This window comes from Leuciscus leuciscus (assembly GCF_965113295.1).
Source record: "Leuciscus leuciscus genome assembly, chromosome: 23".
In the NCBI taxonomy this organism is placed as follows: Eukaryota; Metazoa; Chordata; class Actinopteri; order Cypriniformes; family Leuciscidae; genus Leuciscus; species Leuciscus leuciscus.
In genome coordinates, this window is record NC_138747.1 from 31786244 (window position 1) to 31930422 (window position 144179).

At 41.6% G+C, this 144179-nt stretch overlaps 3 protein-coding genes and 2 long non-coding RNA genes across 15 annotated transcripts; all 5 read right to left on the reverse strand.

Annotated features, from left to right (window-relative positions):
- Positions 1 to 1986: 1986 nt before the first annotated feature.
- Positions 1987 to 53107, reverse strand: elmo2 (engulfment and cell motility 2). Of its 3 annotated transcripts, none has more exons than XM_082156436.1 (21): positions 52888 to 53107; positions 47823 to 47902; positions 45715 to 45752; positions 44371 to 44443; positions 42460 to 42510; positions 40963 to 41132; positions 36207 to 36306; positions 34509 to 34660; positions 34202 to 34280; positions 29503 to 29553; positions 29069 to 29191; positions 28069 to 28188; positions 18631 to 18735; positions 16353 to 16461; positions 15800 to 15936; positions 13963 to 14126; positions 13307 to 13419; positions 11919 to 12026; positions 11377 to 11459; positions 9833 to 9910; positions 1987 to 3275 (listed from the first exon to the last, which is right to left on the reverse strand). In XM_082156436.1, the coding sequence occupies exons 2-21, from the start codon at positions 47898 to 47900 to the stop codon at positions 3075 to 3077; spliced, it is 2133 nt and encodes a 710-aa protein (XP_082012562.1). In that variant the 5' UTR covers positions 47901 to 47902; positions 52888 to 53107; the 3' UTR covers positions 1987 to 3074. The 3 variants fall into 3 exon arrangements, with proteins under 3 accessions (XP_082012562.1, XP_082012563.1, XP_082012561.1); XM_082156437.1 differs by having other exon boundaries at positions 34515 to 34660; positions 45715 to 45755; XM_082156435.1 differs by having other exon boundaries at positions 45715 to 45755.
- Positions 53108 to 55579: 2472 nt separating this feature from the next.
- Positions 55580 to 82962, reverse strand: arfgap1 (ADP-ribosylation factor GTPase activating protein 1). Of its 8 annotated transcripts, XM_082156507.1 has the most exons (14): positions 82732 to 82962; positions 80039 to 80103; positions 77534 to 77643; positions 74288 to 74459; positions 70836 to 70936; positions 70339 to 70425; positions 69054 to 69165; positions 67381 to 67437; positions 66577 to 66609; positions 63251 to 63280; positions 62759 to 62815; positions 60719 to 60778; positions 58837 to 58913; positions 55580 to 56852 (listed from the first exon to the last, which is right to left on the reverse strand). In XM_082156507.1, exons 2-14 carry the CDS (start codon positions 80096 to 80098, stop codon positions 56585 to 56587), a joined length of 1224 nt encoding a protein of 407 aa, XP_082012633.1. In that variant the 5' UTR covers positions 80099 to 80103; positions 82732 to 82962; the 3' UTR covers positions 55580 to 56584. The 8 variants fall into 8 exon arrangements, with proteins under 8 accessions (XP_082012633.1, XP_082012634.1, XP_082012637.1 ...); XM_082156508.1 differs by lacking the exon at positions 63251 to 63280; XM_082156511.1 differs by lacking the exon at positions 60719 to 60778 and having other exon boundaries at positions 58837 to 58907.
- A 5287-nt stretch (positions 82963 to 88249) lies between these two features.
- Positions 88250 to 118394, reverse strand: cdk4 (cyclin dependent kinase 4). Its single transcript, XM_082156605.1, has 8 exons — positions 118173 to 118394; positions 116598 to 116818; positions 102308 to 102443; positions 95717 to 95884; positions 95321 to 95430; positions 92716 to 92766; positions 92500 to 92635; positions 88250 to 88846 (listed from the first exon to the last, which is right to left on the reverse strand). Exons 2-8 carry the CDS (start codon positions 116813 to 116815, stop codon positions 88772 to 88774), a joined length of 894 nt encoding a protein of 297 aa, XP_082012731.1. The 5' UTR covers positions 116816 to 116818; positions 118173 to 118394; the 3' UTR covers positions 88250 to 88771.
- On the reverse strand, positions 89269 to 92043 carry LOC309488377. The gene is made up of 2 exons (XR_014202099.1): positions 91543 to 92043; positions 89269 to 91474 (listed from the first exon to the last, which is right to left on the reverse strand). It is a non-coding gene; the product is annotated as an uncharacterized lncRNA (long non-coding RNA).
- Positions 118395 to 125615: 7221 nt separating the features above from the next.
- Positions 125616 to 126881, reverse strand: LOC309488232. 2 transcript variants are annotated; one of them, XR_014202068.1, is made up of 3 exons: positions 126777 to 126881; positions 126161 to 126308; positions 125616 to 125942 (listed from the first exon to the last, which is right to left on the reverse strand). It is a non-coding gene; the product is annotated as an uncharacterized lncRNA (long non-coding RNA). The 2 variants fall into 2 exon arrangements; XR_014202069.1 differs by having other exon boundaries at positions 126161 to 126328; positions 126789 to 126839.
- Between the last annotated feature and the right edge of the window lie 17298 nt (positions 126882 to 144179).

Genomic DNA, 144179 nt, shown 5'->3' on the forward strand with positions numbered 1-144179 from the left:
TCAGAATTCTGACTTTTTTTCTCGCAATTGCGACTTTATATCACGCAATTCTGACTTTATAAAACATAATTGCGAGATATAAAGTCAAAATTGCGTGTTATAAAGTCAGAATTGCGAGATATAAAGTCAGAATTCTGACTTTTTTACTCGCAATTGCGACTTTATATCACGCAATTCTGACTTTATATCACGCAATTGGGAGATATAAAGTCAGAATTGCGTGTTATAAAGTCAGAATTGTGAGATATAAACTATTCTGAGGTAAAAAAAAAAAAAGAAAACTCCGTCTTTTTTCCCCCTTAGAATTGGACTTTATAATCTCACAATTCTGACTTTATAACACGCAATTGCGACTTTATATCATGCAATTCTGACTTTATATCTCCCAATTGCGAGATATAAAGTCAGAATTTCGTGATATAAAGTCGCAATTGCGAGTAAAAAAGTCAGAATTCTGACTTTATATCTCGCAATTCTGACTTTATAACACGCAATTGCGATTTTATATCTCACAATTCTGACTTTATATCACGCAATTGCGACTTTATTTCTCAGAATTGCGACTTTATATCTCACAATTCTGACTTAATATCTCGCAATTCTGAGAAAAAAAGTCAGAATTGTTTGTGAGATAAAAAGTCGCAATTTTTTTTTTTTTTTTTTTCAGTGGCGGAAACAAGCTTCCATATAAAACTCCATCAGGTGACCTAATGGAGAAAAAAAAACCTTGGGAGAACCCAGGCTCAGTCGGGGGCCAGTTCTCCTCTGGCATTTATGAACAATACTAAAATTTAGAGTCAGTTCATTCGCATTTGGAGATCGACTATTTTTGACTGTCAAAACACCGGCGGACACAGCTAACGTTACAGTGAGTTGTTCAAAATCTTTCTTTTTAGTAAACTCTGTGTACACAAACAATGTTCTCACTGCTGGAGTTCATGTGTAGAGCCCCTGGTGATACTTCCAGCACAGTTGCATATCATAGTCGTGCCCCAAGCACTCCCATTCACAAGGCAATTTGACCGAAAACGAAAATACGGACAAACTTAAAAGTGGCGTTTCCATTCTAATTATGCGTTTAAACAAAAGTTTGCCTCGGGTAGATTCACAAAAAGACCCTAGGTTGCATTTTGGCGAGAGTTGCACTTTAAACATGATAACATGCAAGTCGATAAGATGAATTAATGTAACTCCACAAGGACCACAACAACTACATAAATGTATCCACTAACCGTTCAGAAACGACCAGGAGCGTCTAAAAGTGAAACTCTCTCTGTTCGGCTGCACTCGCTACTGGTTATTCTGGGATTCTGGATTAATGAGATTGGCCTGTTTGGAGTATCTTAAACTCGTGTAAAGGCTCCGCCCTCTTCAGAACAGAGGCGGAGCTGCAGCTCATTTGCATTTAAAGGGGCACACACAAAATATAATATTGCGGCGTTTTTGGGGCATTTTTCACAGCCAAAAAGGGGCAAATTTGACAGGCTATAATAAATGATCTGGGGGGAATTTTGAGATGAAATTTCACTGACACATTCTGGGGACACCAGAGATTTATATTAAATCTAGTGAAAAGGGGCATAATATGTCACCTTTAACAAAGACAAAAAATAGATTGTAAAATATATATTGTTAGCTAATGCATTAACTAATGTAAACAAATTAGACCTTATTGTAAAGTGTTACAGTATTATCTTTATTTATTCATTTAATTTGTACTCATGTAACGGTGTAAATAAGTTAAATTACTGCATAAATTGGCTCATCGCTATCTGGTATAAATAAGTGTTAAACTGTGTTCTAATTAAAGTTTGCATGAGGCTAAATGATATTATAAAAAGTTGATTTAATTAAATTGTTATGTAACAGATGTTATATATAAGGAATCATTTACGACGGGCTGTTGAATAGCCCGTCGCTGCATTTTAGATGATGTGCGGCACAGATCAAATGATTTATGAAAAATCACAAACAAATGTCAAGCTATGACTTTAACAAATTTTATTATTGCACACAAATCCATTGCAATTACTATGATAAAGGCAGCACAATATATATAGTTCACATACAGTGGCCTTTAGGAAGTATTCACACCCTTTTCTTTAATGTTGAAATATTTTAGTATTCCTTCAATAATAATAAAATCAAAAACCTTCACATTTACAAATTAAAAACCTTCTCTTCAATGAGAAATAAAGGGGAATTAATACTTTCTGAAGGCACTATATAATTATAATGTGTACAATATTTCAACCCAAATACTGATACCTGCCACTAAAACATTCAAAAACGACCAGCCGTCACAGGCTTATAATGAAGCAAATCTGAGCAAATAATTAAAACCTCTGTCAGTGATCTATCTCTGGGTTCTGTGTTTTCAACTTTATTCTATGGTAAGCAAATATGAAAGCCAGAGAGAAGACAAACATCAGCACAGCAGCAGGTATTTCTCCCCGTAACAAAGAAATAACCCAAAAGAAATCTTATGGCTATTATCACATACAGTTCTGGAAGGGTCAGGTGACATCTGAATCACAGAGCAGATCCTGTTAAACATCAACTACGAGTCGAAAATCAGCATAACAATACATTTCCATCTTCTTGCTCTTTCGTTCTTTCTCCGCTTCATGCAAATGTATCATATAGTGTCTTTCACATCAAGTACAAAAATATATTTCTATTGACAAAAGCAAACGTCAGTAAATATTAGTTATCTTCGGACGGGTACAAAGTTACTAATTGTTCAATTTTGTTACTCATATAAGCTTTTTTAACATCACACCAGCACATGGAAGTAGATGCCTTACAATGTTTAAACACAGAATGATGCTCTTGTGTGACTCGAATACTTGAAGACAGAAGAACCGCTTGTTTTTCTGCTTGTCAAACATCTGAAAAGGAACTGAAAAAATTCTCTCATAGTTCATGTGTAGTATAGGCACATACACTCGCTGAAAGGTGAAGTGTGTCACACAAACAGATAGCCGTTTCACTCTTCAGTGCAAGAAAATGTATCTTAGTGACACACTTCACCTCTGACACAGAAACACACACTGCTTAAATGGACGAGCGTCTCATCCGTAGTTGTATGTGAAGTTGTATGTGCTGGGCTCTTTCGGCACAGGGGGCGGAGCCTCCGGGATGGTGATGTTCTCCAGGTCCAGGAGGCGGAGCTTCATCTCCATGCTCATTAATGTGTCAAGGTCACTTCGTGTGAGATCACTGCCCAACTCCTTCCCCAGCAGAGCCGAGAGTCCATCGGTCCAGATGCAGTACTGCTCCACAGAAACACATGTCATTTATCTAATACATAATTACAGAACAAAGTGTCAAATATCACATTCAAAACAACAGAATCCACTGCGGTCACATGGCCTATAGTGTATGCGTGTGACGTCACCATCGGCCGGAGTGACTGCGGTTACACACACTGAGTGGCAGAAACACACACTGTCAAAAGTACATTTTAGCAGCTGACTATTAGCATTCATTTTTTTTAATTTTTTTATTTTTATTAGAAAGATGGCGATCAGAAATCCAAATATTTAGTGTATTTTGAAATTATATATTATATATTTAGAAATAATGCAAGTGTCCGGTTGGTTATGAACAACTTTAAAACGTTCAGAAAATATTCCAGTCACATGTGGAAATAAAATCTAAAACATCTATCTCATATGAAATATTTCAAATAATCATATCATTATCCTAATCAAATGTCATCTTGAATCTTGAATTTAACTGTAAAAGGTTTAAAACTGTCACGGTTCATGAATCGGCTGTCTCTCACTGATGTGTCTGCGTGAGTGTAATTGTGTGGGTGTGGTTACTCGTTGTGTTAATTAGTGTCACCAGCTGTCATCAATCCCAGGTTCCTTTATATGCCCAGTAACTTCACTCTCATGTTGTCAGATCGTTGTGGTTGTTTCCCGGTGTGTGTCCTGTGCTCGTGCCTCGTCTACAAGGTTCCTCGTCTGGATTTCGTCAGTTCTTCGTGTCGTCTGGATTTCGTCAGTTCCTCGTGTCGTCTGGATGTTCCACGGTTCCTGGGTTTCACTCGAGCACGCTTACCACTGCACCACCACCGGATCGCCATCTCGTCCCTGCTTCAACAGCCACCTGAGTGTTTGTCCCCGACCTGTGTCTTTACATCTGACCACCAACAATAAACTGAGTTTTACTTGCATCTTGCATCCTCCTATTATTTCCTCACAGAACGATCTGACCAATCATGGACGCAGCAAGCACAACTCAACTCAACGATTTCATCGCTCACTGCATCACACGTATGGACCAACAAGAGGAGAACGTCTCGGGCACAGGTCGTGCGGTACAAGCACTCGTGAAGCAGGTGTCCGAGCTCTCCCAACAGGTACAACAGCTATGGATTCCCACTGCGCCCCCCACACCACCCGTTCCCCCACCACCAGCGCTCGCAGCAGCGGAAGGACTGGAGCCACGCCTACCTACACCTGAGGGGTATTCCGGTGAGCCTGAATATTGTAGAGCATTCCTCACGAGATGTTCCATGCATTTTGCCTTACAGCCACGCACTTTCCAGAGTGAACATGCAAAGGTGGCATTTGTATTGACCCTGCTGTCAGGGAAAGCAGCGCTTTGGGGAACGGCGGTGTGGGAGAACGGAAACAACTGCTGCACCTCGTTCCAGGCACTCTCCGAGGAGATGAGGAGAGTGTTCGATCGTGCAGTGGCGGGTAAGGAGGCGGCCAGATTACTCGCCGAACTGCGACAGGGGGAAGGCTCGGTGGCGGACTATTCCATTCAGTTCCGCACCCTGGCCGCAGAGTGCCGTTGGAACGAGGAGGCGCAGTGGGATATGTTCCTGCATGGGCTGGCTGACCGCGTTCAAAAGGAGATATATACTTTGGACTTACCTGAGTCATTGAACGGACTGGTGGATCTTGCTCTGAGAGTGGACGCTCTACTGAATCGTGTGACCAGATTGACGCATCCCAGCCGTCCACAGCCCGACACGGGGGACCACCAGCCCGGTGGTGTGAGCGCGGTCAGCCCCGCATTCGACCACGAGCCCATGCAGGTGGGGAGAGCTCGGCTTTCCCGGGAGGAGAGGGAAAGGCGGAGATCCCAAGGACTCTGCCTATACTGTGGCCGGGCGGGCCATTTCATCCACTCCTGCCCGGCAAAAGAAGCAAGCCCGGTAGTAAGTATGAGGCTACTATCGGGTGGGATCTCCGCCGAAAAGACCTCATCACCATCATCGACCCTCCTCCCGGTAAGACTGAGATGGCGAACGTCGACGCACTGCACCAATGCACTACTGGATTCGGGAGCGGAGGGTAATTTCATGGACTCCAAACTTGCACTTAAACTTCAGATTCCCGTCACTCCCCTCCCGCACCAGATTATCGTCAACGCACTCAATGGACAGGAACTTCCCCGGATTACGCATTCTACTGAAAACATCACCCTCATCACTTCTGGCAATCACACAGAACTCATCTCATTTTTACTCATGGACTCACCACTTGCACCAGTGGTTTTGGGACACCCGTGGCTTTCAAGACACAACCCCCGTGTCGACTGGTGCACTAATACTGTTTCCACATGGAGTAACCACTGTCATGAGTCCTGTTTAGTGTCTGCCTGTCCCTCTGTGTCTGGTTCTGTGTTTCAGGGTGAGGCAGCGGATTTGTCAAACGTGCCCGCGGAGTACCTCGACCTGAAGGAAGTGTTCAGTAAGTCTCGTGCTGCTTCTCTCCCTCCGCATCGTTCCTATGACTGTGCGATAGATCTACTGCCAGGGCAAACTTTACTCTCTTTCTGTTCCCGAGAGGGAGGCCATGGAGAAATATATTTCTGATTCTCTAGCCTCTGGATTCATCCAGCCTTCCTCTTCTCCTGCGGGGGCGGGGTTCTTTTTCGTTGGGAAGAAGGATGGTTCTCTGCGACCTTGCATTGATTACCGAGAGCTGAACAACATCACGGTAAAGAATTCTTATCCTTTGCCGTTGATGTCTTCAGCTTTCGAGAGGTTGCAGGGAGCATCCATTTTCACGAAACTGGACTTACGCAATGCATATCATTTGGTTCGCATCAGGAAGGGGGATGAATGGAAAACCGCTTTTAATACCCCCAGGGGGCACTTTGAATATTTGGTTATGCCTTTCGGGCTTTCCAACAGCCCAGCGGTTTTCCAGGCACTCGTGAATGACGTGTTGAGAGACATGGTAGATCAATTCATATATGTTTACCTGGATGACATATTGATTTTTTCTTCGTCTCTCCAGGAACACGTTCAACACGTCAGACGAGTGCTCCAGAGACTGTTAGAGAATGGGCTTTTTGTCAAGGCGGAGAAATGCGCGTTTCATGCACAGTCTGTTCCCTTCCTAGGGTACATCATCTCTTCTGAGGGCGCATGGATCCTGACAAGGTTAAGGCTGTGGTTGATTGGCCAAGTCCAGATTCCCGTAAGGCCCTACAGCGGTTTCTGGGGTTCGCCAATTTTTACCGGCGTTTCATTCGCAATTTCAGCCAACTAGTCGCACCTCTGACTGCCTTGACCTCCCCCCGAACGACGTTCAGGTGGTCGAACACTGCCGAGGCAGTGTTCACCAACCTCAAGAGTCGCTTCGTTTCGGCTCCAATTCTTGTCACCCCTGATCCCACACGTCAGTTCGTGGTGGAGGTCGACGCGTCAGAGGTGGGAGTAGGAGCAGTGCTTTCACAACGCGCTTCCTCAGACGACAAGATGCATCCCTGCGCGTTTTTTTCTCATCGACTATCGCCTGCCGAACGTAATTATGACATTGGTAACAGAGAGTTGTTGGCAGTCAAGTTAGCGTTGGAGGAGTGGCGTCATTGGTTAGAGGGTTCGGGGGTACCCTTTATCGTTTGGACCGATCACAAGAATCTTGAATACATCAGATCTGCTAAAAGACTCAACTCCAGGCAAGCTCGGTGGGCTCTTTTTTTCGGACGTTTTGATTTTGTTCTCTCGTACCGCCCGGGTTCCAAGAACATCAAACCCGACTCTTTATCTCGTATTTTTGATCCATCCGAACGCCCGGTGACTCCCGAGTGTATTTTACCTGAGAAGGTTGTCATCTCCACTCTGGTATGGGAGGTCGAATCGAGGGTCAAGACAGCCCTAGAAGGGGTAACGCCTCCGCCTGGTTGCCCACCGAGTCGTTTGTTTGTTCCGGAGGGGTTACGGTCCGACGTTATTCGATGGGGTCATTGCTCCAACGTGGCGTGTCATCCAGGAGTGACTCGCACGAGTTTTCTAGTTAAGCAACGATTCTGGTGGCCATTAATGGCTCGCGACATTCACGATTTTGTTTTGGCTTGCTCAGTCTGTGCCACTGGTAAGACATCTAACCAACCCCCAGACGGGTTACTTCGACCGCTGCCTGTCCCTTCGAGACCCTGGTCCCATATCGCTCTAGATTTTGTCACCGCCCTCCCGCCCTCCAAAGGCATGACGGTTGTTTTAACCGTAGTGGACCGGTTCTCGAAGGCGGCACATTTCATCCCCTTGCCCAAATTACCTTCAGCCAAGGAGACAGCGGTCACAGTCATAGATCACGTCTTTCGGTTACATGGCCTCCCGATGGACGTGGTCTCTGACAGAGGTTCCCAATTCGTATCCAAATTTTGGTGAGAATTTTGTAAGTTACTGGGGGCCACGGTCAGTCTGTCCTCGGGCTATCATCCCCAGAGCAATGGTCAGTCTGAACGAGCCAACCAGGACCTCGAGAGAACGTTGCGATGTTTGGTTGCCAAGAATCCGTCGTCCTGGAGCCAACAGCTTTCTATGGTGGAGTACGCCCACAATTCATTACCAGTGTCATCCACGGGCCTTTCGCCATTTAAGTGTAGTTTAGGTTACCAGCCACCAATTTTTCCGAGTCTGGAATCCGAGGTCGCGGTCCCCTCCGCTCACGCATTCGTCCAGAGGTGCCGCCGTACTTGGACTAGAGCCCGTGAGACTCTACTCCAAGCGGGGGGGCGCATGAAGGCCAAGGCCGATCGCCACCGGTCAAAGCCTCCCGTCTACGTCGTGGGTCAAAAAGTGTGGCTTTCTACCAAGAATATTCCGCTCCGCTCCGTGTCTAACAAGTTAGCTCCCAAATTCATTGGCCCGTTTCCTGTCACCAAGATTATTAGTCCGGTGACAGTCCGACTCAAACTCCCTCCTGCGTACAGGAGAATTCACCCCGCCTTCCATGTGTCTAAAGTCAAGCCCGTGTTTTATTCTCACTTTAATCCGCCTGCCCCGGTTCCCCCCCCGCCGCGACTCGTAGATGGGGAACCTACGTATTTGGTACACCGTATTCTGGACTCGAGACGGAGGGGACGCGGATTTCAGTACTTGGTGGACTGGGAGGGTTACGGTCCGGAGGAGAGAAGTTGGGTACCTGCTAGAGACATTCTGGATCACTCCCTTATCGATGATTACAATCGACAGGTAAGGTTGTCTGGGAACGCCAGGAGGCGTTCCTAGGGAGGGGGGTACTGTCACGGTTCATGAATCGGCTGTCTCTCACTGATGTGTCTGCGTGAGTGTAATTGTGTGGGTGTGGTTACTCGTTGTGTTAATTAGTGTCACCAGCTGTCATCAATCCCAGGTTCCTTTATATGCCCAGTAACTTCACTCTCATGTTGTCAGATCGTTGTGGTTGTTTCCCGGTGTGTGTCCTGTGCTCGTGCCTCGTCTACAAGGTTCCTCGTCTGGATTTCGTCAGTTCTTCGTGTCGTCTGGATTTCGTCAGTTCCTCGTGTCGTCTGGATGTTCCACGGTTCCTGGGTTTCACTCGAGCACGCTTACCACTGCACCACCACCGGATCGCCATCTCGTCCCTGCTTCAACAGCCACCTGAGTGTTTGTCCCCGACCTGTGTCTTTACATCTGACCACCAACAATAAACTGAGTTTTACTTGCATCTTGCATCCTCCTATTATTTCCTCACAAAAACACACTGGGAATGTCATTAAAAGCCTTTGTTTTGTTCACAGAATTATAGGGCAAAGTTTAACAAAAAAGCATCATCAAGTGATATTTTTGTTTCCTGTTAATTTAATTGGGTAAAATTACTGAACAATAATTTAACATGTGCTTGGACTAATTTAAGTGTTTTAATACAGTTTTACTGAAACAAAATAGGCTACTGTTGCATTATTGAAAGTGAAAAAACAATACTATTGTATTACTGAAGAAATAATACTCTTGTGTGATTTCTTATTTTATTATAAGCATTGTCCATTTATTTTTCGTTTAATACACTGTGTCTAGAGATTGGATTCATTTAAAAGGACATGACATGAATCCAGAGGAAGGGTTTTTATCTGTGACCTGGAAAATTAATTTACAATGAATTAGTTTAGATTCGGTTAGTTTAGACTAACTAGCAAAATCTAAAGGAAAATTGTATTCTTTATCTCATGACCCCTTTAACTCTAAAAAAATCTAAATTATTAGAAACATTGCCATTTTATCTTTGAGTGTTGAAGTTGTAAGGGGGAATTGGATGCTGAAATGGTCAAAAACGGCCTTGAAGGACTGACCGTCAACAGAGGAATCAAACGATAACCAATAACTAACTAGACACAGGTGCCAATCATCTTTAACCAAGGGAACAAATGAGGAAGAAACACAGGGAGTGAAACAGAATGCAAACTGAGACTCCATGGAAGAGATCAAAATAAGAGTTCCTGGAAACAAATGCAATTTCTAAGATTGAGCCGTATTACAGATAGAGTTTAGTAATTAAAGAGTTACTGAACACTTGCATTCTTAACAGAAGATATGTCATAATTGTGATTTAATTGTGCTGTTTTTCAGACTCACCTCATATTTGTTGGGTGCCACAAAGTTGAGAGCTTCATCAGGATCATATAGGATGGAAAACGCCAACTCTAAAACTTCCTGCAAACACAGGACAGTTCACACACTTCAGGTGTGTTGTTCATCATGCAAAAACATTAACAGTAACACACTCCACACTCAGAATGAGTTATGAACTAACGCTCTTCTAGTATTGTTAAAATCAAGTTTTAATGTGGTTTATGTGTGTATGTGGTGTGTTTAATATGCTTTAAGACAAACCATGTGTAAGTTCATAAGTCGACACCATTGCTGAGTATTTTCTCCTTAAAACTGCAGTGAACCAAAGACAGTCTCAAACACACGCTTTGAAATCGCTGGTGTTTCTGACGTCACAAACTACCTTGTAACCAATCAGATCAACGTGTGATCGTCAACCAGTGGATCTCTGAGCTGAGTGAGTGAGTGGAGGCGGGGCTCATTTGCATATTCATAGAACCACGCATACTAAATGAGGCAAGGGTGTCGAGTTACATTCAAGATATTTTAAGGCATGAAGAGTTTTTGTAAGGAAAAACATTTCAAATATGTAATTTTGGTGATCAAAGATGAGTTTTAAGGGATACAATTATTGACTACAGGAGGACTTGAAAGACAGCAAAGTTATCTGGTCTTTAGTGATGCTCTGTAAATGCTAGCACAAAACATTTATACACTGTTCATGAAAGGTGTTTTTTCTGAAATGTTTTAGTTGGATGTCCATCTAATGTTCTTTTTAATGTTACTGCTTGTTTCAGAACATTCAGAGAAGAATTATCATAAGGAATGTTTCCTTATTCAAGAAAAAACTTTTTTAAGTCCTCCAATAATTGTATCCCTTAAAACTCATCTTTGATCACCAAAATTACATATTTAAATGTTTTTTCCTTAAAACATCTTGAATGTAACTCGACACCCTTGCCTCATTTAGTATGCGTGGTTCTATGAATATGCGAATGAGCCCCGCCTCCACTCACTCACTCAGCTCAGAGATCCACTGGTTGACGATCACACGTTGATCTGATTGGTTACAAGGTAGTTTGTGACGTCAGAAACACCAGCGATTTCAAAGCGTGTGTTTGAGACTGTCTTTGGTTCACTGCAGTTTTAAGGAGGAAATACTCAGCAATGGTGTCGACTTATGAACTTACACATGGTTTGTCTTAAAGCATATTAAAAACACCACATAGACACATAAACAACAAAGCATTTAAAAAACTGGATGTTTTGAACGTTCAGAGAACATTCAGAAATAATGCTTTCATAACTTAATGGGAACGTAAGCAAAACGTTCTAGATAAATTAAACAGTTCCCGAAGATGTTTAGGTTTAAGAGGGAGAAAAACCTTGACCAGACTCTGCCATGTCTCTTGACATACTGTATTTGTTTCATAAATGTAAGAATGAGGAGCTATTGTAAAATATTCAGTGAAAATAAAGCCTGGTAATGTGCTGTGAACTCCTGCGAAACACTCAGAACACAGTTGTGTTCAATCGTGCGTTGGAGGATGAAGATATAAAGTTCTGACCTTGTTCTGTTTGAGCGCGCTCTTCTCCTTCATGTGTGGACAGTCTTTCCCGGTCAGAACCGCTTTCATATCCGACACAGGAACTGTGTGACAACGACAGAGCTTTAGTTCACTATTATGAAGGTAAAATGATGCCATAAAGAATCGCATGCGCAGGGTGAGATTTGAGAAAGTGATCATAAGATTGCAAGCGTAAATTCAATTTACGTATTTTGGCGGGAAAAAAACGTGCCAAAAGTGTAAGCGTGGAAAAATGAAAGTCAGAAGAACACATATCATATTTATTTAGCCTTTACATGATTCACAATACATGAATTATACTTACGAATAACAGTAAAATGCTGCAATTTTTTCTTAAACTTGAAAGGCGATTTACACCTTTACAAATCTTCTCTTGCACATGCAAATTTAATTTACGCTTGCAATCTTATGTAGATTTTCACAAATCTTACCCTGCGCATGCGATTCTCTATGGCATCATTTTACCTTCATTCACTGTTCAGCACATGCTAATAACACTGAGTGCTTGTATATGGACTCACTCTTATCGGTGAGCAGTTCGAACGCCACTTCACCCTGCGGAGACTCGTCCAGATCTCCATAGTGAAGGACCTTGTGATTCAACGACAGGCGGCAGAACCAGAACTTCTCTGAGAGAGGAAATAAAGATCATCAGACACGGGGCCCTATCTAACACCCAGCGCAACTGACTTTGTACACGACGCATGTATCATTCCTACTTTGCACCCGACACACAGCGGACTTTTCCCTCCACAGACGCACGTCGGTAAATTAGGGAATGAACTTGCGCTCCCGGGGGCGGTTCAGCGAAAAGAGGAGGCGTGTTCCGGTGCAAACGTTTCCTGGTGCTATTTTGCAGTTTCAGAAAACAATTCCGCCACAGACCAGGAGAAACCTCGTCTAAAGTCAGTGGCGCGTTATTCAGAGGCTATTTTAAGAGCGCATGCTTGGCCATAATGTAGCGTGTGCACAACACACACACACTTTGCTTCTCTCATCTACACAGACACAGCAGTTCACATTTTTAGAAAACCATACATAATTACAAGGAAAAATATTCCACACGAGGGAAATCATTGTGGTGTCCATGAAGATGTGAAAAAATAGTCATAAATCTAGCTTACACATTTACCCAAATTATCATACGCCTGTTTAACCGAAGCTAATTTGGGTGTGTTTCTCCATCCCCAATGTCACTTCTCTGTGTTTTACGGCCCTGACGAGAACGTCGGTCTCCTCGGCTGTGAACCGCTCCTGGCGTGCGTCTGGCAAACCCGCCGTTATAATAGCAATCCGCCATGGAACAAGCGCGCCTGCTCTTAAAGGGAATGTGAGATGACGCTCTGATTGGTTTATTTCACGTTACGCCCAAACCACACCTGAGTAATGAAGCTACTTCAGACCAACACATTTTAGATTTGCGTCGGGCGCAAGAGTCATTTATCCCGCCGGTATAATAGCAACAGCGTCCGAGATCCGCCCACAAAGTTACTTGTGTTTCGCGTTTGATACTTGCGTTTCAGATCGTTAAAATAGGGCCCAAACACATTAAAGGGAGAGTTCACCCAAAAATTAAAATTAGCCCATGATTTACTCGCCCTCAAGTCATTCTAGGTGTATATGACATTCTTCTTTCAGACAAATACAATCTGAGTTAAATAAATAAAAAATCACTTTTATGATGGATAGATGCACTTTTATGGACTTCAAAACAGAAACAGCCATTCACAGTCATTATAAAGCTTGGAAGAGCCAGGACAGTTTTTAATATAACTCTGATTATATTCATCTGAAAGAAGAATGTCATATACACCTAGAATTACTTGAGGGCGAGTAAATCATGGGGTAATTTTAATTTTTGGGTGAACTCTCCCTTTAAGTGAGTGACGTCAGCAGAAGTGAGGTTCACCTTGTCTCCGTCTGTTGCCGAGTTTGCGGAAGCAGCTTCCCTCACACAGACGGTTCAGTCTCTGCTGTTTGATCAACTCCAGGATCTCCGGCTGGATCCGCTCACGGAGCTCACTGACGGACACAGAACACACACACACACACACATCAGAGGATCTCAAGCCTTCTCACTGACGGACACAGAACACACACACACACACACCAGAGGATCTCAAGCCTTCTCACTGACGGACACAGAACACACACGCACACACACACACACACACACACACACACACACACACACACACACACACACACACACACACACACATCAGAGGATCGAAAAGCCTTCTCACTGACGGACACAGAACACACACACACACACACACACACACACACACACACACACACATCAGAGGATCTCAAGCCTTCTCACTGACGGACACAGAACACACACACACACACACCAGAGGATCTCAAGCCTTCTCACTGACGGACACAGAACACACACGCACACACACACACACACACACACACACACACACACACACACACACACACACACACACACACACACACACACACACACACACACACACACACACACACACACACACACACACACATCAGAGGATCTCACACACACATCTGAGCAGGTCATGTGACGTAACTCACATTATGGGAGGCGACTGGAAGTCGTCTTGGCTCATTCTCTCAGACTGACGCAGACGCAGGATCTCAGAGTAACTCAAACTGCGCAGTTTGACCCGCAGCTGCTCCAGTGACGGGGGCTTCATGGCCAGAGCTCTGGTGATCTGCTCACGCACGACTGTCATCACCTGAAACACACACACACACACACACACACACACAGGTTTGCTTTGCTATACTTGTGAGGATATTCAATAGGCGTAATGGTTTTTAAACTGTACAAACTGTATATTCCGTCCACCTACACTAACCCTACCCATCACACACACACACACACACACACACACACACACACACACACACACACACACACACACACACACACACACACTAACCATAAACCTACCCATCACACAAATACTAACCCTAAACCTACCCATCACACACACACACACACACACCAACCCTAAACCTACCCATCACACAAACACTAACCCTAAACCTACCCATCACACACACACACACACACACACAAACACACCAACCCTAAACCTACCCATCACACACACACACACTCTCACACACACTAACCATAAACCGACCCATCACACAAACACTAACCCTAGACCTACCCATCACACACAGACACACACATTAGCCCTAAACCTACCCATCACACACACACACACACACACACACACACACACACACACACACACACACACACACACACACACACACACTAACCCTAAACCTACCCATCACACACACACACACACACACACACACACACACACACACACACACACACACACACACACACACACACACACACCAACCCTAAACCTACCCATCACACACACACAAACACACACATTAGCCCTAAACCTACCCATCACACACACACACACACACACACACGCACACACACACACACACACACACACACACACACACACACTAACCCTAAACCTACCCATCACACACACACACACACTAACCCTAAACCTACCCATCACACACACACACACACACACACACACACACACACACTAACCCTACACCTACCCGTCACACACACACACACACACACACACACACACACACACACACACACACACACACACACACACACACACTAACCATAAACCTACCCATCACACAAACACTAACCCTAAACCTACCCATCACACACACACACACACACACACACACACACACACACCAACCAACCCTAAACCTACCCATCACACACACACAAACACACACATTAGCCCTAAACCTACCCATCACACACACACACACACACACACACACACACACACACACACACACACACACACACACACACACACACACACACACACACACACACACACACACACACACACACTAACCCTAAACCTACCCATCACACACACACACTAACCCTAAACCTACCCATCACACACACACACACACACACACACACACACACACACACACACACACACACACACACACACACACACACACACACACACTAACCCTACACTTACCCATCACACACACACACACACACACACACACACACACACACACACACACACACACACACACACACACACACACTAACCCTAAACCTACCCATCACACACACACACACACACACACACACACACACACACTAACCCTAACCCTACCCATCACACACACATTCACACACTAACCCGACCCCTAAACCTACCCATTACACACTCACACTAACCCGACCCCTAAACCTACCCATCACAGACACACACACCCTAAACCTACCCATTACACACTCACACTAACCCGACCCCTAAACCTACCCATCACAGACACACACACACACACTCACCTTGTTGAAATCTTCTGCAGTGGCCCTCATCTCTTTCCAGGTCTTGTTGAGCAGTTGAATACACACACAGAAGAACTCTTCCCAGGCGCGCTCATGCGTGAAGAACATCGGATGGAAGTCGTTACAGCCTTCATTCGCTGCGGAGACAAACCAGTTCACGTGCGCATTTACACAGGCCTCTGTTTACATCTACATCACACACACACACACACACACACACACACACACACACACACACACACACACACACTGCAGAAACAGCTGTTGCTTCTGAAAATATAACAATCCAGAATATTGATGTCTGTGTTTACACTTGATCACTGTGATCCGATCAAGCAGTGGGATCATCAGGACATTATCGGATCTCTATTTCCCGCGTAATATCTACAATAAGTCAGTGATGGAAAAATGTCCGCAGTGAAAAGTCGCCATGAAGTGGTGGGGATCCTTTCAAAAACTGTTTTCAGTCGCGTTTCAAATCTCCTAAAACAAGGAGAAGAAGGTTGCAAATAGCAATCCACTGCACAGATAACAGAACCCGCAGAACACTCACGCAGTTCTCCGACCTGTAGAAGATCACACAGCATCCGCGTCAGCTCAATCGCACAGCGACCGAACGGACACTCGTGTTTATCCTCTCGACTGCTGTTCTCCAGGACTATCTGAAACACACAAGCACGTGTGCAGGCCATATGACAAAAAGTCAAAAATATGACATCCTAAATCCAAATTAGGAGATTAAAAATGTATAATTATGACATAAAGACTACTAAATTCAAGTTATAGCATAAATCAAAATCATGACAAAATGTAAAAAATCTGACATACTTAATTTGAAATTATGACTTGAAAAGTTTTTTTTTTTAAATCACTATTTCGACTTTTCATCTCATAATTATGAAATTGAAGTCATAGTTGTAATTAGTATGTCATAATTTTGACTTTTTAAGTGAATTTCAACTTCAACAGTATTTGAATGGTAACTCATTTTGTTCTCATAGTGGTAGCACTTTATTTTACAGTCCTGTTCCCCAATTACAATAACTGGGTAATAATAACTGGGTACTAGCCCTGAACCTAACCTTAAAGGGATAGTTCACTTTGAAATTCATTTTTGGTATGTTTTAGCTTACCTCAAGGGCATCCAAGATGTAGGTGTCTTTTTTTCCGCGGTAGTTTCAATTTTGATATTTTTAGGTCAAACCGTTCTTGTCTGTCAGTCATATAATGCAGGTCTATGGTCACGGTCTCAAAACACAAGCACAGAGTCCAAATTAAAACAATTCCCCGTCGTCCAAATTAAACAATTCCCCATCGTAAGTACACATTGATGGCCTGAGACACGAAACGAGCGGTTTGTGTGAGAAAACGAACAGTATTTATGTAGTTTTTAGCTCTTATACGCAGCCACGTCCAATTGATCTGAGGGCGCTCGCGCATCCTGGTGTGTGACGTGTACGCAGACTGGTGCATAGATATATATACACTAGATGTCGCTTTGTCTACGGCAGTTCATTGGAACGAATGTCTTTAAGGTGACATCTAGTGTATATATCTATGCACCAGTCTGCGTACACGTCAGATCAGATCACTCGGACATGTCTGCGTATAAGAGGTAAAAACGATATAAATACTGTTCGTTTTCTCACACAAACCGCTCGTTTCGTGTCTCAGGCCATCAATGTGTACTTACGATGGGGAATTGTTTAATTTGGACGACGGGGAATTGTTTTAATTTGGACTCTGTGCTTGTGTTTTGAGACCGTGACCATAGACCTGCATTATATGACTGACAGACAAGAACGGTTTGACCTAAAAATATCAAAATTGAAACTACCGCGGAAAAAAAGACACCTACATCTTGGATGCCCTTGATGTAAGCTAAAACATACCAAAAATGAATTTCAAAGTGAACTATCCCTTTAACCCCTGTAGTTACCGTATATTACCCAGTACTAACTAAGACAAGTACACTGTAAGTACACACACTGTGAAAAGTTCCACAGTCTGCACTCCCACAAAACATCCTCACGCCACATCACATCTACTAGTTTCTAGAATCATTTAGTGTAATACTCTCGTGATCCAGACTGATCTCATGAAATGGCGTATGTATGACACGCCAATTCGTATTTCCATTTTTGCCGTGTTATCAACACGCATAATCGATTTTCAGCGTGTTTATCAACGCCGGTGACTTAACGTTACATTACTGTATAAATATATATGACCTACCCCAACCGCGTCCCTAAACCTACCCGTCACTGGGGTTAATACCATTTATGAGTGTTCCCCTACCATCCTAGGAAACAAAAATATTGCTCCCCAGATGTAGATATACATTTTGCTCAGTTTCGCTCGGACATTTAACGGCGTACACATACACGCGGAATCACTCTGACGTTTAACGGCGTAGACATACACGCGGAAGATGACGGTTCGTTTCGGCGTGGACATACACGCGGATAGCTCAAAATGCGTATAAACAACACGCCACTTGACTTGAAAGTGGCGTGTATGTTTACGCAAAGTCATGATGTCATGTTGCGTGATCAGTAGAAGCACATGATACCGCAAACATTCACATTCAGTCGCATTATCACTCTTGTTTATCACTCAGCAATTTTTATTTCCTTCTTTCTGTTTTTGTAACTCTGGCTCTATTTAAACAAACACACTTTGGCTCAATAATGTTACTTGTGTTTGATACTGGGAACTAAACTTGCTTTAATTCACTCTGATGGCTATCTGACAAATACAATAATATTATAGCACACAGTGCTTGAGAAAAGACATAAAAAGAGGTAATGGTTCTGAATGTGAGCTCTTACTCTGATATACGTGTCCTGGTGTAGTTTGGCGAGGTACAGCATGTTGTCGAGCGCCAGCATTCCCGGTGGCGTCTGAGTGAAATCCATGGCAGGATTCATTGGATTCTGTGAACAAAACAAAACACACACAACAGCACATCACTACCACTGATTACCATTAAACCATCACATTACACACACTTCAACACATCACTATCACTGATCACCATTAAACCATCACATTACACGTACATCAAAACATCACTATCACTGATCCACCATTAAACCATCACATTACACACACTTCAACACATCACTATCACTGATCGCCATTAAACCATCACATTACACACACTTCAACACATCACTATCACTGATCACCATTAAACCATCACATTACACACACTTCAACACATCACTATCACTGATCTCCATTAAACCATCACATTACACACACTTCAACACATCACTATCACTGATTCATCATTAAACCATCACATTACACACACTTCAACACATCACTATCACTGATCCATCATTAAACCATCACATTACACACACTTCAACACATCACTATCACTGATCACCATTAAACCATCACATTACACACACTTCAACACATCACTATCACTGATCACCATTAAACCATCACATTACACACACTTCAACACATCACTATCACTGATCACCATTAAACCATCACATTACACACACTTCAACACATCACTATCACTGATCACCATTAAACCATCACATTACACACACTTCAACACATCACTATCACTGATCCATCATTAAACCATCACATTACACACACTTCAACACATCACTATCACTGATCACCATTAAACCATCACATTACACACACTTCAACACATTACTATCACTGATCCATCATTAAACCATCACATTACACACACTTCAACACATCACTATCACTGATCACCATTAAACCATCACATTACACACACTTCAACACATCACTATCACTGATCACCATTAAACCATCACATTACACACACTTCAACACATCACTATCACTGATCACCATTAAACCATCACATTACACACACTTCAACACATCACTATCACTGATCCATCATTAAACCATCACATTACACACACTTCAACACATCACTATCACTGATCACCATTAAACCATCACATTACACACACTTCAACACATCACTATCACTGATCCATCATTAAACCATCACATTACACACACTTCAACACATCACTATCACTGATCCATCATTAAACCATCACATTACACACACTTCAACACATCACTATCACTGATCCATCATTAAACCATCACATTACACACACTTCAACACATCACTATCACTTATACATCATTAAACCATCACATTACACACACTTCAACACATCACTATCACTTATACATCATTAAACCATCACATTACACACACTTTAACACATCACTATCACCATTAAACCATCACATTGCACACACTTCAACACATCACTATCACTGATCCATCATTAAAACATCACTTCAACACATCACTATCACTGATCACCATTAAACCATCACATTACACACACTTCAACACATCACTATCACTGATCCATCATTAAACCATCACATTACACACACATCAACACATCACTATCACTGATCACCATTAAACCATCACATTACACACACTTCAACACATCACTATCACTGATCACCATTAAACCATCACATTACACACACTTCAACACATCACTATCACTGATCCATCATTAAACCATCACATTACACACACTTCAACACATCATTATCACTTATACATCATTAAACCATCACATTACACACACTTCAACACATCACTATCACTGATCGCCATTAAACCATCACATTACACACACTTCAACACATCATTATCACTGATCCATCATTAAACCATCACATTACACACACTTCAACACATCACTATCACTGATCACCATTAAACCATCACATTACACACACTTCAACACATCACTATCACTGATCACCATTAAACCATCACATTACACACACTTCAACACATCACTATCACTGATCCATCATTAAACCATCACATTACACACACTTCAACACATCACTATCACTGATCACCATTAAACCATCACATTACACACACTTCAACACATCACTATCACTGATCCATCATTAAACCATCACATTACACACACTTCAACACATCATTATCACTTATACATCATTAAACCATCACATTACACACACTTCAACACATCACTATCACTGATCCATCATTAAACCATCACATTACACACACTTCAACACATCACTATCACTGATCACCATTAAACCATCACATTGCACACACTTCAACACATCACTATCACTGATCCATCATTAAACCATCACATTACACACACTTCAACACATCACTATCACTGATCACCATTAAACCATCACATTACACACACTTCAACACATCACTATCACTGATCACCATTAAACCATCACATTACACACACTTCAACACATCATTATCACTTATACATCATTAAACCATCACATTACACACACTTCAACACATCACTATCACTGATCCATCATTAAACCATCACATTACACACACTTCAACACATCATTATCACTTATACATCATTAAACATCACATTACACACACTTCAACACATCATCACTTATACATCATTAAACCATCACATTACACACACTTTAACACATCACTATCACTGATCCATCATTAAACCATCACATTACACACACTTCAACACATCATTATCACTTATACATCATTAAACATCACATTACACACACTTCAACACATCATCACTTATACATCATTAAACCATCACATTACACACACTTTAACACATCACTATCACCATTAAACCATCACATTGCACACACTTCAACACATCACTATCACTGATCCATCATTAAACCATCACATTACACACACTTCAACACATCACTATCACTGATCACCATTAAACAATCACATTACACACACTTCAACACATCACTATCACTGATCGCCATTAAACCATCACATTGCACACACTTCAACACATCACTATCACTGATCCATCATTAAACCATCACATTGCACACACTTCAACACATCACTATCACTGATCCATCATTAAACCATCACTTCAACACATCACTATCACTGATCACCATTAAACCATCACATTACACACACTTCAACACATCACTATCACTGATCTATCATTAAACCATCACATTACACACACTTCAACACATCACTATCACTGATCCATCATTAAACCATCACATTACACACACTTCAACACATCACTATCACTTATCCATCATTAAACCATCACATTACACACACTTCAACACATCTCTATCACTGATCCATCATTAAACCATCACATTACACACACTTCAACACATCACTATCACTGATCCATCATTAAACTATCACATTACACACACTTCAACACATCATTATCACTTATACATCATTAAACCATCACATTACACACACTTCAACACATCATTATCACTTATACATCATTAAACCATCACATTACACACACTTCAACACATCACTATCACTTATCCATCATTAAACCATCACATTACACACACTTCAACACATCTCTATCACTGATCCATCATTAAACCATCACATTACACACACTTCAACACATCTCTATCACTGATCCATCATTAAACCATCACATTACACACACTTCAACACATCACTATCACTGATCCATCATTAAACCATCACATTACACACACTTCAACACATCATTATCACTTATACATCATTAAACCATCACATTACACACACTTCAACACATCACTATCACTGATCGCCATTAAACCATCACATTACACACACTTCAACACATCACTATCACTGATCCATCATTAAACCATCACATTACACACACTTCAACACATCACTATCACTGATCACCATTAAACCATCACATTGCACACACTTCAACACATCACTATCACTGATCCATCATTAAAACATCACTTCAACACATCACTATCACTGATCACCATTAAACCATCACATTACACACACTTCAACACATCACTATCACTGATCCATCATTAAACCATCACATTACACACACTTCAACACATCACTATCACTGATCCATCATTAAACCATCACATTACACACACTTCAACACATCACTATCACTTATCCATCATTAAACCATCACATTACACACACTTCAACACATCACTATCACTTATCCATCATTAAACCATCACATTACACACACTTCAACACATCTCTATCACTGATCCATCATTAAACCATCACATTACACACACTTCAACACATCACTATCACTGATCCATCATTAAAACATCACTTCAACACATCACTATCACTGATCACCATTAAACCATCACATTACACACACTTCAACACATCACTATCACTTATCCATCATTAAAACATCACTTCAACACATCACTGTCACTGATCGCCATTAAACCATCACATTACACACACTTCAACACATCACTATCACTGATCCATCATTAAACCATCACATTACACACACTTCAACACATCACTATCATTGATCCATCATTAAAACATCACATTAGCATATCATTATCATCATTGATCATAATTAAACAATCACATCTCGCAGAGCACATCACATTACACGAATCCATCATTTAAGGGGTGGTTGAATATGATTTCACTTTTCTAAGTTTAGTTCCCTTTCGTCCTGGAACTCCAACGTGTCGTCGGGGGAGTTCCCTGACGAATTGGGATCACGCTAGGGAGCTAATTGCCTTAGAGAGAAATAAAACGAGCCAATGGAGATTGGCATGTAAGATTTGCATTCCGCGACCCGCCTACCAGCGCAGGTATAAAGGCGGAAGTAAACATTGCGCAATGCTTTTTGCTTCGGAGCCATCCAGTGTGAGTCTCTGTGTGAGCTGCTGTTTTTTGCCTGAAAGAGTTTTCAAAAACGACGAGAAGAAGCCTAAAGAAGACGAGAAGATCCTTTGGTGCTGGTGTGACGGCGCTTTAGCGATCATCGCGTTCTGCTGCCGGCCGAACTTCCTCTTTAAAAAAGAGCTGTTTTAACGGCTGGTATTGGGTGAGTGCAGCACACGGGCTTGCAGTTTCCCCGTCGTGTCTGCCGCGGTGGTCCCTCGGTGCTTCGGCACGTGAACAGAGTATTTCTTCTCTTTCTCTTCTTCTCTTTTCTCTTTTGTTTCCTTTCTAAAAGAGCATCACGGGCGTTTCGCGCCCTTTTCAGGATGTCGTTTCACCCGTGCGTTTCTGGATGCGGTCGACTTCTCCCTCAGGAAGATGGCCATAAACACTGCCTCTCGTGTTTGGGCTTAAGACACGCTGAGGCAGCGTTTGTGGATGAGTCGTGTTCTCATTGCGGGAACATGACTCCGGCGATGCTGCGTTCGAGACTGCGAACCCTGAAACATGGGGGAGTCCCTTCAGAGAATCCCCGATCTAGTTCGTCTGCCGGTTCAGTTCGGCAGGAGGCTACTTCGGTGATTCCTGTTGGTGAGTGTATGAGGATTACAGTGAAGAATGTTCCGTCTGGTAAAAGATCCTCACGGGCTTCTCACTCCTCTAGTAGCTCGTTGCCATTGGTGGTCCCGGCGGAGCTTCCGGGGCCGTCTCGTGCGGTTCCGGTTGTCTCCTTCGGGGCGCCGCCTGATGATCAGATGTCGATCGCGGCATCGGAGGAAGAGCATACCATTCTTCCCTGAAGTGCATGAAGAGTTGAGGAAGTCTTGGCTGGCCCCTCTGGCGACCAGGCGTAGCCAACCTCGCTCCTCCTTCCTCACCACCCTCGACGGCGGGGCGGCGCACGGGTACGAGGGAATCCCCCCAGTGGAGCGGTCGGTTGCGATGCAGCTATGTCCGAAGACCGCTTCCACTTGGCGGGGTGCCCCTTCACTCCCCTCCCGCGCCTGTAAGTTTTCCTCTGGTCTGACCAGGGATGCTTACATGGCGTGTGGAGACGCCGCTTCCGCCCTGCATGCCATGGCGCTGCTTCAAGTCCATCAGGCCAAAGCACTCCATGACTTGCAGGCGGGTGGTCCCGACCCAGCTCTGCTGCAGGAGCTGCGTGCGGCGACGGACTTCGCCCTCCGGGCGACGAAAGTCACCGCACGTTCACTGGGTCGGGCGATGTCCATCTTGGTGGTCCAGGAGCGCCACCTGTGGCTTACCCTTGCGGATATGCGCGATGTTGAGAAGAACAAACTTCTCAACTTCCCCATATCCCAAGGCGGCCTCTTCGGCGACGCGGTGGAGAGCTTTGCCCAAGAGTTCTCCGCCGCCCAGAAGCAGTCGGAAGCAATACGGCATGTCCTGCACAGGAAACGGGCTGCTGCTGGCCCGTCTACTGTTGCCGTTTACTGTTGCCAGCTCCTCCTTCAGGGCAGCAGTCCAACCCTGGAGGGCGGAAGTCTGGTCGCAAGAGGACGGCCCAGCCCGCTCAGGCGCCCCCGGCCCCTTCCCGTAAAAAGAAGGGAGGGAAGCGTTCCTGAGACGGGCGACCTGAGGGAGAACCTGGATGCTGCTCTTCAGGAGGGTGCCTCTGCACACCTCCTTCCCCCGGGGGAGGGCCGGGCGGAGAATTTTTTGTTTCTTTCTGTTCTTTCTGGTACCCAAAATTTCATTAAAAGAGCAGTTTCTACCTTCTCCTTCAGGTCATCCACGGTCGAGACTGGTGGGCACACAGTCTCCTCCACCCAAGAGGCCCAGGATGGCAGTGGATGCCGTCTCCGAGCGGCATCACTCCCGTTTCCCTCTTCCCAGTCTGCGGATAGCAGCGACGCAGCCTTGGATGCGTCGCTCCTGTCTGCGGTTGGGCCCGGAGGCGCAGAGACCAGTTCACGAGGAGGCAGGGCCTCGTTCCTTGTCTCTCCCCCACCCCTCGCCACTGGGCAGCCCGCAGCAGAATGCTGTACGCAGTAACGCCGCTCGGTCTGTTACATATGAGACCGCTTCAGCGCTGGCTTCACGATCGAGTCCCGAGGTGGGCGTGGCAGAGCTGTACGCTCCGGGTCAAAGTTACCCCGCGCTGTCGCCAAACCTTCTTCCCATGGCCGGACCCTGTGTTTCTACGGGCCGGAGTGCCCTTAGTCCAGGTTTCCAGGCATGCTGTGGTTTTTACGGATGCCTCTGCCATGGGTTGGGGGGCCACGTACAACGGGCATGCAGTCTCGAGTCTGTGGACGGGGCCCCAGCTGCATTGGCACATCAACTGCCTAGAGTTGCAAGCAGTACGACTACGACTAGCTTTGTGTCGCCTCAAGGGGTTTCTCAGACACAAGCACGTACTGGTCCGTACGGACAGCACTGCGACCGTTGCGTACATCAACCATCAAGGTGGTCTACGCTCCCGTCGTATGTCGCGACTCGCCTCCCACCTCCTCCTATGAAGTCAGAAGCATCTGAGGTCGCTTCGTGCCGTTCATGTTCCAGGGGAGCTCAACCGTGTGGCAGACGAGCTCTCACGGCTGCCTCCCCTGCCAGGAGAATGGCGACTCCATCCCCAGACGGTCCAGCTGATTTGGAGTGTCTTTGGAGTCGCACAGGTAGACCTGTTTGCCTCTCCAGACACGACCCATTGCCAGTGGTTTTACTCCCTGACCGAGGGGACCCTCGGCACGGATGCCCTGGCACACAGTTGGCCCCGGGACCTGCGCAAGTATGCGTTTCCCCCAGTGAGCCTTCTTGCACAGACCCTGTGCAAAGTCAGGGAGGACGAGGAGCAGGTCCTGTTAGTGGCGCCGTATTGGCCCACCAGGACTTGGTTCACGGAACTCATGCTCCTCGCGACAGCCCCTCCTTGGCCGATTCCTCTGAGGAAGGACCTCCTTTCTCAGAGACGGGGCACTCTATGGCACCCGCGTCCAGACCTCTGGAAACTCCATGTCTGGTCCCTGGACGGGACGCGGAGGTTCTAGATGGCCTGCCCCCTCTACGAGGCGCCTCTATGCGTTGAAGTGGAACCTGTTCGTCGATTGGTGTTCCTCCCGTCAGGAGGACCCCCGAACTTGCCCGATCAGAGTCGTGCTTTCCTTCCTGCAAGATGGGTTGGAGCGAAGGCTGTCTCCCTCCACCCTCAAAGTGTATGTCGCTGCAATAGCAGCGCATCACGATGCAGTAGAAGGTAAGTCTTTTGGGAAGCACGACCTGATCATCAGATTCCTTAAGGGTGCTAGGAGGTTAAATCCACCTCGTGTTTTGCACTCTGTACCCTCTTGGGACCTAGCTCTGGTTCTTAGAGCTCTTCAAAGTCCTCCTTTTGAGCCCTTGCGAGGGAATAGGTTGTGTCAGCTTGCTACGCCACTCCGCGCCTCGGCCGGATACGTGCGTCTTTTGCTCCGTATGGCGCCCTACGTCGGTGAGCCTCGTGAGTTCCTCCATCACCCCTCCGGTGCCAGGCGTGGCGGACCACCTGGCGCCAGGTCTGCTACCTCTAGTAGGAGTTGCTAGTAGACTGGGTGTTTTTTCCAGTGGTCTCTATGGTGACCCATGATGCCACGTGCAGTTCAGCCGTGTCTTCCCCTTGACAGACTCGTTATGTTGTCCCTGTTGAGTACGCTCCCACTTCCCTTGGATTGGGACTTCCTCAGGGACTGCCATATGTTTCACTACCCCAATGGGTTAGTACTATGTGTATTCCAGGCCTTCCTCAGGCAGGCTGGGCTTCTAACTACACATAAGCTTCATAAATTCACCAACTAACCATTCAGAAATGTCCTGTTGCTTCTACATGTTGTCACTTCTTCTTGAGTCTCTCCATCATTGTCTGACTCCGGTTTGAACATAAAAGGTTAAAAGTGTTTGAAATGTTCAGTGCTTGTGTGTGTGAGGTAAAAGGACACAAGCTGTTGAAGCTCCGCCCCCTGTGCCGGGAGCAGCAGTTCATTTGCATTTAAAGGGACACACACAAAAACCGAGCGTTTTTACTGACCCTCAAAAAGGGACAATTTTAAGATGCTATATAAAATATCTGTGGGGTATTTTGAGCTAAAACTTCACATACACACTCTGGGGACATCAGAGACTTATTTTACATATTGTGAAAAGGGCATTATACCACCCCTTTAAACAATCACATTACACACATCAGCACATCACTATCACTAATCCATCATTAAATAATCACATCACACACACATCACTATGACTGAACCGTCATTAAACCATCACTTCACACCACTATCACTGATCATAATTAAACATTACACATCACACAAATTCACACATCACTATCACTGATCATTAAAGCATATATCACACACATCACTATCACATCATCCATCATTAAATAATTCACACACATCACTATCACTGATCATAATTAAACTATTACATCACACACACATCCTTTCCTTTTGGAAAGGAAATGTAATTATCTCTTGTGATGACAACAGAAAGAGCAAACATCACTCACGGTGAAGCCCAGCATCTTGTAGTCTTTAGTGTAGACGGCTTTCCTCTTCTCCGTCCCGCCTGGATCACTGTCTCCTTCAAATGCGATTCTTCTGAGCTCAAATATGATATCTCTCTGTGTCTGAAGAATTCAAGCAGTGTGAAGGTTATAAGAGAACGCAACTTTCCCAAGTATCTTGAAAAACGCTGAAAACAAATCAGTAATGTTTGGCTTTTCATGCCATGATTATGCTGTCCAAACAGGAGCTATGAATCAATTTTCTACAGTCAGTCATGTTCAAATGTTTATTGTTTCCCAAAATCATAGTTCTAACAAACATTGGCAAACAGCATCACAAAACTTCAGCTCTCGACCGTGTTAGAAGCATAATCTTATTTGTATGACATGTGGACTTAGATCTTGCATAGGAATTCAGATATAAATCTTTAATCATACATGTTATTAAACATGCAGAAAAATTATGTTTGCCATTTAAACGTCACTCTGCTATTTTGTCATAAATGTACAACACTAATTATTTTAATGACTCAAACAGAGGCTTTGTCAGATGTTGAGCCTGGTCTTCATTTCTCTGTAAATATTGTAATAATGCATTGAGATTTTTGTATGAACAAGAGTCCTGAAACAGGTTTGATCCACACAGAAATCAGATCTCACCATCATCAGCTCAGTCTGGGATTACATGAAGAGTCTAAAGCCTAAATGCAATATTTACTGATTTTTAGGGATTTCTGCTGTGCTTTAGTGATCTAAGTGAACATAGTGATCAGACTGTCTGCTACAGTGGTGTACTAGTTATACGAGTACATCAAGACCTGAGTTCATATCCTTATCTGTAATATTTTCATCATATGCATGAAAACTGAATACTTTCACATAAAGACTCAAGCATCTGTCATACACGTTAGGTGCTATTCAACACTAATTCACTTCAATCATACTACATGTTCCCTCCATTAATCTTAATGACAAGTGAATCATTTTCAGACATAAAGCTTACCTGGTCATTGGGGTCCATTTTGGTCATCATGCGTTCCTCCAGAAGGTTGAAGGTCAAAACTTGCAGCACGTAGAGCTGATGTGCCATTTCCGCTTTGACGGGCCGATTCCCGCGGATGATGTGCTGGGAAAGACACAGAGGAGTTTCCTAAAACAACTCTCATTATCACACTATCAACTGATGATCCTACACACAGCTACTAGCAGGACGTTCTGTGGTCTTTTGAAGAATGAAGATCTGATCAAAACACACTCATCGATTCAAAAAATCTAATTAAATTAATGAAATAAAATCAACCAACCAGCTGCTGTTTGCTGGATTTGTCACTAGTGATTTACTCCATCACATTTGGATCTGTTTTCTTTATAGCTAATAGCAGAAAATGAGTGGCAAAGTGAATCTGACGCCATTACCTGCAGATCACAGACACTTACATTGAGTATGATGCCACGCAGGTGTTTCTGTGCCAGTGTACTCGCCATCTCCTGCCATAAACACACACAGAGAGTCACATCAGTCTGAGAATGTCTAAACCAGACTCCAAACTGCAATAAATACACAACCAACTGTAAGAAATGAGAATGTTTTGAGAGCATCCAACAAATCGCTTGAGTGAATGAATCAATGACTCATAAGGACAGTCACATGTTTGGTTCCTGAACGAATCAGAGCTAACGAACCAATCGGTTGGTTATATCAGGACTAATGCGATGCTGCTTGCTTGATCAAGCAGATTTGAGTACTGGAAATATTTCTTGTACACAATAGATTATTAATTATACTTTGTATTCACTGTTACCATGTGTGATAATTCCTACAATTCAATTTTCTTTTCATGATGTTCTCTGTCTGACTATAATAGGCTTTCTTTTTTAACAAACAAAGAATACTACAAATCTGCCTGTCAACTTTTACTGATAGAAACATTTAGGGTGTGTTTTGTAGTTCGGTTCTCTTGGTTCTTCTGACTGAACAGTTATAAATAACTTTATAATAGAAGTCAGAGTGTTAAAACTGACCCTGTTACAGGCAGTGTCAGGCACGTGCACAGGTAGAGCTCAACATGCCCTTTTCTCCCTTACACTCCGAAGTGCCCTTTTTTTTTGGTGGTGGTGTTATTTTCTTCTTCTTCAATAAATCAATGCTATTGGTCACACTTTACGTCTATCTGTCTGTTTTACAAATATTTAGCCAATGGAAGTTCTTAAGCTTGTGTAAACTTGTTCGATCCTCAAACTGTCAGTAAACCTGATAACTCCACCCCCTCTGTCTGATAACTCTGCCCCCTCTATCTGATAACTCCGCCCCCTCTATCTGATAACTCCGCCCCTCTGTCTGATAACTCCACCCCCTCTGTCTGATAACTCTTCCCCCTCTATCTGATAACTCCACCCCCTCTATCTGATAACTCTGCCCCCTCTATCTGATAACTCCGTCCCCTCTGTCTGATAACTCTGCCCCCACTATCTGATAACTCCCCCCCTCTGTCTGATAACTCCGCCCCCTCTGATAACTCTGGCCCCTCTATCTGATAACTCCACCCCCTCTATCTGATAACTCTGCCCCCTCTATCTGATAACTCCGTCCCCTCTGTCTGATAACTCTGCCCCCTCTATCTGATAACTCCACCCCCTCTATCTGATAACTCTGCCCCCTCTATCTGATAACTCCGTCCCCTCTGTCTGATAACTCTGCCCCCTCTGTCTGATAACTCTGCCCCCTCTGTCTGATAACTCCGTCCCCTCTGTCTGATAACTCCACCCCCTCTATCTGATAACTCCGTCCCCTCTGTCTGATAACTCCACCCCCTCTATCTGATAACTCTGCCCCCTCTGTCTGATAACTCCACCCCCTCTGTCTGATAACTCTGCCCCCTCTATCTGATAACTCCACCCCCTCTATCTGATAACTCTGCCCCCTCTATCTGATAACTCCGTCCCCTCTGTCTGATAACTCTGCCCCCTCTATCTGATAACTCCACCCCCTCTATCTGATAACTCTGCCCCCTCTATCTGATAACTCCGTCCCCTCTGTCTGATAACTCCACCCCCTCTGTCTGATAACTCCGCCCCTCCATCTGATAACTCTGTCCCCTCTATCTGATAACTCCACCCCCTCTGTCTGATAACTCTGCCCTCTATCTGATAACTCTGCCCCCTCTATCTGATAACCCCACCCCTCCATCTGATAACTCCGCCCCCTCTATCTGATAACTCCGCCCCCTCTATCTGATAACTCTGCCCCCTCTATCTGATAACTCCACCCCTCTGTCTGATAACTCCGCCCCTCCATCTGATAACTCCGCCCACTATATCTGATAACCCCACCCCCTCCATCTGATAACTTCGCCCCTCTGTCTTGACTGAATGATTTGTCAAATCATTCAGTCCCATTCAGATTTGTCCGCACAGCAGACAGCAGCTGATTCTGAACGAATCTTTGCAAGGGTAAACAAAGATCTTGTTGTTTGAATAAGTACTGAACACGATGTCTATAAAGGCTCATATTTTATTTATTTAATGTCTGACTGAGACATGTGAGACCTGAGAGAGAGGTCTAGCATTTGCCATCTAGTCATAGCCAATACATAGCCTACACTTAAATAGCCTGTGCAAACAGTAAAAACTGAGCGCCCATATAGCTACAACAAACTAGTTTGTAACCTGTTGATGAAAATGTAATGTGATGCCGCCGGCGCCGTTTTAATGACGGACAAAATGCACATTTGCACACATTCGCTGGTCAAAAACCCCATAACTGCATTTGAGTTTGACTTTTGTAAAATGCTAACAATATATTGATAAGTAATACAACAACATACCATTTGTTTTTACCATCGGAAAATCATAAGCACAGGTGCGGGCAGCGCTGTTTCGTACTGGAACTTACACAAAGCAATCCTCGTCACCTACTGTAGGTAACTGTAGAAATTTCTTTGATTTATGAATCAAAGATTGATAAATTTATTAACATTTAATCATGTTATGGTAATATATTAAATTATGGTTAATTCAAGGCTGTTAATATGCATGTATTCGCTATCAAGCTAATTTTTTAATCTATAGTATTCTATACTCTCCACTCGTCTTCACATGTATAAATGTATTAAAACATGTTTTTTTAGAGCTAAAGCAGCCCTGAAACCCTGTGTATCTATATTATCGTATTATTATGGTTGTTAATAGTGAATAAATCTAAAGCAAAAAATTATTTTGTGTTATTGAATTTGTCATGAAGATGTGACCATTTCTTCCTTTTATGTAGGCTTACTAAATAATCTTAATATAAAAAAATATATAAAAAGGGAGGGGGTTCAACACATGCCCCTCTAAAGGCCTGTGCACGGCCCTGGGCAGAGTTGTGTTGCATAAGCAAAGAACCAAGTCAAAAACATGTTACTTTTACACCTCACTTAGTTCACACCAAGAATGATAACTATAAAGATAACTATATTGATAAATATATTAGCGTCCATACTAGCGGACGATATCATTCTGTTTATTCTAAGCACGTGCTGCAGTTTATGTCGTCTGTCGCTTTAAATGCTTGTGGTCTTTAAAGGGGTGGTTGATTATGATTTGACTTTTCTAACTGTAGTTAGTGTGTAATGTTGCTGTTTGAGCATAAACAACATCTGCAAAGTTACAACGCTCAAAGTTCAAAGCAAATGGAGATATTTGCTTTTAAAGGAATCATTTTTTAAAGACTACAACAAACGGCTGGTAGAGACTACACCACATTCCTCCCGGGTTAGTGACATCACTAACCCTAACATTTACATAAACGCCGCCCCCGGAACACGATTTATAGATTATCAAGACAGAATATGCTAATCAATGACTAGAAGATAATTACACATAAGCTACATAAATTCACCAACTAACCATTCAGAAATGTCCTGTAGCTTCTACATGTTGTCACTTCTTCTTGAGTCTCTCCATCTTTCTGACTCGGTTTGAACAAAAATGGCTAAAAGTTTTTGAAATTTTCAGTGCATGTGTGTGTGAGGTAAAAGGACACAAGCTGTTGTAGCTCCGCCCCCTGTGCTGGGAGCAGCAGCTCATTTGCATTTAAAGGGACAGACTCAAAAACGGTGCGTTTTTGCTCACTCTCAAAAAGTGACAATTTTAACATGCTATATAAAATATCTGTGGGGTATTTTGAGCTAAAACTTCAAACACACACACTCTGGGGACATCAGAGACTTATTTTACATCTTATGAAAAGGGCATTATTCCACCCCTTTAAATCAGGATGGATTCTGATTGGCTGTTAAAGTCCCCCTGTGGAGAAAATCCAGCTTTTAATGTTGTTTATGTGTCTATGTGGTGTTTTTAATATGCTTTAAGACAAAGCATGTGTAAATTCATAAGTCGACACCATTGCTGAGTATTTTCTCCTTAAAACTGCAGTGAACCAAAGACAGTCTCAAAAACACACTTTGAAATCGCTGGTGTTTCTGACGTCACAAACTACCTTGTAACCAATCAGATCAACGTGTGATCGTCAACCAGTGGATCTCTGAGCTGAGTGAAGGCGGGGCTCATTTGCATATTCATAGAACCACGAGGCAAGGGTGTCGAGTTACATCCAAGATGTTTAAAGGCATGAAGAATTTTTTTTTAAGGAAAAAACAATTAAATATGTAATTTTAGTGATCAAAGATGAGTTTTAAGGGATACAATTATTGACTACAGGGGACTTTAAATGTTTTAATCATTCATCAGCTGGAAAAAATTGTTCTGAAAGTGATTCCAACGATATCGTTCCTCTCTGCCGTTATTGTTATAGTGTTGGTGCGAACTCTGCTATTCTTTTATATTTAGAATGATTTTTAGAACTATATCTTTATCGTTATAGTTATCATCCTTGGTGTGAAATTTACTGTTATCTGTTAAACATGTGAATGACAGTGTGTGGACGTTCCTACTGTGAACGGACCTGTTAACAATTACTGACGAGTGAGTTGATTAGTGTGTGTGAGAGTGTGTGTGTGAGAGAGAGAGTGTGTGTGTAAGTGTGTGTGTGTGTGTGTGTGTGTGTGTGTGTGTGTGTGTGTGTGTGTGTGTGTGTGTGTGTGTGTGTGAGAGTGTGTGTGTGTGTGTGTGTGTGTGTGTGAGAGTGTGTGTTCACCTGGCGTCTGTCCTCTGGTGTTTTGAGGAACAGGGCATTGATGAGAGCGATGGCGTATGTCTGGATCTCCTGATTGGACCTGAGGAGTTAATGACACAGACACAGACACACAGTTAGAGGTATCTTGCTCTTGGACTCCAACATTTCTGGACTCTAGATCACGTGTCACTGTCTGGAGCTCTGGAGGGTTTTATTACACAGCTCGGCACGTTCAGTGTGTGTGTGTGTGTGCGTGCGTGCGTGCAGGAGAGAAGCACGTGACCTGCAGCGAGTGTGTGTGCGTGTGTGTGTGCGTGTATGTGCTCACACTTGCAGGTGTGCGATGAGCTGCGCCACAGTGATCTCCTGCGCCACGCGCTGGTACAGGCTGTGGCTGTTGAGCACCATACTCTCCAGGATGGCCAACGAGCGCTGCAGAATGGACACGTCCACCATGGGCTGGTTCACGTAACCCGCAATCTGTCACACACCACACTCACATGACTATCACATGACATAAACACTGGTCTACCAGGCAATGTAACTAAAAATGTACAACAAATCCATCTTCAAACAAGAAACATCCAACAAATTGGTTGAGTGAATGAGTCAATGACTCGTTCAGGAACCAAGCATGTGACTGTGTTTATGAACAAGTCATTGGGCCCTATCTTGCACCCGGCGCAATTGACTTTGTACAGCGACGCATGTATCATTCCTATTTTGCACCCGACGCACAGCGGACTTATCCCTCCACAGACGCACGTCTGTAAATTAGGGAATGAACTTGCGCTCCCGGGGGCGGTTCAGAGAAAAGAGGAGGCGTGTTCCGGCGCAAACGTTCCCTGGTGCTATTTTGCAGTTTCAGAAAACAATTCCGCCACAGACCAGGAGAAACCTCGTCTAAAGTCAGTGGCGCGTTATTCAGAGGCTATTTTAAGAGCGCATGCTTGGCCATAATGTAGCGTGTGCACAACACACACACACTTTACTTCTCTCATCTACACAGAAGCAGTTCACATTTTTGCAAATCATACATAATTACAAGGAAAAATATTCCACACGAGGGAAATCATTGTGGTGTCCATGAAGATGTGAAAAAACAGGCATAAATCTAGCTTACACATTTACCCAAATTATGATACGCCTGTTTAACCGAAGCTAATTTGGGTGTGTTTCTCCATCCCCAATGTCACTTCTCTGTGTTTTACGGCCCTGACGAGAACGTCGGTCTCCTCGGCTGTGAACCGCTCCTGGCGTGCGTCTGGCAAATCCGCCGTTATAATAGCAACCCGCCATGGAACAAGCGTGCCTGCTCTTAAAGGGAATGTGAGATGTCGCTCTGATATTTCATGTTACGCCCAAACCACACCTATGAGTAATGAAGCTACTTCAGACCAACACATTTTAGATTTGCGTCGGGCGCTGTTGCTATTATACCGACGGGATAAATGACTCTTGCGCCCGACGCAAATCTAAAATTGCGAGATCCGCCCACAAAGTTACTTGTGTTTCGCGTTTGATACTTGCGTTTCAGATCGTTAAAATAGGGCCCATTGACTCATTCACTCAACCAATTTTTTTTTCATTTGAATCATCACTAATGATCCAGGTTGGTGAATGAATGGACTCTTCTATCAGCCCTAATGCAATGCTGCTTGTCCAATCAGATTTGAGGACTGCACTGCAAAAAATGCTTTTCTTTCCTAGTATTTTTGTCTTTTTTCCAGTCCAAATATCTAGAAATTGTTAAATCAAGAAGCATTTACTAGATAAGTAAAATGACATAAGAAATTCTATCTTGTTTTCTGATTTATAAAATCAAAATTAAGCGAGTTTTTGCTTAAAACAAGCAAAATGATCTGCCAAAGGGGTGAGAAAAATTATCTTGTTTTCCATTTGAATTAAGATTTTTTTTCGTACCCCGTTGGCAGATAATTTTGCTTGTTTTAAGAATATAATTTTTTAGGTTGAGAAAGGCTTCTTTAGAAAGAGACAGACCTGTTAGAGTGTGTGTTTCACTTGCCTGTTTGATGAAGGATACAGAAATCAGATCCCAGGACACGATACCGTGATCCATGAGCTCCAGAAACGCTGTGAGAGTGAAGGCCAACATCTCCCCAAAACTACACACAGAAAACACACACGTGAAAGCACTGAAACACACACATCTCTGAAACACACACTGAAATGAGCCACTATGTCACAAGATGACAAACAACCACTAGCACAATTTGAAACAATAATGAAGGATATAGTTTTAAATGTACACCGCTGTTCAAAAGTTGGGGATCGTATTTTCAATACTTTTATTCAGCAAGGATGAATTATATTGATCAAAAGTGACAGTAAAGATATTTATAATGTAGCAAAATATTCTATTTTAAATAAATGCTGTTCTTTTGACCTTTCTATTCATCAAAGAATTCTGCAAAATTGTCCACAACTGTTTTCAACATTTATAATAAGATTGAATGTTTTTTGAGCATCAAATCATCATATTAGAATGATTTCTGAAGGATCATGTGACACTGAAGACTGGAGTAATGATGCTGAAAATTCAGCTTTGATCACAGGAATAAATTAAACTTTAATATATATTCACACAAGGCTCAAAATTGCAACCATTTTGGTCGCATTCGCTCCAGAAATTTAATCTACGTGACCTCAAAATATATTTGGGAGTTGTTGAAGCTTTGATTCATCAGGATGCTGTGGGCTGTCCCGCTCGATTGGCAGAGCTCAACGTGAAATTTAACACCATATATTAAATATATGTTAAATCTGTTCAGTTGTAATGCTCATTAATCTTCAGTCTGTGCTCCTAAATGTTTGAAGTTGCTACCAAGTAAAAAAAAATATATTTTGAGCCCTGTTCACACAGAAAACAGTTACTTTAAATTGTAATATTTAACAATATTACTGTTTTTACTGTATTTTTGATCAAATAAATTGCCTTGGTGAGCAAACCATTTTTTTTTAATGGTAGTGTAAATATATATATATATCAAGAGGTAAAATGTTATCATATTTTTGTGATTACACACAAAACTGTAGATGGACAATCCCCCTCCTTGAACTGCCACCTTACCGTGGTGGAGGGGTTTGAGTACCCGAATGAACCTAGGAGCTATGTTGTCTGGGGCTATATGCCCCTGGTAGGGTCTCCCAAGGCAAACAGGTCCTAGGCGACGGGTCAGACTAAGAGTGGTTCAAAAACCCTTATGATGCCAAAAAAAACGAGGACCGTGACGTCGCCCGGTATGGCGCAGCCGGGGCCCCACCCTGGAGCCAGGCCCGGGGTTGGGGCTCGTATGCGAGCGCCTGGTGGTCGGGCCTCCCCCCATGGGGTCCGGCCGGGCTCAGCCCGAAGGAGCGACGTGGGGCCACCCTCCCGTGGACCCACCACCTGCAGGAGGGACCGTAAGGGGCCGGTGCTAAGTGGATCGGGCGGCAGTCGAAGGCAGTGGCCTAGACAACCCGATCCCTGGACGCGGAATCTAGCTCTAGGGACATGGAATGTCACCTCTCTGGCGGGGAAGGAGCCTGAGGTTGTGCGCGAGGTTCAGAGATTCCGACTAGAGATAGTTGGGATCACCTCTACGCACGGCTTGGGCTCTGGAACCACACTCCTCGAGAGAGGATGGACTCTTCACCACTCTGGAGTTGCCCATGGTGAGAGGCGGCGGGCTGTTGTGGGTTTGCTTATAGCCCCCCAGCTCAGCCGCCATGTGTTGGAGTTCACCCCGGTGAACGATAGGGTCGCTTCCCTACGCCTTCGGGTCGGGGATAGGTCTCTCACTGTCGTTTGTGCTTACGGGCCGAACGGCAGTGCAGAGTACCTGGCCTTCTTGGAGTCTCTGGGAGGGGTGCTGGAAAGTGCTCCGACTGGGGACTCCGTCGTTCTACTGGGGGACTTCAACGCCCACGTGGGCAGCGACAGTGACACCTGGAGGGGCGTGATTGGGAGGAACGGCCCCCCTGATCTGAACCCGAGTGGTGTTCTGTTATTGGACTTCTGTGCTAGTTACAGCTTGTCCATAACGAACACCATGTTCAAGTATAAGGGTGTCCATCAGTGCACATGGCACCAGGACACCCTAGGCCGGAGGTCGATGATCGACTTTGTCAGAGAGATCTTCAACTCCCACCTCCAGCAGAGCTTCGACCAGATCCCGAGGGAGTCTGGAGATATTGAGTCCGAGTGGACCATGTTCTCCACCTCCATTGTCAACGCGGCCACTCGGAGCTGTGGCCGTAAGGTCTCCGGTGCCTGTCGAGGCGGCAATCCCCGAACCCGGTGGTGGACACCGGAAGTAAGGGATGCCGTCAAGCTGAAGAAGGAGTCCTATCGGGCCTGGCTGGCTTGTGGGACTCCTGAGGCAGCTGATGGGTACCGACGGGCCAAGCGGACTGCAGCCCGGGTGGTTGTGGAGGCAAAAACTCGGGCCTGGGAGGAGTTCGGTGAGGCCATGGAGAAGGACTATCGGTCAGCCTCGAAGAGATTCTGGCAAACCGTCCGGCGCCTCAGGAGGGGGAAGCAGTGCCCTACCAACGCTGTTTACAGTGGAGGTGGGCAGCTGTTGACCTCGACTGGGGATATCACCGGACGGTGGAAGGAATACTTCGAGGATCTCCTCAATCCCGCCGTCACGTCTTCCATACAGGAAGCAGAGGCTGAGGGCTCGGAGGCGGACTCGTCCATCACCCAAGCTGAAGTCACCGAGGTAGTCAAGAAACTCCTCGGTGGCAAGGCACCGGGGGTGGATGAGATCCGCCCTGAGTACCTCAAGTCTCTGGATGTTGTGGGGCTGTCTTGGCTGACACGCCTCTGCAACATCGCGTGGCGGTCGGGGACAGTACCTTTGGACTGGCAGACCGGGGTGGTGGTCCCTCTTTTCAAGAAGGGGGATCGGAGGGTGTGCTCCAACTATAGGGGGATCACACTTCTCAGCCTCCCTGGGAAAGTCTATGCCAGGGTACTGGAGAGGAGAATCCGGCCGATAGTAGAACCTCGGATTCAGGAGGAACAGTGTGGTTTTCGTCCCGGTCGTGGAACACTGGACCAGCTCTATACCCTCTACAGGGTGCTGGAGGGCTCATGGGAGTTTGCCCAACCAATCCACATGTGCTTTGTGGATTTGGAGAAGGCATTCGACTGTGTCCCTCGCGGCGGCCTGTGGAGGGTGCTCCGGGAGTATGGGGTCCGGGGCCCTTTGCTAAGGGCTATCCGGTCCCTATACGACCGGAGCAGGAGCTTGGTTCGTATTGCCAGCAGTAAGTCAGACTTGTTCCCGGTGCGTGTTGGACTCCGGCAGGGCTGCCCTTTGTCGCCAGTTCTGTTCATAATTTTTATGGACAGAATTTCTAGGCGCAGCCAGGGGCTGGAGGGGGTCAGGTTTGGGGACCACACGATTTCATCTCTGCTCTTTGCGGATGATGTTGTCGTGTTGGCCTCATCAGACCAGGACCTCCAGCATGCACTGGGACGGTTTGCAGCCGAGTGTGAAGCGGCTGGGATGAATATCAGCACCTCCAAATCCGAGGCCATGGTTCTCAGTCGGAAAAGGGTGGTTTGCCCGCTTCAGGTTGGTGGAGAGCTCCTGCCTCAAGTGGAGGAGTTCAAGTATCTTGGGGTCTTGTTCACGAGTGAAGGAAGGATGGAACGGGAGATTGACAGGCGGATCGGTGCAGCTTCTGCAGTAATGCGGTCCCTGTACCGGCCTGTCGTGGTGAAGAAGGAGCTGAGCCGCAAGGCGAAGCTCTCGATTTACCAGTCAATCTACGTTCCTACTCTCACCTATGGTCATGAGCTGTGGGTCATGACCGAAAGGACAAGATCCCGGATACAAGCGGCTGAAATGAGCTTTCTCCGCAGGGTGGCTGGGCGATCCCTTAGAGATAGGGTGAGAAGCTCGGCCACTCGGGAGGAGCTCAGAGTAGAGCCGCTGCTCCTCCACATCGAGAGGGGTCAGTTGAGGTGGCTCGGGCATCTTTTCCGGATGCCTCCTGGACGCCTTCCCGGGAAGGCGTTCCGGGCATGTCCCACCGGGAGGAGACCCCGGGGAAGACCTAGGACACGCTGGAGAGACTATGTCTCCCGGCTGGCCTGGGAACGCCTCGGTGTCCCCCCGGAAGAGCTGGAGGAAGTGTCTAGGGAGAGGGAAGTCTGGGCATCCCTGCTTAGACTGCTGCCCCCGCGACCCGGCCCCGGATAAGCGGTAGAAGATGGATGGATGGATGGATGGACATTTAAATCTCTTTGCATGTATCAAAAGTTTACATTAGCAGCCAAAAGTGATCGGCATCTTGACTCTTTATTTAAATATTATTGATAACAATGTGTTAAAGAGTTGATGTAGTTGTGCTCGGAGTTAATTGTTTTATGTGTGATAGTAATGCAATGAAACATGACAAATTGTGTGATAGGCTGTCATACAAAGAAATTGTGAAAACATGCAAAAACAAGAAAGAACCAACCAAATATTAATAACTGATTATGTTGTAGTCGATGTTTGCTTTTTCCTTTAAGATTTTTCCTTCTTTTTTTTTGCATAGTAAAATAAAGCTGGAGCTGTCATTTGCCTTTTTTGCCAAGCAATTTTGTCAGATAAATACCATAACCAAGTTTAGTGTTTTGTTTTTCCCTAACATTTAAAATATTTTTGATGGTTTAGTCGAACTTGTAGTGTCACTAAGAACAAAAACAAACATCACTTTTGGCCACAGCTGTACATGAGTCCATCAAGCTCATCATATGTGTGTGTGTGAGGGACACTTACTGTGTGCCGCTCTCCACGAGCCGTGCCAGCGTCGCCAGGCCCTCCATGTTGATGAACTCTGTGGCGAACGTGGGGTCAGCGGAGAGTTTGGCTAACTCTTTCAGCGCCTCCAGACGCGCGTCGATCCCGTGAGACTGGATCCGCTCCAGAAGCTGTCGAGCCGCTCGCATCTAACACACACAACAATCCCGTCAAGACCTCGAGTGTAATGTAGTGTAGTGTGTAGTGTAACAACAGTGTTTAGTGTAATGTAGTGTAGTGTGTAGTGTAGTGTGTGGTGTAGTGTAGTGTAGTGTAGTGTGTGGTGTAGTGTAGTGTAGTGTAGTGTAGTGTAGTGTAGTGTGTAGTGTAGTGTGGTGTAGTGTGTAGTGTAGTGTAGTGTAGTGTAGTGTGTAGTGTAGTGTAGTGTAGTGTAGTGTAGTGTAATGTGTGGTGTGGTGTGGTGTGGTGTAGTGTAGTGTAGTGTAGTGTGTAGTGTAGTGTGTGGTGTAGTGTAGTGTAGTGTAGTGTAGTGTGTAGTGTGTGGTGTGTGGTGTAGTGTAGTGTAGTGTAGTGTGTAGTGTAGTGTGTGGTGTGGTGTAGTGTAGTGTGTAGTGTAGTGTGTAGTGTGTGGTGTAGTGTAGTGTAGTGTGTAGTGTAGTGTGTAGTGTAGTGTGTGGTGTAGTGTGTGGTGTGGTGTAGTGTAGTGTGTGGTGTGGTGTGGTGTGGTGTAGTGTAGTGTAGTGTAGTGTAGTGTGTAGTGTGTGGTGTGGTGTAGTGTAGTGTGTAGTGTAGTGTGTGGTGTAGTGTAGTGTAGTGTAGTGTGTAGTGTAGTGTGTGGTGTGGTGTAGTGTGTAGTGTAGTGTAGTGTAGTGTGTGGTGTAGTGTAGTGTGTGGTGTAGTGTAGTGTGTAGTGTAGTGTAGTGTAGTGTAGTGTAGTGTAGTGTAGTGTAGTGTGTAGTGTAGTGTAGTGTAGTGTAGTGTAGTGTGTGGTGTAGTGTAGTGTAGTGTAGTGTAGTGTAGTGTGTAGTGTGTGGTGTAGTGTGTAGTGTGTAGTGTAGTGTAGTGTGTGGTGTAGTGTGTAGTGTAGTGTAGTGTAGTGTGTGGTGTAGTGTGTAGTGTAGTAGTGTAGTGTGTAGTGTAGTGTAGTGTGTAGTGTGTAGTGTGTAGTGTAGTGTAGTGTAGTGTAGTGTAGTGTAGTGTGTAGTGTAGTGTGTGGTGTAGTGTAACAACAGTGTTTGGTGGCTCGAGAACACAAACCCTGAAATCGGTTCTAAGGTGCAACTCTAAAAATCTCAGAGTAAACTTCAAAAACGTGAATCTATGAGAACGCTGACGGCAAACACACGCGTATTACGTGTTCAGTCTATAGGGATGCGCGTTTGAATATATATGTGTGCAGATGTGTAGTCTCTACAAATTGACATCAACAAATGAATCATAATACAGAATGTTTTGTCGCTTCCATGTGACCTGGAACATGATCTGTGCAGAGGAGGAGGAGGAGGTGTGACTCACAGGAGAGATGGCCAGGCGGAGGATACTGCCGTTCTTCATTTCACTACGACTCTGAAAGACAAACACAGATTATATCCATCAAACTCCTGCGCCACCGAACAGAAAAACACCTTCTCCGGTTAGAATATTCAATTCAGTTCAATTCACATTTATTTGTGTAGCGCTTTTCACAATACACATCATTTGAAAGCAGCTTTACAGAAAATGCACGAGTCCATATTACAATTTAGAGTGAACTGGGTAACACTATGGGCTCTATTTTAACGATCTGAAACGCAAGTATCAAACGCGAAACGCAAGTAACTTTATGGGCGGATCTCGGGCGCTGTTGCTATTATACCGGCGGGATAAATGACTCTTGCGCCCGACGCAAATCTAAAATGTGTTGGTCTGAAGTAGCTTCATTACTCATAGGTGTGGTTTGGGCGTAACGTGAAATAAACCAATCAGAGCGTCATCTCACATTCCCTTTAAGAGCAGGCGCGCTTGTTCCATGGCGGATTGCTATTATAACGGCGGATTTGCCAGACGCACGCCAGGAGCGGTTCACAGCCGAGGAGACCAACGTTCTCGTCAGGGCCGTAAAACACAGAGAAGTGACATTGGGGATGGAGAAACACACCCAAATTAGCTTCGCTTAAACAGGCGTATCATAATTTGGGTAAATGTGTAAGCTAGATTTATGCCTATTTTTTCACATCTTCATGGACACCACAATGATTTCCCTCGTTGGAATATTTTTCCTTGTAATTATGTATGGTTTGCAAAATGTGAACTGCTGCTTCTGTGTAGATGAGAGAAGCAAAGTGTGTGTGTGTTGTGCACACGCTACATTATGGCCAAGCATGCGCTCTTAAAATAGCCTCTGAATAACGCGCCACTGACTTTAGACGAGGTTTCTCCTGGTCTGTGGCGGAATTGTTTTCTGAAACTGCAAAATAGCACCAGGGAACGTTTGCGCTGGAACACGCCTCCTCTTTTCGCTGAACCGCCCCCGGGAGCGCAAGTTCATTCCCTAATTTACCGACGTGCGTCTGTGGAGGGAAAAGTCCGCTGTGTGTCGGGTGCAAAATAGCAATGATACATGAAGTCAGTTGCGCTGGGTGCAAGATGTTACATGTACTTACCATAGTAATAACAGTAAATTATGCGTAATTACATGCAACTAACCCTCAACCAAATCCTAATCCTACCCTAACCCTATAGTAAGTACATGTAGTTGATTATTATTACTCAGTACTTAAATATATAATTACACTGTAACAATGACACCTAAAAATAAAGGGTTACACAACGAGTGGATCTCTGAGCTGAGTGAGTGAGTGGAGGCGGGGCTCATTTGCATATTCATAGAACCGCGTATACTAAATAAGGCAAGGCTGTCGAGTTACATTCAAGATGTTTTAAGGTATGAAGACATTTTTTTTTACAAGGAAAAAACATTTAAATATGTAATTTTGGTGATCAAAGATGAGTTTTAAGGGATAAAATGATCGACTACTGGAGGACTTTAAAGCACCTTAATGTACTAAAACAGTGATATTAAAAGATCCAGCTTATTGATGATGCATACTACACACAGGCGAGCAGATGAACCCAGGATATTAATGCAACATGCTGAATGCTTAAGGTTTTCTCTGTGTGTTGCGTTTATATTCTGGGTTCATCCGCTCGCCTGTACAGTATCATCAATAAGGTTTATACTGAATTTGAGTTTATAAGGTTTATAGAAGGTTTAGGTTAAGGTTTATAGTTTATAAAGAATTTAAGGTTTATACTTTTCATGTGTCTTACTACATTAGTACTTAGTAAAAATGACTGGAGGTCACTGGAAGAAAGCCTTGTTTTCGTTCCTGTAAGTGTGTGACGTCACGTGAAAACTGTGAATATCCAGTTGCAGTGGATCTTCACCTGTTCAGTGATGTAGAGCTGCGGCCCGTCAGCGTAACGCAGGGCGAACTGCTCCGATCCCGACAGAGACCATCTACAACAGACACAACACACACTGATGTCACCTGATCCAGCATCTCAGTCACTGTACAACAGACACACATCGTGCACTAACTTCTGCTCAGATATAATCACCAAAACACTGGAGAGAGAGAACATGAACGCTAAAGATGTCAACAATCATGTTGTTTTTTCATGCACTGGTCAGTTTTCAGGTCTATTTTGAATCCATAACGTATTTTTTCAGACTAGTAGAACGAAAACATCCAAAATGCACATTTAAGTGTTTATTTTATTGCACTTTATCTGTAGATTTCAATTCCGATCCATATCTTTGAAGGCTGAGAGTCAGAAATCTCCACTTCAGCAGCTTCACACACACCACACTTTCCTATATATTCTGAAGGTTTGTTCATATATCATTCGCCTGGTTTATGCAACGTTTTACTCTTGAAAGTGTGGTGAAAATGTGTGTTGTTCTGTCTGTTTTGATACACTGCAAAAAATGCTTTTCTTACTCAGTATTTTTGTCTTGTTTCCAGTCCAAATATTTCAAAATTCTTAAATCAAGATGTATTTACTAAAGTAGTAAAATGCCATAAGATATTATGGCTTTTTTTTCTGGGGTAATAAATCAAAATTAAGTGAGTTGCTGCTTAAAACAAGCAAAAATACCTGCCAATTCTGTTTGAATTAAGATTATTTTTCTTACCCCATTGGCGATAATTTTGCTTTTTTTAAGCAACAAATCACTTAATTTTGATTTATTTCCCCAGAAAACAAGACATAATATCTTATGTCAATAATACTCATCTAGTAAATGCTTCTTTTTTTAAGAATTTTTTGATATTTGGACTGTAAACCAGACAAAAATACTAAGAAAAGCATCTTCTCAGTGTAAAAAAGAGGACTTTAACTTTAACAAGAAGTTTGAACCTGGCTTTATCCAATGTTCAGATTTCTGTTGTGGAAATGTATGCAAATCAGTGCACTTTTAATTAGACATTAACTCATTTGCATGTTTAAACATACAATTACAGAAAACCTGTGATGCAAAAAATGTTTGCAATACAAACTGAAATTGGACATTTTTCACAAAACAACTACATTGTGATATAAACCAGTGGTACAGTGTGTAAAATAACACATTTCACACTAGATTCATGCACATCTCTGAGAGTTTAGTTAGCAGTGAGTGAAATAAACTCAGATTTGAGGTCAGGTTTAGTTCAGGTCATTCAGAGAGACGTGAGTGTGTGAATTCAGCACAATGCCAGTGTTTAGCTTTAGCTTTAGCAAACTTACCCATCACACACTTCTCTAATGATGGACGCCAGTGGCTTCTTCTGCAACACACACACACACACACACACACACACACACACACACACACACACACACACACACACACACACACACACACACACACACACACACATTACAGACTCTTGGCTGTGAATCTCTTTAATCAAACAGCACATGTAGCTTCTGCACAAATACTACAGTAATTACTAGTGGTCGACCGATATATTGCCATGACCTATATATATATATCAGTCTAATTTGGCATGTTTTAATTATCAGCATCGGCTGATTCTGTTTTTCTGTTTAGCCCATATGTCGGACGCAGGACTTTTATTTTGAAAGTGATGAGAACACCTTCGCGTCCAACGGTTCACGCCACGTTTTTTTCACGAGATTCCGACTTGTAAAAAGCGTTCACATCCTTCTTCATGTAATTACTACTCTATCTTGTAGAACGATACAGGTTTTCATCTTGTAATTACAACGTTATTACAATAGTTCTTCTCTTTCTGTTCCATTTGTAAGAACTGAACTGGGAAAAAGGGCTTTTATGTATACAGCTCCATTTGCTCCAAACGAAACTGAAATTACAAACTCAGGTGTCAATGGAACATTATAAATCTATTCGGTCACTTGAAGAAGACTCAATGATGTGCAATGATTGTTTTTAAGTGTTTTAATTTTTTACTTGTTGTTGTGATGTGTGTGTGTGTGTGTGTGTGTGTGTGTGTGTGTGTGTGTGTGTGTGTGTGTGTGTGTGTGTGTGTGTGTGTGTGTGTGTGTGTGTGTGTGTGTGTGTGTGTGTGTGATTGAAACTGCTGGCCATTCTTGGCCAGGACACTCCTGTGAAAGAGATGTTTAATCTCAGCGAAAGCAGCACATTCTCCGTCTTCATTGGTTTACGGTCGTTGCTTAAAGGAAGAGTTCACTTAAAACTGAAAATTCTGTCATCATATACTCACCCTCAAGTTGTTTCAAACCTGTATGAATTTCTTTCTTCTGCTGAACACAAAGGAAGATATTTTGAAGAATGTCGGAAACCAAACAGTTGATGGACCCCATTGACTTCCATTATATATTTTTTCCTACTATGGTAGTCAATGGGGTCCATTTTCATTTTTAAGTGAACTATTACTTTAACTCTTTCCCCACCAATGACGAGATTTTCCGGCAATCTGTGTTTTCACTGTCATACAGTAGGGGACGAAATAGTACATTTAATAGTATCTTCTGAAATAGTGCAGCATCTCCGGATCCGGAATAGACATTGTTTTTACTATTAAATTCCCACAGATGAACGGGGGATTTCCTTCAAAATGTGTAACCTTAGTCATTGTCTTCTTACTTTTACATCAGTGCAGTAGTGGCTGATAACTGTATTTACTGTGGTATTGTGACTGAAAATATCACCATTTTGTAAAAAAAGAAAGGAGCATTAAGTGCTTTAAGAGGACAGTGCATTACTAAGTAATTAGTTACTGTCATTTAATTACTTTTCCCTCGAAAAAGTAAAGTAAGGGATTACTCTTAATTTTTCTGTAATTTAATTACAGTTACTTCTGATGTAATTGAGCTAAATACTGTGTATAGACCAATCCCATCTCACAGCAATTCGTACGCATTTTATGAGGTGGCTTAAACGTACGACCTCACTCGTACGAACTCGTACAAATTAGCCACCTTGTAAAATAAGTATGAAATGTCATGAGATCAGACTGGCCTTAACTAGAACAATTCTATATAAAACAATAGTGGGTTTAACATCAAAATGTATTGTCTGATGTTAAAAAGTATGTTTATGATGTAAACTTCTCCCTTTAAATTGTTTGGTCAGTTTAAGGATAATTCATGCAATTTTATAGTATTTATTTGAAAGAATTAAAACAGTTTCATGTCTATCCTTGTACTATTCAGCTGGTTGAGGTTGATATGGGATTTAGAAAGTAATTAGTAATCAAAAGTAATTAAATACTTTTTAGAGAGAGTAATTAGTACAGTAATCTAATTACACTGTTGACGAGGTAATTAGTAACTAGTAATTAATTACTTTTTTAGAGTAACTTACCCAACACTGTTAGAGATACTAGTATATGAGTAATGAACAATACCTGGTCAATTTCGATGAGTTGAGCGTTTGCGCCGGGCCACTCGATGGCCACCTTCACGATGTCTGATGGAGGCGGCATGACTGAAACACACACCATCAGATCACACACACATCAGTGACACGCTTTCTCTTCACGGATATCACATCTATGGCTTGTTTCTGCCACAGAACAAAACATTTTAAAAGATAATTGCGACTTTTTATCTCACAATTGACTTTATTTATCAGATTTGTGAGATATAAAGTCGCGATTGCGTGTCATAAAGTAAGAATTGAGTCAGAGATATTCTGACTTTATTTCACGCAATTCTGACTTTATATCACACAATTGTGACTTTATATCACGCAATTCTGACTTTATAACACAATTGCGAATTTATAACACGCAATTATGACTTTATATCACACAATTATGACTTTATATCACACAATTATGACTTTATATCACACAATTGCGACTTTATATCACACAATTCTGACTTTATAACACACAATTGCGACTTTATATCACACAATTGCGACTTTATATCTCGCAATTCTGACTTTATAACACGCAATTATGACTTTATATCACACAATTATGACTTTATATCACACAATTATGACTTTATATCACACAATTGCGACTTTATATCACACAATTCTGACTTTATATCACACAATTGCGACTTTATATCACACAATTCTGACTTTATAACACACAATTGTGACTTTATATCACACAATTCTGACTTTATAACACACAATTATGACTTTATAACACACAATTGTTACTTTATATCACACAATTGCGACTATATCACGCAATTCTGACTTTATATCACACAATTCTGACTTTATATCACACAATTCTGACTTTATATCACACAATTGCGACTTTATATCACGCAATTCTGACTTTATATCACACAATTCTGACTTTATATCACACAATTCTGACTTTATATCACACAATTCTGACTTTATATCACACAATTCTGACTTTATATCACACAATTCTGACTTTATATCACACAATTTTGACTTAATATCACACAATTCTGACTTTATAACACACAATTCTGACTTTATAACACACAATTCTGACTTTATATCACACAATTCTGACTTTATAACACACAATTGCGACTTTATATCACACAATTCGGACTTTATAACACAATTCGGACTTTATAACACACAATTGCGACTTTATATCACACAATTCTGACTTTATAACACACAATTCTGACTTTATATCACACAATTCTGACTTTATATCACACAATTCTGACTTTATATCACACAATTCTGACTTTATATCACACAATTCTGACTTTATATCACACAATTCTGACTTTATAACACAATTCTGACTTTATAACACACAATTCTGACTTTATATCACACAATTCTGACTTTATATCACACAATTATGACTTTATATCACACAATTATGACTTTATATCACACAATTCTGACTTTATATCACACAATTCGGACTTTATATCACACAATTCTGACTTTATATCACACAATTCGGACTTTATATCACACAATTCGGACTTTATATCACACAATTCTGACTTTATAACACACAATTGCGACTTTATATCACACAATTGCGACTTTATATCACACAATTGCGACTTTATATCACACAATTCTGACTTTATAACACACAATTGCGACTTTATATCACACAATTGCGACTTTATATCACACAATTCTGACTTTATATCACACAATTCTGACTTTATATCACACAATTCTGACTTTATAACACACAATTGCGACTTTATATCACACAATTCTGACTTTATATCACACAATTCTGACTTTATATCACACAATTATGACTTTATATCACACAATTCTGACTTTATATCACACAATTCTGACTTTATAACACAATTGCGACTTTATATCACAATTCTGACTTTATATCACACAATTCTGACTTTATATCACACAATTCTGACTTTATATCACACAATTCTGACTTTATAACACAATTGCGACTTTATATCACACAATTCTGACTTTATATCACACAATTCTGACTTTATATCACGCAATTCTGACTTTATATCACACAATTATGACTTTATATCACACAATTCTGACTTTATAACACACAATTGCGACTTTATATCACACAATTCTGACTTTATATCACACAATTATGACTTTATATCACACAATTCTGACTTTATATCACACAATTCTGACTTTATATCACACAATTATGACTTTATATCACACAATTCTGACTTTATATCACACAATTCGGACTTTATATCACACAATTCTGACTTTATATCACACAATTCGGACTTTATATCACACAATTCGGACTTTATATCACACAATTCTGACTTTATAACACACAATTGCGACTTTATATCACACAATTGCGACTTTATATCACACAATTGCGACTTTATATCACACAATTCTGACTTTATAACACACAATTGCGACTTTATATCACACAATTGCGACTTTATATCACACAATTCTGACTTTATATCACACAATTCTGACTTTATATCACACAATTCTGACTTTATAACACACAATTGCGACTTTATATCACACAATTCTGACTTTATATCACACAATTCTGACTTTATATCACACAATTATGACTTTATATCACACAATTCTGACTTTATATCACACAATTCTGACTTTATAACACAATTGCGACTTTATATCACACAATTCTGACTTTATATCACACAATTCTGACTTTATATCACACAATTCTGACTTTATATCACACAATTCTGACTTTATAACACAATTGCGACTTTATATCACACAATTCTGACTTTATATCACACAATTCTGACTTTATATCACGCAATTCTGACTTTATATCACACAATTCTGACTTTATAACACACAATTGCGACTTTATATCACACAATTCGGACTTTATATCACACAATTCTGACTTTATATCACACAATTCTGACTTTATATCACACAATTCTGACTTTATTTCACACAATTCTGACTTTATCTCACACAATTCTGACTTTATCTCACACAATTCTGACTTTATAACACACAATTGCAACTTTATATCACACAATTCTGACTTTATCTCACACAATTCTGACTTTATATCACACAATTCTGACTTTATATCACACAATTCTGACTTTATATCACACAATTCTGACTTTATAACACACAATTGCGACTTTATATCACACAATTCTGACTTTATAACACAATTCTGACTTTATAACACACAATTCTGACTTTATATCACACAATTCTGACTTTATATCACACAATTCTGACTTTATAACACAACTGCGACTTTATATCACGCAATTCTGACTTTATAACACGCAATTGCGACTTTATATCACGCAATTCTGAGATAAAAAGTCCAAATTTGAGATAAAAAATCGCAATTAACTTTTTCATTTTTTATTCTGTGGCGGAAACAAGCTTCCATACAAATCAGCAATGGCATGTTCACAACATATTTAAACAGCAGAATATATCAGTTTCTGCTCTCCCATTGGTAGTCTCTTTCTCACAGCTCATTTGCATATCTGTGGCTTGGCCAGCGGTGGGCAACCCTGACAGAAACACACTGACGTGCGGTGGCTGTGAAACGCTGAACACACACATCAGTATGCTGCACACACACCACTGACTCCGACATGCTTTCTTATAGAAATGTGAACAGAGCTCAAGATGAATCTCTCAAATGCTTATGTTATGTTTAAAATCCTTGTTTTAATTACAACTGTAAAAAGTCTGAGTATGTTTTTCGGGATTATAACAACATTAAATCTAATTTTAGCCCAAGAAGATTCTTAAACAGTTTCCATTATGCATTTATTTTACATTTGTGTTTTAATCACTGTCTGCATCACTCATGAAGATACTCATAAAAAGCAGAATAATATCGCTTTAAACTCCCTAGAAACACAGAGGAATATGCATATCAGGTTGCATACAGTTCATTAACTTCTCAAAAACTCAGTTCCCAGAGAGCCACCGCCCTGCAGAGTTTAGTCACAACTTGAATGATCATACCTGTAGTTTCCACATAAACCTGAAGGACTTGATTAAGCTAGATCAGTATAAGCTATAGAGTTTTGCACCTGTTAATTCTTATTTACATTCTTCTTAATTTCATCTTTCATCTTATTATCTTCCAACCTTAATTCTTAACTCAAGATTTTAGGTAACACTTTATTTTACAGATGTTACACATTTTACTTGTACGTACTATAGTAATAACAGTAAATTATGCATGACCCTAATTACAAGCAAATAACCCTAAACCAAACCCGGTAGCACTTTATTTTAGTCTTGTTCTGCATGTACATACTATTATAGTACAATAACTGAGTAATAACTAAGGTAATGACACTGAACCTAACCTTAACCCATGTTACCCAGTTCTTTCTTTACATGTACTGTAAAAATAAAGTGCAACCCCAAACCATGTTAATTAACATTACTAAGTACTTGTATAACTGTAACAAGGACACCTTAAGTTAAAGTATAACCCCGATTTTAAAAAGTTATGTTTCCTAACTAGAAATGAATCACCATGGTTACACAGACCGGATTCTAAAATAGAATGCTACACAAACGACCCCTCTATGACATAATCGAGATGACGTCACAACGAACCGAACACAACAATCAATGTGTTTTCTTATCATTTGCGCTTATGGATTTCGCAGTGATATGATCTGTGACACTGTATCTGACGTGCGTTTAGTGCTGGATAGTGTCAGTTCTATTAATGGAATAGTTCGACACATATCGAGATGAAAGAATGAACATGACGTTTAAATGACACGAGTAAACACGAACGTTATTGAATGTGCGTCGATTTAATGTGAATTAAAATCGGAAGCGTTCACACGCGTCACGCGTTTGACTCCGCATTCTCAGACGCATCGATCATAAAACGTCAAAATAGAGATGAATTTCCATTAAATCTCCATGATCTGGTGACATGCAAACATCGCAAATATGATTCTGACAGCGCTGTCAGACAGAAAGCGAGGGTGTTTTTCATGCTTGTGTGATGTTCTTACCCCAAAACCAGCGATAAAACAGTGATGTGTGTGAGCTGCTGTTCAGATGGAGGCTGATGGGCGGAGTTTACGCCATTACATCTTCATCACCACACTCTTCCTCAATCTGATCATCACATTCATCTGTTATATACCTCTAATCGTACTATATGATCCAGTACAGAGCGAGCTTAAATCTCTGCATGTCTTGTGCATGAATGATTCAGCCCTCCATCTGGCCCCGCCCACAGCTCACAGCAGCCAATCAGCACACGCGCTGCAGTGATTGATGTGACCAAGCCCCGCCCTGTGATTCACTGCAGCAGCATCAGTCCATGACCAGATCTGGTGAACGACTTCATGACTGGTTGACTCGAGACAGATGGGTAAAAGCACTGGAAATAAAGGCTGATGATATGCAGAAAACATAAAAAACTGCAGTGGAAACTGGAAGATTAGATTCAATTACATATAGAAGTGGATTTATTGAACACATCTCAAACATGGCCTGCTCTATAGTTCTTAAGTAGAATTAAATTGCACTGTTTTTATTCTTGCATTGTCTATTCTAGTTTTTTTTTGTTTTTTTTTTCTATTATGCTATTAACTGACAATACTCTCTAGTTTCTAATGTTTTTATTGGTTAATGTTTTTATCTTGTGTTTTGACCGTGACCTCAGAACTAAGTTTCGTTCCTTCATGTGAAAATGTGAATGACAATAAAGACCCGAACCCTTAAAATGCAAAAATACTGAAGCAAATATAAACCACAGAAGAGAAGAGAAGCACATCAACACATCAGAGCTCTCTTATAGTGTGTGTGTGTGTGTGTGTGTGTGTGTGTGTGTTGCACATTTGAACTGTCATGTTTCCATCTAACTTTAACTTTAACTAAATCTTGCACACATGTACATCACTGGATGCATAAATGCGCGCGTCAGTGGAGTTTGACTCATGGACGCTGACGTCATGAAAGGAGGCTCCATCACGTGACATCAGTGACATTGAGAATCCTTTCTGCTGAACATCTGCAAATGAACTGACAAACACACGTTCAGCAGTTTACTGACTGTGACAGTGTTTGATGCTCTTATGCCACCTCTAGATTTTCATTTTTTGAAGCTGCAAGCGGCTGCTATGGATACAGCTTCACTGTTACTCCGTCGTCATGGAAACACATTCATTCTTGGACATAAGCACTGTCTCTGAACCCATGACCTCATCACTGCAAGCACCACACACTACTGTTTGAGCTATTCAATTCCCTTAAATCATCCGACATCAGAATTTTAACCGCGTTAGGGTGTAATAAAACATTATAGCATTTCTGAAGCTGACATTGTACAATGTTACAGAGTTATATAATAATATTCAGCCTTGAGTCACTCTAAAATTACACCAGAAAGACACATTTCCAGCAGTAGCAATCCATCATGATTCATGTGCATTGATTTAAAGTCCCCCTGTGGAAAAAAATCCAGCTTTTAATGTTGTTTATGTGTCTATGTGGTGTTTTTAATATGCTTTAAGACAAACCATGTGTAAATCCATAAGTCGACAGCATTGCTGAGTATTTCCTCCTTAAAACTGCAGTGAACCAAAGACAGTCTCAAAAATACGCTTTGAAATCGCTGGTGTTTCTGACGTCACAAACTACCTTGTAACCAATCAGATCAACGTGTGATCGTCAACCAGTGGATCTCTGAGCTGAGTGAGTGAGTGGAGGCGGGGCTCATTTGCATATTCATAGAACCGCATAATACTAAATGAGGCAAGGGTGTCGAGTTACATTCAAGATATTTTAAGGCATGAAGAATTTTTTCCAAGGAAAAAACGTTTAAATATGTCATTTTGGTGATCAAAGATGAGTTTTAAGGGATACAATTATTGACTACAGGGGGGGTTTAAGGCTTTATTGTTTGTGGATGAGGCGTCTTCAGCTTCAGATGTGAGTTCGGGCGGAGATTGGCAGCTCAGGGTCTGGAAAGTGACTTTGTACCTCATTGTGAAGGATTCAAAGATTCAATGCCAGTCGAATCTTGAAATGACAAGAGCTTGGATGAGGAGCTGCACAGCAAACACTGATTGTAAAGTCATGTGAGGCTGTATGAACACAGAACAGGAGAGGACCGAACACTGAGCCTTGAGGCACACCGCAGATCTGTAATGCCTTTGTTTATGGCCCATTTGAAAGCATTTCCACGAAGAAACTCCTGATTCCTCAAAATCTTCAGTCGACACATCATATCTTCACATCACGTTACATTTTTCTAAACGTCATAATCATTTGTTAACAAACAAGTATTAATTACTTCAATGAGCTCATTGTTCCTGCCTTCAATTATTACATTGTTTAAATTAATATATTTTTAGCTAACTGTGATTTGTACATGTACATTTCTGAAATACATAACTTAGACAGTCTCCTCTGATACCAGTTCACTCGAAACTGTAATGTGGACCCGTGCATTTTCTGTAAAGCTGCTTTGAAACGATGTGTATTGTGAAAAGCGCTACACGAATAAATGTAAAATGAATTGAATGTGTGTCATCCACACCATCTGTGATGAACCCAGTGTGACAACAGCATGCTTATATGTTCAAAATCTGCACAGAAAACATCTTCAGCTGTCAAATCATGACCTTTATTAGTCTCATTGCTTTCATTTCTCAGTAAAATCAGGTTCAAATGAGACCAAGTTCAGAAGTCAGGTAGTGTTTAACGCTTTATTAACTATACCATTTAACTAGCAGAATATAGTGTAGCTCGCCCATGTTCCCCAGACACAGCGGGTGTTGTTACAGCTCAAACATATGGTGTGTTTCACTGACGTACCAGTCCGGTACATCCACACAGAAGCAGATATCAAATCACCGGATCATTGAACACATGATGTTCGGATGGATAATAGAAATGTTCAATATCATAGAGAGATTCAGGGTGACCTTGACAGTAACACAGTAAACAACCACCTTATTACCGAGGTAAAGAGGAACATCCCGTTCAGCCGAAATCACAAATAAAAGAGAAATAAATAACGTTTTGAGTTTTACATGAAACCTTGTGATAATTTGTTCTCGCATGTCATAAACACATTTCACATCTGGAATGACGACATGAACAACACGCAGCATTCACTACAGAAACAAATGAACGAACAAAATACATAGCATGATTATAAACGCCCAAAATGTTTTTAAAAACACCAGCGATTTCCACAAAAGGCCATGAGGTGATGGATGTTGAACTGAGGGATAGTAAACTAAATGTTTCATGCTTCTACTTGACAAACGTTTGGTTATTGTCATGATTACATAATAAACAGGATGACATAATATCAACATGAATGCATAATAAACAGGATGATTTATGACGACTGAATGATTCTGCTGATAAAAATTCATTTTTTTTTAATAGGAATCTTGTCATATATACGTATAAAACAAAAATTCATGAACAGACAGACAAACAGAGTCAGTCATGACGAAGGAAAGCCACTGCGATCCGCTCACATTTTCAGAAAGTTTATGATCCACAGACCACAAACAGCAGATGACATGCAGATCTCTGCTGGTGTCGACATGAAACATTATACTGTGATATCAAACATCTCCATCATGGACAGAGAAAGGGTCAGAAAGACCTTTATAAACTCATTCTCAACATTAAACGAAGGACGACGAGCGAGACGAGCGTCAGAGGTGTGTTTGAGCCGGTCTACCAGCCGCTGTTGTCCCAGGAGTCCTCGTTGGGTTTCGACGGGCTCTTCTTGTTCTCTGCGTCTCCAGCTTTCTCCCAGTCGTTGTCCCAGGTCTCCCAGCTCTCTCCGGCACTGTTCTTATTGTCGGCGTGAGCCTCCATGCTCCAGCTCTTCTCCACAGAATCACTGGGAGACACGGTACTCCCGAAAGTTTCCCAGAAGTCCTTCTTAGGAGCTTGAGTGCCGAAGGTATCCTGGTTCTGATAACCTTCTTCATAAGCAGAACTGAAGAGAAAAAAAAATAAATCAGCAAAAAGCTTTTGTAACTGTGATCGGTAACACTTTATTTTAGTGTCCTTGTTACATGTACTTACCATAGTAATAACAGTAAATTATGCAAAATTACATGCAACTAACCTCAACCAAACCCTAATCCTATAGTAAGTACATGTAGGTCATTAATATTACTCAGCACTTAATATATAATAGTAGAACTGGGAAGAAAAAATTTGTTACAACGATTTTGATCAATTTATTTGGTAACACTTTATTTTACAGTGTCCTTGTTACATATAGTGATGGCCAAACTTATTAAAAACACTTGGCATATTTAAGAGTTTCAGTTGTTATTTTCCAAGAGGACAATGACCATAAACATTCTTCGGTTACACTTTATTTTAAGGTGTCGTCGTTAGTGTAATTATATATTTAAGTACTGAGTAATATTAATATACTGTAGGGTTAGGGTAGGATTAGGGTTTGGTTGAGGGTTAGTTGAATGTAATTATGCATAATTTACTGTTATTACCAGTGGTGTAACTTTGTTTTAAAAAGTGGGTGGGACAGGTGGGGTGGGGGTTGCTAATACAATGCTAAATAAGATATATGTACAATAAAATTACGATGTCCAGCAATCGATTTAATTAGTAGGCTACATGGGGTTTAATTTGTAGTTTAATGAAATGCAGCCTAATGTTGTCAGTGCGAGAATTTTTGTGTGAATAAATACATAGATCCGCCTATTTGACCAACGTGTACTTTACTGGTCCAGTGGTAGAACTTTGGCAAACCGTGTCAGAAGCTCTGGGTTCTAATCCGCTCTCGTATATATATTTTTTCTCGTATAGTTTTTTTTTCTCCATGTTCATCAGTGGTTGTATATCAAGCAGGGACACGTTTGTGTGCATTATGTTTTGTGATTTCACCGGAACAAATAGAGTCTCCACAACGGATTGAATCTCGTGTCCGAGTGAAGACAGTGCGGCGTGTGTGCGAGCCACACGAGAGAACACAGTATCCGCGCCACTGATCGCAGTGGCAACGAGCACTTTGATCACTTGATTTAAAAAACACATTTCAGCGCTAGATCGTCTCTTAGTTAACAAACGAACGAAATGAATGCTCTGCTGGTTAACTGGAGATGTTTTATTTATTTGTAGAATTGGTACATTCGTGCCGCAAGATGTTTTAAAGAGTGGTGGGGACAATATCGACCCTGTCAAAAAGTAGTGGGGACATGTCCCACCCGTCCAACCCACAAATTACGCCTATGGTTATTACTATAGTGAGTACATGTAAAATATGTAACAAGGACACTGTAAAATAAAGTGTTCCCCGTTCTTCTAACTGTTCCCAGAACTACCCGTGACAGAAGGAATCTGCTGGAACATTGAAAATGATGGACTGGCCCGTCAAAGTCCCGATCATCGAGCAAATTTGGGGCGAGTTGGAAAATAAACGGGACAGATCTATTGTACATTCAAAGGAAAGCGTTTGGCTTCAGTTGCAGAAGGCATGGGAGAACATTAGTGTGGAAGTTCTCAGGAAATATACTGACACTATGCCTGAGAGATGTGATGCTGTAATTGCTGCAAAAGGTGGACATACCAAATATTAAAGTTAAAAGTGGATAAAAACGTTACGACTCACTTCATCTGATATTTATTGTGCTCAGAGCAACCATCTGCATGTTTCATGAACATTATGTTTTGGAGGCAAAAAAAATTCTATATTTTCAGATCTGTCAGGTGTTCAGATAATTTTGGCCACCAATGTTGCGTGTATTTACCATAGTAATAACAGTAAAATAAGAATAATTACATGCAACTAACCTTCAACCAAATCTTTAACCCTACCCTAACCATATAATAAGTACATGTAGTTGCTTAATATTACTCAGTACTTAAATATCTAATTACACTGTAATAATAACACCTTAAAATAAAGTGTAACCATTTGTTCAATCCTTGTTGAATAAAAGTGTAATTACCCATCATCAGCGGCATCTTGTTTCCCACCGAAGAACGATGTCATATCCTTCCAGCCTTTAGCACCTGCACCCTGAACCTGAACGAACACAGAGCGACTTAAAGGGATAGTTCACACAAACATTTAAAAATTCTCCCATGCTTTACTCGCCCTCGAGTCTTCCTATGTGAATGAGACGACGAATACAATCAGAGTTATGTTCAAAAATATTCTGGCTCTTCCAAGCTTTATAATGGCAGTCAATGGAGGATGAGATTTTTAAGCCCAAAATAAAGCATCAATCCATGATAAAAGTGCATCTATCCATGATAAAAGTGCATCTATCCATCATAAAAGTGCATCTGTCCATCATAAAAGTGCATCTATCAAGATAAAAGCGCATCTGTCCATCATAAGTGCATCTATCAAGATAAAAGCGCATCTGTCCATCATAAGTGCATCTATCAAGATAAAAGCGCATCTGTCCATCATAAAAGTGCATCTGTCCATCATAAAAGTGCATCTATCAAGATAAAAGTGCATCTATCCATGATAAAAGTGCATCTATCCATCATAAAAGTGCATCTATCCATCATAAAAGTGCATCTATCCATCATAAAAGTGCATCTATCCATCATAAAAGCGCATCTATCCATCATAAAAGTACATCTATCCATCATAAAAGTGCATCTATCGTGATAAAAGTGCATCTATCCATCATAAGTGCATCTATCCATGATAAAAGTGCATCTATCCATCATAAAAGTGCATCTATCCATCATAAAAGTGCATCTATCCATCATAAAAGCGCATCTATCCATCATAAAACTGCATCTATCCATCACAAAAGTGCATCTATCCATCATAAAAGTGCATCTGTCCATCATAAAAGTGCATCTGTCCATCATAAAATGGCTTCAGAATCTCATGCTCAATCCATTGCCATTATAAAGCTTTGAAGAGCAGGACAGTTTTTAATATAACTCAGATTGTATTCGTCTGACAGAAGAATGTCACATACACCTATGATAGCTTGAGGGCGAGTAAATCATGGGATAACACCACCTTTAACACCACTGACCCGAAGACATTCGATTACACAGAAAGGATCAAATCACAGTGTTTTAAGACCCTTTCACAGCCAACAGATATTCAGCAGCAAAACCAGACACCCAGGGAAATATAAACTTGCAATAATGCCAGACAAATAGACTTCATGGATTTAATCTCACTTTATTTCTCAGTGTTTGTGCTGCTGAACTTGATGATTTAGCACTGCGTTTCATTAGTTTGCAGCTTCATGCTCAGTGTGAACGGTCCAATGATCAGAGTTTCTCTGCTGTGGTGTGAAAGGGCCTTTAGGTTATTCAGTTTAATCCTCACAAAACTTGTAAATGTGAGACGATTTAAAGACCCCATGAAATGCCCCAAATGAGAATTTTTGACATTTTCCATAGAAAATGAGGTTTTGGCATAACATTAGAGAGAGTTTGTGGCATTTGTATTTGTTGTTTAATATCCATAAGGTTGGAGATGCGCCACATCCATAAAGCCTGATGAGATGCTCAATGTCAGTCGTATTTTGGTCAGAGATTGTACATTTAAAAAGTGTTAATCTGCTAAAATTTCATGGGGTCTTTAACACAAGCATCCATGAGTACTGATTTCTTTTGCACACACTTCCTTCTCATGATCACATGTTATTTCTAGATCATCATACTCACCACCATAATCACAATGCCAGCAAGAAAAGCAAAGAGAGAAAGAAGAGTGAGTTGAGACACAGAAAGAGCACATGGTTTCTCACACACGCCTCGCCTGACCCAGATCACGCCGCTGAACATCAGCGAAGCGTCAGATGAGTGTGAGCAGAAGTGTGTGTGAGAAACACCTCAGACTCGTACCTTAGAGGCCAGACCAGTGATGCCGACGGCCATTTCATCAAACAACTTCCCCTCCTTCACCTAGACGAGTCAGCAGAAACGCACTGTGTGTGAACGCGATCGACACACTACTACACACTCGGCAGAACAACAACCGGATTCATGATGTTTGCAGTGAGTTCATGCAGTGAGATTCACATTAAAACATTTCACCACGAAATCAAAATAAATGATTAGCGGTGTAACGAGACCCTCATGTCACGATTCAATATCACGATACGATATTAATGTGATACTCCAAGACACAATGAACTGTTGATTAAAATGCTAAATTTGGTGTTACATTGTGTGTGTAAATGAATAGTTTTGGACTTGGTGCTGAAACCCAAAGCACAGGACAATAGAGACACCAGAATAACAATATTCATGATTCTGAAGCTGAAAATACTGAATTATTGTAGATGAATATGCTTTCACTGTCACTGACTAGATATATTTATAATAATGTAGGACACTTTTACTGGTAATATCAGACATTTGGCATTATCAGGACACACACATATTCCCCCACTGCATTATTATACATTATATTCAACATTATATAGTAGTTTAATGTAGTTCTGACACTAAAACTCTCAAAACTTGAATTTTTCTCAAAGTAATTTTCATTTTGGCCGATCTACCCAGAATGCAGTGTCACCATCCGCGATACATATTGTTGCATTTTTGTATAGCAATATACTGTGACACCTCTAGAAAATAATAAATGACTTTGCATAAGACGTGACTCTATTTTACCTTTCTTTGTTTGCTTTATCCCATTTTTATTAATTAACAATTTACAGCAAAATATTCCTCATAATAATAATTGATACGCAGAATAAAGGGGCGGGGCCTGGTTGAGTTAGTTAGTAGTGTGTTAAACTGGTGGTTATGGTAAGGGGCGGGACATTTCCCAAACACACTCGAAGCGCTCGACCAATCACAACACACTGATCCTGGTGAACTTTGTTGAAGGGAAAAATAGGTCCTCTATAATTGAGTCGCTGGCACATCTTACCCCACAACCTCTGCTGCACCTCAGCTCACAGTGAGCAGTTGAAAGGTTCTTTCACGCTGAACTGGACGCGGTTCGCATGAAACACTGGTAATGTGAAAGCGGTCGTGTGTCATCATAGCTGATGATGACGGTGTCATTAGTTCGACAGACCGTGCTGATGATTTACCTTGAGTACAAGCAAGAGTGTTTTCAGATCAGGCTCATGGTTACCAGATTGTAGATATTAAGTAAAGCACCGGGAAGAAAATGTATCATCAAGAGAAAAGCTCTGATTGGGGGATTTAAAATCTTGGCGTCTGGCAACCGCAAACATGAAAGCCCGTAGTAGAGAATCATTTGTCTCCTCTTTTCTTTTAAAAAGATTAAAGAGATTTCTTTTTTCGTCAATGATGGTCACAGTTATTGTCTAATGATGTTTTTTTTATGTGTGATTCATGGGGAAAAATGTCAACTAACATGTGGATTGGGATCGCAGCACATGTGACCAGCGAGAAATACTGGAATTCACAACTAATCTTAAGGTTTGGTTTTATACACTGGCATCTGGGGTGCGTTTCTTTCTTCTTCACATAAATAAAATCAATACTTTTATTCATCAAGGACGCATTAAATTGATCAAAAGTGACAGTGAAGACATTTATAATGTTACAAAAGATTCTATTTCAAATAAATGCTGTTCTTTTGAACTTTCTATTCATCTAAGAATCCTGAAAAATAAAATGTATGACGGTTTCCACAAAAATCTGCAGCAGCACAACTGTTTTCAACACTGATAAATAATAACGAGAAGTGTTTCTAGAGAATCAAATCATCATATTAGAGTGATTTCTGAGGGATCATGTGACACTGAAGACTGGAGTAATGATGATGATAATTCAGCCGTTTTAAATTGTAAGAATATTTCACTGTTTTTACTGTTTTTTTGATGAAATAAATGCAGCCTTGGGGAGCAGAAGAGAATTTACGTGGATTTTACAAACATGTTACAAACATGATGTTACCTTCTCTTGTGTGGGCTTGATGACACTGTCATTTAACGTCTGGCCCAGTTCAGTAGCCTGAGAGAGAAACAGAAGAGTGAACACACACACACACACACACACACACACAGAATATGACCTATATCAAAAGTGCTGGGCAACGATTAATCGCATCCAAAATAAAAGTTTGTGTTTCCATTTATTTTGGATGTGATTAATCGTTGCCCAGTCCGATCATACACACACAAACACACACATAAAACAAGATGAAAACATGAGTCATAGCACATGCATGACAGACCATGAACCACTACATGAGGCGCAATCGGTCACATGACCTTCGAACCCAATGCAACAGGAGATTGTATCGTTCGCAGTGAACTGTGGGAATGAAGTAAAGCGATGACATGCACACTGGAAACGACCAGTCTACACACTGAATCAGACACATGATGCATGTGACAGGTGTTCAGTGTCCACACACACACACACACAGCATGCGGGGAGTGTTACCGGCTCAGGCGGTGGTTTATAACCCCGTAACTTCATCCACAGCAGCGGCAGAGACAGAATAAAGCAGCGGATATAAACTACAGACGGCAAGCAGAGACTGTCAGTGTCAACTACAAATACAGCTTCTGTGTTCCTGTTTACTACGGTAAAACCAGCATCCTTCCCTTGGCTCATTTTTTTTTTATTGAGTGTTCATCAGAGAGGGGTCCAAGACCCTAGGACTTTTGTTGCACTTGAACCACGAATACACACACACACAAAAATGAATGGATTCGAGGATTTAAAACAGTAACAAATCCTTCCCTAATGGATCAATTTGACCCCCTTAGGAATGAATGGAACGCGAGGAATGCTTCAGGACACATAAAAAAAATGCTCAAAATTACCAAAAAATTATTTTATAAATGTCTACATGTGTTTCTGAATGCATACTGACATGTGTTTCTGAATGCATACTGAAGAAACTGACTTTAGGACCCAGCGGAAACAGCTCATTTGCTCCATATAGAGCTATAAGGCCATCTAGAGTCATGAAATATCATGATATATTATTTATTTTCCACAAGAGGTCGGCAAAGACACCCAATGTAAGATATTTTGAGCTGAATTAAAAGGTTTATGCATGAAAATGTGAGTTATTCTGAATTGAAGTTGAAAGAATGTGAGAAATTTGCAAAAATTACTATTTATTTATTATTTATTGATCAAATCAAGTAATTTAAAAGGTAAATAAAATACAAAATAACAAAAAAAATCTCCCAAAATTTGCATTAAAAATCAAAATGAAATAAAATAAGCTTTCTTGACAAATGTTTTTTTTTAAGTCTAATTGTAGGGCTTCGGGTCATCTTGACCGGCGAGGGAGAGATGTGCTACAAAGCGCGAGGGAAGGATGAGATCTACTGTATAAAGTGCTGAGTGAATAAACATGACGAGACTGTAACACATCCACATCGCTGTGATCAGATGCTTTCTCAACCGCTGTGTTTATTTAGTTATTGAGAGGACATATTTACATATTCATCTGGACGGCGTCTGGGTGTTGGTTAACAGTATTTCACTGCAAGGGTATTTCAAACTTCTTTTTAGCCCTAAGCGAAGAATGGAAAAAAACTTTGTTCTTTAAAGCCCTTAAAGGAATAGTTGACATAAAAATGAACATTTACGGATTTTTTTCTTTTTTCTTTCACACCAAAGTCATCCAAGATGTATATGATTGTCTTTCCTCAGCCACAGAGAAATTAAAGTCCTCCTGTAGTCAATCATTTTATCCCTTAAAACTCATCTTTGATCAGCAAAATTACATATTTAAATGTTTTTTCCTTAAAAAAAAGTGTCTTCATGCCTTAAAATATCTTGTGTAACTCGACACCCTTGCCTCATTTAGTATGCGTGGTTCTATGAATATGCGAATGAGCCCCGCCTCCACTCACTCACTCAGCTCAGAGATCCACTGGTTGACGATCACACGTTGATCTGATTGGTTACAAGGTAGTTTGTGACGTCAGAAACACCAGCGATTTCAAAGCGTGTGTTTGAGACTGTCTTTGGTTCACTGCAGTTTTAAGGAGGAAATACTCAGCAATGCTGTCGACTTATGAACTTACACATGGTTTGTCTTAAAGCATATTAAACACACCACATAGACACATAAATAGCATTAAAAGCTGGATTTTCACCACATACTAAATGAGGGAAGGGTGTCGAGTTACATTCAAGCTATTTTAAGGCATGGAGATTTTTTTTCGAGGAAAAAACATTTAAATCTGTATTTGGTGATCAAAGATGAGTTTTAAAGGATCAAATTATTGACTTTATAAGTGGTCCGCTCGTGCGTGTATCCTGGATGTAATGTGCATATGTCATGCGAGAGGTCATGAACTCAAACGTCTCGTAGAGCTGGACCAAGGGGAGCATTTGTAGATGAAAATGACTAGAAAAAGACCCTTATGTGTCGGCTGGGGTCGTGTGGAGCCCAATAAAGCTGCCGAAATATGGATTTTGGCCTGTCAGATATGGACTACGGTGCGCACCAGTCACTTGCATTACATGGAGAAAAATCCTGCTCCAAATTTCTCTTTGGCTGAAGAAATAAAGTTCTATGCATCTCGGAAGGCCTCGGGGTGAATAAATGAATCATTTTTTTGGTGAACTATTCCTCTGAAGGTTTCTAGAGCTGTTGTCCATGTGTTCCTCTAATCAGTTATTCAAGTTATTCAGGCTCTGTGAAGAGGAATCAGGACACCTAATGCCGGCTTCATCTGAGAAACATGAAGTGTGTGTTCAGACATGTGTGATGTAAACTAGAGCTGGGAACCGATGCAGATCTGACGACTGATTCTATTCCCATTCACAAGCTCTCGGTTTCGATTGCGACCTCAATTCGATTTCAATTTAAGAGCAAATGTTGTGATGGAAGTGGCATGATTTGAAAGCTGATACTTAAATTCTTATCAAAAGCAACGGCTAATGGTGATTATTAGATGGTCGAACTGCTACAAATGATGTTTAGTGACGCATCAACTGAAAACACCATGGATTAAAAGATCGATCTCGGGATTTCAGTATCGGTATCGGTTTGTTTAAGTGAAGATGGATTAAAATAGCGCTGGCCCCTGATAGTGGACGAGAGGACGCTTAATCGACCAAACATTAGTCGGTTGATCACAAAAAATAAAAATAAAAAAACGCTCTAATGTTAACCTAGATAAATGTGCGCTACTATTCGGCACACATCCAAGTGTGTGTGTGAAGTTAAGAAGCTAAACTAGCAGGACATGTTTAACTAGACGTGCTTCTCTCTCGTTCACTACACGCGAGTCAGTCAACGTCATCTCTGACAGACTCAGAAAACACTACTTTATTAATAATTATTAAAATGTTCAGACAGTTTCAGTATTTTTCTGACACGTTCATAACCATTACTTGAGATTTATGTGTGCACTTGATCGCTTCATTTGTAGTTTAAAGGCTCATAATTATGGTTTAGTATTTCTCTGTTATGTAGAATGTTATGTATAATATTCCTTCTCAGCCCTGAGACTGAACCCATGTTCCAATGCCTCTCCCAGTATTTATCTGAGTAACTAAATTAATATCATAAACATGCGACTAGTCGACCAAAGGCTTCAATGAACAGGGATTAAAGTCTGGAAATGTATATTTTCAAGCCGGTCCATATAAACCAGATCAGAAAGTGAGATTTTAACATCACTGATCATCTCTGTGTGTGTGTGTGTGTGTGTGTGTGTGTGTGTGTGTGTGTGTGTGTGTGTGTGTGTGTGTGTGTGTGTGTGTGTGAGAGACTCAAACATCATGACACGCACCTTCAGAGTCGCTTGACTGGCCAGTTTTGTGGTCTGTGAAGAAGAGAAGATTAAAATAAAATAAAAAGTTTCTTTATAATCACAATCCCATCAGTTATTATACATATCCATCACACTCACTATTTGATTCAGTGCCGAATAGTAGCGCACATTTATCTAGGTTAACATTAGACCTTTTTTTTTTCTGTGATCAACCGACTAATTAAAGTTTGGTCGATTAAGCGTCCTCTCGTCCACTATCAGGGGCCAGCGCTATTTTAATCCATCACACTCACTATCTCACACATACACTCACTCACACACACACACACACACACACACACACACTCACACACACACACACTCACACACACACTCACACACACACTCACACACACACTCACACACACTCACACACACTCACACACACACTCACACACACACTCACACACACACTCACACACACACACTCACACACACACTCACACACACACTCACACACACACTCACACACACACTCACACACACACACACACACACACACACACTCACACACACACTCACACACACACACTCACACACACACACACACACACACACTCACACACACACACTCACACACACACACACACTCACACACTCACACACTCACACTCACACACACACTCACACACACACACACACTCACACACACACACACTCACACACACACACACTCACACACACACTCACACACTCACACACACACACTCACACACACACTCACACACACACACACACACACTCACACACACACACACACTCACTCACTCGTGATGTACTTACACTATCTTTAGCGACAGACGCAAACTTGCTGGCTCCGACAGTGAAACTGCTCCATCCCTGAAACACACGCGACAGAGACGACGTTAATGAGTTATTACAACAGAGAGTTATTATACAGGGGTTAAGGGAAAAAAAATATTTTGAATGAATGTTTCCTCGGCCAAACCCCATTCCACAGCCTGTCACACACACAGTTTAAGAGCAGTTTCTTCTACTTGTAATTAGGAGTATAGTGAGTACATGCTTTACCTTCACAAATGAAAAACTCAAAGAACATTTGGATTTAAAGAAAGGTCATTTTGAACTGCATTTCTATTATTATATGAAATTTCAAAGTTTTCAATCTAATGCTTTTACAAGACTTGACTCTTTGTGATGTAGTCATACAAATAAATAACCATTTTCATAACTTTAACACAAGTTTTTATTTCTTAAATAATAAAGGCCAACAGAGCTTTTGCCACAAAGTGAGCTAATATCACAAACTATATTTAATATAATATCTGTTTTTAACCTAGCCATTATAATACCCATGACATTATAATAATAAAAATAATGATAATAATAATAAATTCAGTTTTAACCTAAGCATTATAATAAGAAATTATAACGCATGAGCCGGAGTGGATTCAGTGAGCCGGAATGGATTCAACGAGTCGGAATGGATCCGGAGAGGAGTGGATTCAGTGAGCCGGAATGGATTCAGTGAGCCGGAATGGATTCAGTGAGCCGGAATGAAGTCAGTGAGCCGGAATGGATCCGGAGATGAGTGGATTCAGTGAGCCGGAGTGGATTCAGTGAGCCGGAATGGATCCGGAGAGGAGTGGATTCAGTGAGCCGGAGTGGATTCAATGAGTCGGAATGGATTCAGTGAGCCGGAATGGATTCAGTGAGCCGGAATGGATTCAGTGAGCCGGAATGAAGTCAGTGAGCCGGAATGGATCCGGAGATGAGTGGATTCAGTGAGCCGGAGTGGATTCAGTAAGCTGGAATGGATCCGGAGAGGAGTGGATTCAGTGAGCCGGAGTGGATTCAGTGAGCGATTCAGTGAGCCGGAGTGGATTCAGTGAGCCGGAGTGGATTCAGTGAGCCGGAGTGGATTCAGTGAGCCGGAGTGGATTCAGTGAGCCGGAATGGATCCGGAGAGGAGTGGATTCAGTGAGCCGGAGTGGATTCAGTGAGCGATTCAGTGAGCCGGAGTGGATTCAGTGAGCCGGAGTGGATTCAGTGAGCCGGAGTGGATTCAGTGAGCCGGAATGGATCCGGAGAGGAGTGGATTCAGTGAGCCGGAGTGGATTCAGTGAGCGATTCAGTGAGCCGGAGTGGATTCAGTGAGCCGGAGTGGATTCAGTGGATTACAGAACGAGAGTGCAGAGAGGAACGTGCTTTTGCTCCACTCCAGGCTTTGATCATATCCCCCTCAGCAGGGTGAATACAGCTAATCTTTCCTTAATTTAATTTTCAAACTAATTTATTTCCTATTCAAACTACAATGAAGACATTTATTACACTATTTGAGAAATGTAAGCCTATTTACGGCCTTAAAATTGTGAAGAGTGAATTTTAGACAGGTAGGAACCCTGCAATTGACAGAAATCCCTGGATAATAACAGAGAGTGATTATAATACAGATTGGTTATAACAGAGTTATTATAACAGAGCCGCTGTATTACCGAGTAGAGGGAGGACATGGTGTTATTGAGGAAGTCTTCATCTTTCTTGGGCGGGTTGGGAGTGTTTCCGAAGCCCACATATCGATTCTCCTGCGCACCGGACGCTCCGGCACTGAAATGATAATACATTATTATTAATACATAATAATTACTGATCACAGATTAGAGCTGCACACATACAGACTAACGGTGTGCTTCTAATACAAGACTGTGAACACTCGTTACATCACTATCTAGTGCTTTCTGTGTATCTGTCTGTCAGCCAGTAAGACGTGAGCGTTTGAGTCATGTGCTCCTTGATTATGGCACAAATCATACTCACTCCAGTCAATATTCAGATCACAATTATTTAACAATAAATCACTGACTTTGGAAACGTCATGCATTTATTAAACTTTTAAAACAAATGCCTTTATGAAAATTAATGTAAGAATGTATATGTAAACAAAGATAAATAAATTAGATATAAATATATACACAAACCAGTGTTATTTTAGTTGTATTAATATTTAATAATATTAATATTTTAAATTACCTTTTTTATTTTTTTAACATTAATTTTAGTTTAATTGTCAGTCATTTCGTTATGTGCTTTTGTCATTTTAGTAGTTTTTTACTTATTTAAAATGGCTGTTTGGGTTTATTTTTTATTTCAGTTTTCGTCATTTTTTATTATCGGTTTCCAGTTAATAATTTTAGTGCAACAATCTCAACTTATTTCAGTTTATTGCCAAGGCAACATTTCAAATTTTTGTTTAGTATTACTTTTTCAACTAATATTTATATTTTATTTCAGCTTTATTTCAATTAACAGAAGTGTTTCTAAAAGTTTTGGTTAATGATAATACGTTAATAAAAAATAAGATCAACTATGTTCCAGTGCATATCCACAACTCCTGAAATCTATAAAACATTTATTCAAAACATAAAAATAATACATAAAAATTAGGACTAAGAAGCAGTGCTGTAAAGGGAAGCGTTGCATTAATTACGACATTTCCCAAACACACTCGAAGCGCTCGACCAATCACAACACACTGCTCCAGCCGACCAATCAGAGCACAGTGTGCTTTTCAAGAGGAGGGGCTTCATAGAGACAGGAAGTAAACAGAGCGTTACTGACAGACTGGGAAGAGAGGAGCCGCAACAATGGAGAATATATATATATATATAATAAACCTGCTCTAGTAGAGACCAAAAAACTACATCAAGACTGTTAAAGGTCATAATCCTCTTTAATCATCTATTAACTGAACAGACTGATCAATGATGGAGTGAAACTCACTTCTGGTAAGAGTTGACATCATCAGACAGCCAGTCCTCGAAGGCTTTATCAGAGTGAGAGTGATTCTGACCCGCAGCAGCACTGGACCTGCAATGACATCATCCTCATCATCGATGACATCACTCATCACTGCTCATTCGGACAGCGGCTTCTTCTGTTGCCGCCCAAGGCTGTGTAAACCCCTTCCACCTGACCTCAGATCTGCACCCTCAATTGACTCTTTTAGATCTCGATTGAAAACACATTTGTTTTCTAAGGCTTTTAAAATGTTGGCAGTTGTATTTTCTTTTATTATGTGCATGTAGTTTTCCTTCCTCGCTGCTCTCTGGTATTCTTTCTGTTGGTGTTTTTTAATTAATATTGACTTTTGTCTTGTGTTTGTGTCACTATGATTTGTTATAATCATGTGTAGACTGCTTTTACCTGAACAGCCCTTTGGTCTACTTTGTAGTGGCGAGGGCTCTATAACTAAACTAGACTGGACTTGCGTGTCGTACCGGTGTGAAGCGCTCAGGCCACTCTTGGCTTGTGGAGGTGTCCAGTTCCTCGCAGACGAGTCCTCCATGCTCCACTCCTTCCCTTCAGCCAGAGTCACCACCTTTAACACACACACACACACACACTTCAACTTCACCACAAAGAGTAGAGAATCTCCGGATCCAAAAACAAGTGAAGAAGAGGATCAGAGTAAACATTGGCTGTGTCTGAAATCGCCCCCTAAACCCTCATTCACTCTTCCCTCCCTTCCTCCACTGATATAGTAGCCTGACGTCGTCATACTCAGACTCTAGTCAGAATGTGAGTCTGATAATAAGTCTGATCTGCTCCACTGGGCTGTGATTATGGGGCGTATTTCAACCGAACCAGGAAGGAAAATGCCTCTGCACTCAATTGGATAGACCTACGACCAATCAGAGCAATGGAGTAAGTGACGTATGTTCTTCATTCATGTTTCCGATCGACAAATGCCTTGATTGCGGTTCTCTGTACTTTGGGTTCGGGAATACCGATCCCGGAGCCTCTCCTCGGACAGCACGCCAAATATGCATTTATTCTATCTGACTTATTTGTGTGAACTCGTGAAATCTCAATTCTCCAGCGGCAGCCATCTTTGTTTTAAACGAATTCAACCCAAGCGCTCGTTGGTGACGTGGATGATTACGTTACTGTTGATCATCTGTCCATCATCGTATAAAGCCCGCCCTGACAATTTGATTGGTCCGAACAGCTTTTTTTTGGGCATAATAGCTCCACAACAGATCAAGTCCAGACCGAACTTCCCGACCTAAAAGTGTTGTGGGCGGGGCTTAGTTCGGCTGGCATCCGGGCTACTGATATAGTCCACTTGAAGTGAATGAAGACGAGTGAGTGAGTGAGTTCAGACACTGAGTGCCGCTTTTCCATAGTTTGTGCTTGCGGTTTAATAATCATTTGAAACTTGGCAAACTAGCCGCTCCAGTAGCGATGAACAGATTTATCTTGAACTCTGTCGTGGAAACTATGTATAATTAAACAATTTCAGACTCAATTAAAAAGGAGCTTAAACCTGTGTGATATTACGCCGGATCAGTGTTTGGGAAATGGATGATTGATTCAGCAAGCGCCATCTTCTGGTCAGACGCGGGAATTCATTCAGCACGCGACTCTCGCAGTGCATTATGGGTATTCTCCAGCCGACGAGCGTACATCAGATGTACACTCGTTATTGCAGTGCATTGTGGGATTGAATGAGTGCACTATTTAAGGCTATAGAGGCGACTTCAGACACAGACCAGGAGCGGATAGAAGATAACATGATCATCAAACACTGAACTTCATATAAACTCCCTGACGTTACCAAATGAAATATCGAACCCATTAAGAGGAAACGACTACAATGACTTTTGTGAATATGATCAAACATGCTACCGTTGGCTGGCAACTGGTAAACTGGAAAGAGTTAATAATTATAGTAGAGTAAATAGTAAAATGTTCTGTTTCATGAAATACAAATCTACTATTCATATTTGCATATCATAAATAATTTTTTTGTTTTGTGGATTAATTTAAATGTTTATCTAGTTTCTTAAATATTCTTTTGTATTTCGGTTTTCTGAAAGGCCAGTTGGTGTTTAAGAAGTAACTAAAGCATGAAAACAGCTGTAAAGTTTCACTGTTAAAAGTCTGAAAAATAAAACTGGGTTAGTTAAGCAGATTGCTTAATGTTTTAAAGTTATGAAATAACCAACCACTTTAAATTGAATATAGAAGTTTGATATGATGCAACTTTTACTTTGGGCCCCACAGACCTCAGTCAAGTTTGATTTTTGGCACTTCGTTTGTAAAAGGTTTATGAACTTCTGAATTAGGGTTTTCAACGCATTCATCAAAAATCTGGACTAAAGTAAATCATGTAAATAAAGAAAATTTAAAGTAAAGAATGATTAAAAGCAATGTTGGAAACAAGTACACATCAGGAGAAAAAAATGGCTAATTAATTAATTAATTAATTAATTAATTAATTAGAAGAAATATATATTTTTTTTTTTGAATTGGTTTGTTTTTTGGCATTTTTTCCTGATGTGTAATTGTTCCCAACAATTTGTAATCCTTATTTACTGTTCCAGATAGACTTAAACTGGAGAATATGGACTAATGATTTGATTGTTGAATTCTGATCACGATCACCTGAAGATCTGTTTTCTATAGTCATTGAGAATGAGTGAAATCTTCACACTGACGTTTGCGAACTTTATCTCCTGTTTACAGTAAAAGATTCTTAGAGAGCATTTTGGGATTGATACATGGGTCTCAGCACCGAATCAGATGTGAGAGCGCAGTGAGTGTGTTGATTGAACTGATTAATCAGGGTTTCTGCAGGTTTCAGTAAGTCAAATTTAAGACCTTTTTAAGACATTTTAAGACCATAAAGATTGAAATTTAAGACCTAAACGACGCATTATCCAAGTTAGATAGATAGTTACCTCGGGATCATTAGAATATCTATCTATCTATCTTTCTATCTATGTAGGATTATCTGATGTGTGTGTGTGTGTGTGTGTGTGTGAGAGAGAGGGAGAGGTAGATCTTTTTTTAATAGAAAATTGTACTTTTGCACACTATACTGTAAAAAACACAATTATTGTTGATTTTAGTTGATCATAGTTGATCATAACTAGAGAGGAAATTATGAGATGATTAAAGTGACCGAAATTATCACGGTTATCACAGAACACTACAGAATGAAGTCAATTCAACAAGTTTTATGTCGAAAAACAGCAAATAACAAATTGATCAGCATCAATATGCACTTTTTTGTTTACGTAAACATTAAAATACCATTAAAAATGATGGCCAGATTTTAAAAGAGTGTCTTGCAACATGTCATCTTCTACTAACATGTACAAGTTCAAATAAAGTTTTGACAAAAAAAGGTTTTATACAAAGATAAACCTCATATTTCAGCCTTTAAATCATTTTTTATAAAAAGAATGAGTCAAAAAAGATAAATTACTGACATTTACACATTAGCTTATATTTATTAGTAGTGTTTGGGTGCACCCCCATCCTCCATGTTGACTGAGCTTTCAATGTTGTTATGGAAAGGGGTGATTGGTTGGTTCCTGTCACATGACCTGCGGTGCGTTTGCGGCATTCTGAAAAGTTTAGATTTTTTTCATCTCGTTGCGCCTGGTAAACATTTTTTGGACGTGTTGGAGACCCCTGCTCTAGGGCTCCGCTTCGTAGGCTACAACTCAATACTTTTTTGCTACTTTGTAATAACTTTCTGCGGCCAGTGTTTCTGGAAATGAACGAGGGTAAACACTTTTTTAGACCTGACTAAATGAAATGTAAGACCTAGGATGAAAATCTGGCTAACATGATCAAAATACTGGGGTGGAAAGAGTTAATAATTAGGGTTATCAGCTGCTTAATAAAAGAAAAGATAATGATTCGCGGCGCGTCTCACTTTGTCTCTGAAGAGCGCAGCCGCTTTACTGTTGTATTTCTCCTGTAAACTCCAGCCGGGATCATAGTCGTCCTGAAGCTCCAGAAACATGCGGAACTTCCGGTTTCCTCCCATCTTCATCTTCTCCAGCTCGATGTCCTTCCACTTGTCCATCGAGACAGATCGAACAAAGCTATGAGGAGAAACACGGAGCTCACACATGACTGAGATCTTCAGCTACGCTTCAAAAATCTGCATTCGTTTTTGCAATTATTATTAGTCATGTGCTTATAAATCTCCTCAATTGTGCTGCATATGATATGCAAATATTGCTGTTAAAAGTATATTTATCATTATTATATTTATTTACACACACATACACACACACACACATATACATAAAGTACATACACACACACACACACACACACACACACACACTTATAAAACGGTTAGTTCCAGTCCTTGATTCTGATTGGTCCATAGCTGTTTTATTCATGATAAAACACGGCTATAACCATAGATATATAATAAAGGCTAGATGTCTCATCCGCGCTGCTGGCCAATGGAGGTCGACGTCCGCACACGGTGGCCATCTTGCCACAGGGAGCTCGCTCACTCGTAACATTGTGTTAATGGTGCATGTACTTTTAAATAACCATAACTTGCGGTTTGGTTTGTTATAAACGTCAGAGATGTAGTTATGACACTGCATACTTATCAATAAATATAATATTATACATTTAAACATGTTCAAGCATCCAGAATTATAGCCACGTTAATAACGTTTGTAAATCCGTCAAGATTTCAGCGAGATGAGAGGATTTGTGTTCGTGCTGATCACTCACCTTACTTCAGATACCACAGAGCTCGCCAGAAAGCTTCCCTGTGACAAGATGGCCGCCGGTGATGCCATTCGAGACTCTGCCTTAAGACATCTAGCCTTATATGGATATCTATGGGTATAACAGCTTCACCCACTGGTTCTGTGTATCACTACACAACACCCTTAGCAACCGCTCTTAGCAACGTAAACCTATGTTTGTTCTCATTGATGTTGTTCACTGAAGCTAGTAGAGTATTGTGAGAGATCGAGTAAGCCTGTATTTACAGTAGGGCTGGGTATTGACACAAATTTCACAATTCGATTCGATTTCGATTCACAAGCTTGCAATTCGATTCGATTTCGATTCGATTCAATATTGATTATTTTGGATATCAAGCACAATACATTGCAAATTTTCTCAAGGAAAACAAATCCCTTCACTAATGCTGTAAACTATGGGAGTCAGTGGTAGCCTATAGGCTTCATTAGCCTACTGTAATGTTGAAGGTAAAAATTAACTGATTTGTAGCTATACAAACACTTAAATTACACTTATTTATTTGTATAATAAGAAAGTTATATGAAATATAAACATTTAAATGGTGGCTGTCATAAAAACTTGCCAGATTTATTCAAACATTAAAGGTATAGTGGAGGATCTTTCCGAATTTTAGATAAGACCCGCCCTCTCCACTTTTTGAATAAGTTTGATTGATTCACCAGAATGATTGAAAATTAGGAGGACCAATAGTATAGGTGATCCACCTGGAAGTAAAAAATCCTCCGCTATACCTTTAAATACTGAAGAACATTAAAAATTATAATGAATATGTAATATGGTGCATATATTTAGCAAAATGTTCCTCTCTAGAGTTAATTTTTCTCGCTGACTGACGAGTTTATGGTCACATGGTTTTTCTGAGGTAAATGTGACGTTACATGACATTGTTCACAAGCTGTTTTACTGACGTCTTTCCACGGCTGAAACACTGATTGGGCGATTCCATGTCACATGATACGGACTTCGATAAGTTGTACTCAGTCTTTTAACACACTTTCAGAAGCTCATTCATGTTTATCTCGCGCTGTAACTGGTGTTATTAAGGTGGAAGAGAAGATCATGTGCTTCTCTAGAGCTGAGCCAGAGCGATCTCACGCCACAGCGACAAAACTTAATTTGAAATTTAAGACTTTATTTCATATCAATAATAACAAAGCACAAAGATTATTGTGATTTATTTGGATGGGATGCGCTACAATGTTCCATTCATTCATCAAATGAAAACAGGATGACTAATCGATTCTTGAGATTTAAGAATCGATGTCGGTTTGTAAAAATGAGAATCGATTAATATCGAGAAATCGATATTTTTTACCCAGCCCTAATTTACAGTAGATATAGCATTCTCCTTCAGGTCAGTCCTATGCATAATAAAAACATCCGTTTGAATGTCCGCTGATATCTTGTCCTTTTAACAGTTAAAGGGGTGGTTCAGGATTTTGGACATCGGACCTCATTTCCAAGTTAGCCTGGGTGAAAAACTAAAGTATAACTATTGCAATGTGATGAGAGAGTAGTTTGATTTCTAACATTATTCTCTCAACAGACATTTACATCGATAGTCTGGCATTATGATTTATTTGCTTGTGGTGTACTGTGGTGGAGTGGGTAAAACAGTTTTAATGGCAGGCTAGCAGATACCGTTGACTCGCGCTAGCCTAGCACCGGCGAACTATGCAACTGGAAGGACTGGATGGAAAATGTTGAAAACTGTCTCCACTGATAAATAACACCCAGGCTAACTTGGAAATGAGGTCCGATGTCCAAAATCATGAACCACCCCTTTAAGGGTTTCCCTGTGCCTATAGTCCTCTGTCAGATGGTCTTCCTTCTCCGTGATCACAGGTTTGAGTCGTAAGTCTTCTCTACTGACTGACTCACTCATAAAGACAGTCTTTGTCTCCATCTACTGGCGAAATAATGTATGTAACTTCTGTTACTGTTTAAGGTCAGGGACTATTTTTTCCAGCGGAAGGAAGACTTTTAGTGATTTTACTTCATGAAAGTTGCATAGAAACATATTTTTCGGCTTTAATATTGGTATTGTGTGGTAACCGTTTCATAAAAGCAATAAGGTACTCGAGGCTAGTGCTGTATCGAGAACAAGTCCCGGCAGACTCCGCCTCACGTCGAGCCGAACAACGCCCTTCAGCCGGGACTTATTCACGATTCAGCACAGCCTTGAGGACCTTATTGCTTACATTTACTGTTTACCATTCTCACTTATTTGTAAAATTTGTTATATAGGATAATTACACATAGGATAATTGTTTGTAAAGTGAGAGATTGACTGATTTTGCACTGAATAGGATTGTACATAATTCCGTTGTTCTCTTTTGTATAACGACAGGTAAAGATTGTGGAAGATTGCGAGTCTGACCTGAGGTGGACGCCGAGGCCTCTGTGTTTCCCAGAACACTCCAGACAGATCCAGATCCCGTACGTCACACTGACCCACTGCGGGTTAAACGCTCCACACTCGAAACACACCTGACAACACACACACACGGCACGCTTTAAAGGGATAGTTCACCCCAAAAAAAAAAAATTAGCCCATGATTTACTCACCCTCCAGTCATCCTAGGTGTAGATGACAGTCTTCTTTCAGACGAATACAATCAGTTATATTGAAAACTGTCCTGGCTCTTCCAAGCTTTATAAAGACAATGACTGGCTGTTTCTGTTTTGAAGTCCATAAAAGTTCATCTATGCATGGATAGATGGACAGATGCACTTTTATCATGGATAGATGCACTTTTATGATGGATAGATGCACTTTTATGATGGACAGATGCACTTTTATGATGGACAGATGCACTTTTATGATGGATAGATGCACTTTTATGATGGATAGATGCACTTTTATCATGGATAGATGCACTTTTATCATGGATAGATGCACTTTTATGATGGATAGATGCACTTTTATGATGGACAGATGCACTTTTATGATGGACAGATGCACTTTTATGATGGATAGATGCACTTTTATGATGGATAGATGCACTTTTATGATGGACAGATGCACTTTTATGATGGACAGATGCACTTTTATGATGGATAGATGCACTTTTATGATGGATAGATGCACTTTTATGATGGATAGATGCACTTTTATGATGGATAGATGCACTTTTATCATGGATAGATGCACTTTTATGATGGATAGATGCACTTTTATGATGGACAGATGCACTTTTATGATGGATAGATGCACTTTTATCATGGATAGATGCACTTTTATGATGGACAGATGCACTTTTATGATGGACAGATGATGGACAGATGCACTTTTATCATGGACAGATGCACTTTTATCATGGACGGATGCACTTTTATCATGGACGGATGCACTTTTATCATGGACGGATGCACTTTTATGATGGACGGATGCACTTTTATGATGGATGGATGCACTTTTATGATGGATGGATGCACTTTTATGATGGATAGATGCACTTTTATGATGGACAGATGCACTTTTATGATGGACAGATGCACTTTTATCATGGACAGATGCACTTTTATGATGGACAGATGCACTTTTATGATGGACAGATGCACTTTTATGATGGATAGATGCAGTTTTATCATGGATAGATGCACTTTTATGATGGATAGATGCAGTTTTATCATGGATAGATGCACTTTTATGATGGATAGATGCACTTTTATCATGGATAGATGCACTTTTATGATGGATAGATGCACTTTTATCATGGATAGATGCACTTTTATGATGGATAGATGCACTTTTATGATGGATAGATGCACTTTTATCATGGATAGATGCACTTTTATGATGGACAGATGCACTTTTATGATGGATAGATGCACTTTTATGATGGATAGATGCACTTTTATGATGGATAGATGCACTTTTATGATGGATAGATGCACTTTTATCATGGACGGATGCACTTTTATCATGGACGGATGCACTTTTATGATGGACAGATGCACTTTTATGATGGATAGATGCACTTTTATCATGGACAGATGCACTTTTATGATGGACAGATGCACTTTTATGATGGACAGATGCACTTTTATCATGGACGGATGCACTTTTATCATGGATGGATGCACTTTTATCATGGATAGATGCACTTTTATGATGGATAGATGCACTTTTATGATGGATAGATGCACTTTTATGATGGATAGATGCACTTTTATGATGGACAGATGCACTTTTATCATGGACAGATGCACTTTTATGATGGACAGATGCACTTTTATGATGGATAGATGCACTTTTATGATGGACAGATTCACTTTTATGATGGATAGATGCACTTTTATGATGGACAGATGCACTTTTATCATGGATAGATGCACTTTTATCATGGATAGATGCACTTATGATGGATAGATGCACTTTTATGATGGATAGATGCACTTTTATGATGGATAGATGCACTTTTATGATGGACAGATGCACTTTTATCATGGATAGATGCACTTTTATCATGGATAGATGCACTTTTATGATGGATAGATGCACTTTTATGATGGACAGATGCACTTTTATCATGGATAGATGCACTTTTATCATGGATAGATGCACTTTTATCATGGATAGATGCACTTTTATCATGGATGGATGCACTTTTATGATGGATGGATGCACTTTTATGATGGATAGATGCACTTTTATGATGGACAGATGCACTTTTATCATGGATAGATGCACTTTTATGGACTTCAAAACAGAAACAGCCATTCACTGCCATTATAAAGCTTGGAAGAGCCAGGACAGTTTTTAATATAACTCAGATTGTATTCGTCTGAAAGAAGAATGTCATATACACCTAGGATGACTTGAGGGCGAGTAAATCATGGGCTAATTTTCATTTTCATTCTCATGCTGATGGACACTCACATTGTTCTCGTCTTCGGTCCGCACCTCCTTCAGCACTCGTTTGGTTCTGGGACTGGCCATTTGCCCTGAAACACACAGTGACATCATGACATCAGCTCCAGTTCAACTCTCAGATTACAGGCTGATATCATGCATTCAACATGTATTTGGGCTACTTTACAAATGTTTAAAGATCTTATTGTTTGATCCTTATCCCAGAAAATAGAAAGTCGCACTTTATTTATATCAGGTGTTTTTATCTACTAACTGTCAAGTCAAGTCACCTTCATTTATATAGCGCTTTTAACAACATAGATCGTTTCAAAGCAGCTTTACAGAGATAATAAGAAAATCAGGTTGAATATACACTACCGTTCAAAAGTTTGGGGTCAGTAAGATTTTTTTTGTTTTTAAAAGAAGTATCTTCTGCTCACCAAGGCTGCATTTATTTGATTAAAAATACAAACAAAAACTGTCATAATATTTCACAATATTACTAAGTAAATCATCTGTTTTCTATGTGAATATACAGTAAAGTGTAATTTATTCCTGTGATCAAAGCTGAATTTTCAGCATCATTACTCCAGTCTTCAGTGTCACATGATCCTTCACAAATCATTCTAATATGATGATTTGATGCTCAAGAAACATTTATGATTATTATCAATGTTGAAAACAATTTTTTACATTTTTATTTCATGATGCTATGATGAATAGAAAGTTCAAAAGAACAGCATTTATCTGAAATCTAAAGCTTTTGTAACATTAAACACGACCGTTCAAAAGTTTGGGGTCAGTAAGAATTACAATTTTATTTTTGGGGGAAAGAAATCAAATAAATCAATACTTTTATTCATCAAGGATGAGTTAAACTGATCAAAAGTTACAGTAAAGACATTTATAATGTTAGAAAATATTCTATTTTAAATAAATGCTGTTCTTTTGAACTTTCTATTCATCAAAGAAATTTGAAAAAACTGTTTTCAACATTGATAATAATAATAAATGTTTCTTGAGCATCAAATCATCATATTAGAATGATTTCTGAAGGATCATGTGACACTGAAGACTGGAGTAATGATGATGATAATTCAGCTTTGATCACAGGAATAAATGACATTTAAAAAATATATTAAAATAGAAAACAGTCATTTTAAATTTATTTTTGCATTATATTACCATCTATTTTTGTCTACAGAATCACTCAAACAAGGATGATACGTTTACGATGATCAAACCAGTTATTTCTGAATAATCGTCTATAGGCTGGAAATATTCCTTTATTTAAACAACTTAAACAACAATTTGATGATCGCACCGTAATGTAAGTGCATAAAAAAAAGCGAACATTATTATTTAACACAATACGTTTCCCCCAACCTTTAATTTAATCCGCACAACATAGACTTTAGTCGTAATTAACATTTTAAGATTTGTCTAATTCTAACGCTCTTTTAATGTTGTTTGTAGTTCATTGTAGTCTTGAGTTTCTTCCGGGAACAAACACGTCACAATATTGCTCATTATAATAATTAATACGCAGAATAAAGGGGCGGGGCCTGGTTGAGTTAGTTAGTAGTGTGTTAAACTGGTGGTTATGGTAAGGGGCGGGACATTTCCCAAACACACTCGCAGCGCTCGACCAATCACAACACACTGATCCAGCCGACCAATCAGAGCACAGTGTGCTTTTCAGAAGGAGGGGCTTCATAGAGACAGGAAGTAAACAGAGCGTTACTGACAGACTGGGAAGAGAGGAGCCGCAACAATGGAGAATATGAGGAAAATAATCAACATTCATGCAGGAAAACCTGTTCTAGTAGAGCCGGAAACAACATCAAGACCTAATATGGCCTCCTTATATGTGTAAGGGATGAGTCAACAGCGTAATTATAGATGTAGGTGCAAAAATTAATTACATTTATAATTACATGAAGGTATTTTTAAATACAAGTACAATGTTAAAACATGTATGTACACAATAAGTGTTAGTACATGGTATTTAAAGACACTTAAAGGGAGAGTTCACCTTCTTTTGTCTTCGAAACACAAATGAAGATACTTTTAATGAAGCCTGAGAGCTTTTTGATCTCTCACATCTCTTCATAAAATTGAGGTTAAACCACTGGAGTCACATGGATTACTTTATGAAGTCTTTACTACCTTTCTGGGGGTTCAAAGTGTGGTAGTTGCATAGGCTGTCAATGGAGGGACAGAAATCTTACGGGTTTGCAACGGCATGAGGGAGAGTAATTAATGACAGAATTTTAATTTTTGGGTGAACTATCCCTTTAAGAATGTTAATTCCGCCACTAAGTTTTACTAATCATGAATTTAATAAACACTTTTCACATTCTCTCTGGTTTATTTTCTAAAGCGACCACAGTTGAGGAAAACAATACATTCTTCTTCAGTGATGTTACATGACAGAAATACTGTGATTGTTCTCAATGATCACATTCACCACGGTATATATTACAAGCAACTTAAAAAACGACAGTTGTCTTGAGTGTGTGTTTGTAACGAGTGTTACAGCTGTGATTGTCGTTCACTGTGATCATAACATTAATCAGAGAAGTGATACTGATGATGATGATGATGATGATTGTATTGAGGAACTGGTCAATCTCGACTATGATCATCAGATGAAACTGTGACTGATGACAATCTGAGTGATGATCACACCGATCGTGATGTTATTGTGGTGATTTTACCTGCTGGGTTTGTCTTCAGCTCTGAAGATGATGATGATGAAGATGATTTCTCTAAGTAGATCTCATTTACTCATGAACTGTCACGTGAAGCGATGTCCATCCGACACGAAGAGCTTCGATCACCCGCTGATCTGTGGCATTTAACGCGTTTAATCACCGGTTTATCCGACTCGCCTGACCATTGATCACTGTTGCGCTGGCAGACAGCGGCATTCTGGGACATCCGCGCTACGTCACGCCTGCGTCATCGGCGTGGTGACGTCTCGAATCGTGACGCGAGCGTGCGTGCGCGTGCGCGCCCCCTGGCGGAAGAGAAGCGGCGGAGTCTCCTTCTTTTGTTCTTATTTTGAATTCTTATTAAGTCAGAAACGTTTTCATGTTTTGCTTGCTGAGGTACAGCATTACTTTGGGACTATGTCTAACTCGTGTAGGCTGTACCCCTGTCTTGTACCTTTTTTGTCCTTTTCTCTCATTTGCTTCCTGTTTTGTTTATGTCCTCCTGGGACCCAGGAATAGACTTTTGTCCACTGTAGAGGACATTATATTTGAGTGAATTCCTCTGACATCACACATGTCACATGTCACACCTGGGTGTCCTGTAAAGAGCACATTCAGGGCTTTTCCGAGACACCAAATGTTTGGAGGTTTCACCATGAAAACAACTTCTCCTTTGTCTTTAAAAATGCCTGACATTAATTTAGTGATCAAATGTAGTACTCTTATGGAAATATGATAATATATTGTAATTATAATTTAAATCTGACTACTTTTCAAATTGTATTTTCATAAACCAACATCTCAGGAAAACGTTATGGGGTTTCAAATCAAAAAATGACTTTCTGTTCCTGAACAGGGCATTGATTTCATACACGTCCACTGTAGAGGACATCAGGATGTTTATCAGGCATTCTGGGAGACAGAACAAGTGAATATGGAAATAAATTATACATCAATATTCCTTTGAAATATTAGATATTATTATTAAAATGTTGCTATTACTCCTCTTTTATCATTAAATGTTGCTACAAGAACACATTAATGTGCACATTAGATACAGTGTATAGATACATTGCACTGAATGGGAATATTAATTTATGGCAATTTTACCCACATATTGCATATAAAGTAAAATGGTGTATCAATTAATTCCGTTATATCTTTCATAACATAGTTGAGAATCATCTTTATACAAATTTTGGTTAAAAAAAATCCTGAAACCACAAAATCTATTTCCCAATAAAAATCCCATTGTTTTTGCCTATACATATAATTTCATGTCATTTTATTTTTCAAACAACTGAGCCCTGGTGTAGAAGTGGAGAAGCAAGTCAGACGAGAATGGGGCGGGGCTACACGTGTCGCTCCGCCCACAACTAGTCTCATTGGCCAAGAAATGACGTCAATACTTTGAATGCATATTCACCTTATTCACCAAAATTTTAAAGAAAAGCAGTGAAATAAATAAATAGTTAAGAATAAACTAAATAAATTGGAAAGTGAGGATGTGATGCCGATCACTGTGTCTTTAACCAGAACTATTGTTACTGAAAACATAAAAACATGAAACATAATAACAGCATTCAATCTTCGTCCTTCAGTTCCTCAGCTAAAATGAAATGAAAACCGCCAGTAGGTGGCAGCAAATCTTAACGAGTTAATCATTGAATCATTCAGTCAATCGATTCGTTGAAAACGGCTGATTCATTCAGAGACAAAGCAGAAGTGAGTGAGAGAGTCGAGGAGTCATTCATTAGAACGATTCGTTCAAAAAGGATTCCTTCAGTAGGCCGAACACAACAAACTGTGTTGCTCTCATTACTTATGTATTACTCATTACTTATTATTGTTGCTTATTATGAGTGAGTAATGTAAGGTTGTTTACTGTGATTTTTACCCTGTTTGGAGGTTCAATTTTAAAATAAAAGGGAAACAAGAGGGTCTTGGTAAATTGAGCCTTTATTGATTTAGCTCAGTGGTTCTCAACCTCTCCTGCAGGGACCCCCCCCCCCCCCCCCCCTATTTTTTCACATGTGTTTTATCTTAATAAGGGGATATAAAGAGACATTATGAGAATAGTAGGCTATAAGGTTTTTAAATATTTCTGCTTCAAACTGTTTTTAATAATTATGTAATAGCTAATTGATAGTCCTACTTTAGTTTAAGCTTTATAAGGCCTATAGACATGTGACGGTATCAAGCTTTTATTGTGGTACGATCTCAGAAAAAAGGTACAGAAGCTGTCACTGCGGCGCTAGACAGGTAAAAGGTGCACATTTATACCTAAAGAGTGCATATTAGTACCTCATAGGTACATATTGGTATCAAAAGTGTACATTTTACAACCTGAATGGTACATATTAGAATCATTTTAAAGGGTACCGTCGCAGTGACAGCGTTTCTGCCATCTTTTCTGAGAGTGAAGCTTATATGGTGTGGCTTTCATTGAATTAGGTTAGAATAAAGTGTTGTCTGTGTAGTAAATGGGATGCTATAGACAAGGTTGTCCAGTAGAGGATATTACAGTCCGCCTAACAGGTTTAATAACACTGACAATAAAAATAACTCTGAACCTTTAAATATACAATTAAACAATACACAACATTTTTTATAAAGTAAGCAAATGTTTAAAACAGATTAAAGTGCCAAAGAACTATAAAGAACAATAGGTAAGTTAACACTTTATAATAAGGTGGTCCCATTGGTTAAGAATTAGTTAATGAATTAATTAGGCTAATATTAACTAACAATGAGCAATAGCTACATTTAATACAGTAGTTATTCTTTGTTAATGAATGTTAATTAATTAATAAAAAAAATACATGTGTTCATGATTAGTTCATGTTAGCCGACAAACAGCGCCATCTGCTGTCAGAGAGAGAAAGTGCATCTTCATTCAGCGCGTCTCATTCACTCGTTCAGTGTTATTTATTTAATTAAATAATCGCATTTTAAAGTTTAATAATCATATTAGGCTCTATCTAGGGGTTATCTACACTTCAACGACTTCTGTGAATCTCTGAAACCGAGTCTCAGTGGCCATAACGAACGACGGTAACGTTATGCTTCCAACAAAAACACGGTTTGTGCTGTTATAAGTTATTAATTTGTTTGTTCTGAGAATTGACATTACTTTTTTCCCCCTCCCTGGAATTCCTACATAACTTGTAATATTCTAAAACAACATTCGGACGCAATAAATACTACAATAAGTAAATTCTAAGATGATATGCATTTGTCGTGTGTACTAAAGTCTGTCACTCATCATTAGAGCATTACAACACATTACAATTCTGACAAAAGTGTGTCTGTGTTTGTGTTCAGCGATTAGGATATAAAGCTTAACATTTTTTTTATCATAAACTAGCATTAATACCTACAGTTAAATGTAAGGCCAGAAACCGCTACTGATACTTACATTTCCAGTCTTGTTTCCTCGATCGGAACTCATTTCTTCTCCTGCTCTGTTAAAAAGCGCCGGAACTTTATACATGTTTTATATCTACTGTAAAATCTTTCTGCTGCTCGTGATTTAAACATTAAAAAAATGCCAAAACAATATCGGTCACTTGATATGATTCAAATAATGTTGTTGAGTGAATATTTGTATTATTTTACATTAAACATTGTAATGGCATTAAGAGCATTATATGTGACAGGTCTTTTGGAGAACTGTAGGAAGCATTTTTTTAATGGCAATATTCCATGTCCACAAATGTAAATTTTCCTGTAAAATGTATTTCGACTCAATTCGATTGTCAATGAAGAAAAAATCAGTTAAAACTTTGAAAATTTACAAATGTTACAATGTCTTTATGTAGATCTACATTAGTGTGCAACTCTCCCCCTAGTGTGCAACTCTCCCCCCTAGTGTGCAACTCTCCCCCCTAGTGTGCCACTCTCCCCCCTAGTGTGCCACTCTCCCCCCTAGTGTGCAACTCTCCCCCCTAGTGTGCAACTCTCCCCCCTAGTGTGCAACTCTCCCCCCTAGTGTGCCACTCTCCCCCCTAGTGTGCCACTCTCCCCCCTAGTGTGCAACTCTCCCCCCTAGTGTGCAACTCTCCCCCCTAGTGTGCCACTCTCCCCCCTAGTGTGCCACTCTCCCCCCTAGTGTGCAACTCTCCCCCTAGTGTGCCACTCTCCCCCCTAGTGTGCAACTCTCCCCCCTAGTGTGCCACTCTCCCCCCTAGTGTGCAACTCTCCCCCCTAGTGTGCCACTCTCCCCCTAGTGTGCAACTCTCCCCCCTAGTGTGCCACTCTCCCCCCTAGTGTGCCACTCTCCCCCCTAGTGTGCAACTCTCCCCCCTAGTGTGCCACTCTCCCCCTAGTGTGCAACTCTCCCCCCTAGTGTGCCACTCTCCCCCCTAGTGTGCCACTCTCCCCCCTAGTGTGCAACTCTCCCCCCTAGTGTGCCACTCTCCCCCCTAGTGTGCAATTCTCCCCCTAGTGTGCAACTCTCCCCCTAGTGTGCAACTCTCCCCCCTAGTGTGCAACTCTCCCCTCTAGTGTGCAACTCTCCCCCCTAGTGTGCAACTCTCCCCCCTAGTGTGCCACTCTCCCCCCTAGTGTGCCACTCTCCCCCCTAGTGTGCAACTCTCCCCCCTAGTGTGCAACTCTCCCCCCTAGTGTGCAACTCTCCCCCCTAGTGTGCCACTCTCCCCCCTAGTGTGCAACTCTCCCCTCTAGTGTGCAACTCTCCCCCTAGTGTGCAACTCTCCCCCCTAGTGTGCAACTCTCCCCCCTAGTGTGCAACTCTCCCCCCTAGTGTGCAACTCTCCCCCCTAGTGTGCCACTCTCCCCCCTAGTGTGCCACTCTCCCCCCTAGTGTGCAATTCTCCCCCTAGTGTGCAACTCTCCCCCTAGTGTGCAACTCTCCCCCCTAGTGTGCAACTCTCCCCTCTAGTGTGCAACTCTCCCCCCTAGTGTGCAACTCTCCCCCCTAGTGTGCCACTCTCCCCCCTAGTGTGCAATTCTCCCCCTAGTGTGCAACTCTCCCCCTAGTGTGCAACTCTCCCCCCTAGTGTGCAACTCTCCCCCCTAGTGTGCCACTCTCCCCCCTAGTGTGCCACTCTCCCCCTAGTGTGCAACTCTCCCCCTAGTGTGCCACTCTCCCCCCTAGTGTGCAACTCTCCCCCTAGTGTGCAACTCTCCCCTAGTGTGCAACTCTCCCCCCTAGTGTGCAACTCTCCCCCTAGTGTGCAACTCTCCCCCCTAGTGTGCAACTCTCCCCCTAGTGTGCAACTCTCCCCCTAGTGTGCAACTCTCCCCCTTAGTGTGCAACTCTCCCCCTAGTGTGCAACTCTCCCCCTTAGTGTGCAACTCTCCCCCTAGTGTGCAACTCTCCCCCCTAGTGTGCAACTCTCCCCCCTAGTGTGCAACTCTCCCCCCTAGTGTGCCATCTCATAATTATGGTAATTTCAACATGTCGTGAACAAAGTTAATTTAATTTGAAAGCTCTGTCATCACTAGATCTGATTTTAGAGCATGAAGAATAATCTAATAAAAATAAAAAAACCACATATTTATAAATGAAAGCATTTTATTTGAGTAAGAAGGGAATGAATAGAAATCGGTGTGGACAGCTTCTGGTCGTTTGGTTTGGCGTGAGACATGATCCCGACCCGATCACTGATGTTAGCAGTTCCTGGGTTACAGATCAGTGAGCTTTAGGGGCCGGTTCATTTGTTTCTCAGAGGAATCAGACGCTGGATGAGGGAGAAGAGTGGAATGCACCATTACACCTGCTAATGATAATGTTTCACACTGAAAACAAAGAGGAATATGCCATTCTTTCATCACAGGCCAACAAATGCTCAAATCTTCCTCATCATCATCATCATCATCACGTACGAGACACCACAGGCACTGAAGCCGCTCACTACAGTCACAGACACATTTAGACACACACACACACACACACACACACACACACACACACACACACACACACACACACACACACGGCTACAGTTGAATATTCAGTTTGTGGTAGAGAAGCACTCTTGCTGGTCCCAGGCTGCAGTGCATCATGGGAATGAAGCGCTCATTCTGTGAAGAACGGATGGTCCAAAGCGTTCAGCGCAGAGATTCGCTTCAGCGGGTCGAACGTCAGCATTTCCTGAGGAGGTCAAAGGTCACAAGATGATCTGAGCTGTTAAAAACACTCAAACATTCAGATCAGAGCCGCTTCAGCTTCACTCGTGTACAGTCAGTTATTATCAGGGTTATTATCCTCAAACACAACTATTAGAAAAATTTCTGTTCATTCAAATAAAGATGATATAAAACAAAGTAGTAAATATTAGTGGAGAAATTAAATGAAAATTAGAAATGTTGCCTTATAAACTGAAATAGGTTTAAGTTAAAGCACTCAAAATATTAACTGGAAATAAATAAAACTAAAACTGAAATAAAAAAGCATAACTATCAATGAAAATGATAAATGACGTCTTGCAACCAGATGGAATAAAATAAGTTAATTTTTAAATATATATATTTTTTATTTCAGCATGAAGTTATTGTTTTTTTTATTTGTGTGTGTGTGTGTGTGTGTGTGTACAGTTTGGACACATTTTAATATTTTTAATGTTTTTGAAAGAAGTCTCTTATGCTCATCAAGCCTGCATTTTTCTTATTAAAAACACAGAAAAAACTGTAATATTGTAATATATGTTTCAAATAATGGTTTTCTGTTTTAATATACTTAAAAAAAAAAATGTATTCCTGTGATCAAAGCTGAATTTTTTAGCATCATTACTCCAGTCTTCAGTGTCACATGATCCTTCAGAAACATTTGTGCTGCTTAGTATTTTTTATGCTTAATATTAAAAGTCTTTACAATCCCTTTTTATCAATTTAACACATCCTTGCTGAAAAGTATTCATTTCTTTCAATAAAGAAAAAATTACTGACCCCAAACTTGAATGGTAGTGTTTAATGTTACAAAGGATTTCTATTTTAAATAAATGCTGTTCTTTTTAAAACTTTTTATTCATCAAATAATCCTGAAAAAAGTATCACAGGTTATAGAAAAATATTAAGCAGCATATTAGATTTATTTTTTATTATTATAATAATATTTCACAATATATATATTTTTATCAAATAAAAGCAGGCTTGATTAGCGTAAGAGACTTAAATGTTAATTAAATAGTAATGTGTCCAAACTTTTGACCGGTACTGTATATATGATAATTTCTTCACCTCTAAAAAAAAAAAAAAGCTAATTTACTTCGTTTTCTGTTTTTACTATGGTAAAACCAGAGCCCGTCTACGGAGAGCCTGGCCATTAAGTCCTATTGTACCGAATTGTGGTTGTAGTTCCACCAGAGTTCCACTGGGGGCGATCGCCCATGAGTGCAGAATGAATGGGAATCTATGGGGCTAGACGGCTAAATGTGTCTCTTTCACCCGATTGCCGTTGAGAAATCTCAGATTTGATTGTAGGTTTTGCAAGTTCACAGCTGTGTTGTGTGTTTACCTGTGTCAGCTGTGTTGTGTGTTTACCTGTGTCAGCTGTGTTGTGTGTTTACCTGTGTCAGCTGTGTTGTGTGTTTACCTGTGTCAGCTGTGTTGTGTGTTTACCTGTGTCGGCTGTGTTGTGTGTTTACCTGTGTCGGCTGTGTTGTGTGGTTACCTGTGTCAGCTGTGTTGTGTGTTTACCTGTGTCAGCTGTGTTGTGTGTTTACCTGTGTCAGCTGTGTTGTGTGTTTACCTGTGTCAGCTGTGTTGTGTGTTTACCTGTGTAGGCTGTGTTGTGTGTTTACCTGTGTCAGCTGTGTTGTGTGTTTACCTGTGTCAGCTGTGTTGTGTGTTTACCTGTGTCAGCTGTGTTGTGTAGTTACCTGTGTCAGCTGTGTTGTGTAGTTACCTGTGTCAGCTGTGTTGTGTGTTTACCTGTGTCAGCTGTGTTGTGTGTTTACCTGTGTCAGCTGTGTTGTGTGTTTACCTGTGTCAGCTGTGTTGTGTAGTTACCTGTGTCAGCTGTGTTGTGTTTACCTGTGTCAGCTGTGTTGTGTAGTTACCTGTGTCAGCTGTGTTGTGTGTTTACCTGTGTCAGCTGTGTTGTGTGTCAGCTGTGTTGTGTGTTTACCTGTGTCAGCTGTGTTGTGTGTCAGCTGTGTTGTGTAGTTACCTGTGTCAGCTGTGTTGTGTGTTTACCTGTGTCAGCTGTGTTGTGTGTTTACCTGTGTCAGCTGTGTTGTGTAGTTACCTGTGTCAGCTGTGTTGTGTGTCAGCTGTGTTGTGTGTTTACCTGTGTCAGCTGTGTTGTGTAGTTACCTGTGTCAGCTGTGTTGTGTGTTTACCTGTGTCAGCTGTGTTGTGTGTTTACCTGTGTCGGCTGTGTAGTGTGTTTACCTGTGTCAGCTGTGTTGTGTGTTTACCTGTGTCAGCTGTGTTGTGTGTTTACCTGTGTCAGCTGTGTTGTGTGTTTACCTGTGTCAGCTGTGTTGTGTGTTTACCTGTATAGGCTGTGTTGTGTGTTTACCTGTGTCAGCTGTGTTGTGTGTTTACCTGTGTCAGCTGTGTTGTGTGTTTACCTGTGTCAGCTGTGTTGTGTAGTTACCTGTGTCAGCTGTGTTGTGTATTTACCTGTGTCAGCTGTGTTGTGTGTTTACCTGTGTCAGCTGTGTTGTGTGTTTACCTGTGTCAGCTGTGTTGTGTGTTTACCTGTGTCAGCTGTGTTGTGTAGTTACCTGTGTCAGCTGTGTTGTGTTTACCTGTGTCAGCTGTGTTGTGTAGTTACCTGTGTCAGCTGTGTTGTGTGTTTACCTGTGTCAGCTGTGTTGTGTGTCAGCTGTGTTGTGTGTTTACCTGTGTCAGCTGTGTTGTGTGTCAGCTGTGTTGTGTAGTTACCTGTGTCAGCTGTGTTGTGTGTTTACCTGTGTCAGCTGTGTTGTGTGTTTACCTGTGTCAGCTGTGTTGTGTAGTTACCTGTGTCAGCTGTGTTGTGTGTCAGCTGTGTTGTGTGTTTACCTGTGTCAGCTGTGTTGTGTGTTTACCTGTGTCAGCTGTGTTGTGTAGTTACCTGTGTCAGCTGTGTTGTGTGTCGGCTGTGTTGTGTATTTACCTGTGTCAGCTGTGTTGTGTTTACCTGTGTCAGCTGTGTTGTGTGTTTACCTGTGTCAGCTGTGTTGTGTGTTTACCTGTGTCAGCTGTGTTGTGTATTTACCCGTGTCAGCTGTGTTGTGTGTTTACCTGTGTCAGCTGTGTTGTGTGTTTACCTGTGTCAGCTGTGTTGTGTGTTTACCTGTGTCAGCTGTGTTGTGTGTTTACCTGTGTCAGCTGTGTTGTGTGTTTACCTGTGTCAGCTGTGTTGTGTAACTTACCTGTGTCAGCTGTGTTGTCGACGCCTCGAGAGAAAAGAAAGTGCAGAGCGCGAAAGCACCAAAGTGACTGAAGGATTGCCGTACATCAGTATCTCTGGTCGTACGATGTGTATGACGTCATTGACATTTTAAAAGACTTTTTAAAGCAAATAAGTGACTCTAAAAAATCTAACACTCAGCAATGTGTAATTTCTTTGCATCTCCTTTCGAATACAACATTCAAATTACTAGACAAAAAATTATATCCTGAGAAAAGTGGATTTTGAGGGGTATAGACCTCCATTCATTCTGCACTCGTCCTGTGAGCGCCCTCATATGGAACCAGAGTGGAACTGCAACCAGTTTAGAAGCCGGAAGTTTACTGAGAGTGGAAGTTCTCCCCTTATTAGACATTCTCTGGTAAAACTAGCTGTATGTGAAGGGATATTGACTGTTAACGTACCAATAAGAGCTCCGCCCCCTTCTCGCTGATCTCGGGAACACAGTCTGTGATTGGCTGAGGGTTTTGAGGGCTGAAGTTCTGACGGGACAGAGTGACATCATTCGGCCACTCCTCTTCAGACGGCAGGCCGATCACCCTGTCAATCAACACGACTCGTTATTAATCATGTGTTGTGTGTTCAGCGTCTCTCTAACACAAGTGTGTGTTATTACTCACGCAAAAATCTTCCCCAGCTGATCCACCTCTGAATCTCCACAGAAGAGCGGTCTGAAAGATCACAGAAATCACGACTAATGAACGAACTCATCGACAGACAGGGTTAGACAAAACGAGCACTAGAAAGGTCAACATTAAAGGTCATTAAGCAATGCTGCATAAACACATTCATAAAGTAGTTGTATGTGTTTAAGTGAATGAAACAGGCAGCGGTTCACATTCGATGAGGAACAAGGGAAAGTACAAGTTTAAAAATACTCAACAAGGCATGATATATTCAATAAAGAAATATGCATTTGCTACCAATACAGTTGTGGTCAGAATTAATGGCACCCCTGGTAAATATGATCAAAAATGGCTGTAAAAAATAAATCTGCATTGTTTATCCTTTTGATCTTTCATTAAAAAAATTGGCAAAAATCGAACCTTTCATTGAAGTAAAAGAATTGAAAGTGGGAAGGAAATCACGAGTAAAATATCTCTGAAGTATATTCCCATTAATATTTACCTTTATTTAACACACCAGGGTGACTAGGAACATGAAATTGTTTAGCTATGACTTCTTGTTTCACAGGAGTTTAAATATGAGGAAACACAAAGGCCTATATTCCCTTAAAGGACAAGTTCGGTATTTTACACTTAAAGCCCTGTTTACAGATCGTATCTGATGAAATAGAACGGTTAAGATTAAAATTTGGACACATGCTCCTGTCCCGAGAATTTTAGGTTTATTTCGCTTTTGTGGACCTATTTTGCCAAACGCGTCACACCCGTGATTCTTCCGTTGAGAGCTTGAATAATAGACACTCCAGCCCAGTTGGTGGCGATAATGCACCTTTGCCAATTGCAAGCAAACCACGGGCATTTCATTGAATACACAGAAGAAGCAGAAGAAGAAGCGGCGGAGTAATACCGTAAAGGTGCTGCGGTCTCACAGCAAGTCAATGGAGTTGGACAAAAACTACGATAAAACCTGTTGGAATGCATCTTTTTCAGCGATTTTTGATGGAACATATCAGTGAACACCCCCTGACCACTCGGTGAGTTTCACGTCTTTGTAAACGAAAGTTTAATGTGTTTTTAGGACGGAATCTTCCAGTGCATATAGACAACCATTGTGGGGGTGGGGGTCTGTTATCTTGGCAAAAGGAGGTTGCAAAAAGTATTTAATAACAGGGAGCCAATAATTGTGGCCAGCGTCTTTCGGTGAAAAGCATTTATATCATAATGCGATTTACCCCCCACTTTCAATTCTTTTACTTCAACGAAAGGTTTGATTTTTGTGAATTTTTTGAATGAAAGATTAAAAGTATAAACAATGCAGATTTATTTTTTACAGCCATTTTTGATCATATTTACCAGGAGTGCCATTAATTCTGACCACAACTGTATATCAATAGATATGCAGAATTAGAGATTGAGCAAAATTAGATTTTGTTGATACAATAGTAATGTGTTCAAAGAAATCAAAAACTGAATTATTGTGCCGATTCTAATAAAACACACTCGAACACTCTCTCTCTCACACACACACACACGCGTGCACTCACTCACTCACGCACATACACACACACTCACTCACTCACTCATGCGCACACAAACACACACTCAGTCACTCATGCGCACACAAACACACACTCACTCACTTACGCACACACACACTCACTCTCACTCACACTCACTCACTCATGCGCACACAAACACACACTCACTCACGCACACACACACTCACTCACACTCACTCACTCACACACACACTCACTCACTCATGCGCACACAAACACACACTCACTCACTTACGCACACACACACTCACTCACACTCACTCACTCATGCGCACACAAACACACACTCACTCACTTACGCACACACACACACACACACACTCACACTCACTCACTCACTCACACACACACACACTCACACACTCACACACACACTCACACACACACACTCACACACACACTCACACACACACACACACACACTCACACACACACTCACACTCACACACACACTCACACTCACACACACTCACACACACTCACTCACTCACACTCACTCACTCACACACACACACACTCACTCGCACACATACACACACTCACTCACTTACGCACACACACTCACTCACACACTCACTCACACTCACACACTCGCTCGCTCGCTCACTCACACTCACTCACTCATGCGCACACAAACACACACTCACTCACTTACGCACACACACACACACTCACACTCACTCACTCACTCACACACACACTCACACACTCACTCACACTCACTCACACACACACACACACACACTCACTCGCACACATACACACACTCACTCACTTACGCACACACACTCACTCACACACTCACTCACACACTCACACACACTCACACACTCGCTCGCTCGCTCACTCACTCGCTCACTCACTCACTCACTCACTCACTCTCACAGTCACTCACTCACTCACTCACTCACTCACTCACTCACTCACTCATGCGCACACAAACACACACTCACTCACTTACGCACACACGCTCACACGCTCACTCGCTCACTCACTCACACATAAACACACACACTGCATTACGAGCATCACTGACTCACGTGCGTCTGAACATCTCAGCGAAGATGCAGCCGGTGCTCCAGATGTCCACAGGTGTGGCGTATGTGGTCTGGAGAAGCACTTCAGGAGAGCGATACCACAGCGTCACAACCTGAGTGGAGAAATAACATCAAACATGTGTCTGAGTGTGTGTGAGTGTGTCTGAGTGAGTGTGTGTGAGTGTGTCTGAGTGTGTGTGTGTGTTTGTGTGTTTGAGTGTGTCGGAGAGAGTGTGTGTGCGTATGTGATCTGAAGAAGCACTTCAGGAGAGCGATACCGCAGCATCACAACCTGAGCGGAGGAAACACCATCAAACATGTGTCTGAGTGTGTGTGAGTGAGAGTCTGTGTGTGTGCGTGTGTGTGAGAGTGTATGTGTACGAGCCACGCGTCTCTTACCACCGGTGTGAGCACCATATGACAGCTGTAGATCCGAGCCAAACCGAAGTCGGCCAGTTTCACCTGTCCTCTGCTCGTCACCAGGATGTTCTCCGGCTTCAGATCCCGATGGAGAACCCGATTCGAGTGCAAGAACGCCAAACCACACAGCAACTGCTGCATCAAGTCCTGCAAACACACACACAGTACATCTGATAATAACATCCGGTTACACTTTATTTTACTGTGGCCTTGTTAGAGTGCAATTATTGTCAAGTAACTTTAGTGTGTAGTGTTGCTGTTTGATGATGAAAGCTCCAGTTCTTCTCTATATCAGTGTTAGTGTTCCTGAACTCCTGAAACGCCTCCATTGTAGTCTTGAGTTTCTTCCGGGAACGAACACGTCACAATATTCCTCATTATAATAATTAATACGCAGAATAAAGGGGCGGGGCCTGGTTGAGTTAGTTAGTAGTGTGTTAAACTGGTGGTTATGGTAAGGGGCGGGCAGTGTTGTGCCTGAACGCGTTCATTGAACGATAGTTCATGAACTCGTTCATATTTTGGGCGAACGTGAACTGAACGTACTCTATTACTGCCTGATGAACGTGAACTCGTTCATTCTGGTGTCTGTGAACGGCACGCTCTCTCAGTTTAACTTCGTTCAAAAGGGTGCAAGATTTCTATAGAAATGTATTTGTCCCGTTCGGAACCTCCGTTGTCCCGTTTATTGACGCTGATCTAACCACTGATGTATGACTGAATCTGATACAACAGCAACACTTGATCACGACACCGGTCATCATCCAATCACAGTCCACACTCACGCGCATCAGACCATACGAATAACAAACTCTAAATTGAGAATTAATTATTATTTTGGGACAAATCATTGTTTGATTTGCGCACAGAATCCTCCGCTGTCTGGTCGCTTCGATCCGGACTCGCGCTAACGGCAAATCCCTTTCACTGTCCGACTGGGTTTTGATTTCGGCAAATCAGTTTTAACGAATTCAAACAACGTGATTATTGTGAGTCCAACATACATCCAGCCACGCAAGAAAGCATGAAATCGTCCTGAGGGAATAATACACTGATGTGATTTGCTGCCCAAGAAACATTTCGGATTGTTATTAATGTAAAAAAAATAAAAAATCTGGATTCTTTGATGAATAAAAGGTTCAAAGTAAATTTATCCGAGAAAAAAAACAAAAAAAAAACGTAACATTATAAATGTACTTGCTGAATAAAAATAGGCTATTAATTTCTTTAATTTCTTTAAAAGTAGTGTATAATTACAAAAGCTTTCTATTTCAGATAAATGCTATTATTTTGAACTATGGTTTGTGTGTAATATGACTTTAATCAAAACAAATGTGTTGTCTGAAAACCTTTTAAACACATATTTAAAAAAATACAATACTACAATATCCACGACGACACAACGTTCGATAATGCAACATTATTATCCGCAACGGAACAGATTGAAGCGCGCGTCCGAGTGAAGACAGTGCGGCGTGTGCGCGAACCACACGAGAAAACACTTTATCCGCGCCACTGATCGCAGCGGCAACGAGCACTTTGATCACTTGATTTAAAAAACACATTTCAGTGACATGATGGGTTTTAACTTCATTCAGGAGATTTTAGGTAACTGCACAACTGACAGATGACTTTGAGCGCACCGCCAACGGTGTGCATTTATACAAATAAAACCAGTGTGTGTGTAACCATAGCGACAAAACGACCAACTTTCGGATCCTGCACTTAAGCCTATAATTTTGTTTTTAAACATTTTATTATGTATTTAAAAGTTGCAGAATGGATTCATTTGGAGACTCCGAAATCGGCAGATAGGCAGGCATTTGCTTAGATGAATTTGTGTCTTTGATATCTCTCTGTGTGTGTGTGTGTGTGTGTGTGTGTGTGTGTGTGTGTGTGTGTGTGTGTGTGTGTGTGTGTTTGTTGTTTGATTACAGTATTGTATTTAAGATGGTGTTAGACTAAATAAATGGTCTTTTAAATATCATCTGCATATCTCCGTTGTGTTGACTAAACATCTTTAATTTGATGTTACGATTTCATCTACACATTAAGTATAATTTCAATTGGTTACATATTTCTCATTCTTTAGACAGTTGTTGGAGGAGCAAGGTGGTGTTGGAGGTGTTTGATGTTTTGTCAGATGAACCAGTCAGTACCAGTCATGTCAGTCCTCAACAGTACACAAAAGTTAAGGGAGTCTCAATCCTCTAATAGTGCAGTAACAGCCGTCATGCAATTGCTACACATAGTTGATCTCACCCAGTCTGCAAAAACATTTACAGTGAGCTCACAGTCACACACATGACATGGTTTGTCTCTGTATTGTTCTGCCTGTGTAGTTGAAGTAATACCGTCTAATATGTATTGAATGTAGCCTAAACTGCGGCTGAACCCTAGTATGCTGCTGTTCTTGAATTCATACAAGTTATTGCTTAGCTTCAACACTAGTCTGTTTTTTTTTCCCTTTGGTCTCGACTTGGTCTTGGTCTTGACTTGGTCAGTCTTGGTCTCGATTCCCTCTGGTCTTGGTAGTGTCTTGGTCTCGGTTTAGGCGGTCTTGACTACAAGTCTACCTATCTCTGTGCACTGCAGCACCAAGCGCAACGCAAGTGTGTTTTGCTAGTTTCAGCCCGACGCAGTTTTCATTTCACGTCCTGCGCCACGTTGTTTAAATAGCAAATGCATTGGCGTCGATCTGTGGCCCTTGGGCTGCTGGACTGAGAACGAGTGTGTGTGTTCAGGCGCATTTTTGGAGCGTTGCAGGTTTGAGGAACTGAAACAGACTGAGCCATTGACCAACTGAAACCTGGGCTCAGAAATAAACCTTAAACAAGTTCAGGCAGGTAGACCGTTAGCAAATCTCGTGCAGTCTTTTAGCAAAACTCTAAACACATTCTCACTCACTAAAACACATTTTGCACTGATACATTTGTGTCACAAAACACTAAATAAAAGAGGCAAAAGTTAAACATCTAAAACACAGTTGTGATTGATTGATGTTTTCGATGTAGTGTCTCATGAATAATCTGTAGAGCTTATATTAGCGACCCGTATGTGTCTGATCTGAAAACATTGGCTGATTTTGAGTACAGGTGAAATGGTTTTGAAGCAGTTGTTTGACTTTGCCAGAAGAGTCAATGGTTTTGTGAGTTTAGTTTGAAAATATGGATTTGTGTTTAATGTTGTGAGAAAATGGGTGAAGGTTCATTGCTTCATTTCATTTTTAAAACTTCTCAAACCCTTCTGATGAAGTGATGATGTACAGTGGGTACGGAAAGAATTCAGACCCCCTTAAATTTTTCACTCTTTGTTATATTGCAGCCATTTGCCAAAATCATTTAAGTTCATTTTTTTCCTCATTATTGTACACACAGCACCCCATATTGACAGAAAAACACAGAATTGTTGACATTTTTGCACATTTATTAAAAAAGAAAAACTGAAATATCACATGGTCCTAAGTATTCAGACCCTTTGCTCAGTATTTAGTAGAAGCACCCTTTTGATCTAATACAGCCATGAGTCTTTTTGGGAAAGCTGCAACAAGTTTTTCACACCTGGATTTGGGTATCCTCTGCCATTCCTCCTTGCAGATCCTCTCCAGTTCTGATAGGTTGGATGGTAAACGTTGGTGGACAGCCATTTTCAGGTCTCTCCAGAGATGCTCAATTGGGTTTAAGTCAGGGCTCTGGCTGGGCCATTCAAGAACAGTCACGGAGTTGTTGTGAAGCCACTCCTTCGTTATTTTAGTTGTGTGCTTAGGGTCATTGTCTTGTTGGAAGGTGAACCTTCGGCCCAGTCTGAGGTCCAGAGCACTCTGGAGAAGGTTTTCGTCCAGGATATCCCTGTACTTGGCCGCATTCATCTTTCCCTCGATTGCAACCAGTCGTCCTGTCCCTGCAGCTGAAAAACACCCCCACAGCATGATGCTGCCACCACCATGCTTCACTGTTGAGACTGTATTGGACAGGTGATGAGCAGTGCCTGGTTTTCTCCACACATACCGCTTAGAATTTAGGCCAAAAAGTTCTATCTTGGTCTCATCAGACCAGAGAATCTAATTTATCACCATCTTGGAGTCCTTCAGGTGTGCTTTCATGTGTCTTGCACTGAGGAGAGGCTTCCGTCGGGCCACTCTGCCATAAAGCCCCGACTGGTGGATGGCTGCAGTGATGGTTGACTTACTACAACTTTCTCCCATCTCCCGACTGCATCTCTGGAGCTCAGCCACAGTGATCTTTGGGTTCTTCTTTACCTCTCTCACCAAGGCTCTTCTCCCCCGATAGCTCAATTTGGCCGGACGGCCAGCTCTAGGAAGGGTTCTGGTCGTCCCAAACGTCTTCCATTTAAGGATTATGGAGGCCACTGTGCTCTTAGGAACCTTAATGGCTCGTTTCCACTGAGCAGTACGGTACGGGACAGTACGGTACGGGACAGTACGGTACGGTTCGGGTCTGTTAACCATGATCTGGCTAGCGTTTCCACTGCCAACAGTACCCTTACTTGATAGGCGTGGTTTTTCGATCGACGTCATTTTCGCGCGAAGAAGAACATAGTAAACTACAATCATCTTTATAAATAAACCACAGATTTGAGCTTTAAACAACTACATTCTCGCCTGAAAAACTCTTAAAATTACATTTCGTGACACAGTAACAGTAGTATTATATTAAACTGTATATTAAAAAAAATGGCGCTTCTTATGTTGTCATTCCCCTTGTAGCACGAGATGGTCCTCACTGCAGAACATGAAATCCACGGGGAGGAGTCGGATCTAGATCCAACTCCTCCCACCTTACATATACCTAAACCTACCCATCTCCACCCCTTAATCCCTAAACCCACCCCTAAACCTACCAATCTCCACCCCTTATATCTGGATCCAACTCCGCCCCCCGGATCTCGTGTACTGCATTGAGGTGCTACTGTGTAGCACGCGCAAGTGACGATTCTCTGTCAACCAATCAACGTCCTGCAGTGAGTCTAGCTCCACCTTTTAGTACCGTACCACTGTGCTAGGTACCCCAATGGAAGGGTACCTAAAAAGTGGTACGGTACGGTTCGGCATTTTGGTACCATTCACAACTTTTGATAGTGGAAACGCAAATAAATGCGTACCGTTCCGTACCGTACCGTACCGCTCAGTGGAAATGAGCCATAAGTGCAGCAGAAATTTTTTTGTAACCTTGGCCAGATCTGTGCCTTGCCACAATTCTGTCTCTGAGCTCTTCAGGCAGTTCCTTTGACCTCATGATTCTCATTTGCTCTGACATGCACTGTGAGCTGTAAGGTCTTATATAGACAGGTGTGTGGCTTTCCTAATCAAGTCCAATCAGTATAATCAAACACAGCTGGACTCAAATGAAGGTGTAGAATCATCTCAAGGATGATCAGAAGAAATGGACAGCACCTGAGTTAAATATATGAGTGTCACAGCAAAGGGTCTGAATACTTAGGAATACTGAATACTCTTTTTTAATAAATGTGCAAAAATGTCAACAATTCTGTGTTTTTGTGTCAATATGGGGTGCTGTGTGTACAATAATGAGGAAAAAAAATGAACTTAAATGATTTTAGCCAATGGCTGCAATATAACAAAGAGTGAAAAATGTAAGGGGGTCTGAATACTTTCCGTACCCACTGTATGTTTTGAGACGAATGTTAAAGGACTCGTATCATGAGGAATTCATTTACATGGACGAGTTGGAAACAAACATGGCAGATCAACTCTCAGATAAATCAAAAATATATTACACAGGTCATATGCTGCTGTTGTCATTTTGTTTATCAGGTGTAATAGAATAGGTTAGCATGATTTAATGTTAAAAGTTTGGAGTTGGTAAGATTTTTGAATATTTCTGAAAGAATCTCTTCTGCTCACTAAGGCTACATTTACTTGATCAAAAATACAGTAAAAACAGTGAAATGTTATTGATATTTAAATCATCTGTTTTCTATGTGAATATATAATAAAGTGTAATTTATTCCTGTGATCAAAGCAGAATTTTCAGCATCATTACTCCAGTCTTCAGTGTCACATGATCCTTCAGAAATCATTCTAATATGATGATTTGATGATCAAGAATCATTTATGATTATTATCAATGTTGAAAACAGTTGTGCTGCTTCATATTTAAAGTTCAAAACAACAGAATTTATTTAACATAGAAACTTTTGTAACATCATAAATGTCTTTATTGTGACTTGTGCTGAATAAAATATTTAGAATAAAAATAAATAATCTTACTAACACCGAACCTTTGAATGGTAGTGCACTCCTTCAAACTAGCGCAGTGTTTTCATGCTACTGTTGAATTAAATAATGATTTTTGAAATGAACGGTTAGATCTTCATATTTTACACCACAGGGTTTGACAGAAAAGGTTGGACTGTAGTAGACGACGTCTGAAACTCAAACTTCCTTCACTGTACATCTAACTAATGAAATCCCTGAACCACAAACAAACATTTGCACTTGATCTACATTAGAGGTGAAATATGACACAATGATCATCTGGATCAGCATGACTGGACGAATCTCTAGCGCAGTGTTTGAGCGAGTCTTACTCTGATCTGGTGAATGGGTAATCCTGGCGCCGGCACTTTCTCCAGGAACGTCCTGAGGTCCTGATCCACATGCTCAAACACCAGAGTCACTTTAGTCTCCTGGTCCGTTCTCAGGGTGGCGCACACGTCCATGAGCCTGAACACACACACACACACACAACTACAGATCACACACGTCCATGAGCCTGAACACACACACACACACACACACACACACAACTACAGATCACACACGTCCATGAGCCTGAACACACACACACACACACACACACACACACACACACACAACTACAGATCACACACGTCCATGAGCCTGAACACACACACACACACACACACACACACACACACACACACAACTACAGATCACACACGTCCATGAGCCTGAACACACACACACACACACACACACACACACAAACACACACACACACACACACACAATTACAGATCACACACGTCCATGAGCCTGAACACACACACACACACACAACTACAGATCACACACGTCCATGAACCTGAACACACACACACACACAACTACAGATCACACACGTCCATGAGCCTGAACACACACACACACACACACACACAACTACAGATCACACACGTCCATGAGCCTGAACACACACACACACACAACTACAGATCACACACGTCCATGAGCCTGAACACACACACACACACACACACACACACACACACACACACACACACACACACACACACACACACACACAACTACAGATCACAGACGTCCATGAGCCTGAACACACACACACACACACACACACAACTACAGATCACACACGTCCATGAGCCTGAACACACACACACAACTACAGATCACACACACAACACAACTACAGATCACACACGTCCATGAGCCTGAACACACACACACAACTACAGATCACACACGTCCATGAGCCTGAACACACACACACACACACAACTACAGATCACACACGTCCATGAGCCTGAACACACACACACACACACACACAACTACAGATCACACACGTCCATGAGCCTGAACACACACACACACACAACTACAGATCACACACGTCCATGAGCCTGAACACACACACAAACACACACACAACTACAAATCACACACGTCCATGAGCCTGAACACACACACACACACACACACAACTACAGATCACACACGTCCATGAGCCTGAACACACACAACTACAGATCACACACGTCCATGAGCCTGAACACACACACACACAACTACAGATCACATACGTCCATGAGCCTGAACACACACACACACACACACACAACTACAGATCACACACGTCCATGAGCCTGAACACACACACATACACACAACTACAGATCACACACGTCCATGAGCCTGAACACACACACACACACACACACACACACACACACACAACACAACTACAGATCACACACGTCCATGAGCCTGAACACACACACACAACTACAGATCACACACGTCCATGAGCCTGAACACACACACACACACACAACTACAGATCACACACGTCCATGAGCCTGAACACACACACACACACACACACACACAACTACAAATCACACACGTCCATGAGCCTGAACACACACACACACACACACACAACTACAGATCACACACGTCCATGAGCCTGAACACACACAACTACAGATCACACACGTCCATGAGCCTGAACACACACACACACACACAACTACAGATCACACACGTCCATGAGCCTGAACACACACACACACACACACAACTACAGATCACACACGTCCATGAGCCTGAACACACAACTACAGATCACACACGTCCATGAGCCTGAACACACACACACACAACTACAGATCACATACGTCCATGAGCCTGAACACACACACACACACACACACACACACAACTACAGATCACACACGTCCATGAGCCTGAACACACACACACACACACCTACAGATCACACACGTCCATGAGCCTGAACACACACACACACACACACACACACACACACAACTACAGATCACACACGTCCATGAGCCTGAACACACACACACACACACACACAACTACAAATCACACACGTCCATGAGCCTGAACACACACACACACAACTACAGATCACACACGTCCATGAGCCTGAACACACACAACTACAGATCACACACGTCCATGAGCCTGAACACACACACACACAACTACAGATCACACACGTCCATGAGCCTGAACACACACACACACACACACAACTGGGTCAGTGACGTGCCGCACTGATTTGCACTTCCAGGAGCAATAAATATTATATATTTATATAAAATAGGTTTAAAATTATATATATGCTTTAATCTCACATCATTTGTCCTCTTCACTGTTCATAATTGTGTGAAAAATTCAAAAATAGGTAACTTTTAGACTATTAATGTGGTCAAATGTCATACGGTCAAACGGAATTCACTTAAAGTTATTTAAGACAATTGCATTTAAAATGATTAAAAATGTTTAAAAATCATCAAATTTTTCATTTGGCATATTTATTCAAGTCTTAAGATAAGCATATTAAAGTGTCAGTGAGATAGACCTTAAAGAAATGTCATTAGTATCTAAAACAAATTGTTCCGCAAAGACACATTTTCCCTATGTCATACGGTAAAACAAAGTTTGGAAGCCATTTTGGAACTGAATATTAATGACTTAAGTCATGTGACATGTGATGACATCACTCAGAGGACCCCTGAAGACCAGCCAAGTTTAAAGTAACTTTAAGATTTTGCTCCTAAATTTCAGGTAATTTCACCTTTTCCAAGTGTGTTACCATGTGTCACAGATTTGGGTGTCATATGGTCAAACGTCAAAAAAGGGTTTAATACATTTAAAATTTGAAAAAATATTGATTTACAGGTGAAATATAAAGTTTAAAAGTCAAGGTCAAGGGTAAAGGTGGAAGGAGGTGGCCAAGCAACTGCCTGTTATAATGGACAAAGCATGGAACTGTCATAAGGGCAAACAAAAAATGTCATACGGACAAACGATTTTACCATATGACATGTTGTTATACCATATGACACAGAGCATTTAACTGAATTATTTAGTTATTTCTTAATTGTTTTATCACATATATAGTTTGTACAACTACTATGAATTAATATTAACATATATAATATATTTCTGCCTATTTCAAGCATTTTTACAGATGCCTCTTACAGATTAATTACAGATGCCTCTTTCTAGTAAGGAGAGGGGTGCACGTTTCCGTGCAAAGCTAAGGGCAGATCCTGCAGCTAGAGAGGAGAACCTAGCTAAGAGGAGGGAAAGGTATAACTGTGAGAGTATATGATGTCTGAGCTCTGAAACCTTGGAGAGAGACCGATTGGTACCGTTCAGGTGTAAGCCTGGGGACTTCCTCGAGTGTGAAGGTGGTGTCTACGGACGCCTCCACCTCGGGATGGGGAGCGCTGCTCAAGGGCAGACCGTTCTTCGGCCAGTGGTCAGAACGGGAAAAGCTTCTACACATAAACTGCTTGGAAATTATGGCAGTCGACAACGCGCTTAGGCGTTTTTGTCCTCTGATAAAAGGACACCATGTTTTGGTCTGTTCGGACAACATGTCAGTGGTAGCCTATATAAATTGCCAAGGAGGTATCAGGTCCCGAAACCTCTACAGGTTGATGGAGTGCCTCTTGGTCTGGGCTCAGCACAATCTGCGCTCGCTGAGAGCAGCGCACGTGCCAGGCCACCTGAATGTGGGACCAGACAGACTGTCCAGGGACAATGTTCCGACAGGGGAATGGTCTCTACACCCACAGACAGTCCAACTGCTGTGGAAGACATTCGGCAGAGCGAAGGTAGACCTGTTTGCGTCTCAGGAAAACGCTCACTGTCTGGAGTTTTTGCTCACTGTCACACGCTCACTGTCTGGCCCACATCTGGCCCCGCTGCCCGCTCTATGCTTTTCCCCCGTCACGCTCCTACCTCAGGTATTAGAGCGAATCAGGGAAAACGGATGCTCAGTGCTACTCATGGCCCCGTTCTGGACGAACCAAGCTTGGTTCCCGGTTCTGATGCAGCTGACGAGCACTGCCCCATGGCCGATACCAGTGAGGAGGGATCTCCTCTCTCAGGCCAAGGGCTCGATCTGGCATCCTCGCCCTGAGCTTTGGTCCCTACATGCGTGGGCCATCTACGGGTACCCGCTAACCTCCCGGTGGGAGTGCTAAAGACGATCACGCAGGCTAGAGCCCCGTCTACTAGACGGCTCTATTCCTCTAAATGGTTCTCTAGCTGGTGCACAGCTCGTGGCTTTTCATCCTCAGACTGTGGGGTGACGGAGGTTCTTTCCTTCCTGCAAGAGCTACTGGATAAGGGCAGAACCCCATCCACGCTCAAGGTTTACGTGGCGGCCATAGCAGCGTTTTCTAAACCGACGCTTGGCCAGTCACTTGGAAGAAACAATCTGGTCATTCGCTTCCTTAGAGGAGCTAAGAGGCTGAATCCTCCAGACCTCCCTCAGTTCTCATGTGGGACCTTTCTACGGTTTTGGAAGCCATGAAAGATGCCCCATTCGAGCCAATCCAATCAATAGATTTCAAACACTTGTCTTTCACTTGACTCTCAGTGAGCGCAACGTGTATGGAATTTGGGCCAAATGACTCGAGGGTCATACTCAAACCAAGGCACGGGTACGTTCCTAAATCCCTCAACACACCGTTTAGGGCTCAGATGATTTCCCTGTCGGCCCTGCCGGCCTCTAATGAGGAGAAGGACGCAAGCTTTCTTTGCCCGGTCAGGGCATTAAGGGCTTATGTGTCTCGCTCGACTGTTTTCAGACAGACAGAGCAGCTCTTTGTTTCGTTCAACGGACGTTCTAAGGGACTAGCTGCCTCGAAACAGTCTATCCAGGTGGATAGTTGACGCTATAGCGCTGGCTTACGCCTCTAAGGGCCTGCAGTGCCCGTTAGGTGTCAGAGCGCACTCCACAAGAGGCATGGCCTCGTCGTGGGCGTGGTCTAGTGGGATTGCCTTGCAAGATATCTGTATGGCGGCAGGCTGGGCCTCCCCGTCTACATTTATAAGGTTTTATAACCTAGAGGTTCCCGCCTTGTAGGCTAAGCTGCTTTCGATCTAAAAATCAGTACTGTCTGCCCGAGGCTATCAACTCAGAATACTGAAACTGCTCGAGCGCAGCTCGCTGATCGATTAAATAACTTTATGGGCAGTGTGTAAGACGCATAATATTCATCAGACCAGGCAGAGTTTTTCGCCCTGACTGTGTGAAACACTAGTGATATAATTTGCTCCTTATAGGACGCTACTTATTACAGGAATGATGCTGTTCCAGCCCCTCTTTCCTGGACTCTCTGCGAGTCCCTGATGATCATGCACTATATGATCCCTGGGCACTTGCCCTTGGGACTTTGGTGTTGGATCTCAGCACGCACAGCGTTTTACACTGTGTTCCCCTAGCGCAAGATATTACGCAGTACGAGACCTCTCATAAGAGAACGTACTCGGTTACTAACGTAACCTCGGTTCTCTCTAGAAGAGGGAACGAGTACTGCGTATCTTTGCCGTGCATGCAACACGCTCTGGTTCGCTTAGTCGATGAAAAAACAGATTCTACAGCCTGTCGAGCTATATTTATAGGCCCAAGCACGCCCGTTTCGGCGGGATGTGACGCAGTGGGCGTGAAGCGCCCTCATTGGATCTGACGTCACGAGGGGCCTCTCTCGATAGGCTGCTGCAGTTGCGACAGGGCAGCCAATGGGCGCGCGAGCCGTCTCGCCTATGTCTGCATGCTGCCGCAACGCGTTTTACATCAATTAAAAATTAAGGATAATTTTTGGCTTCAATATCTCGCGGAAAAGAGGTTTTCCCACATTCTCACAATGTTACTGTTATTTGTTATACGTTTTTCGTAAAAAAGTGATGAATCTTTTGATATGAGCTAAAAGAAATGTTCAAGTGTTGGGAAATATATTCTACTGTTAATAAAAGGTTCACTTGTGTTTCTTTGAAATCATTCTGAATTGGCCTACATCAATTTATTACATAAAAAATGCAATGAAACATTGAAATTGTACTATGTCATACGGTAAAACAAAATATGTCATATGGTAAAACATTGAATTTTAAAAGAAATAAAAATAAATACTTTGTTTGTTTACATGGTTCATGAAAATAATGGAGGAGAGCTAGTATGATATATATATGTATATAACTTCAAGGCATTTTTGACTAATTTCTAGCAAAAAAATTGAACAAATGTCCATAGATGACATGCTGTAGTCGTTAAAAAACTAAATATCTAGTATTTGTGGTGTAGGTGTTTATATTTTGCAACTTGTTATAATACTTACAGATCAACTATTACATTCTTGGTTGTATTTAACCGTGTCATGAATATCAAATTTAATTTATTTCTAAAAATCATTTCGTTTTACCGTATGACATTTTCAAGGACTGTATACAAAGAAACACATTAAAATGTCATATATTGTTATTTTTTATAAAGGGCACTAATAAAAACAAAAAATATACACATAGATTTACTCAAAAAATGCTATATTTAATTTGTCTTTTCATTTTTATTTTTTTACTGTTTTGAAATTCTAAAACGTCACTGACCCAACTACAGATCACACACGTCCATGAGCCTGAACACACAACTACAGATCACACACGTCCATGAGCCTGAACACACACACACACAACTACAGATCACATACGTCCATGAGCCTGAACACACACACACACACACAACTACAGATCACACACGTCCATGAGCCTGAACACACACACACACACCTACAGATCACACACGTCCATGAGCCTGAACACACACAACTACAGATCACACACGTCCATGAGCCTGAACACACACACACACACAATTACAGATCACACACGTCCATGAGCCTGAACACACACACACACACACACACACACACACACACACACACACAACTACAGATCACACACGTCCATGAGCCTGAACAAACACACACACCTACAGATCACACACGTCCATGAGCCTGAACACACACACACACACAACTACAGATCACACACGTCCATGAGCCTGAACACACACACACACACACAACTACAGAACACACACGTCCATGAGCCTGAACACACACACACACACACACACACACCTACAGATCACACACGTCCATGAGCCTGAACACACACACACACACCTACAGATCACACACGTCCATGAGCCTGAACACACACACACAACTACAGATCACACACGTCCATGAGCCTGAACACACACACACACACACACACACACACAACTACAGATCACACACGTCCATGAGCCTGAACACACACACACACACACACAACTACAGATCACACACGTCCATGAGCCTGAACACACACACACACACACACACTAGAGGTCGACCGATTCATCGGTCGGCCGATTAATCGGCCGATTTTTTGCATTTTTTACATAATCGGCATCGGCCAATATCCAAGTGTATCAAGCCGATTATTAGGCGGGCGCATCTGTGGACAGCCTAGTGTTGTTGTTGTGGAACACGTGTTCGACGCACGCTGCGCCTAGAGTCATTTTCCAGCAGAGTGAGCAGAGCTCATCCAGTGCCTAAGGAAGGAGCTAAGTTCCTTGGAGAAAACTCCTTTATATTTAATTAAAAACTTTTGATATGTTACTGCCAACTTCGAGAAAAAACATGAATAGGCGACATGACGTTCGGCTACTTTGAAATTGATAGCGTAGTTGAGATTGCATTATCACAGCAGAAGGGTTGCTATCATGTTACAATAAGTAAGCAAGAATTTACAGACAGTGAATCTGAGACTTTTATTTGTTCTGTTTGTGTGTCTTATATTTGAGAGGGTTGTCACTCAATGCAGAGAAATAAGTCATAAAAAAAAGAGACCAACTATAGGCTAGTGAAGGACTGGCTTTGCTTTGCTAGCCGTCGCTAGGGTTGGGTATACAGACAGACCCGGTGCTAATACGGCACTGGTGCCTTAACGACCGGACCGAATATCAACGCGGATTTCTGTGCTTCATTTCGGTGCTACTGTTATGTCTGTGCTTCTCTTGGATGCTCTGAAAACGGACGTTAGAATAACAGAAACATCGCTTCGCTGCACGTGACGCTAGTCAGCAGCTAACTTTAGCATTCCGTTAGCAAGTAGCTGGATTAAACACGGTTAAAATGCTGGCCAAACAGTGTAAAGTGTGACTGTATTTCACTGTAGACTAGGGGTGGAACGGTACATGTATTCGTATTGAACCGAATCGGTACAGGCTTCACGGTTCGGTGTATAAATTTCCACGGAGAATACACGCTATAAAAATAAATAAAACTCGTGTGCAAAGTAATGCGGAACTACTGTTAGATACGCGGGTTCTTTAGGGACACCTAATCTGTAGCCCCGCCTTAGCTCAGGCTGCAATGTAAAGATTGCAATGCTGGGATATGTTGTGTGTGTGTGTGAGAGAGAGAGAGAGAGAGAGAGAGAGAGAGAGATAGGCGCGGGCGCGATCGAAATGTCGCGTGTGTTTAAAGTCGCAAAGTGTTTACTTATATTTGTGTGTGCGCGCGCGTGTGTGTGAGGCGCGATCGAACAGTGGAAACATAAAAACATACTCCGTCATTTTGTTTATCAGGACATCATTCAAACTGCAAAGTGTTTAAGTTACTGTTAATTAAAATGTTAAGGAAAACAAATATATTAATCTGAAATGTAGCAAATTAATGTTCAATTCATTCAGGTACAATTACCAAACATATCTCAAGGTCTTTTTGTCTTTTGTACAAGTGCAGATTGGTAAAGTGTTCAATAAATGTTTTTGTTGAGAAATTTTGTCTATCTTAAGTAATTATTTGTGTTACATTTTATCTTTCAAATAGAGGTTAAAAACAAGCGCATAATCGGCCAAATATCGGCCAAAATAAATCGGCAGCATTTATCGGCCATCGGCCGACCCGGATTTCAAAAGATCGGCATCGGCATCGGCCTGAAAAAAACCATATCGGTCGACCTCTAACACACACACACACACACACACACACACACACACACACACACACAACTACAGATCACACACATCCATGAGCCTGAACACACACACAACTACAGATCACACACGTCCATGAGCCTGAACACACACACACACACACACACAAACTACAGATCACACACGTCCATGAGCCTGAACACACACACACACACAACTACAGATCACACGTCCATGAGCCTGAACACACACACACACACACAACTACAGATCACACAGGTCCATGAGCCTGAACACACACACACACACAACTACAGATCACACACGTCCATGAGCCTGAACACACACACAACTACAGATCACACACGTCCATGAGCCTGAACACACACACACAACTACAGATCACACACGTCCATGAGCCTGAACACACACACACACAACTACAGATCACACACCTCCATGAGCCTGAAGCCCTGAACACACACACACACACACACACACAACTACAGATCACACACGTCCATGAGCCTGAACACACACAACTACAGATCACACACACAACACAACTACAGATCACACACGTCCATGAGCCTGAACAGTGAACACACACACACACACACACAACTACAGATCACACACATCCATGAGCCTGAACACACACAACTACAGATCACACACACAACACAACTACAGATCACACACGTCCATGAGCCTGAACACACACACACAACTACAGATCACATACGTCCATGAGCCTGAACACACACACACACACACACACACACACACACACAACTACAGATCACACACGTCCATGAGCCTGAACACACACACACACACAACACAACTACAGATCACACACGTCCATGAGCCTGAACACACACACACACACAACACAACTACAGATCACACACGTCCATGAGCCTGAACACACACACACACAACTACAGATCACACACGTCCATGAGCCTGAACACACACACAACTACAGATCACACACGTCCATGAGCCTGAACATACACACACACACACAACTACAGATCACACACGTCCATGAGCCTGAACACACACACACACAACTACAGATCACACACGTCCATGAGCCTGAACACACACACACACACACACACACAACTACAGATCACACACGTCCATGAGCCTGGACACACACACAACTACAGATCACACAGGTCCATGAGCCTGAACACACACACACACACACGGTCTACAGATCACACACGTCCATGAGCCTGAACACACACACACACACACACACAACACAACTACAGATCACACACGTCCATGAGCCTGAACACACACACACACACAACACAACTACAGATCACACACGTCCATGAGCCTGAACACACACGCATACACACACAACTACAGATCACACACATCCATGAGCCTGAACACACACAACTACAGATCACACACACAACACAACTACAGATCACACACGTCCATGAGCCTGAACACACACACACACACACACACACAACTACAGATCACACACGTCCATGAGCCTGAACACACACACACACACACACACACACACACAACTACAGATCACACACGTCCATGAGCCTGAACACACACACACACACACAACTACAGATCACACACGTCCATGAGCCTGAACACACACACACACACACACACACACACAACTACAGATCACACACGTCCATGAGCCTGAACACACACACACACACACAACTACAGATCACACACGTCCATGAGCCTGAACACACACACAACACAACAACAGATCTCACACACACACCTGTTATGTCCAGGACTTCAGATGATGCAAACTCTGAATCAACATGCATCAATGCTATATTTTTCTAAACGTCATAATCATTTGTTAACCGACAAGTATTCATTACTTCAATGAGCTCATTGTTTCTGCCTTCAATTATTACATTGTTTAAATTAATTTATTTTTAGCTAACTGTGATTTTGTATATGTACATTTCTGAAATACATAACTTAGACAGACTCCTCTGATAACAGAACACTCTAAACTGTAATGTGGACTCATGCATTTTCTGTAAAGCTGCTTTGAAACGATGTGTACTGTGAAATTTAATTTAATTTTCTGTGGAATGTATCAGTTGTATTGGTGTGTGTGCATGTTTCTCTCCTCTGTATATTTCTATCTTGTCTCGAGCTGTTCCTGAATAGGATCCCAGCGATAACCTGTTCCTTATTACCATCCTGGCACTTTCCTCATCCTGGCTGATGGCGCTTGAACGGAAACAGGATAAAGCTCAGGAAGAGACAGACTTAAGTCTGAGGTTTCCCAGTCCCTGTGTAGTGGACTACACAAACTGTAGTGTTCGCTTAAGAATCAGAGTGTGATTCGTGTGTGTAGATCATTGACATTAAGAAATGCCAGAAGTACTTGAATTGAACTTTAAAGTTGTTGTGGTTTCTAATGCATGAATAACTAATGCACTATTTTCCATTCAAAGTAAATATGTAGCATAATTAGTTAATTTAATTAACAGGAGCACAATAATGTAACTCATACATTCCTCAACTTTAATCAAACTTTAATCAGAATAAGTTCCTCTTGCAGCATCTCTTCTCTTCTCTGATGACGAGGGCGGGGCTTTAACCTGTCACTCACATGAGATCCACCAATAGCAAACCACAACCATCCAATCATCCAATCAATTCCCCACAGACACAATCAAGCCTCGCCCACATCTGTTCTTGTTCCAGAAGCGTTTCCCGCAGATATACGGCACAATAGGGAGAAAAGACCTTCGAGTGCAGATCACTTTAGTGAACACAGGCATACATTATCGAATAATGAAGCAGGAATAATGTACGACACTGTGCTCGCCTGAAAGCCAGACATGAAATGTCATTCACTCCAGATTTTTAAATAACTGTAGTATTTAATGACAGTAATTTGACTGCAGCTTTTGAGGATAATGTAAAGCACAACCTAATTGTGTAAAAACAATTCAAATGCTGAAGGCTAAAGGTGCAGTAAGCAATTTCTGAGAATTACTGTTGAACACTGTTGATAATTGTCAGCAGGAATATTAGGCTGCTGTCACTTTAAGACCTGAAGCACAGATCCGATATACTGTTACACATGCGTTTTATTTCTCAACTGTTTACGTTCACTTATAATGTAACTGACTGTGTTTTTGTCAATAGTCGCCATGACTGGCATTTTGACAGTATTTTGTGTGTATTTGACTGTTTAAGCGCAATAAGTAGTAGAAAAGAACTCAATTTAGTACTGAGAGGCGGCTTTATGTGCCACACTTTGGTTGGGAGCACAACATCTGTGGGAATGAGTAAAATTATGCACAATAGTTTTCAAAAAAAATTCTGATTGATATATGTCGAAAAATCGATATATTTGACAACACTACATGGCACTTTGTTTATTATTTCAGATGCATTTTCAAAAGACTAAGTTTGAAAAATGTCTCATTCATTGCTCTTTCTACAGTCTTTCTCCCTCTTGCTCTCTCTCTCTCCCCTCCCCATCATGAGTGGACACGCCCACTACTACTGATTGTCTCTCTCTCTCTCCCCTCCCCCATCATGAGTGGACACGCCCACTACTACTGATTGTCTCTCTCTCTCTCCCCTCCCCCATCATGAGTGGACACGCCCACTACTACTGATTGTCTCTCTCTCTCTCCCCTCCCCCATCATGAGTGGACACGCCCACTACTACTGATTGTCTCTCTCTCTCTCCCCTCCCCATCATGAGTGGACACGCCCCCTACTGCTGACTGTCTCTCTCTCTCTCTCTCCTCCCCCATCATGAGTGGGCACGCCCCCTACTGCTGATTGTCTCTCTCTCTCTCCCCTCCCCATCATGAGTGGACACGCCCCCTACTGCTGACTGTCTCTCTCTCTCTCTCTCCTCCCCCATCATGAGTGGACACGCCCCCTACTGCTGATTGTCTCTCTCTCTCTCCTCCCCCATCATGAGTGGACACGCCCCCTACTGCTGATTGTCTCTCTCTCTCTCCTCCCCCATCATGAGTGGACACGCCCCCTACTGCTGATTGTCTCTCTCTCTCTCCTCCCCCATCATGAGTGGACACGCCCCCTACTGCTGATTGTCTCTCTCTCTCCCCTCCCCATCATGAGTGGACACGCCCCCTACTGCTGACTGTCTCTCTCTCTCTCTCTCCTCCCCCATCATGAGTGGACACGCCCCCTACTGCTGATTGTCTCTCTCTCTCTCCTCCCCCATCATGAGTGGACACGCCCCCTACTGCTGATTGTCTCTAGGTGTGTTGAACACCGGCTGCGGCTGGATGTAACCGATCGGTGAGAGTAGCCGCGTGCAGGCGGGGAGGAGCTGCAAACGGAGAAGTGAAGTCGGACACTTTCTGGTTCCCGTAGTGACCGCTCACGTGATGTTTGCATACTTTTACCACAGCTGCAGTGAAATAAATGCAATATTTGCCAAATAATACACAGATGTTTCAGAGACATTTTCATTCAATACTTTATGTACTACTTCATACAGCGTCTGTTTAAACAAGAATAAAGCTCAACATAAGCTTAAAGCTACTATCAATGAAGTGAAGTCTACGTTTTTTAATCAGTTTTAATTTGATAAACATGACACAATATAACATCGCAAATACATGAAAAGAGTGTTTACTGTTATAAAAAAACTGATTTGTGAGCTTTAGAGGAACTAAAGGTATTCGAATAAACACGAAACACACGTGATCGTTGTCATGCGGTGAATCCGGCCAATCGTGGAACAGCTGTGTCGTCATCAGAGCTCATGCAGCCGCTCTTGAGAAGCTGCGCTGGCTGAGTTCTCCGGCTACTCTCGAATCGCTCTTGCGGTGCTTTGATGGCATACGTCACAGTCACGTGGCGTCGGCGCTGTATCAAGTCGGACAAAATTTCTTACCGGCATGCACTGCTTCAAGTCAGCCGCCGATCGGCCTGCGCAGAGCTGTATGAAGTCGAACAAGCCTCTTGTCTGTCTCTCTCTCCCTCTCCTCCCTCATTATGAGTGGACACGCCCCCTACTGCTGATTGGCTCTTTCTCTCCTCCCCCATCATGAGTGGACACACCCCCTCTACTGCGGATTGGCTCTCTCTCCTCCCCCATCATGGGTGGACACACCCCCCTACTGCTGATTGGCTACAGGTTTGTTGTAGCGCACGGTCCGTTCCTCTTTGAACATCATTTCTCAGAAATTGCTTACTGCACTTTTAATGCCTGAAAGCATGAGTGACGACTGTAGATCAGCGCATGCACACGTGTGTTTCGGTACCTGACGATGTTGGGGTGGTCGAACTGCTCCAGTCTCTTGAGCAGCGCCACCTCTCGGACCGTGGACAGTGGAAGGCCGTCCTGATTGGTCTGCACTCGCACACTCTTCAGAGCCACGAACTGCCCGCTGTCTCTGTCGCGAGCCTTGTAAACCGTACCGTAAGCGCCTCCGCCGATCTCCGCCACCGGCTCGTACTGAACCACACTCTCCTGCTCCATCGCCTGCAGAAAACACATGTTATTATGACACGCCCCTCTGGAGAACTCCACTGTGATTGGCTCTCTGCTGTCAAACATATGCGTCTATAAAGAAACTGAGAATGTTTAAGGCTGTGAAACAAAGTTTGTGTTTACATAATATATGTGTGTATATTTAAGAAATATTTGCATACTGTATATATATTTATATATAATTTATATTATACATAAATATAAATATTTAATATATAAATAACACATTTTTCTTAAATATATACATGCATGTGTGTGTATTTATATATACAAAATAATTATACACAATATACACACACATATATTATGTAAACACAAACTTTTATTTTGGATGTGATTAATCGTGACTAATAATTTCACAGCCCTAAATTAAATTTGACATTAATAACCTTGCATTACGCTTTCTAAACACGGTTTCAGAAAGGTTAAATCTAAAATCATTCAGTCTGGTGTTTTTAATATGTACATCAAAATAATAATTGTTTGGTACAATGTACTTGTTGTGTTGATGTTGTATTGACACATACACTACAATGTTTAAACAGTAAGTACAGTAAGTAATAAGTACACAATAAGTGCACTGTATCAAATAATTTATTTAAATGTTAGTACAAATACCATATATATATATATATATATAGTATAAAAGTGTGGCTGCATTAGGTTACAAATTATTTTAAGCTGTCCTTGTTACAGAGTAATTACACATTTAAGCACGGCGTAATAATAATCAAATACATGTTTGTACTATGGGGGTTACACTTTATTTTAAGGTGTCCTTGTTAGTGTAATTATATATTTAAATACTGAGTGATATTAATTAACCACATGTACTTACTATAGTGTTAGGGTAGGATTAGAGTTTGGTTTAGAGTTAATTGCATGTAATGTACTGTTATTTCTATAGTATGATGTGTAACAAGATCACTGTAAAATAAAGTTTTACCAGATTAGGTTAGGTTTAGTTGCATGTAATTGTGCATAATTTACAATAAAATTAAAACAGGAAATTTAAATATTTAGCTGCCTTTATATTTTAGGAAGTAAATCAGTCGTAACAAAAACGTCCTGGTATAATTGACCACTGATTATTATTCGAGTATGAAGTCATGCTGTTAGGGCAGCTGGGAAAAGTACTATGGTAAAGTACAGTAAATGTGTTTGTCCTGCAACAGGCACACACTCACAGGATGAGCAGATGTTCATCACTCTCATCAGTCATTATGAGTTTAACTAAACTTCCAGTCAGTAACAACACGTCATCAGATCACATCCGCCGAAGTCAACATCAAACGAAGCGCTATTCCGAGTAAAGTAACAAACACACTTAATAAGACACGCTCACCACGTTTCTCCTCGTGTGTAGAGCTGGTTAAACTAGTTTAGAAGAGTAGAAGCTCATCTCATCTCATCTGATCCGCGGAGTTTCTTCCGTCTGCGGCGCGGCAGATGTGTGTGTTGTTCAGAGATGAGCTCAGCTGATGTTTCATGAGTTTATTCATGAAAGTGTGTGTGAAACTCTGGCCTGTTCTCTGCCTGTCTCAATTCACTTCCTGTCTAAGTCTGATCTCAGGGCGGAGCGAGCGACACGATCAGACCCTTCACACACTTTAACCGCACACTTTAACTATCAAAATCACTCCTTTAGCATTAAAATTACACAATAATTAAATACTTTAACATGAAACTTATTGCAGTTTATAGACATTTTGAATGTAAAACGTTTTGGCATAGCCACCACATTAAGTTTTTTTTTTCTCTTTACTCTGCATATTAACAATATTTTTGTAATTTGTTTTATTTGACAAGATTCATAAAAGTTGTGGTCATTTGTGAAAATGATCTTGATGGACAAAACGTGTAAGAATCATAAACATTTGTTGCTCACATATACAATATATATAAAAAATTGTGAAAAAATTCAAAATCCTATGCAAAAGAGTTTTTGTTGAGGGAACCAATTAAATCATACCTGCACCACTATATTCTTTTTCTTTTTGTCTTTTTTTTTTATGGAATATTGCAGTATTTATTATAAACAGAGCCGTCGGGCCTCGTGCCAAAGTAAAGTGACAGTTGACTTGATGATGTAAAGCCAATAGTTAAAGTTCATGTTTTGTCCTTCGAAATCCTATAATAGTAAAAAGACATAGCTAAAAGTGAGACTAATATTGAACAATATTATTGATCTGCCTGCATTGACACCATTATATGAGAACTGGACTGAGCTGGACGATTACATCACTGTTTTCTCCAGGACGACTGTAGATAAATTAACTAAAATTAATAAATTTTTTAAAACAAAAATTAACCATCACTGAACTTATTTAAGCTGGACTATGACGCTATTTTCTTCTAAATCTGCTGTACAGCAGAAACAATCTTTGTTGCATTATTTTCCTGTTATCTCTGTAAAGCTGCTTTGAAACAATCTGTATTGTAAAAAGCGCTATATAAATAAAGGTGACTTGACTATCATGATGTTGTATTATTCTGCTTGTTAAAAATTTATTATGCAGTAACTTATATTGCTCTGAGAGTGTGCGTGTGACAGTGATTCATGCACACACGTCATTCAAGTTTGTAGAGAGCTTTATTCAGTCCATTTTAAATTCTGAATTTGTCCGCCTCTGAAATGGGTCAAACCATAGATATTACATGAGAAGTTCATGTAAATACGTTAGAAATCCACGTCTTCATTGACTCTCCTTTGAAGCCTTCGAGTGACTCTGCTTTGCAGTTCAGCGGACGGCGAACTCATATCCTTCCGAGCTAAAATAAGTGCTTGATGCGGCAGCACTCTTTAAGAGCAAATTTCCTTGTGATGTTGTTTCAAATGTCAAGCGCCGACTGCGCGGTATGCAGGGCCCCCTTGCATGCCTCAGACTGCCACGACGAGTGTGCTTCATGCCTGGGCCGCGGACACGCTGAAGCTGCACTCACACAAGGCGGCTGCTCTCACTGCGAGAGTATGCCGCTTTCCTCTCTGTGCTCACGGCTAGCTCTCTTTATGTCGGAGAACAACACCGCCCCTCGCGCCCTCCCGTTTCCCATCCTCCTCGAGCCGCGGAGGAAGAAACGGGGTCAGAGGATGCCTGAGCGTCTAGAGACGAGCGAGCCCACGCCGTCCCCGTCCCCGCGTGCCTCACTCTCTCCAGAGAGAGATTCCCCGCCTGTCCTGTTCACAAAGACGGACCAACGCCCCTCAAAGTGGCCGGCCTCGTCTCGTTCGGGGGATCAGAGGAAGAGCACGATGACAGCCTATCCTTGGCTACATCAGAGAGCGAGGAGTGGCTGGGCTCTGTCACAGACCCCGCACTTCTCCGTGTCCTCACCACGGCCGTCGAAGACCTCAGCCTTGAGTGGTCTTCCCCAGAGGAGCCCACCAGAAGCTGCTTCGACGAATGGTTCCTGCCGGGGCGCCAGCAGGCCCCTCGACAGCGTCCAGCCCTGTTTTTCCCGGAGGTGCACAATAAGCTGACAAAGTCATGGCGCGCTCACTACTCAGCCCGCCTGCACTCGTCAACCTCAGCCACGCTGTCCACCGTTGACGGCTCCAAAGAGAGAGGGTACGAGAAACTTCCCCCTCTGGAGGAAGCGGTGGCCGCGCACCTCTGCCTGCCCACCGCCGTTGGATGGAGACCCAAGGCGGTTCACCCATCAAAGCCCTGCAGGACCACCTCAGCTCTCGCTGGCCGGGCTTATACCTTCGCCAGCCAAGCTGCTTTGGCCTTGCACACTATGGCAGTCCTCCAGGTGTTTCAGGCCAAGCTCCTCCGCTCCCTGGACGGGTCTGGACTGGACCCCGCGGCCTTCAGGGATCTGCGCAGCACCACTGATCTTGCCCTGTGCGCCACGAAGACCACTGCCCAGGCTATAGGAAGAAGCATGGCCAGCCTAGTTGTGCTAGAGCCCCATCTCTGGCTCAACCTGACTGAAATCAAGGATGCAGACAGGGCTGCTTTCCTGGACTCTCCGATCTCGAGTGCTGGTCTCTTTGACCCCACGGTGAAGGGATTCTCCGATCACTTCACGGAGGCTCAGAAGTCATTGCAAGCCATGCAACACTTCCTGCCAAAGCGCTCCAGTTCGGCGTCGGGTCGCCCAAAGAAAGCATCGACCCCACAACCAGCTAAACCAACACCGCCAGCGTCTCAGCCCTGGCGCCCACAGCCTGCTAAGAGCTTCCCGTTCCCAGACCGTCAGGGGCCCCGACTCAAGATTGTGTTGGACCCTGAGCCTCGGAAGCCCTCCTAGTCTACGGACAGGAAGAAAAAAGAAGGGGTTAGGTCCCGCCGCGGCCGGACCACCCCGAAGAAAACCTGTGCGCTTCTCCCAGCCCCCTCTTCAGTTCTGGCGGCTGGAGATGTTTAAAATGTAGCCAATGGGTCCGTCACAGTTCACGCACCCAAGCACACAAACACTGTTTTAACAGCGACCCAAATAAAACACGAAAAGAGCACCCTTTCCCTCCAAAATATAAGGGTGACCGGGTCCCCGTTACACGGTGGCCCATCCCCGAATGTCATTCTGCCCCTAGTCACTCAGGCAAAGGCCTGGGAAGCCATCCCTGGTGTGTCAAAATGGGTATTAAACACAATAAAATGAGGTTACTCACTACAGTTTGCTCGCAGACCACCACACTTTCACACAGTGGTTGAAACATTGGTGAGGAGCAACGTGGCTCACATCCTCCACATCGAAGTGTTAAGTCTAATAGTGAAAGGAGCTGTCGAGACAGTTCCCCCGCCATTAAGCGAGTCAGGCTTTTACAGCCGTTACTTCCTCGTTCCGAAAAAGGACGGTGGCCTCAGGCCCAACCTAGATCTCAGACACCTGAACAAGGCCCTTATGAGACGGACATTCAGAACGCTAACAACCAAACAAATCCTCGTCCAAATTTGCCCAGGGGATTAGTTTTTGTCAGTGGATCTGAAAGATGCTTACTTTCACACCCAAATAGCCCCCATCACAGGCCGTTCTTAAGATTAGCCTTGGAGGGGCAGGCTTATCAATACACGGTCCTGCCATTCGGTCTGTCCCTGGCTCCTGAAGACAATAGAGAATTGAGTCTACTCTGCCCTGTTACGGCTCTCAGAATTTATCTGGAGCGTTCTGCCCCAATCAGACAGTCAGAACAGCTCTTTGTATGCTTCGGCGGCCGGACCAAAGGGCTTCCGGTCACGAAACAGAGATTATCACGGTGGATAGTGGACGCTATCTCTCTAGCCTACGCCTCAATGGCTCTGCAATGAGTCTACAGATGAAAATGAGCTTTTCTGCTAACTCTGGCGCATTAACATTTTGAGTGTAAACTAAAAATGTCAATTGATGTGCATTGTCCCTTTTAAATAATAAAAAAACAAAAAACAAAAAAAAACCAATCATGACGTCACATGCCCGTGTATGTATAAGAAACTTGAAACTGTTCCACCTGTTTTGTCCAATGTCCACCAAAATCTGCTCAGGTGAGTTTTGCAGCAAGATGGTCAGAAATTACTCAATTTAGTAAAGCCTTTTTGTTAATCAAATCAAATATCCGTCTAATGTATTCTAGCTTAGCATGCCATTAAGTTAAAATGCTTACGTAGCATGCTAACAAACATGTCATAAAGCAAAGGTATGATACTTAAGAGAGTGTGTCTTGGGTTAAATTATTCCTCTGTTCTTGATTCCATTATATGAATGCTGAGTTAAATGCGATACATCAAAAATATAAATTTGAATTATGTAAATTAGAAATATAGACAAGTGTCATGTCATGATTCCTGTCTTGTGTTCTCCTTGTATTGTGTGGACTTTTGTTATTTCCTGTTCTGTGTCATGTTTTGTAGTCCTTTGTAGTTTTTCTTGTTTATTAGTCTCTCCAGGTGTTTCTAATTAGCCCCACCCCCTTGTTATCTTGTTTAGCTTGTTTGCCTGTGTATTTAAACCTCTGTGCTTCAGTTGTTGGTTGTTGATTGTTGTTTGCTGTTCCTTGTTCCGTTGTTTGCCCTGGATTTCCTGTTTGTTTCATTAAAGTAGTGCTTGCATGTGGATTCTCTCTCCGCTTCGTTCCTGCCTCAAATGTTACAGAACGACTGACCAAAAATGAAGGAGGTCCCCTGATAGGACCATGGAGGCCGCGCTGCCATGGTCTCCTGAACTGTCTGGTCCGCCCTGTAGCCCTGAACCGCCAGGTCCCCCTGAACCGTCTGCTCCTCCCTGGCCACCTGAAGGGCCGTCTCCGCCCTGACCGCCTGCACAGCCTGCTCCGCCCTGTCGCAGTCTCCAGGCCCTCTTCCGCTCCACGGGCCTGGCCCTCCATCCCGCCCCCGGGTCCGCTCCACCACCTTCCTGGACTGTTTTCATGAGGAGAGTCTGGAATCCGCTCCATAAGTGGGGGGCTATGTCATGATTCCTGTTTTGTGTTCTCCTTGTATTGTGTGGACTTTTGTTACTTCCTATTCGGTGCCAGGTTTTGTAGTCCTTTGTAGTTTTTCTTGTTTATTAGTCTCTCCAGGTGTTTCTAATTAGCCCCACCCCTTGTTTTCTTGTTTAGCTTGTTTGCCTGTGTATTTAAACCTCTGTGCTTCAGTTGTTGGTTGTCGGTCGCTGTTTGCTGTTCCTTGTTCTGTTGTTTGCCCTGGATTTCCTGTTTGTTTCATTAAAGTAGTGCTTGCATGTGGATTCTCTCTCCGCTTCGTTCCTGCCTCAAACGTTACACATGTGGCCTTTTATAGTCTTGAATTTAATTTTTTTTGACTCTTGAATCCTGGACATGTGATATTTATCTATTTGAATAGATATGTTTTCAAACAGTGGATTATTATTTTTTTTCTGAATTTAGACTGTAAATATCCCTTATGTTTTTAAATGATAAAGTTTTTCATGATGAAGAAATTCACACCAAATTTAATATTCTAAAATTCAGATTGTACAGAAAGTGGGTCAGAGGTCAAGCTTTCGGGTTCCACAGATGTAATGGGTTTGTGTATTATGAAATAATCCTGCCTTTCGTTTGTGCTGTTGATGATGTCACCATCCACTTCATGCCGTCCCAATCAATCCAAACCGGTGCTCGATTTGTGTTGTTAAAAGAAACAAAAAAAACCTTCATAAATGTAATGGAAATAGTTTTTTAGGAACTTTTATACTAACTACTATATATCACTCTCCACCCCATATCCTCTGAATTATTTTTCATTTGTGGTGTGTTTAATATGCTTTAAGACAAACCATGTGTAAGTTCATAAGTCGACACCATTGCTGAGCATTTTTTCCTTAAAACTGCAGTGAACCAAAGACAGTCTCAAACACACGCTTTGAAATCGCTGGTGTTTCTGACGTCACAAACTACCTTGTAACCAATCAGATCAACGTGTGATCGTCAACCAGTGGATCTCTGAGCTGAGTGAGTGAGTGGAGGCGGGGCTCATTTGCATATCATAGAACTGCATATACTAAATGAGGCAAGGGTGTCGAGTTACATTCAAGATATTTTAAGACATGAAAACATTTCTTCATGCCTAAAATATCTTGAATGTAACTCACCGCGCTGACCAATAGGCCTGAAACCGAAATGTACTGAATTACACTAAAGAAAATCGACCATTCCTTACAAACATTTCAGCTACGTCGACGTTTAAGAGTTTTTACCCTGTTGAAGATAAAGAAGATCAGTATGAAATAAATCTTTTCTTTTCTTTTTTTCTTAACAAAAAAAGAAGCGCATGTTACAAATAGTACAGTATTTAACAAAATACAACAAAAGTAACAGAGCTGCACACTGGGGGGATTAATGCAGATATACATAAAGACATTGAAACATTTACACATTTTCAAAGTTTGAACTGCTTTTTCATAGAAAATCAAATTGAGTCAATATAACGCTCTATTTCTTTCTTAAATTATGTAAAAAAGGTTTTTTTTTTTTCAAGAAAATTTATATTTGTGAACATGAATTTTGCCATTAAAATAATAAAATGTATTAGGCCTATACAGTATAAACCTGCTTGTCTCTATTGTTCTCCAAAAGACCAAATAATAGATGTTTCCAAAACAACACAAATTGGCCAATGTTCTTTGTGATAAAATCACAAACATTTAGCCAGAATATTCGTACAAATGAGCAGTGCCGAAATAAATCAACCACAGTTTCAGGGCAACTGTCGCAAAAAGTGCAATTAAATTCAATATCTCTTTTAAATTTCACAAAGTATGTTTAACTGAGTAAATTCTATGTATAATTTTGAATGATACCTCCTTAGCTTTTTTTGTTATTAAATATACACTCTCAGAAAAATAGGTACAAAAGCTGTCACTGGGACAGTACCCTTCAAAAGGGTTCTAATATGTACCATTTAGGTACTAATATGTACCTTTGAGGGATAAAAATGCACTCTTTAGGTATAAGCCAAACCTTTTTCCACACAATATTGTATGAGTATATAATGCAAAGACACACTGTTTCTTTGAATTAATGCTCTTATGGATCTGTTTTGTGAGTTAAGGGGAAAAACTAATATTACCTACATTAGAACTTACTATAGTGGGGATCATTGCTGAATGGCAAGTCTTTTCTGATGTCTAAATAGCATACAGATTTCAGGAGATATTGCATCAAAAACTTTTGCATAGTCCCCTGGTGTTACAGGAATCTTATAATGTGCCAAAAAACTCACTGTAAGTGAAAAGAAAACCATTTAAATTAAATAACTGATCCACCAATATAATGCCATTTTCAAACCAATATTTCAAAAACAATGATTTTTTTTATATAATATATCCTTATTATTCAATATATAATACTTATGTGGTGAAAAGTTAGATGAAGATAAAAAGGCCCGGCGATGAAATTCTGATCATTTTACTGGTATTTTGTCAATGTTATAATTACAATTAAGAAGAAAATGTATATTACCAAAGTTAGAAAGCATATGGGAAGGGATAAAGTTCCAAATGGAGCAAGGATTTCTCAAACCTGACTAAGCTAATTTACTTTAAATGTATTATTTAATGTTTCAAAATTCCCCAAAACTAGGCCACCATCACCATCCAGCTCTTAATCTTGTTGTGGGTTCGTCTCGGCTTTGTCAGACTGTTGGACTCTCGCAAGCCGAAAAAAGTCCTGAACCTGGAGGGAAAATTACAACAACAACAAACAAAAAAAGTAATTGATTAAAGCAGTTGTGAAAAAAAACATCAGCTTGTGTTGCATTTTATCACACATTGCTGTGTGCCAACTTTAAATCTTTACTGTAGCTCATTTTCATTTAAAAAACAACAACATATCAACAACAAATACAGATTATTTCAAGATTTAAATTATTTTTAATATTTGTGCATTATTACCACTTCCACCTGTTTAACGGGGTCCTTAAACTTGGAGAAGCTCTTTTGATAGAGACCGTCTGTGACCCTGTTGAATATTTTTTTGGACCCAGGCCTTCAAGTGAGAGTACTGGAGCTCCTCTTGTGAATCTTCACTTGATTCCATTTCCTGTAGAACACATGATTAGTCTGTAATCTTCTGAGACAGAACTGTACAGAAGACACAGTGACATCAGAGGGTCTTTATATGTAAATTAGGGCTGTCAAAAGATTAATCGCGATTAATCGCATCCAAAATAAAAGTTTGTGTTTACATAATATATGTGTGTGTACTGTGTATAATTATTTTGTATATATAAATGCACACACATGCATGTATATATTTAAGAAATATTTGCATACATATACTGTATATATTTATATATAATTTATATTATATATAAATATAATTTTTTTATATATAAATTACACATTTTTCTTAAATATATACAAGCATGTGTGTGTATTTATATATACAAATTTAATTATACACAGTACACACACATATATTATTTAAACACAAACTTTTATTTTGGATGTGATTAATCGTGATTAATCTTTTGACAGCCCTAATGTAAATGTGTTTGTGTGTATTTACCCATTTTTCTACTTTAGCTCCTCATCACTGCCTGTTGCTTTAAGATGGTAAGCTCTGACTGTGCCATTTTCATAGTCTAGTGACGAATCCTGCCCCTGACTAAAACTACATAATGAGTAAAAAAAACGTACCTTTTGTAAATAAAACAATTTATGAATAAAATGTGATGATATATAATATATTTTTGTTTTAAATGGATAAGGAAAATAGAGTAGCTGTGGCGGCTCAGTGTCAGGCAATCAGATCTATATAAACTGAAACTGGATTATTTACAAATCAACATTTAACGATGAAGTAAAAGTAATTATGCTTTTTATTTACATTAAGCACCAACACTTCAAAAGAAGTATATTTAAAACTAGATTTCATAGTGATTTCGAAAATATTACTATAAATTACAGCAACACCTCCCCCTTTGCCTTTCAGACGAGGTTCATGTTTATAACTGTAATCTTGCGGGGCGGTCTCATTTAAAGTAATGTAATCGTTTAGTTTTAGCCAGGTTTCTGTCAAACACAGCACATCTAGGTTATTATCTGAAGTCATATCATTAACAATGAGTGCTTTTGGAGTAAGTGATCGAATATTCAGCAACCCAAGCTTTAACATTTGCTCATCTGTATTATAGCTGTTTTTTATTTGTTGAACATCAATTACATTTTTAACCTTAGATGGGTTTGGATGTTTTTTGGATTTCCAAATTCGGTGAACAGACACAGTCTCTATATGATGATATCTAGGTAAAAGAGGCTCTATGTGATGTGATTTATCTGACCTTGGTGACGTGAGACAGCTAGCAGACAGTCGGTTTAGCCAGTCTGTCTGCTTCCTGACCTGATCACCAGATCGTCATGTTTGAGCTCTAAGACTATGAGACAAATTACTAGAGAGAAGAGCAGCACCATCCCAGGAGGGATGAATACCATCTCTTTTCAACAGGTCAGGTCTGCCCCAAAAACTTTTCCAATTGTCTATGAATTCTATATTATTTTGCGGACACCACCTCAACAGCCAGCCATTGAGTGAACACAATCTACTGACTATCTCATCACATATTCTCTTTGGGGCTGGCTTGACAGGCCGTGGCCCGGTTGAGAGATGACAACTGGGCGCCTAGTGAAGGGGGACCGGTTACCCATGGAGCGAGTAACCTGGCTTATTGTGTTAATAACCCAGTTCGGTACTTGGGGATGGCTCGCCAGGCCTCGACCCGTGTGGCTAGGGGTTGAATGAAAATGGCCAATAATAAGCCAAGTCAAGTCAAGTCATCTTCATCTTTATCTTTATCTTTATATAGCGCTTTTAACAATGTAGATTGTTTCAAAGCGGCTTTACAGTAACAAACGGATAATTTAAGGTAACAGAGATTGTTTTGGCTTTATAGCGGTTCTTGAATAAAGGCAAGGCAAGGCAAGGCAAGGCAAGGCAAGTTTATTTATATAGCACATTTCATACACAATGGCAATTCAAAGTGCTTTACATAGAAGAAATAAAAATACTAAAATAATTAAGAATAATTAAAACAGTTTAGAAAAATAAAATACAGTACTTATAAAAAAAAGAATATTATTATAGATCTTTCCTTCAAAAGGATTCCCTTAAGACTTAAATCTTTCAACCTTCTTTTAACCTTCAATCTTCTTACGACTTCCATCTATCAACTTTCCTTTAACTTTCTTTTCTCCCTCATTTACTCGCACGTTCTTTTCACTTTCTTTAGCACTGCGTTCACATTCTCTCTCAGACGAAAACTTTAATATCGTCATTTAACTACTTTCAAACCCACATTAATACACGTCACTTTCACATTATCACTTTCTTTTACACCTTCTGAGTGGGCATAAATGCCCTGCTTTTGAAAGCAAAACAAACAGTCGGACGAACAGCGGCACAGTGCTCATTCAGTAAATGCATAGCTAAACAGAAGTGTTTTGAGTCTGGATTTGAATGTGACTACTGTAGGAGCACATCTGATCTCTTCTGGAAGCTGGTTCCAGCTGCGGCTGGCATAATAGCTAAAAGCAGACTCACCATGCTTAGAGTGAACCCTTGGTATTTCTAGCTGATATGATCCTAATGATCTGAGTGATCTGTTGGGTTTATATTCAGTGAGCATATCTGCAATGTATTGAGGTCCTAGGCCATTGAATGATTTATATACCAGTAATAATACCTTAAAATCAATCCTAAATCTAACTGGGAGCCAGTGTAAAGACCTGAGGACTGGTGTGATATGTTCATATTTCCTGGTTCTGCTCAGAATCCTGGCGGCAGCGTTCTGTATGAGCTGCAACTGTCTTATGGTCTTTTTGGGAAGGCCAGTGAGGAGTCCATTACAATAATCCACCCTGCTGGTGATGAAAGCATGCACAAGTTTCTCTAAGTCTTGTCTGGAAACAAAGCATCTAATTCTTGCAATATTTTTGAGATGATAGTATGCTGATTTAGTTATTGCTTTGACATGACTACTGAAACTAAGGTCTGACTCTAGTGTCACACCAAGATTCCTGACTTGATTTTTAGTTGTTTGACCCCTAGAGAGAAGGTATGCGTTCACCTTGAGAACTTCATCTTTGTTTCCAAATGTAATGACTTCAGTTTTGTCTTTGTTTAACTGAAGAAAGTTTTGGTACATCCAACTGTTGACTTCATCAATGCATTGGCACAGGGAGTCAATGGGGCTGTAATCGTTAGGCGATAGGGCTAAGTACAGCTGTGTGTCGTCTGCATAGCTGTGGTAAGCAATTTGGTTCTTTCTCATTATTTGGCTCATTGGGAGCATATACAGGTTGAACAGGAGTGGCGCAAGAATTGAGCCTTGAGGGACTCCGCATGTCATGGATGTCCACTCAGACTTATGATCTCCTATACTCACATAATAACCTCTCCCATCTAAGTATGACTTGAACCATTTTAGGACTATCCCAGAAAGCCCCACCCAGTTTTTCAGCCTGTCAAGAAGTATGTTATGATCGACAGTGTCAAATGCAGCACTGAGGTCGAGTAGTACCAGCACTGATAATTTGCCTGAATCAGTATTTAAGCGAATATCGTTTATTATCTTTATGAGCGCTGTCTCTGTGCTGTGATGCTGTCGGAAACCAGATTGAAAATTGTCAAAGTATCCATTCGAGCATAAGAATTTGTTCAGCTGGTTGAAGACAACTTTTTCAATTATCTTGCCTATGAAAGGAAGATTCGAGATTGGTCTATAGTTGCTTAATATGGTCTTATCCAGATTGTTCTTTTTCAGGAGGGGCTTGACAACTGCAGTTTTCAGGGAGTTTGGAAAACTCCCAGAGAGAAGTGAGGCATTTACCACTTCTAGAAGATCTGCTTCTAAACTGTTTAACACACTTTTGAAAAAAGATGTGGGAAGTGTGTCAAGAGCGCATGTTGATGTTTTAAGGTGCTGTACGGTTTCTTCCAAAATTTTGCCATCAATTTCTTTGAAATCAGACAACGTTACTACTTTCTCAGGTGGTCTGATCTGTCTGACCCCAGCACAACTCAAGGATGTGCTGATCACCTTTCTGATATTATTGATTTTGTCAGAGAAGAAAGAAGCAAACTCACTGCACTTGCTGTTTGAGAGCATTTCACTGGGAATCTGGCTTGGGGGGTTTGTCAGTCTCTCTACAGTAGCAAAAAGAGTGCGTGTGTTGTTTAAATTGCAGTTTATAATATTTGAGAAGAAAGTCTGTCTAGCTTTGCCTAGTTCTATATTGAAAGCATGAAGGCTGTCTTTGTAGATGTTATAATGGACTACAAGTTTTGTCTTCCGCCACATGCGCTCTGCTTTTCTGCATTGTCTTTTCATATTTTGCACTGCTGTTGAGTTTCTCCAAGGTGCTTTTTGTCTGCCACTCTTCTTCCTGACTTTCACAGGAGCAATATCATCAATTGCACTTTTAACTTTTGAGTTAAAAGAATCAAGGAGAAAATCAACAGAGTCAGCAGATATGCTTGGTGTTAAGGATATAGCCTTCATAAATAGTACACTAGTGTTCTCATTTAAGCATCTCTTCTTGACAGACACAGATCTAGCTTCAATGGCAGGAGAGATCAATATATCAAAGAAAATACAGAAATGATCAGACAGTGCTACATCCTTAATAACAATCGATGAAATGTTAAGACCCTTACTGATAAGTAAATCTAGAGTGTCCGCGATTGTGTGTGGGTCCATGTACATGCTGTGTCAGATCAAAAGTTTTTAAAACAGTTTTGATTTCTTTTGCCATATTGGTTTCTGCATTATCTATGTGGATGTTAAAATCTCCAGCAATGGCAAAACAGTCAAACTCTGAGGTAATTGTTAATAAAGATATTTTCCAGCTAAAGTTAGTTTTGATTGATTCACTTCCGTCGCAAGGATCATTAGTTAATAAATTAGAGGCCGCTGAGACGACATCGTTCTCTCTACACAGACTTTAAACGCGAACCTGTGAGAAACGCTGATGGCGCTCACGTGCGCATCAAGAATTAATTCTATAGTTATGCGCATTTGAATATATGTGCGCAAGTTTGTAATTCCCTACAAACCAAGCCTTAAACTACTTGTCTGGCCTTAACATTTTGATACAGAATTGTATCACTTCGGGTAGATATGCGAAACCAAAATTATCCCGACAACGCTTTATCTGTAGAGTGGTAAAGGGATCCTCCATAGGGAGAGAGATGTGTCTTTAATCTAGCTTTGAACTGACAGAGTGTGTCTGCTTCCCGGACAATGGTAGGAAGGCTGTTCCAAAGTTTTGATGCTTAATAGGAAAAGGATCCACCGCCAGCAGTCGATTTTGATATTCTAGGTATTATTAACTGGCCGGAATTTTGAGATCGCAATAGACGTTAAGGACTATAATGCGTTAAGAGCTCACTTAAGTGTTGTGGTGCTAAACCATTTAGTGCTTTGTAAGTAATCAGCAATATTTTAAAATGTGTACGATATTTAATAGGGAGCCAATGCAGTGTTGACAGAACTGGGCTAATATGGTCATACTTCCTGGTTCTGGTAAGAACTCGAGCTGCTGCGTTTTGAACCAGCTGTAGTTTGTTTATTAACCGTGCAGGGCATCCACCCATAATAGGATTACAATAATCTAGCCTTGATGTCATGAACGCATTAACTAATTGTCCCGCATTTGTCCTTGAGAGCATATGACGTAATTTAGATATTTTTTTTAAGATGGAAAAATGCGGTTTTACAGATACTAGATGCGTGACTTTTAAATGAAGGATTGGTATCAAAGAGCAATCCCAGGTTCCTAACCGACGACAAAGACTTAACAGAGCAGCCATCAAGTGTTAGACAGTATTCTAGGTTATTACGTGTGGAAGTTTTTTGTCCAATAATTAGAATCTCTGTTTTTTTCAGAGTTAAGTAGTAGGATATTACTAGTCATCCAGTTTATTATATCAGCTATGCATTCCGTTAATTTTGTGAATTGGTAGGTTTCGTTAGATTGTGAAGAAATATAGAGCTGAGTATAATCGGCATAACAGTGAAAGCTAATTCCATGTTTCCTAATGATATCTCCTAATGGTAGCATGTACAGAGTGAACAGAAACGGTCCTAGTACTGAGCCTTGTGGTACGCCATACTGAACTTGTGATCGATAAGACATCTCTTCATTTACTGCTACAAACTGATAACGGTCAGATAAGTATGATTTAAACCATGCTAATGCAATTCCACTAATGCCAGCATAATTTTCGAGTCTATTTAAAAGAATGTTGTGGTCAATAGTGTCAAATGCAGCACTAAGATCGAGTAACACCAATAGAGAGATACAACCACGATCGGATGATAAGAGCAAATCATTTGTGACTCTAATGAGAGCTGTCTCGGTACTATGGTACGGTCTAAATCCTGACTGAAAATCCTCGCAGATATCATTTCTTTCTAAAAAGGAACATAGTTGTGAAGATACTGCCTTTTCTAGTATCTTTGACAGAAAGGGTAGATTCGAGATCGGCCTGTAATTGACTAATTCTGTAGTATCAAGTTGTGTTTTTTTAACAAGCGGTTCAATCATAGCCAGCTTAAAGGTTTTTGGTACGTATCCTAGAGATAAAGATGAATTGATGATAGTAAGAAGAGGATCTATGACCTCTGGAAGCATCTCTTTCAGTAGAGCCCCTTTCACACAGCGCGATGATCCCGGCAAATTGCCGGGAAATTGCCAGAACGCCTTCTGTGTGAAATCAAACACGACCCGGGATCGATGCGATGCCGGATTGGGGACCTAGTAACATTAATAATAATAATAATAATAATAATAATAATTCGTTACATTTATATAGCGCTTTTCTAGGTACTCAAAGCGCTTTACATGAAAGGGGGAATCTCCTCAACCACCACCAATGTGCAGCATCCACCTGGATGATGCGACGGCAGCCATATTGCGCCAGAACGCCCACCACACACCAGCTTATTGGTGGAGAGGAGACAGTGATGAAGCCAATCAGTACATTGCCGTGTTCAGTCCTTGAATGCGCGCTGTGTGAACAAAAGCCGTAATAATGTCGTGTCGTAGTGATGACGCTGAAGCCGGGATCAAGCCAGCTGTGAAATGTTACGTAATGCGCAAGTTTATGATCGAATCAGAGAAAAAAAATGCACAAGCGTGGTTTCTCGAGAAAGAAATCGCAGCTCATAAGCAAACTTAAGACGCTGCTGAGACATTACAAGTCCCATCGATGTCACGTGTGTTTACGGAATTTTTACGGGTTCTGTGTGAACTCTCATTCCGGAAAATCACTGGCAGTGTGAATGAACCAAAATCAAACGAACCCGGGTCAAATCCCGGGTCACTTTATCCGTGTATTTTCCGGAATCGCTGTGTGAAAGGAGCTTAGCTTAGTCGGTATAGGGTCTAACATACATGTTGTCGGTTTAGATGATTTAATGAGTTTAGCGAATACTTCCTCTCCTATAGCAATAAATGAATCAAATTTTTCCTTAGGGAGACTACAATGCACTCCCTCATGCGATACTGTAGTAGACGGTTGCATAGTTATAATTTTGTCCCTGATATTATCAATCTTATAAGTGAAGAAGTTCATAAAGTCATTACTGCTGTGTTGCTTGGAAATGTCTGAGCTTGAAGCTTTCTTTTTCGTTAGTTTAGCCACTGTTTCAAATAAATACCTAGGGTTTTGTTTATTTTCTTCTAATAGGGTTGAGAAATAAGCAGATCCAGCAGCTTTTAAGGCCTCTCTGTATGCAATCGAACTCTCTTTCCATGAAATGCGAAATACCTCTAGTTTTGTTTTCTTCCAGTTGCGCTCCAAGTGCCTGAGTGTGCTCGCTGTACCACGGCGTTGGACTATTTTCTTTAATCTTCTTTAAGTGCAACGGAGCAACTGTGTCTAAAGTGCTGAAAAAGAGAGAGTTAAAAGTTTCTGTTGCAACATCGAGTTCTTCTAAGCTATCTGGGATGCAGAGATGATGAAACTGATTAGGAAGATTATTGATAAAGCAATCTTTAGTGGCAGAAGTGATAGGTCTAACATATTTATAACACGGAGTCTGCTTTGCAGCCTTGGCTAAATGTAATTTACACGAGACTAGATAATGATCTGAGATGTCATCGCTCTGCTGCAGAATTTCAACGGCATCAACATTTATTCCGTGTGATAATATTAGATCTAGAGTATGATTACGACAATGAGTAGGTCCTGACACGTGTTGTCTAACTCCAATAGATTTCAGAATGTCTTTAAATGCCAATCCCAATGCATCTTTTTCATTATCTATATGTATATTAAAATCACCAACAATTAGTACTTTATCTGCAGCCAGTACTAACTCTGATAGAAAGTCAGCAAATTCTTTGATAAAATCTTTATGGTGCCCTGGTGGCCTGTATACAGTAGCCAGCACAAATCTCAAACGTGATTTGTTATTTACATTATATATTTTTACATTAAGCACCAACACTTCAAAAGAAGTATATTTAAAACTAGATTTCATAGTGATTTAAAAAATCTGTGACTAGATTGTTCGCCAGTTCCTCATCTTTCCCCCGGATTGATCGCTGATCGCTGGCTCCTGTCTGCCTCGCTGCCTGCTGTGAGTTTGTTTGCTTCGGTGCTGTAAGCTCCGTCTTAGCCTCGTATTTCTTTCTGTTTTGAACCATCATTTACTATCATTTCTAGTTGTTTATACTACTAAATACAGCTTACCCAACATCTCAGATTAACCTGACATCGCTAGCTTCCGTTATTATTAGCACAACACGCTAGTAATTCGCTAGCCTGTTAACACGCTAAATCTGTGCACTCAGATTTTTTTTTTTTTTTTTTTTCGCGCGTGCCTGTGCCTTTGAGTTCATAAAAAGCCCAGGTGAGTAAGAATCACTCAACAAACACGGTGAGTAATGTCTTGTCCTGTTATTGTCACCTGCACTTCATGTCACATGTTTAGCAAAGCATTCTCTGTTGGCAATATAGGATTTATATGTGATAAATGCAAGGAGACAGTTAGGCTGACGGAGAAGATTTCAGAACTAGAGACACGCATCCAAACTTTAATTGAGGATAGTAAGAGTGCTAGAGCTTTAGATACTATTTTGGATGCGCCTAGCATAGTGAACTCTTTACATGATGCGGTTCCGGCTGAATTAGTGCCTGCGCAGCAAGGCAAATAGGTGACAGTGAGGGATCGCTCTGGTCGCGGATCAAAAAACGTCTCGGGTTACGTATGTAACCCTCGTTCCCTGAGTAGGGAACGAGACGCTGCATCGATACTCGATACTTTGGGGAATGCCCTCGGCATGACGCGTCTGAAGTCTGTAATGGAACTATTCCAATCTTGATTGGTGCTCGTCACTCGTGACGTTGCATGTGACGGTGATCCGGAAGCTATAAAAGGGCAACGGAACATAGCCGTATCAGCTTTTAAAGGGTCGAAGCAAGTCGTTCTCAGGAGCACGAAAAGTGTGGCCGAGAGATGCAGCGTCTCGTTCCCTACTCAGGGAACGAGGGTTACATACGTAACCCGAGACGTTCCCTTTCGTAAAGGGAACTCCCGCTGCATCGATACTCGATACTTTGGGGAACGAATACCCACGCCGCCACACTGAGAGACCCTGCCCTGGTGTGAAGCAATCTGGCACACTCAAGACATGAGAACTTGTGAACCTGGTGTAGAGGACAGATCCAGACTGTAATGTTTGATGAAGGTGTGTGGGGAGGCCCAGCCAGCGGCATCACAGACCTCTTGAAGAGAAACCCCTGCTAGCAAGGCTCTAGAGGATGCCACTCCTCTGGTTGAGTGAGCTTTTATCAGGAGAGGTGAAGGCAGATTGCGCACCTCGTAAGCTGAAGAAATAGCCTCTACTATCCACTTGCTAATAGTCTGCTTGGAGACCGGGGAGCCCTTCTTGGATAACCCAAAACACACAAACAGCTGGTCCGACTTCCTCCAGCCCGAGGTCCTATGTACATAGGCCTCAAGAGCTCGGACCGGGCATAACAAGTGTAACTTAGCTTGATCAGCCGACACATGCGGTGGAGGATGAAAGGCCGGAAGGATTATAGACCGTGCCACATTTGTGGGCACCTTAGGCACGTAGCCAGGTCTAGGGTGGAGAATGGCTCTCACTCTGCCAGGAGAGAACTCGAGGCAAGAGGGAGCCACAGATAGCGCCTGCAGGTCGCCAACTCGTTTCAGGGAAGTAATAGCGAGCAGGAAGGCTACCTTAAAGGATAAAAATTTCTCAGACACCTTATCCAGGGGTTCGAAGGGTGCCAGGGATAAACCTTCGAGGACCACTGCCAGGTCCCACGTGGGGACCCTAGGCTGGATAGCAGGCCTCATCCTCCTGGCTCCACGAAGGAAACGAATTATGAGTGGGTGTGTCCCCAGCGTGCCCACCCCTAAAGGCGTGTGGAAGGCTGATATAGCCGCCACATAGACCTTAAGCGTGGACGGGGAGAGCCCGTCAGAGAAACGATTCTGGAGGAACTCCAGTACTGAAGCCACTGGGCAGTTAACTGGGTCCAACTGATGTTCTCTGCACCATAAAATAAATTTTTTCCATTTAAATGCATAAAGTTTCCTCGTGGAGGGGGCTCTAGAGTTTACAATGGTCTCAACAACCTCGGTTGAGAGACCAGAATTTATGAATTGGTCCCCCTCAGGGGCCAATCCAGTAGCTTCCTGGGCTACCGCCAAGGGTGAAATATCATGACCTTGGGCTGAAGAGGGAGGACCATCCTGATCCGGATTCACCGCGGAAGGCCTGCCAGAAGGGCCCAGATGTTTGGAAGCCATATTTGGGCCTGTCAGTACAGGGCCACTAAGAGTAAGCTGATCCCGTACTGCTGAACCCTCTTGTACTCTAGAACCCCCGGGGGCAGAACAATCGGGGAAAGTATACACAGACATGGCCTCAACCATGTCTGTATCATGATATCCAAACCCAGCAGAGCTGGAAGAGCATGGGAGAGGTGGCGCAGAAGGTGGCCGTCCACATAAAGGGGAAACAGGAGCACCTCTGACAAACCGACCTCCATCCCGGCTAAAGCCAACTTGGGGTGGAGTTCGAAATCCCCGGGCTGCAGCCCCTGCCTCGACAGGATGACTGCCCCCTCTTTGATCAGAGAGACCATCGACATAGTGTCTGTCAAAAATAGAACCTAATGGTCTCTCTGAAGTTTCCTCAGACCCTGTGTTTCCAACACAGGTACTAGGAGCAGGAACCATAACTTCCTCCCCATGATCAGAAAACGAGGGCATGTGCGCATAACTCTGGTCATGCGGAGTGGGTTCCCTCTCGGGGAAAACCCATTGGTCCTGAGCCACTACTACAGGGCCCCCATGTACAGCAGGCCAAAGAATAGTATGTTGAACACTGCTGCCAGCGAGCCCACTCTTTAATAAGGTCACGTAGTGGTGGCCTGGCCTAGCTTGATATTCATGACTATGGTAAGGAAGATGAGTGTCTGAGCTGGAGACAATTGTGCCTGCATCATGACTATAACCTACACCGCCCCCAGGAATCGGTTTCTCTGAAGAGGCACTGGTGATTTTTCCTAGACTCTGAGCCATATTCCCTAGCACCTCACGAGACTCGAAACAACACCTCGGTGTTGAACCGTCTGCTCTAGTAGTCAATGGACAGGAATGAGGATGCCCTGAAGACTCCATGGAGCTAGGACAGTGACCATGCATTCCGAGGAGGTGCGGGGATACAATACTAGGCCGAATGGAAGAATCCGGAACTGATGTGCTTTTCCCCCAAAAGCAGATCTCGGAAACTTCCCGTGATGGGGTTAGAAGGGAATGAGGAGTTAAGGGCCTTGTGGATCTATCACGACAGACCAGTCCTCGGAGCTGGTCTGACTGACAGTCGGAATCTTGAATCTGAACCCCCTCGGAGGTTGATCCATTACCCTGAGATCCGAAACAAGGCCTTACTCCCCTTCCCTCACAGGAACTATGAAGTACCGGCTGTAGAACCCGGGCTCCCGAAACCGAGGAAGAGCTCACCTTGAGGTTTCCTTTGTTAAGAGAGACCTGACTTCCTGTTCCAAGAACCAACCCTGCTCGGGGCTGGCAGACATGTGAACCACCCTTAGTAGATAATATTTTTATATTAGCTCCGCTGTAAGCAGGACCCTCCAGGCTATATTTTGAAGACCCCTCGGGGTGTCTAAATATGCTATTATGGGGACCAGTCCCTCGAGACTGGCCTTGGCTAAAAATGTTCAAATGGTTTCGGTGACCTGAAGCAGCTAACTGGCAGGAACTAACCGAAATATGCTCTCTACAGACCTCCTGAGAGGCGGCGAACTCGACAGGGCCGCAACGTTTCCGGGCAGATACTGCGATTTGTGTTCGCTGGAAGCCGATGTGTCCCGAAGCGCCATCGGCGGCGGGAAGTAAACATCGATTTCCTAAGGGCTGTATAAGGGGGCGAGACTCCTGTACTCGCTCTCCTGGGGGAACGGCCATAAGGGTCTGCGTGTTACGACAAGACCTCTTAGTTGAAGCCATCTTAGCCCGAGAGACAGTCCTCAGACCTGTCCTCGATATAGAGGGCTTCATATGAGAATGTCTCTTCTGGCCCCAAGCCTTATACGGGGGGGCACGAGAGGAAACCTTCTCAAAATATGTTGAACTGGCGGCTGTCCCCTGAGGCTGCCCCCTGGCAGCAACCCCATGAGACCTAGATTGACAACTGGGGATAGCTGATTGTCGCTCTGCCTCCTGAAACCCTTCGACAACGGTTCTTCGATTTTCCCACGATCTCGATACCTCAGTATGAAGATCAGTGAAAAAGGGAAGGCTCTGACACAAAGATTGTGACTGGGTCTGCAGGAAGCGCTCATCCATTTTATTTTTCTTAGTCGCTTCCTGCTTATTATATGGCCATTCAACGTTTAATTTAACCACTGCCCTGGTCACAACCTCCAGCAATTCCTCAATAACGGGAATATGGGGTGGCGAATCCCCATATTTATGTGATTCAGTGTTGATAATATCTAACCCCTCGGAGCCAGATAAATCAAACGCTGTGTCTTTAACACGGTCGGAAGAAGCCGCAGCGCGGGCTTCCGAACCGTGCACGAGACCAGTGGAGCTGGTTAATAAACACTGAGAAAGGGTCGCAACCGTCTCAGTGTTATCTGCCAGCTCCACGTGCGAATCCCATGCATACAAGCGGCGCGCTGCCTCAACAGACGCGGGGCCTGATGCACTGGAAACGCGAGCCTGATCTGATTGATCGAACAAGCTCAAACGGGAGCGGAGCTCTCTCATAGATAGCTGAAAACAGTTTGCACAGACAGCGCCCTCGAGCACTGCCCGTGCATGCTCCACTCCCAGACAAACAACACAAAACGAGTGCGTGTCACCCTCGCTCAAATAGCGCGAGCAAGGGGACGCACATCGCCTGAGTCGTTTCTCTATATTCGCCATATATATATTGAGATAGACAAACAACACCAAATAAGACAATACAGTCACACAGAACGCTTGCTGAAGACAGAAAGCTGATACGGCTATGTTCCGTTGCCCTTTTATAGCTTCCGGATCACCGTCACATGCAACGTCACGAGTGACGAGCACCAATCAAGATTGGAATAGTTCCATTACAGACTTCAGACGCGTCATGCCGAGGGCATTCCCCAAAGTATCGAGTATCGATGCAGCGGGAGTTCCCTTTACGAAAGGGAACCACTCTTCCGTTCCGATTACCATAACAAATCGATTTGCCCCGCTCAGTGAAACACCCACTGAGAATTCTGTTGATTGTGCCCTAGTAATTGGCGATTCTATTACACGGAACGTGAAAATAGAGACACCAGCCACCATAGTCACATGTTTGCCGGGAGCCAGAGCGCCTGACATCAAAGCAAAATTAAAAGTGCTGGCTAATGCTAATCGTAAATTCTCTAAGATCATTATTCACGTTGGCACTAATGATGTTCCGACTCCGCCAGTCGGAGATCACCAAAATTAATATTAAAGAGGTGTGTGAACTCGCAAGTACGATGTCAAGCACTGTCATTTGCTCTGGCCCCCTTCCTGTTCGCAGGAGTGATGAGATAGTCAGTAGACTGTCCTCACTCAATGGCTGGCTGTCGAGGTGGTGTCCGCATAATAATATAGAATTCATAGACAATTGGAAAAGTTTTTGGGGCAGACCTGACCTGTTGAAAAGAGATGGTATTCATCCCTCCTGGGATGGTGCTGCTCTTCTGTCTAGTAATTTGGCTCATAGTCTTAGAGATAAAAAATGACAAATTGGGCACCAGGTCAGGAAGCAGACAGACTGGATTAACCCTCTGAGGTCGGCAAACGCGCCGACGCGTTTTGCTGGATTTTTTTCACATAGCAGCAACATAAACTTAAAAAAATCCGTCATTTATGGTCATATAAATAAAATAAATACAAGATTATAAACTATAGAGGGTCTTCTTTTTTTGTGTACACTCACATTAACATCAAAACCTTGTTTTTATTTTTAAATAAATAAAATAAACAGGGTGTGCTTTCAGCTCACTCTGTCTCCTCTGTTATCTTTCTGAAACAAGTCTGGAAAATGAACTGAAACTCAGCTAATACTTATCTCACAACCATGAAACATGCGTCTAAAGAAAGCTTTAAATTTCTACTTTTAAATAAAACAATTCACATTCAAAACAAATATTCTCCTGCAATGTAATCTGTATGAAATTAAAGAGAAGTACAGTTTCTCCCGTCTCATCTAATTATCTGTAATGAGTTCACACCCACTCGCAGAGCGTGCTATTCATAAGATAATGTGCTGAGGTGATATATGCAAAATAAGGTAAATGCCTCCTGAAATGCCTTAAAACCAGCAAGTTTCATTCATTCACTTTCCTGTGGCGTTGGAAGATGGCACGAAACGTTCACATTTTCCTCAGAAGAAGAGCGGGACTCTGACGACGAACGTTTGTATTTTGAAGAGCGACTTGATCCAGCCGTGGATAATATTTCGGATGAGTAAGTCTTTTTAAATTTAGTTGCATTAGTTGACAAGCTATTTTATATAAACGTAGGCTACATATTTTACTGGTTGGACCATTTCCATACTTGCCATTCAGAGTAATTTATATTTAAATGGTCTAGGCTATGCTGTATAAAGTAGGAGAGAGGCTTCATGCATAAATAAACTGATTTGCACAAACGCGTTTCGGCACGTGCCTTCAGAAGACTTTATACAGCATAGCCTAGACATGCTGTAGCCTAATATGTACAACGATATGTTTAGATCATAGGCCTGTATGAAAGTTAGAATTTTGAAATTAATTTAGAAAATATTATGTATGTTTAGATTATATTTTGACTAGTGTTTATGCTGCCTCATTATCATCAACGAAGAGTGCTTGCAAATATCTATTGCAAATGTGTGTATGTGCTGAAATGTGTAAATATGCCCAGCTGATGAATTGCAAATGTGTTAATGTTTGCGTTGTGCTATCTCCGTAATGGCCCATTGACACGCAATATATGCCTACAGCACGCGTCTACAATTATTCGCATCAGTTATTCATATAGACTAATGGTAATATACTTTGAAATATTTATGTTATAATAGTTTCCATCTTTAAAAAAAAAGGAATGTAGCTGCATCTCCTTCATCTGCAACTCGGAGGGCGCGCAGCAACACAATCGAACATCAGAAAGAGTAAGTACATATTTACCCATGTTCGTTCAATTTTGTTTATATAGCCTACTTATTACAATATGAGCCTGTATGACTTTATTTATTTTTGGAGGTTGGTTGATAATGTTACGTATTTTTTCTTTGTGTTATCTTATCAGCATGCTAATGCCCATACAACACACACAAACACAAACACAAACACAAACACACACACACACACACACACACACACACACACACACACACACACACACACACACACACACACACACACACACACACACACACACACACACACACTGCACAGGTCAAATAGACCTATATTCAGTCTGTCCAATGGTTGACACAACACACACAAACACACACACTTTTCACTCACACTCACACTAGGCTTTTCCGTGCTGATGGCTTACACCCAAGCAGATTCGGAGCGGATCTTCTGTCAGATAACATCTCCAAAATGTTAAATACCCTTTGACTAGTAACCAAAAGTCCAAATCATAGTCTCTGCTGCACCAATTCAACTGATATAAATACTAGTGTAGAACATTGCATAGAAACCGTGTCTATTCCTCGTTTAGTGAGATCAAATAATAAATCTAATGCAGGATCTAGGAAAAATCTAATTGTTATTAAAACAGAAAATGTTGCTATTAGTAAACAAAAACTATTTCTAAAGCTAGGTCTTCTAAACATTAGATCACTCACACCTAAGGCAGTTATTGTAAATGAAATAGTCACAGATAATAGCTTCGATATACTTTGCCTTACTGAAACCTGGCTTAAACCAAATGATTATTTCGGTATTAATGAGTCTACTCCTCCTGGATACTGTTATAAGCATGAGCCCCGTCTGATTGGTCGTGGCGGAGGTGTTGCAACCATTTATAAAGATATTCTAAATGTTACCCAGAAAACGGGTTATAAGTTTATTTCATTTGAAGTACTTGTACTAAATGTTACGCTCTTAGATGTTAGAAAAACATCCCTATTATCTCTAGCCTTGGCTACCGTATATAGACCGCCAGGGCCTTACGCTGATTTCCTAAAAGAGTTTGCAGATTTTCTCTCAGACCTATTAGTCAATGTCGATAAAGCACTAATTGTTGGAGATTTTAACATACACGTAGATAATCCAAATGATGCGTTAGGAGCTGCGTTTACAGATTTATTAAATTCATTTGGGGTCAAGCAAAACGTCACCAGACCAACACATGGTCTTAATCATACACTCGATTTAATTATATCACATGGAACCGATCCAACCGATATAGATATCATTCCACAAAGTGATGAAGTCACTGATCACTACATGGTAACTTGCATATTACGTACTGCTGTAATATATCATGCGGCGTCGCGTTATCAACCAGGCAGAACAATCCTCCCATCCACCATAGATAATTTCTCAAATTGCTTATCTAATCTGTCTCAGCTGCTGCCTGAACCCAAACAAACAGATGAACTAGAAGAACTAACTAGCACTATGAGCACCATTCTCTCTAGAACATTGGATGTGGTTGCACCTATTAAATTAAAAAAGGTCAGAGAGAAAAATAAAGCACCATGGTATAACAATACTACGCATGTTTTAAAGAGAGAAACGCGTATTTTAGAGCGTAAATGGAAACAAACTAATTTAGAGGTCTTTAGAATCGCGTGGAAAGACAGTGTCACGTTATAAAAAGGCCCTAAAAGCGGCCAGGGCTGAGCACCTCCGCAAACTAATAGAAAACAACCAAAACAATCCAAGGTTTTTATTTAACACCGCGGCTAAACTAACAAATAAACAGACGTCACCCGAACAAAATATCCCGTTACAGTTCAGTAGTAATGATTTCATGAACTTCTTCACTGAGAAAATAGAAAGCATCAGAACCACAATTGTAAATGTTCAATCTTCAATTGCGCCTTATAATTCAGCTTCAATTATCACCCCGCAAGAACAATTACAGTGCTTTGCAACTATAGAACAAAAAGAGTTAAATAAACTTATCACTTCATCTAAAACAACAACATGTTTATTAGATCCTATACCAACTAAACTACTGAAAGAAGTGTTACCTGTAGTGGAAGATCCTCTCCTCAATATTATTAACTCGTCTTTATCTTTAGGTCATGTTCCAAGAACATTTAAACTGGCAGTTATAAAACCTCTCATTAAGAAACCACAATTAGATCATAATAATCTAGCAAATTATAGACCCATTTCAAATCTTCCATTTATGTCTAAAATATTAGAAAAAGTGGTGTCCGC

Bases quoted from the DNA above. Each gene is read 5' to 3' on its own strand.
- elmo2 (XM_082156435.1), bottom strand. From the start codon at position 47,900: ATGCCGCCTCCATCAGACATCGTGAAGGTGGCCATCGAGTGGCCCGGC. The intron at 9,911-11,376 runs GTCAGAACTTTA...CTGTGTTTGCAG, and splicing joins GCGCGCTCAAACAGAACAAG to GAAGTTTTAGAGTTGGCGTT. The intron at 3,276-9,832 runs GTGAGTCTGAAA...TCTGTGGAGCAG, and splicing joins TGGCACCCAACAAATATGAG to TACTGCATCTGGACCGATGG.
- arfgap1 (XM_082156507.1), bottom strand. From the start codon at position 80,098: ATGGCCAGTCCCAGAACCAAACGAGTGCTGAAGGAGGTGCGGACCGAA. The intron at 70,426-70,835 runs GTACGACACGCA...ATGTCATTGCAG, and splicing joins GGCCTGAGCGCTTCACACCG to GTCCAGTGCTGCTGCGGGTC. The intron at 56,853-58,836 runs GTAATTACACTT...TTTTCTCTTCAG, and splicing joins CAAGATGCCGCTGATGATGG to TTCTGCTTATGAAGAAGGTT.
- cdk4 (XM_082156605.1), bottom strand. From the start codon at position 116,815: ATGGAGCAGGAGAGTGTGGTTCAGTACGAGCCGGTGGCGGAGATCGGC. The intron at 95,885-102,307 runs GTAAGACTCGCT...GTGTGTTTGCAG, and splicing joins TACCCATTCACCAGATCAGA to GACTTGATGCAGCAGTTGCT. The intron at 92,636-92,715 runs GTGAGTAATAAC...GTTGATTGACAG, and splicing joins CAGCTGGGGAAGATTTTTGC to GGTGATCGGCCTGCCGTCTG.